The 143,802-nt window shown below is 44.4% G+C and overlaps 5 protein-coding genes and 1 long non-coding RNA gene across 11 annotated transcripts in view; 2 read left to right on the forward strand and 4 right to left on the reverse strand.

Annotated features, from left to right (window-relative positions):
* Positions 1-4,845, reverse strand: part of LOC139537853 (heterogeneous nuclear ribonucleoprotein A/B-like) — a 6,068-nt gene extending 1,223 nt beyond the window's left edge. The window contains exons 1-8 of one of the 2 annotated variants that reach the window (XM_071339701.1): positions 4,723-4,845; positions 4,043-4,269; positions 3,559-3,727; positions 3,291-3,449; positions 3,008-3,163; positions 591-699; positions 134-334; positions 1-42 (exon numbers count right to left, since the gene is read on the reverse strand). The exon at positions 1-42 is cut by the window's left edge and continues 44 nt beyond it. In XM_071339701.1, coding sequence (XP_071195802.1) covers positions 1-42; positions 134-334; positions 591-699; positions 3,008-3,163; positions 3,291-3,449; positions 3,559-3,727; positions 4,043-4,260 — 1,054 coding nt within the window. In that variant the 5' untranslated portion in view covers positions 4,261-4,269; positions 4,723-4,845. The remainder of the gene's footprint in view (positions 43-133; positions 335-590; positions 700-3,007; positions 3,164-3,290; positions 3,450-3,558; positions 3,728-4,042; positions 4,270-4,722) is intronic. The other variant, XM_071339702.1, reaches the window with a different exon arrangement.
* Positions 4,846-12,361: 7,516 nt separating this feature from the next.
* On the reverse strand, positions 12,362-44,381 carry spns3 (SPNS lysolipid transporter 3, sphingosine-1-phosphate (putative)). 4 transcript variants are annotated; one of them, XM_071339696.1, is made up of 13 exons: positions 44,225-44,381; positions 37,176-37,422; positions 35,980-36,045; positions 23,923-24,059; positions 21,888-22,039; positions 21,227-21,293; positions 20,508-20,650; positions 18,297-18,434; positions 17,952-18,141; positions 17,670-17,735; positions 15,660-15,758; positions 14,995-15,166; positions 12,362-13,948 (listed from the first exon to the last, which is right to left on the reverse strand). In XM_071339696.1, exons 2-13 carry the CDS (start codon positions 37,402-37,404, stop codon positions 13,884-13,886), a joined length of 1,524 nt encoding a protein of 507 aa, XP_071195797.1. In that variant the 5' UTR covers positions 37,405-37,422; positions 44,225-44,381; the 3' UTR covers positions 12,362-13,883. The 4 variants fall into 4 exon arrangements, with proteins under 4 accessions (XP_071195797.1, XP_071195798.1, XP_071195800.1 ...); XM_071339697.1 differs by lacking the exon at positions 44,225-44,381 and adding an exon at positions 44,097-44,222; XM_071339699.1 differs by lacking the exon at positions 44,225-44,381 and having other exon boundaries at positions 23,923-24,046; positions 37,176-37,221.
* Positions 44,382-44,827: 446 nt separating this feature from the next.
* On the reverse strand, positions 44,828-52,192 carry LOC139537858 (uncharacterized). The gene is made up of 3 exons (XR_011667609.1): positions 51,947-52,192; positions 46,032-46,116; positions 44,828-45,393 (listed from the first exon to the last, which is right to left on the reverse strand). It is a non-coding gene; the product is annotated as an uncharacterized lncRNA (long non-coding RNA).
* LOC139537857 (ubiquitin-conjugating enzyme E2 G1-like) lies at positions 50,515-59,335 on the forward strand. Its single transcript, XM_071339709.1, has 6 exons — positions 50,515-50,758; positions 56,344-56,446; positions 56,790-56,887; positions 57,151-57,329; positions 57,580-57,702; positions 57,906-59,335. Exons 1-5 carry the CDS (start codon positions 50,713-50,715, stop codon positions 57,664-57,666), a joined length of 513 nt encoding a protein of 170 aa, XP_071195810.1. The 5' UTR covers positions 50,515-50,712; the 3' UTR covers positions 57,667-57,702; positions 57,906-59,335.
* A 146-nt stretch (positions 59,336-59,481) lies between these two features.
* LOC139537855 (rabankyrin-5-like) lies at positions 59,482-96,840 on the forward strand. 2 transcript variants are annotated; one of them, XM_071339706.1, is made up of 25 exons: positions 59,482-61,390; positions 63,189-63,405; positions 63,774-63,892; positions 64,126-64,261; positions 64,526-64,649; positions 69,438-69,587; positions 71,047-71,212; positions 73,690-73,894; positions 74,347-74,415; positions 74,551-74,756; positions 76,672-76,769; positions 77,108-77,309; positions 77,452-77,550; positions 82,418-82,571; positions 84,461-84,629; positions 84,950-85,068; positions 86,595-86,751; positions 87,014-87,214; positions 87,430-87,606; positions 91,624-91,771; positions 93,415-93,505; positions 93,611-93,735; positions 94,012-94,158; positions 94,417-94,507; positions 94,714-96,840. In XM_071339706.1, the coding sequence occupies exons 1-25, from the start codon at positions 61,381-61,383 to the stop codon at positions 94,844-94,846; spliced, it is 3,513 nt and encodes a 1,170-aa protein (XP_071195807.1). In that variant the 5' UTR covers positions 59,482-61,380; the 3' UTR covers positions 94,847-96,840. The 2 variants fall into 2 exon arrangements, with proteins under 2 accessions (XP_071195807.1, XP_071195806.1); XM_071339705.1 differs by lacking the exon at positions 59,482-61,390 and adding an exon at positions 61,433-61,748.
* A 365-nt stretch (positions 96,841-97,205) lies between these two features.
* On the reverse strand, positions 97,206-99,844 carry LOC139537856 (neuferricin-like). Its single transcript, XM_071339707.1, has 4 exons — positions 99,432-99,844; positions 99,116-99,256; positions 98,247-98,433; positions 97,206-97,720 (listed from the first exon to the last, which is right to left on the reverse strand). The coding sequence occupies exons 1-4, from the start codon at positions 99,685-99,687 to the stop codon at positions 97,552-97,554; spliced, it is 753 nt and encodes a 250-aa protein (XP_071195808.1). The 5' UTR covers positions 99,688-99,844; the 3' UTR covers positions 97,206-97,551.
* Positions 99,845-143,802: the final 43,958 nt, after the last annotated feature.

Genomic DNA, 143,802 nt, shown 5'->3' on the forward strand with positions numbered 1-143,802 from the left:
CTCCACGTCTTGGAGTTTTCCCATAGCTTGTATTGCCCTGGTCTGCAGGAATAGAGAGAGAGGACTGAGTGCTTCTGTGCAAAGACAAGTCATATAAATCAGGTAGGCGCTTGCCAGAGGTCTGTATACTCACTGTAGTCATAGCCACCTCCATAGCCACCTCCGTAGTATCCAGCAGAGTAGTCATAGTTGCCGTAAGCGCCATAGTTTCCATAGGCCTGCTGCCCACCATAACCATAACCCTGGTTGCCATAGCCCTGGTTGCCATAGCCCTGGTTGCCATAGCCCTGGTTCCAGTAGTTATTATAACCCTGGTTGCCATACTGGTTTTGGCCTGAGGGAAACAAAATGTGGTTCCAAGTCAGACAAAGACTAAAAATAGTTTCACAACAAAAATTAAATATATATTGATAGTCCAGAGATGCCAATTAGCAATCCAATTTCTCAGATCCTTCCCTGCCTTGAGTACCACACCCATCTTGCAGCCTTAGACCCGAATGTCTACCTGCAGGTAGAACCAATTGCACACAGACCTTCTCTATGCCCTGGTCACTCATAACAAAAAAATTCAGTGTTGAGTTAATACTCACCACCACGGCTCCTGCCTCCCCGGCCTCCTCCATAGCTGCCCCCACCACGGCCTCCAAACTGCTGCTGCTGCTGGTACACCTCTTTGGGCTGGGCGATTTTGATCTCACACTGGGATGACAAAACGAGAATGTTTAATTATACAGATGCTGCAGAGATAAAATCACAGCATGGAGTACAAACATGCTAGGGCTATTTAGACAAGTCACATCTTAAGTTGAAGCATTGATTTTAGCTTAAAGCTCACACTGGACCCCCCATCTCAGTCAGAGGACACTGAATGTCAATACAATCCATTTAAAACTTAATTCTGAAATTCAAATAAGAAAATGTGTTCAAATTGATGAACCGAAGCATTCTAGTAATTTAACACCATGCAAACAAGTCTGAAACTCTTGCATGCAACATGAAAATGTCAGTGCGGATTGGAGCTGGGCGATATGGCCAAAATATATCACGGTATTTATATATAAATGGGGTATTTTTAGTTTTTGAATAATAAAAAAGTTGTACATTTTCTTTATGAGTAGTGAATGATCCTAGGGTGGCAACACATACATTCTAAGTGGTTTAAAGGGGTCTCTTCATTCTGATTGTTTTATACTGATCAATTCAACCTAAATAAATTTCAGCACTTATCATTTCTAGGGTCCCAGGGTGCTTTATGAGTAGTGAGTGATCCTAGGGTGCTTCATGAGTAGTGAGTGATCCTAGGGTGCTTTATGAGTAGTGAGTGATCCTAGGGTGCTTTATGAGTAGTGAGTGATCCTAGGGTGGAAACATACAGTCTAAGTGGTTTCAATGAGGCTCGCCATTCTGATTGTTTTATACAGTTCAATTCACCTTCAACCAAAACAAATTTCAACACTTTTATAATTTCTGCATTTCCTACACTCAATTGCAGTGGTGTAAAAAGTACCCAATTGCCATACTTGAGTAAAAGTAAAGATACGTTAACAGAAAATTACTCAAGTAAAAGTCACCCAGTAAAATACTACTTGAGTAAAAGTATGAAAGTATTTGGTTATATTAAATTCCTTATATTAAGCAAACCAAATAGCCAGGGGCACACTCCAACAGACATAATTTACAACAAAAAAAAGTGTGTTTAGTGGGTCCTCCAGATCAGAGGCAGTAGATGACCAGGGATGTTCTCTTCACAAGTGTGTAAATTGGACCATTTCCTGTCCTGCTAAGCGTTCAAAAAGTAACAAGTACTTTTGGGTGTCAGGGAAAATGTATGGAGTAAAAAGTACAGTATTTGTAGGAAGGTAGTGAAGTAAAAGTTGTCAAAAATAGTAAAGTACAGATATCCCAAAAAGTATGTACTTAAAAGTATTTTTACACCACTGCTCAATTGAGAATTTCCACACTGCCATGTAGGGCTGCGCGATATGGGCAAATAATCTAGGACTTATTTTTAACCAAATGTTGCAACTGCGATTTGACTTGCGAATTAGAGCAAAAATGTTGGAATCATGGAAATAGCCTATTCTAATTATATAGTTTAAAAAACAAGTGGGCACTTTGAATACAGTGTTTGAGACGGCAACGAATTAAAATACCAGGGATGAGTTATTGTGACAGGGTAGGAACTAAAGTGTTGATAAGTATTTCCTAGGGGACCCTATAAACGTTGGCTATATTGCATGTTCTCTCTTAGCTACTTCATGTAGCTAGCATTCTTGCTTTGTATATTCCTCTTTGATTTAGAAGATACTGTTGCAGAAACATGCTGATTTAGGTGTACACCATCACTGGTATTATCAGGCTGTATTAGCTAGCTACGTTTGCGCGGACTCCGTACATTTATTAGCTAGCTAGCAGCTAACAATTAGCATCTCAAGATTTAGGGCAACTTGCTAAGAAAAGAAACTATGTTTGCTGATGTAAGAAACAAACTAAGTGTCAATATAAATCCACTAGCGTTCTATAATAAGAAGCAAAGTGAAAACAGCGTTGTCATCAACATTGTTGCATGGACCATGTACACGGAACGCAAGCGTCTCGTGGTTGAGAAACATCAAATGTACTCCTTGAGTGACAGGGGGCGGGGCTAGGTCTGTGTGGAAAGTGGCATAGAGAAAGAGCAGAGAGATGACTCAAGTAGCGAAGTAAACTATACAAATTGACATTACACATGGCATATCACATTTAACAAACCCAAACATTCAAATACCGGTATATCATAAAATATGGTATACCGCCCAGCCCTAGTGCCGATACATTATTTCAAGCCAGGGTGCGTGACAATTTCCCAAATCATTTCAGCAGGGAATGAAGACTATGCACAAACAAAATTTCAATTAAACAAGTTAGCATTTCACACATAAAGGATGCTTAGCCAAATTGATATAGGATGCACCCAGCATGCACATGTCCACCAACAGTAAGTAGAAAAATAAAGACATATACATACAAGACCTTCCTTTCCATCTGTTACTTTAGTTCCACACACATTGTGGAACTTTTTCTCAAGGCATTTTTTAACAGTGGACTCTTCTTTGAACGTGATGAAGATAAAACCCCTCCTTTTTTTGAATTTGGGGTCCACTGGGAGTTCGATGGATTCAATCTAAAAAATAAAATAAAAAGTTGGAAAAGAGACAAATTAATAAACACACTGGGAAAATCCATAGCTACTGAAACACAGGAGGGTCATGCAGAGGTCATCATAGAACGATAGACGGACAGTGACAAACCTCCCCAAAGGTTCCAAAGTATTCTCTGATGGTCTCCTCTGTGGCTTCTGGATTTAGACCACCAACAAAGATCTTCTTGGCTGGTTCCTTCTTCATTGCCATAGCCTTCTTTGGGTCTATCTGTCGTCCATCTAGCCTGTGTTCTTTCTGCTCAAGAACCTTTAAGATTGCCCCCCAACAACAACAAAAATAAATAATTGTCTACAAAGCCCAACTTCCACAAATGTAAGATATCAAAATCATGTCACCTTCCCCATGGAACACACACCTTGTCTACACTTGCTGCCGCTTGGAACAAGATGAATCCAAACCCGCGTGACCTTCCTGTGTTTGAGTCCATCTTGATGGTACAATCTGTCACCTCTCCAAATTTGGAGAAGTAGTCTTTCAGGTCTTTTTTGCTAGTGTCCCAGCTAAGTCCACCAACAAACATTTTGCTAGAGGAAACACAGATCAGTAAGGACCGAGGACAAAGCTCATGAACTGACAACTGAGCAGCCACTTAAATTTCATTCAAGTTCAGGGAGCACACATTGTGGCTTACAAACTTGTACAGGCCAATAAAACTGGGAGTTCCCACAGCGGTTGTATCACTGCAACTTTAAACACCGATTGCATAAGTGTAACAATGCTAGCCAGTTGAAGCCCATCCCCCAAATGGGCCGGGCATGGCGCCAAGACTAAACAAAAGATAGTCGTATTATAACAACGTTAGCTGCAAACGTTTGTAAAACAACCATACATAAACTTACCCAGCGTCATCCTCGCCTTTGCTTGCATTTATCTGTCCACCCTCTGCAGCTCCGTTCTGAGCGTCCACTTCCTCCACAGCAGCCTCTTCCTCACAACTCTGTTTTTCTTGTTCCTCCGCCTCGGGCTGTAATGTGGATTCTTCTGCTCCATTCAGCTCTTCGGCTTCGTTTCCATTTTCGGAGGTCTCCATTAATTGCTGTTCAGCGTCGTCAGACATAGTGATCACCTACCATGGGGATAAAGGAAACGCTAGCTGGCTGTTGGCTAACATGCATTACATTTGTTGTAGACAATCGTGCACATTCTAACGCAGGCCATAAGGCTAGCCGGCTTCTCTGGCTAGTTAGCGTGTACCATTGATAGCACAATCACTTTGCGCCAACGTTTTTGATTTGTATTCGAATTACTACATACGCAGTCATGCAAACTGTACAGAAACAATTCAAACGCCAGCAAAAAAAAAAACCAGCTTAACAGATCTAGCTAGCAATTCAGCTAGCTAACTTAGTTGGTTATTCTGTTAGTGTTCGCGGCCTGCCAGTGGTGCCTGACTTGACAAATCTAGTTAGTAATAGCTAACGTTAAGGTAATTATTTAGCTAGCTTGATGGCGGGTGACATAAATCGTTGAATCACATAACGCAATACGTGCGCGGTAAACAAATACAAATGGCGCTTACCGTTTAAAATTTAGCAAGGTCCCGGAGGCTGCTTTTCAAGATGGATACTCTCCGACTCGGCGAGCTAACTCGTGGCAATCTTTATACTACCGGAAGAGAGCGCTCCTGTAAGAAGTAATTCAAGATTGGGTATCTAACGTTGTCATCGTGATAAGTGTTTTCCTATTGGCTTCTTTGCAAAAAAGGTGCCACCTACTTACCGCAACTCACACGAGATGTTCATCCTGGCAGCAAACCTAAATATTTCTTCCGGGAAGCTCCCAAACCTTCAAAACATTGACCGTTCGATAGCCAATGGGCTCTCAGCAACGCTTCCACCGCCGCATCCAAGGGGAAGCTCACAATAGATCCACATAGCACTTTGGGGGCGATAAAACAACGGTAGCATATTCATTTTCAATGAAGGACCAACATTTGAATAAACTGAATTTTATTGAATTACTCCGCGACATCGCGTTGAGATTGACCAATCGAAGCTGACTATAGTTTCCACACCCTACTGGATTGACTGTTGATTTATATCGCTACCTGGCTGATCTCGGCCGGCAGTCTGCTGCATCCAAAGCGGCAAAGTAGCTAGCTAGCTACCGGCTGCGTCGCAAGACTGCAGAAATTCAGCCAGCTCCGATTGACTGACAGATAGCGAGTTAAATAAAATTAATGCTATATGTAAACTGACAAACTAGCTAACGAATTGGATTATAAATATAATTGCTGGTTCTAGATACATGTGTCATGTCTCTTCCTCTTTCCCTTCCCACTTTGTCTGTATAGTTGCATTTTGTCCTGCTAAAGTTACCATGTCCCCCAAGGCAAGTGGTCAGGGCCGGTCCTTGCCTTTCTGCCTCCCTAGGCGAGACCAAAAAATACCGCCCCTGCAAAAGTAGAATAGAAGCAAAATCACGTTGAAAAGACTAAAGACTAAGATCACGTTGAAAAGTCTAAAATACGTATTTTCCAGATGTTGAAATTAGGTCCAATTAGGTTCTGAATGAAAGGTGAAAAGACATATTTTTCCGGATGTTGAAAAGGCATTAAAGACATTGAAAAATACGTATTTTCCGGACGATGAAATCAGGTAAATTTTCGGTTCTGAATGAAAGTTGAAAATGTAACTTAAATGTAATGTAATTTATAAACGTCTATGTTTGGCTGGTCCAGACCGCACCAAATCTGAACCAAACATAGACGTCTATGATAGATTTGGATTTGGTCGGACCAAAAATCAATGTCCATGGATGTGATAATCAAAACCGATCCTAATGAGAGGCTGCCTAATGAGAGGCCTCCTTATCCTGCCTAATGAGAGGCTGCCTAATCCTGCCTAATGAGCGGGCCAGCTGTACAAGTGGTTCATAACAATGATGTTCATCTATTTTTAATAAATCTGAATTGTTGATTATCAGTTCATATGGCTTGAGTTGTCTCCTAGTAATAAACTTCCTGGTTGAGGTGTTGAAAATATGAATACATTGAAGGCCCAGTGCAGTCAAAAATGTGATTTTCCTGTACTTCATATATATATATATATATATATATCCACACTGAGGTTGGAATAATACTGTGCAATTGTGAAAATTATGAAAATGCACTTTTAGTGTCAGAGCTGTTTGAAAAGACGGCCTGAAATTTCAGCCTGTTTTGGTGGGATGGAGTTTCGGGTCTGCCTGGTGATTTCACCAGGCAGTAAATTAGTTAATAGACCAATAAGAAAGAGTTCCAAATCTCTTTGCCAATAACATAGTTTTCAGTTAACGAATACGTAGTTATTGTATACATTACATATATAAAACATGTGAACAGGTAGGAACATGTAGGCTGAGCAAACATTTATTAACAGAGAACACACACAAAACATAAAGTACTTCTATGTACTTTGAGGCGCTATGCCTTTTTAGGGCTTTTAAGCTCCTACTCCTGCACTAATGTACCACAAATCTGTGGATTATGTCATTGTAAATACACTGAAGAAAGACTGCCACTTAAATGCTGTGGTCAGTTTGTAATACCTTGTGAATTAAATGAAAGTATAGTGGCTGGTGGGGCTCTACTTGGGGAGAGTGGGTCCACAGAGAGACCGTAGTGAGATGAGTGGAGGCACCACACATACTTCAGAGAAGTGTCTGATGCCCTCTCAGTTCTCCCGTCCAGATCCCTCGGATAGAGCCATCTCCACTCTCTCCAATGACCACCATTGGCTCCTAACTATAATGGCAAAGGAGGAATAATAATTACTTGGCCTCCTCTCCTAATTTGGCCAGAACTCTTATTCATTTTACAGCAGGTTTGCAAGTCACAAAAATAAATACAATTACATTGTAGTATTGATAAATACTTTATTACCTCTTTCTCTAGCCAAGCTTGTCCCTCTCCAACTCCCCCTCCTAGTTAACCTTCTCTGTTGTTTATGATTTTGTTGTCATGGCGGACTGATTGGGCTGATTGCTTCGAGTTGAAAAATAAACGCTGCTCTCATAGAACGGCATGCTTTGAGCACTACAGAGAGTGCTAAATGCCATATGCTGAATTTGCTACAGGCCTATTGTTTACATTTTTGTTGGTGAGACTTTCAATATCTTGGTAATTTACAGCCGTTTAAGTTTATCAAAAGTGTGCCAGTTTGCACATGTCCATTAGGCCTATGAATAAAAAAATGTTAAGCACAAATTAGATTGAGCAACAAAGCCAAACTTGTTGTCTTCTTAAATTAAACTTGTTTTTGAAAGTATGTGGAGCACAATACTACGGAGGAGTTTAGAAGGGAGAAACTCCTCAACCTTTTATTCCATAGGCTGGGATCCACACTATGCAGCTGTTGTAAGAGTGAATTTTACACGGTCTTGTCCACTAGTCGCAAAAACAACGAATGATAGGCAGTTTAAACTTATTTAATTCAACCATTATTGAGTTAAAATAAACATACATTTGTGAACAGCCATCCACAACAATCCAAAAAGCGCAAATAGCTACATGAGAGAGCAGCAGTGTGATTCACATCAATGCGCTATGTAGATATCAATAATAAGTGAAATACGTATCGCCCGTAGGCTACACCACTGCTGTCATTCTTACCCCAAGATTTTATTCAAGTTAGATAATCTTTGGATGCTGACAGCAGTCGCACCATTGGAAGACGTAGCTTGGACTGTAGCCTACAAAAGCCTATTCCTGCTCTTTTCCAGCGATCCATCAAACGCATCATAGTGTGTCATCATAGTGGTCTCTGGCTTGTGGTCAGACTTGCTCAGGTGGAAAACTTAAACTTGTGCCTTTTTCAATGCTTATTTGAATGTCGTGAAACAGAAATGTTTTCCCCACAAACATCCGTTCTGAAATTACAAGTAATCCTTTTTAATTATTATCTATTTTTTCAAAAGTATCTGTAATCAGATTACAATATTTTTGCTGGTACTTTTTATTTATTTTATTTTTTTATTTTACCGTTATTTTACCAGGTAAGTTGACTGAGAACACGTTCTCATTTGCAGCAACGACCTGGGGAATAGTTACAGGGGAGAGGAGGGGGATGAATGAGCCAATTATAAACTGGAGATTATTAGGTGACCATGATGGTTTGAGGGCCAGATTGGGAATTTAGCCAGGACACCAGGGTTAACACCCCTACTCTTACGATAAGTGCCATGGGATCTTTAATGACCTCAGAGAGTCAGGACACCCGTTTAACGTCCCATCCGAAAGACGGCACCCTACACAGGGCAGTGTCCCCAATCACTGCCCTGGGGCATTGGGATATTTTTCAGACCAGAGGAAAGAGTGCCTCCTACTGGCCCTCCAACACCACTTCCAGCAGCATCTGGTCTCCCATCCAGGGACTGACCAGGACCGACCCTGCTTAGCTTCAGAAGCAAGCCAACAGTGGTATGCAGGGTGGTATGCTGCTGGTCTTTAACTGTAATGGATTACAGCTCATTTTTTTGGTAATCCGTTACATGTAACGTATTACATGAAATCCGTTACTCCCTAACCCTGCCCTTTTTGACGCCGAATTTACTGCATTGGTATCAGAAGTGCCATGGCACTATGGTGTGATAAAAGTGTCTGCTAAATGAATAATGTTATGTGGAAATGAACACTTGCAAAGCACACTGGGTATTATTCTAATGATCTCCGTCCCCAAACAAGGCCAAATTTGATTACAACACAAATTATTTGGAGAGTAAGCATTTGAGCCAATTTTGATTGAAATTGGTTCAGTGGGTACTGAGGGAACATAGGGCTGAGAGGAACATAGGGCTGAGGAGGAACATAGGGCTGAGGGGGACCCTAGGGTGGACCCAGGTCAAAACCACCATGCCAATGATGCAACTTTAGCTCTATTTCTGTATCTGAAAACAAGCAATTCTACTCGTAAACATATCTAATCCGCTAACTAGCTTGCTTAGTTTACATGTAGCGTGGTGGCATTTAGCTAGCTAGGGTTAGGGTTAGTGGCACTGCGGCAGGCAGAATGCTACTCCTCGAACTGTAACGAATGTCGTCGGGAGAAGGAGAAGAGGACCAAAGTGCAGCGTGTTACGTGTCCATAATACTTTTAATAAATACGAACACTGAACAAAAACGCGACAAACGAACAGTTCTGCAAGGTGCAATACACAAAACAGAAAACAACTACCCACAAACACAGGTGGGAAAAGGCTACCTAAGTATGGTTCTCAATTAGAGACAACGATAGACAGCTGCCTCTGATTGGGAACCATACCAGGCCAAACACATAGAAATACAAAACATAGAACAACATAGAACACCAGACATAGAATGCCCACCCAAACTCACCCCCTGACCAACCAAAATAGAGACATAAAAAAGGAACTAAGGTCAGGGCATGACACGAACGCGGCGGTGAAAGCGTGGCTATCGAACGGCCAATGGCGTGAGGCGTGGTTCTTGATGGCTTGGGAGCTTCCCCAAAGGAATATTTTGGTTCGCTGCATTCCTGCTGGGATGAAATCAAATTGATTTTGCCACAACAGCAAATTGAAACATTGTAGCCAGCAAAGTAACATTATCAAATACATTTTTAAAGTTAATTTACTTGATCATTTTCTCCTCTATTTAGTAGCTATTTTTACATTCATGATTTAGCCAATCCCTGTTGACGTACAATACATGTTGTACGTCAACATGTTGTACGTCAATTTATTTGTTAAATAAATGTTTGAATTTATAATGTCAATGCTGTGTTGTAACCATCTGAGACTGAGTGAGGTGCGATGTGTCATACAATTGAAGTAGGAAGTTTACATACACTTAGGTTGGAATTATTAAAACTAATTTTACAACCACTTCGCAAATTTCTTGTTCACAAACAAAGTCGGTGAGGACATCTACTTTGTGCATGACACAAGTAATTTTTGCTAAAATTGTTTACAGAGACAGATTATTTCACTTAAAATTCACTGTATCACAACTCCAGTGGGTCAGAAGTTTACATACACTAAGTTGACTGTGCCTTTAAACAGCTTGGAAAATTCCAGAAAATTATGTCATGGCTTTAGAAGCTTGATAGGCTAATTTACATAATTTGAGTCAATTGGAGGTGTACCTGTGGATGTATTTCAAGGCCTACGCCTGAAGGTACCACATTCATCTGTACAAACAATAGTACGCAAGTATAAACACCATGGGACCACGCAGCCGTCATACCACTCAGGAAGGAGATGCGTTGTCTCCTAGAGATAAACGTACCTTGGTGCGAAAAGTGCAAATCAATCTCAGAACAACAACAAAGGACCTTGTGAAGATGCTGGAGGAATCAGGTACAAAAGTATCTATATCCACAGTTAAACCAGTCCTATATCGACGTAACCTGAAAGGCTGCTCAGCAAGTAAGAATCCACTGCTCCAAAACTGCCATAAAAAAAGCCAGACTACGGTTTGCAACTGCACATGGGGACAAAGATTGTACTTTTTGGAGAAATGTTCTCTGATCTGATGAAACAAAAATAGAACTGTTTGGCAATAATGACCATCGTTATGTTTGGAGTAAAAAGGGGGAGGCTTGCAAGCCGAAGAACACCATCCCAACCGTGAAGTACGGGGGTGGCAGCATCATGTTGTGGGGGTGCTTTGCTGCAGGAGGGACTGGTGCACTTCACAAAATAGATGGCATCATGAGGCAGGAAAATTATGTGGATATATTGAAGCAACATCTCAAGACATCAGTCAGGAAGTTAAAGCTTGGTCGCAAATAGGTCTTCCAAATGCACAATGACCCCAAGCATACTTCCAAAGTTGTGGCAAAATAGGTTACCGAACACAAAGTCAAGGTATTGGAGAGGCCATCACAAAGCCCTGACCTCAATCCTATAGAAAATTTGTGGGCAGAACTGAAAAAGCATGTGCGAGCAAGGAGGCCTACAAACCTGACTCAGTTACACCAGCTCTGTCAGGAGGAATGGGACAAAATTCACCCAACTTATTGTGGGAAGCTACCTGAAATGTTTGACGCAAGTTAAACAATTTAAAGGCAATGCTACCAAATACTAATTGAGTGTATGTAAATTTCTGACCCACTGGGAATGTGATGAAAGAAATAAGCTGAAATAAGTCATTCTCTCTACCATTATTTTGACATCTCACATTCTTAAAATAGTGGTGATCCTAACTGACCCAAGACAGGGAATTTTTACTAGGATTAAATGTCAGGAATTGTGAACTGAGTTTAAATGTATTTGGCTAAGGTGTATGTAAACTTCCGACTTCAACTGTGTGCTCAGCTCTTCCCCTGTGAGATCTACTGTAAATTGCTATCCGGGCACCAGGTGGCGCCATTTAATACTTTATCGTTTTGAATCCACCCTGAACTTCAAGTACTGGTTGTAAAATGTTTTTTTTTTTTATATCATTATGGTTGGTTAGGAGTGGAACAGAACCATTATGAGAAACAGGTGGGATAGCAGCATCTCGAATGTTGGTAGAAATAGACGACCTCTTAACAGCTTCGCTTATTAGTCAGGTGATGGAGGGTACCAAGCTCATTAATAGCTAGAGCCCAGAACTCAGGGATATTAAAGCCCCATTCAGTCTCCACACAGCCAGTAATACCAGTATACTGTCAGGACAGACATTACATGTACCTAATATCTGCTCAGAACACAAGCAGCCTTCCTAATGGTAGACTACATTCACATCCTGCAAAATTAATAGGCATATTCAAAAGTTTCTCTGTTAAACTCTCAGAAAATGATTGTAATGTATTTAATTCCTGCTCAGTTTCAACTGAACTGTTCTGCAGCCAAGTGCTGGTCATTTATGAACATTTGAACATCTTGGCCATGTTCTGTTATAATCTCCACCCGGCACAGCCAGAAGAGGACTGGCCACCCCTCATAGCCTGGTTCCTCTCTAGGTTTCTTCCTAGGTTTTGGCCTTTCTAGGGAGTTTTTCCTAGCCACCGTGCTTCTACACCTGCATTGCTTGCTGTTTGGGGTTTTAGGCTGGGTTTCAGCACTTTGAGATATCAGCTGATGTACGAATGGCTATATAAATACATTTGATTTGATTTGTTGCTGTCTGAATAACTGCATGTATTGTTTTCCTGATGAAACATCGCCATTTCAAGTGAATATGATTAGACTGAAAAAAGTGTGCAACATAGGCTCAAAGAGCACTGGGCAAGACAAGACTTTAAATACACCAAATGTTTTACTTTGATAGAAACACACACATATTTACACTTAACAAAAATATAATTGCAACATGTAAAGTGTTGGTCCTATGTTTCATGAGCTGAAATAAAAAATCCCAGACATTTTCCATGCGCACAAAAAGCTTATTTCTCTCAAATTTTGTGCACACATTTGTTTACATCCCTGCTAATGAGCATTTCTCCTTTGCCAAGATAGTCCATCCACCTGACAGGTGTGGCATACGAAGAAGCTGATTAAACAGAATGATCATTACACAGGTGCACCTTGTGCTGGGGAAAACATGGAGTATTTCTGTCTGTAATAAAGCTCTTTTGTTGAGAAAAACTCATTCTGATTGGCTGGGCCTAGCTTCCCAGTGGGTGGGCCTATGGCCTCCAAGGCCCACCCATGGCTGCACCCCTGCCCAGTCATGTGAAATACATAGATTACTGCCTAATTCATTTATTTCAATTTACCGATTTCCTTATATGTAACTCAGTAAAAATCTTTTCAATTGTTGCATGTTGCTTTTATATTTTTGTTCAGTGTACATATACTCAACAGCAACTAAACTCCACATTTCTTTGCCAAATGGTCATTATTCTAATCATTTTGCAGTTATTTTAATAGGTGGATTGACCAAGCTAGAAAAAAGTGAGAATTAGCAGGGGATTCCCTTGCACACTGTGAGGTGGAGTGGAGAAGCCTCCATCTCAAACCCAGGACCTCCTGCTACAGCCCAGCCCCAGGCCCCCTACCGTCCTCATTAGCAAGAAGCAGCTGGCTGCTGGGTGGGAGAGGGAAGCTTGGGCCTGGGGAGGGAGAGGTCAACCTGGAACGTCCTAACAAAATGGATGGGTTGACAGATTCATCCGCTGATCTTAAATGTTTTTTTTCAATTGTTGCTGGTTTGTTCCCCAGAGAATTCAGCTGTTCAGGGGCAGATATGGTTTAGGACACTACAAGGACTATTATTATTTTTTAGATTTTTTAAAAATGTAACCTTTATTTAACTTGGCAAGTCAGTTAAGAACAAATTCTTACTTAAAATGACAGCCTACCGGTGAACAGTGGGTTAACTGCCTTGTTCAGGGGGCAGAACAACAGGTTTTTACCTTGTCAGCTCGGGGATTCGATCTAGCAACATTTCAGTTACTGGCCCAACGCTCTAAGCACTAGCTAACTGCCACCCCAATTAAGGTTGTGTGAGATAAAAACATTGATGTGGTCAGACAAAAAGACAGTAATTATAAAATGGTGTACATTTTTTGTAATAAAAGGCACATCATTTAACAACAGATGGACCACAACTCATTTTCTTTGGATCAGTGTGCAGCTTTGGAATCGTTCTATATGAACATTTTTTTACCAGTTCCATTATTTTCTCGTATAGTGTGGTCTGGGGTACTACAGTCAGTCACCCGAACTCTCAGTTTGGTCACATACCAAACAACATCTAATGTAAAATATCTTCCTCTAGCCTGAGTGTCCTCCAAGGATCCCAGTTTCACCTCAGCAATCTGTGGAGCCTGCCATAGCACTAAACTGAGTAGGAGGATGTACTGGATCACACACCCCTGAAACACACAGAGAGAGGTACAGTAAGATAGAGACCCAGGGAAACAGTATCAGACATGAAAAAGTTCTGTCTGGAACACAAAGGCAACTACTAGACGGTTTCATGCATGTGAAACAATTGCTTTGCAGATGACTGATGTGAGTAATACAGGTCGGAAATCAGAGAGAGAGATGACAGAAAAGCTTATCAGGAAGGAAGGAACCAACTCTTATCTCCTGAGATGGTGGGTCTTCTATCACGACTCATAAACACAGGCCCACAGACTGAAGAGGATTGTGAGGTATCTGAGATACTACACTTACAAGATACTAAACTTAAAACACAATGTTGCCTTTGTCTGTGGAGGGAGCCTTGCCCTCTCACTGTCTGTTTCCCTTTTAACCTAATCAAGGACCTGTACTGATTGTGTGTGTGTGTGTGTGTTGTCTATCCGGGTGTGAGGAAGAGCAGTTTCTGAGAGGAAGCGTGTTGGGATGATTCAGAGGAGTTATGAAGGGGACAAAGACAGCCTCTGTCCAAGCATGGCCTTGAGTAAGCATCACGATCATGTGTCATGACTCTGTTCGGCACCAACGCTAGCGAACACAACGACCAAACACACTCCAAGAGCTAGTCCACCTCAAACCCGCATGTGCACAAGAATGCACACGCACACACTTATTTGGCTTTGCATCATACTTCCAGAACATTAAAAAAGGTAGGATGTAGAACTGTATGGCATATAACAACCCAAATAGTATCAAATCTAACCTTGGCGCCAAGAATCAAATCTCACGTGCCAGTAACAAGACATTTATTTAATCGTATCACAAGAGACTAACTCAAACCTACCCCTCACAGTGCTGGCATGTTTAGTCGAAAAACATACAAGCAGAACATACATCAACCATATACCCATATGAAACCATACATCAACCATATGAAACCATACATCAACCATATGAAACCAGACATCAACCATATGAAGCCATACATCAACCATATACCCATATGAAACCATACATCAACCATATACCCATATGAAACCATATGTCACTATAGTACCTGCAGTGAGTAGCTCTGCGTTCTTCCTGTCCTTTGTGATGTAGAGGGCTGTCATGAGGAAGAAGAGTCCACCCAGGACCCCTACGAAAGGGCAGAGCAGGAAACTGTACTCCAGACTACGAAAACTCCACGTATGAGAGTCAGGCTGGTATGTACGCAGAGCGTCTGAGATCTACAGACCGATAGGGGCATGAAAAGAGGCAGTAGTCACAGGGGTCTGACTCAACTCCATATTCAATTTAGTCAAATCAATGATAATTTAATGAGAAATTGACCTCAACCTTGATGGTCACTGGTTACTGACGTACACACACACGCAGGTTAGCGTTTTTTGTCATGAATGTTGTTCTGGAGGCAGAACTTCTGAGTGGTCACTAGCTGGCATAGCCACAAAGTCATCAAATCTGATTTTTGACCTAACCCTAACCACACTGCTAACCCTACTGACTAACCCTTACCTTAAATTAAGACCAAAAAGCTCATTTTTGTTTTCATGATTTCTTACAATATAGCCAATTTTGACTTTGCAGCTGGCCCATCTAGAAAAAAAAAATCGCTCAGTTCTGCCTCAAGGACAAGACTCATCCCAATAAATGTCAATCTGCGACATACACACCATACTGTAGGCCTAAGAGTTTTGATTCAACCATGAATGACAGTCTTACAGCTCCTATCAGGTAAGGGCTTCCGGCATCTCCTAGGAGATGACAGACCATGATTTGCAGAGCTTCAGCTGTAGCTCTCCTGGTTGGCACCACCACATACTGAGAAAAGAAGGAATACATCCAGGTGAACTCATTGACTTATAAATACACTGCAATATATACAGTGGGGAGAACAAGTATTTGATACACTGCCGATTTTGCAGGTTTTCCTACTTACAAAGCATGTAGAGGTCTGTCATTTTTATCATAGGTACACTTCAACTGTGAGAGACGGAATCTAAAACAAAAATCCAGAAAATCACATTGTATGATTTTTAAGTAATTAATTTGCATTTTATTGCATGACATAAGTATTTGATACATCAGAAAAGCAGAACTTAATATTTGGTACAGAAACCTTTGTTTGCAATTACAGAGATCATACGTTTCCTGTAGTTCTTGACCAGGTTTGCACACACTGCAGCAGGGATTTTGGCCCACTCCTCCATACAGACCTTCTCCAGATCCTTCAGGTTTCGGGGCTGTCGCTGGGCAATACGGAATTTCAGCTCCCTCCAAAGATTTTCTATTGGATTCAGGTCTGGAGACTGGCTAGACCACTCCAGGACCTTGAGATGCTTCTTACGGAGCCACTCCTTAGTTGCCCTGGCTGTGTGTTTCGGGTCGTTGTCATGCTGGAAGACCCAGCCACGACCCATCTTCAATGCTCTTACTGAGGGAAGGAGGTTGTTGGCCAAGATCTCGCGATACATGGCCCCATCCATCCTCCCCTCAATACGGTGCAGTCGTCCTGTCCCCTTTGCAGAAAAGCAGCCCCAAAGAATGATGTTTCCACCTCCATGCTTCACGTTTGGGATGGGTTCTTGGGGTTGTACTCATCCTTCTTCTTCCTCCAAACACAGCGAGTGGAGTTTAGACCAAAAAGTTATATTTTTGTCTCATCAGACCACATGACCTTCTCCCATTCCTCCTCTGGATCATCCAGATGGTCATTGGCAAACTTCAGACGGGCCTGGACATGCGCTGGCTTGAGCAGGGGGACCTTGCGTGCGCTGCAGTATTTTAATCCATGACGGCGTAATGTGTTACTAATGGTTTTCTTTGAGACTGTGGTCCCAGCTCTCTTCAGGTCATTGACCAGGTCCTGCCGTGTAGTTCTGGGCTGATCCCTCACCTTCCTCATGATCATTGATGCCCCACGAGGTGAGATCTTGCATGGAGCCCCAGACCGAGGGTGATTGACCGTCATCTTGAACTTCTTCCATTTTCTAATAATTGCGCCAACAGTTGTTGCCTTCTCACCAAGCTGCTTGCCTATTGTCCTGTAGCCCATCCCAGCCTTGTGCAGGTCTACAATTTTATCCCTGATGTCCTTACACAGCTTTCTGGTCTTGGCCATTGTGGAGAGGTTGGAGTCTGTTTGATTGAGTGTGTGGACAGGTGTCTTTTATACAGGTAATGAGTTCAAACAGGTGCAGTTAATACAGGTAATGAGTGGAGAACAGGAGGGCTTCTTAAAGAAAAACTAACAGGTCTGTGAGAGCCGGAATTCTTACTGGTTGGTAGGTGATCAAATACTTATGTCATGCAATAAAATGCAAATTAATTACTTAAAAATACAATACAATGTGATTTTCTGCAAATGCAAATTAATTACTTAAAAATATCATACAATGTGATTTTCTGGATTTTTGTTTTAGATTCCGTCTCTCACAGTTGAAGTGTACCTATGATAAAAATTACAGACCTCTACATGCTTTGTAAGTAGGAAAACCTGCAAAATTGGCAGTGTATCAAATACTTGTTCTCCCCACTGTATATATATATATATGAGGCTTTGTCACATAAGTAGAATCAAGAACTAGCTTGCTCAAGTCAATTCTTTGGATGCAGGGTTGGAAAGGTATACAGACTTTGTCACACAGGAACATATGCCTAACTCACTGAAACTGTTGGGTTAATGCAATTTGCCATCTGAAGAGTCAAAAGATATCAGTGAATCAAACTCACCAGTAGGATATCAGCTAGAACGGCCCAGTTCAGTGACAATAGAGTCTCCCCAATGCCGATGAACACCTGAGCAGAATGTGACATTTACAGGTATCCAAAACAACATCTGGTCAACGTAACATTTGTTCAAAAGCATTTTAGCAGCTCCTAGTGAGAGCAGGACCTCAATCAAATTCATTTATGAAGTATTTTGTCCATCAGCACTTGTCACAAAGTGATTTTTTACAGTAACCTGGCAACCCCAAAGAGCAAGCAGAATAAGCTAAAGAGCTGAGGTCATACATAAGTGGCAGGGATGCTTGTAGACGCCAGTACGATGGCGGCGAAGAAGCAGGGGGCGGAGCTGAGCATGCCCACAGCACAGATGAGGGGGTCTGCGTTGGGCACCCTGTCCCTCAGTCTCCTGGAGATGGTGCTGCCCAACGAAACACCCAGAATACCCGTCACCACCGTCACCACCCCGAAGATGTAACTGGACAGAAATATTTTTTTTTTAAACAGTTGAAACATGTAACTAAAGTGTTATTGTTTTAAGGAATTCAAGCAAAGAGAATGAAAAGGTCAGAGTTCAGGCAACAACAAAAAAAAGGCTTTCATTCATTTGTTCATTCATTTATTTGTTCATACCTGTCGGAGGTGTCGCAGGGTGGCTGGATGCCCTGAGTGACCCGAGCTCGGCTCAGGAAGGTGGGTGTCCAGAAAGCCAGAGCTCCAGTCAGAAAAGCCATGGCAGTAACTCCCAGAGACGACCACACAAAACTCTTACTGCATGGAGAAACAAACAGAGATATTAAACAAACAGCATTCACTAAGTTGGTGAGTTATATTTTGGAGAATGTTTCACAGCTTTGTCATTCTATTTTTTATTTTAAAATAATTTTATATATTTGACATGTTATGGAAAATTCCATAAAATCCTGAAAGTTTCCAAAATTTCAGTAGTTTACTGGTAAACTTTGAAAGTTACCAGTAATATACCCTTCCCTTGTAACCCTACTGCATGGGGCTAGGGGCCTCCCACCCACTTTTTTTGTTTAAAGGAACTCAGTCGGGGTCTTAACTTAGTTAGACAAAGGTGCAATTTTGAAATTTGGTTGTGCATCATCAGTTTTCCTCTTGTTGTGTCAGTCACTGACTGAATTAGCCCATGTCAGCTAAAATGTTTTAGATTGCGAGGCAAGTTAGTCTAGCCAGCTATCTAAACCTGGTAGTAATCCTGGCTGAATTACCGACCGGGCAGGCAGGCCCCGGACCTCCTGAGGGCCCCCATTGATTTTGTTAGTCCCTCCCATCATATTAACATGGCATAAATCATGGCAAAATGTGTATAATTGCTGGAAATAATCTTAAAACTGCAAAATGTGAAAATACACTACATGACCAAAAGTATGTGGACACTGCTTGTCAAACATCTCATTCCAAAATCATGGGCATTAATATGGAGTTGGTTCCCCCTTTGCTGCTATAACAGCCTCCACTCTTCTGGGAAGGCTTTCTGCAGAGACTTGATTCCATTCAGCCACAAACGCATTAGTGAGGTCGGGCACTGATGTTAGGCGTTTAGGCCTGACTTGCAGTCGGCATTCCGTTTCATCCCAAATGTGTTAGATGGGGTTGAGGTCAGGGCTCTGTGCAGGCCAGTCAAGTTCTTCCACACCAATCTCAACAAACCATTTCTGTATGGACCTCGTTTTATGCACGGGTGCATTGTCATGCTGAAACGGGAAAGGGCCTTGCCCAAACTGTTGCCACAAAGTTGGAAGCACAGAATTGTCTAGAATGTCATTGTATGCTGTAGCAGCATTGTATGATTTCCCTTCATTTCCCTTGGTTCGGCTTAACCCGAACCATGAAAAACAGCCCCAGACCATTATTCCTCCTCCACCGAACTTTACAGTTGGCACTATGCATTCGGGCAAATAGCATTCTCTTGGCATCCGCCAAACATAGATTCATCCTTCAGACTGCCAGATGGTGAAGTATGATGCAACACTCCAGCGAACGCGTTTCCACTGCTCCAGAGTCCAATCGTTGCGAGCTTTAAATCACTCCAGCTGTAGCTTGGCATTGCGCATGGTGATCTTAGGCTTGTGTGTGGCTGCTCGGCCATGGAAACCCACAATTGGCCCATTGTCGTCCGGGTTAGGGTTTGGCCGGGGTAGGCTGTCATTGTAAATAAGAATTTGTTCTTAACTGACTTGCCTAGTGAAATAATGGTTAAATAAAAAGTACAAACCATTTAAATGAAGCTCCCAACGAACAGTTATTGTGTTGATGTTGCATCCAGAGGCTGTTTGGAACTTGGTAGTGAGTGTTGCAACCAAGGACAGACTATTTTTACGCGCTACGCGCTTCAGCGGTCCCGTTCTGTGAGCTTGTTTGGCTTACCACTTCGCGGCTAAGCCGTTGTTTCTCCTAGATATTTCCACTTCACAATAACAGCACTTACAGTTGACCAGGGCAGCTTTAGCAGGGCAGAAATTTTACGAACTGGCTTGTTGGAAAGGTGGCATCCTATGACGGTCACTGAGCTCCTCGGTAAGGCCAATATTTGTCTATGAGGATTGCATGACTGTATGCTCGATTTTATACACCTGTCAGCAACGGGTGTGGCTGAAATAGCTGAATCCACTAATTTGAAGGGGTGTCCACATACTTTTGTATATACAGTGTAGCTGTAAAATTGCTATTTTCTCTCTCCACCGCCAAGAGAGGGGTCACTAAATGTTTTGCCCACGTGGTGGGTAGGCCCCGAAAAGGCTACTGCCGGCCCTTAGTCGGAGACACAGTATTCAATCAAGGAGACAAGATGCATTATGTGTTTTCATTTTGTCCCACTTCTTCAGAAGGTACTTGACGTCCTCCAGGTAAGAGGTGTGCTCTATGGTACTTCCTCCATGGGCGTCAGAGGCCCCTCGTGGGGGGTTGGGGCACAACACAGCCAGCAGGATCAGACCCAGGGAACCCAGGATGGGATTGAGCTGAGACAGACAGATGGACAGACAGAGATACCGACAGACAGACAGACAGGGAGAACGGCAGACAAATATGAGTCATCAAACCAGAGAGAATGTCTACTGCTCTTGCTCTCTGTCGCCAGGCAACAGGACTCAGGAGGGATGACATGATTTCATCTGCTTCTTCAGATAGAACTACTACTGTCCGATCTCAAATTACATTATTTCATGACAGACCCTGCTTGTGAACAGCTGCAAGAACACATCAGGGGTCTAAACATTATGCCGATCCCGTGGGAAAAGTTTTGTCTGTTACAAAACGTTTTGCAACAGAAACCGTTCACTCCAAATGGAAACCGCAAACAAAAGTTTCTATTGGACAAATGAAGGTATTTGTTGGTCCCGCCCCGTTTCATTCCGTTTGGTTCTTACACAGTAAATGGTTTTCGGGAATGAATACACACCTGATGAAATACTGAGAAGATCATGTGCCACGGTGTGTGGATTAGAGGTGTGCTATAAAGATGCGGGTGTCACAACATGGGAACTGGAGGTATGCTGCTTAATTTCAATAGAATACGTTGTGTTTCTGGGACTTACCCGCAAGGCCCAACGCCAGTCTCCAGTGGCATTGGCAACAGAGGATCCTATTATGTATCCCAGACCACTGAAAAACACAAACAGGAGGACATTGACATTGGAATGTGAACTAGCCCAATGCCCAAAAGAAATGCTAGTGCCCAACGTTCTGTTTGGTTGCAGAGAGACTTATTTTAGACTTTGTTTGCTTTCTTTCTCCAGTGTGATTCCCCTTGCCTGGGACTTGATTACGAGATTTCTGCTATTTTGCAAAACCACTAGAGCAAGATACAGTGCACACTTCACATGCATGAGTCTGAATTCTCCCCTATTCCACATTGGATCTGGTCAAATGTTGTAGTGCACTAAATAGGAACAGGGTGCTATAGTAGTGCACTATATAGGGAATAGGATGCTATAGTAGTGCATTAAATAGGGAATAGGGTGCTATAGTAGTGCACTATATAGGGAATAAGGTGCTCTAGTAGTGCACAAAATAGAGAATAGGGTGCTATAGTAGTGCACTAAATAGGGAATAGAGCGCTATAGTAGTGCACTATATAGGGAATAGGGTGCTATAATAGTGCATTAAATAGGGAATAGGGTGCCATTTCAGCCACACTCCATTGGTAGTGTGTTGAGGGCACCATGAGGATTATTAAGCTACGGTGTGGAATCTGACCTTCCAACAGGGATGAAGATGTAGAAGGCAGAGATCATGACGGTCCTCTTGGCTCCAGAGAACAGGTCTCCTATGATGGTAGGGGCGATGGTGGAGTAGCTGGCCTCTCCTGTCCCCACCAGGGCTCTCAACAGCAACAGCAGCCAGAAATACTGACAATGCAACAATACTGAAACTTTACCAGTCCATTCCAGGGGTGAACGACTGCCCCCTCTCAGTGAAGCCATGAAGTTAATTAAAAGACCAACCACTCCACAAATGTCTTATTAACAAACTAAAGTTTTGGCATGTCGGTTAGGACATCTACTTTGTGCACGACACAAGTAATTTTTCCAACAATTGTTTACAGACAGATTATTTCACTTATAATTCACTGTATCACAATACCACTGGGTCAGAAGTTTACATGCACTAAGTTGACTGTGCCTTCAAACAGCTTGGAAAATTCCAGAAAATTATGTCATGGCTTTAGAACCTTCTGATAGGCTAATTGACATCATTTGAGTCAATTGGAGGTGTACCTGTGGATGTATTTCAAGGCTCAGTGCCGCCTGGGAGCAATTTCCAAACGCCTGAAGGTACCACGTTCATCTGTACAAACAATAGTACGCAAGTATAACACTATGGGACCACGTAGCTGTCATACTGCTCAGGAAGGAGCTGTTCTGTCTCCTAGAGATGAACGTACCTTGGTGCGAAAAGTGCAAGTCAGTCCCAGAACAACTGCAAAGGTGAAGATGCTGGAGGAAACAGGTACAGAAGCATCTATATCCACAGTAAAACGAGGCCTATATCGACACAACCTGAAAGGCTGCTCAGCAAGAAAGAAGCCACCTATCCAAAACCGCCATAAAAAAGCCAGACTACGGTTTGCAACTGCACACGGGGACAAAGATCTTACTTTTTGGAGAAATGTCCTCTGGTCTGATGAAACATAAATACAACTGTTTGGCCATAATGACCATTGTTATGTTTGGAGGAAAAAGGGGGAGCTTGTAAGCCAAAGAACAACATCCCAACCGTGAAGCACGGGGGTGGCAGCATCATGTTGTGGAGGTGCTTCGCTGCAGGAGGGACTGGTGCTATTCACAAAATAGACGGCATCATGAGGCAGGAAATTATGTGGATATATTGAAGCAACATCTCAAGACATCAGTCAGGAAGTTAAAGCTTGGTCGCAAATGGGTCTTCCAAATGGACAATGACCCCAAGCATACTTCCGAAGTTGTGGCAAAACGGCTTAAGGACAACAAAGTCAAGGTATTGGAGTGGCCATCACAAAGCCCTGACCTCAATTTTATAGAAAATGTGTGGGCAGAACAGAAAAAGCATCTGCAAGCAAGGAGACCTACAAACCTGACTCAGTTACACCAGCTCTGTCAGGAGGAATGGGACAAAATTCACCCAACTTATTGTGGGAAGCTTGTGGAAGGCTAAATCAAATCAAATGTATTTATAAGCCCTTCTTACATCAGCTGATTTCTCAAAGTGCTGTACAGAAACCCAGCCTAAAACCCCAAACAGCAAGCAATGCAGGTGTAGAAGCACGGTGGCTAGGAAAAACTCCCTAGAAAGGCCAGAACCTAGGAAGAAACCTAGAGAGGAACCAGGCTATGAGGGGTGGCTACTCTAAACGTTTGATCCAAGTTAAACAATTTAAAGGCAATGCTACTAAATACTAATTGAGTGTATGTAAACTTCTGACCCACTGGGAATGTGATGAAAGAAATGAAAGCTGAAAAAAGTCATTCTCTCTACTATTATTCTGACATTTCACATTCTTAAAATAAAGTGGTGATCCTAACTGACCTAAGACAGGGAATTTTTACTAGGATTAAATGTCATGAATTGTTAAAAACTGAGTTTAAATGTTTTTGGCTAAGGTGTATGTAAAGGTGTGTCGAGCCTGACTGATCTACAAATCACCTTGCATCATAAATAACTACTAAATATTATTTGTAGATCATTCATTCACAATTTACCCATGATACACCACGATTTTGATGCTCTCGAACACGGCCAATGTTTTACTTACCGATTCTGTGACAAAAGAGCTGCCCAGAGTCATCACCACCCACACACTCAGCCCGCCAATCATGATGAACTTCCTGTTGTAGCGGTCGCCAAGGTACCCAAAGATTGGAGCCAAAATAATGAAACTGCAGATGAAAACTGTAAACGCATTAACAATTTAAGTGTGTTTACAGTTTGCAATATCATGAGACAGGATTATTATCATAATTATTATCTATATATTATTATACATATATTATTATTATTATCGCCCTCCAGGTTCCCTTGGAGAGTTCATCAATGAGCTTGACGCCCTGATAAGTTCCTTTCCTGAGGATGGCTCACCTCTCACAGTTCTGGGTGACTTTAACCTCCCCACGTCTACCTTTGACTCATTCCTCTCTGCCTCCTTCTTTCCACTCCTCTCCTCTTTTGACCTCACCCTCTCACCTTCCCCCCCTACTCACAAGGCAGGCAATACGCTTGACCTCATCTTTACTAGATGCTGTTCTTCCACTAATCTCATTGCAACTCCCCTCCAAGTCTCCGACCACTACCTTGTATCCTTTTCCCTCTCGCTCTCATCCAACACTTCCCACACTGCCCCTACTCGGATGGTATCGCGCCGTCCCAACCTTCGCTCTCTCTCCCCCGCTACTCTCTCCTCTTCCATCCTATCATCTCTTCCCTCTGCTCAAACCTTCTCCAACCTATCTCCTGATTCTGCCTCCTCAACCCTCCTCTCCTCCCTTTCTGCATCCTTTGACTCTCTATGTCCCCTATCCTCCAGGCCGGCTCGGTCCTCCCCTCCTGCTCCGTGGCTCGACGACTCATTGCGAGCTCACAGAACAGGGCTCCGGGCAGCCGAGCGGAAATGGAGGAAAACTCGCCTCCCTGCGGACCTGGCATCCTTTCACTCCCTCCTCTCTACATTCTCCTCTTCTGTCTCTGCTGCTAAAGCCAATTTCTACCACTCTAAATTCCAAGCATCTGCCTCTAACCCTAGGAAGCTCTTTGCCACCTTCTCCTCCCTCCTGAATCCTCCTCCCCCTCCTCCCCCTCCTCCCTCTCTGCTGATGACTTCGTCAACCATTTTGAAAAGAAGGTCGACGACATCCGATCCTCGTTTGCTAAGTCAAACGACACCGCTGGTTCTGCTCACACTGCCCTACCCTGTGCTTTGACCTCTTTCTCCCCTCTCTCTCCAGATGAAATCTCGCGTCTTGTGACGGCCGGCCGCCCAACAACCTGCCCGCTTGACCCTATCCCCTCCTCTCTTCTCCAGACCATTTCCGGAGACCTTCTCCCTTACCTCACCTCGCTCATCAACTCATCCTTGACCGCTGGCTACGTCCCTTCCGTCTTCAAGAGAGCGAGAGTTGCACCCCTTCTGAAAAAACCTACACTCGATCCCTCCGATGTCAACAACTACAGACCAGTATCCCTTCTTTCTTTTCTCTCCAAAACTCTTGAACGTGCCGTCCTTGGCCAGCTCTCCTGCTATCTCTCTCAGAATGACCTTCTTGATCCAAATCAGTCAGGTTTCAAGACTAGTCATTCAACTGAGACTGCTCTTCTCTGTGTCACGGAGGCGCTCCGCACTGCTAAAGCTAACTCTCTCTCCTCTGCTCTCATCCTTCTAGACCTATCGGCTGCCTTTGATACTGTGAACCATCAGATCCTCCTCTCCACCCTCTCCGAGCTGGGCATCTCCGGCGCGGCCCACGCTTGGATTGCGTCCTACCTGACAGGTCGCTTCTACCAGGTGGCGTGGCGAGAATCTGTCTCCGCACCACGTGCTCTCACCACTGGTGTCCCCCAGGGCTCTGTTCTAGGCCCTCTCCTATTCTCGCTATACACCAAGTCACTTGGCTCTGTCATATCCTCACATGGTCTCTCCTATCATTGCTATGCAGACGACACACAATTAATCTTCTCCTTTCCCCCCTCTGATAACCAGGTGGTGAATCGCATCTCTGCATGTCTGGCAGACATATCAGTGTGGATGACGGATCACCACCTCAAGCTGAACCTCGGCAAGACGGAGCTGCTCTTCCTCCCGGGGAAGGACTGCCCGTTCCATGATCTCGCCATCACGGTTGACAACTCCATTGTGTCCTCCTCCCAGAGTGCTAAGAACCTTGGCGTGATCCTGGACAACACCCTGTCGTTCTCAACTAACATCAAGGCGGTGACCCGTTCCTGTAGGTTCATGCTCTACAACATTCGCAGAGTACGACCCTGCCTCACGCAGGAAGCGGCGCAGGTCCTAATCCAGGCACTTGTCATCTCCCGTCTGGATTACTGCAACTCGCTGTTGGCTGGGCTCCCTGCCTGTGCCATTAAACCCCTACAACTCATCCAGAACGCCGCAGCCCGTCTGGTGTTCAACTTTCCCAAGTTCTCTCACGTCACCCCGCTCCTCCGCTCTCTCCACTGGCTTCCAGTTGAAGCTCGCATCCGCTACAAGACCATGGTGCTTGCCTACGGAGCTGTGAGGGGAACGGCACCTCCGTACCTTCAGGCTCTGATCAGGCCCTACACCCAAACAAGGGCACTGCGTTCATCCACCTCTGGCCTGCTCGCCTCCCTACCTCTGAGGAAGTACAGTTCCCGCTCAGCCCAGTCAAAACTGTTCGCTGCTCTGGCACCCCAATGGTGGAACAAACTCCCTCACGACGCCAGGTCAGCGGAGTCAATCACCACCTTCCGGAGACACCTGAAACCCCACCTCTTTAAGGAATACCTAGGATAGGATAAAGTAATCCTTCTAACCCCCCCCCCCCTTAAAAGAGTTAGATGCACTATTGTAAAGTGGTTGTTCCACTGGATATCATAAGGTGAATGCACCAATTTGTAAGTCGCTCTGGATAAGAGCGTCTGCTAAATGACTTAAATGTAAATGTAATTATTCCTGTGAGAAGTAGAAACCTAAGTATTGGTGGAAGTAGAAGGCTTATTGTTGTCCATTAGTTTACTTCAACTAGGGTTAAGGGGGAAATAATAAAGAAGGAAAATACACAGTACTAGTCAAAAGTTTGGACACCTGCTCATTCAAGGGTTTTTCCTTTTCTACCTTTTTCTACATTGTAGAATAACAGTGAAGACATCACAACTATGAAATAACACATATGGAACCATGTAGTAACCAAAACAGTGGTAAACAAGTCAAAATATGTTTTATATTTGAGATTCTTCAAAGTAGCCACCCTTTGCGCACTCTTGGCATTCTCTCAACCAGCTTCATGAGGTAATCACCTGGAATGCATTTCAATTAACAGGTGTGCCTTGTTAAAAGTTAATTTGTGGAATTTATTTCCTTCTTAATGCGTTTGAGCCAATCAGCTGTGTTGTGAGTAGGGGTGGTATACAGAAGATAGCTCTATTTGGTAAAATACCAAGTCCATATTATGGCAAGAACAGCTTAAATAAGCAAAGCGAAACGACAGTCCATCATTACATTAAGACATGAAGGTCAGTCAATACGGACCATTTCAAGAACTTTGAAAGTGCAGTTGCAAAAAACATCAAGCGCTAGGATGAAACTGTCTCTCATGAGGACCGCCACAGGAAAGGAAGACCCAGAGTTACCTCTGCTGCAGAGGATAAGTTCATTAGAGTTACCAGCCTCAGAAATTGCAGCCCAAATAAATGCTTCACAGAGTTCAAGTAACAGACACATCTCAACATGGGGTTCCCGAGTCGCACAGCGGTCTAAGGCACCACATCTCACTGCTAGAGACATCAGTACAAACCCTGGTTCGATTCCAGGCTGTATCACAACCGTCCGTGATTGGGAGTCCCATAGGGCGGCGCACAGTTGGCCCAGCGTCGTCTGGGTTAGGGCTTGGCTGGGGTAGGCCGTCATTGTAAATAAGAATTTGTTCTTAAAACTGACATGCCTAATTAAAATAAAGGTTACATAAAAAATAAAAACATCAACTGTTCAGAGGAGATAGTGTGAATCAGGCCTTCATGGTCAAATTGCTGCAAAGAAACCACTACTAAAGGACACCAATAAGAAGAAGAGACTTGCTTGGGCCAAGAAACACAAGCAATGGACATTAGACCAGTGGAAATCTGTCCTTTGGTTTGATGAGTCCAAATGTGAGATTTTTGGTTCCAACCGCCGTGTCTTTGTGAGATGCAGAGTAGGTGAACGGATGATCTCCACATGTGTGGTTTCCACCATGAGGCATGGAGGAGGAGGTGTGATGGTGCTTTGCTGGTGACACTGTCTGTGATTTATTTAGAATTCAAGGCACACTTAACTAGCATGGCTACTACAGCATTCTGCAGTCATACGCCATCCCATCTGGTTTGTGCTTAGTGGGACTATCATTTGTTTTTCAACAGGACAATGACCCAACACCCCTCCAGGCTGTGTAAGGGCTATTTGACCAAGAAGGAGAGTGATGGAGTGCTGCATCAGATTACCTGGCCTCAACGATCGCCCGACCTCAACCCAATTGAGATGGTTTGGGATGAGTTGGACCGCAGGGTGAAGGAAAAGCAGCCAACTAGTGCTCAGCATATGTGGGAACTCCTTCAAGACTGTTGGAAAAGTATTCCAGGTGAAGCTGGTTGAAAGAATGCCAAGAGTGTGCAAAGCTGTCATCAAGGCAAAGGGTGGCTACTTTGAAGAATCTCAAATATTATATATAGTTTGATTTAACACTTTTTTGGTTACTACATGATTCAATGTGTTAATTCATAGTTTTTATGTCTTGACCATTATTTATACAATGTACAAAATAGTAAAAAGAAAAACCCTTGAATGAGTAGATGTGTCCAAACTTTTGTCTGGTACTGTACGTACAGAAAAATAAATATATGGGGATTGGAAATGATGCCAACTATTACATTGATAGAAACCACAATCTGCAGTATTACAGTTTATCTAACCCCTAAAAAATGTTAAATTAAAATGATGTTTCACAGTATGCAACATCAAGAAACTGGATGATTCATTTTGTCGGAGTGAGGAACTGAGTGAGTAGTAAAGCATACTACTATCTCCTCATGAAGGCATTCAAAACAAAATGCCTGCCATCATGACACTGCAGTTTTTTTTTAACCAGTAACTGCAGCCACAATGCAAGGGAAATGTTTATGTTTATAATGCAATACACCACAGTCAGGAAAGCATCGTTAAAACTTTTGACAAATACTGCTGCACTAGGCTTCTGACTGAAAAGCCTAGGGGTGAAAACAAAAAGGTCTCTGAGATAGTCTACATTTTGTTGCCTATATCAGCTTGTATTGGTTAAGTCTACCTCGGTGCTGCATCTCCACAATGCCTTCATTATATGGCCCAGTCAGTGTTAGAGTAAGAGGTGCTCTGTTTTCCGACACTCGTCCTGGTCCACAGGACCAGATGGTCATTAGGATTCAGTCGGAGGCAGATAAAGTATGAATGTCGCCAAAATACTTGATCTCAGTGAAGAACGCTGGACAATATGTTACATGTGAAGACACAGAACTAAAATGGACATGATTAGGAGATGTGGTAAAAACACACATGTATAGACCCTTCAGAACGTATTCACACCCCTTGACTCATTCCACATTTTGTTGTGTTACAGCCTGAATTCAAAATGGATTAAATAGATTTTGTTTCTATCATCTACACATAATACACCATAAAGTGAAAACATGTTTTTAGACATTATTGCTAATTTATTGAAAATTAAATACAGAAATATCTAATTTACATAAGTATTCACACCCCTGAGTTAATACTTTGTAGAAGCACTTTTTGGGTAAGTCTGTAAGAGATTTCCAACACCTGAGCTGTGTTCGAATACCCATACTAACATACTGTATACTACATACAATTAGTTAATTTTAGTATAGCACTTAACCTGTCTACCGGAAGTTGATGCCGTTGCTATGCAACTTCTTGCTAGCGTGTTAGCATAACAAATTACTAGCTAGACATCTTATGACTTCATTAACAATGTCCATTGATAACGCACAACGACTATACCACTTCGCTAAGCTAAGAAAGACACGAATAATCAAGTTAATAAACGTTGGGTAGTTAGCATATAGGTAGCTAGCTAATATAAGGGTACATACAAGCAACAGCTGTAATGATATACTATGCAGTTCATAAAGCTAGCATAGCTAACAAATTGTCAGCCAACGTAACATGGAACGTACAGTAACATATTTGGGAAGTCATTACTTTTTTATTACATTGCGCAACATTTTCTTAACATTTGTCATAATTAGTTAAAGCAATGAATTTGTATCCAATCTCGTCGGACTTCGACTGCATATTTTCCGCCATTTTCTTCAAATCTGAAAAAGTTGTGAAGCCACGCACATCTTCTGGAGAATTGCATTATGGGCCCTAAAAGCACAGAAATAGTGTCCACTGCTTGTATACTTCAAACGTTGGCATTTAATCCTAGTAAAAATCGCCTGTCTTGGGTCAGCTAGGATCATCACTTTATTTGAAGAATGTGAAATGTCAGAATAATAGTAGAGAGAATGATTTATTTCAGCTTTTATTTCTTTCATCACATTCCCAGTGGGTCAGAAATTTACATACACTCAATTAGTATTTGGTAACATTGGCTTTAAATTAGATGATGCCATCTATTTTGTGAAGAGCACCAGTCCCTCCTGCAGTGAAGCACCCCCACAACATGATGCTGCCACCACCGTGCTTCACGGTTGGGATGGTGTTCTTTGGCTTGCAAGCCTCCCCCTTTTTCCTCCAAACATAACGAAGGTCATTATGGCCAAACAGTTCTATTTTTGTTTCATCAGACCAGAGGACATTTCTCCAAGAAGTACAATCTTTGTCCCCATGTGCAGATGCAAACCGTAGTCTGGCTTTTTAATGGCGGTTTTGGAGCAGTGGCTGAGTGGCCATTCAGGTTACATCGATATAGGACTCGTTTGACTGTGGATATAGATACTTTTGTACCTGTTTCCTCCATCATCTTCATAAGGTCCTTTGCTGTTGTTCTGAGATTGATTTGCACTTTTCGCACCAAAGTACATTCATCTCTAGGAGACAGAACGTGTCTCTTTCCTGAGCGGTATGCCAGCTGCGTGGTCCCATGGTGTTTATACTTGCGTACCATTGTTTGTATACAGTTGTGGCCAAAAGTTTTGAGAATGACACAAATATTAATTTTCACAAAGTCTGCTGCCTCAGTTTGAATGATGGCAATTTGCATATACTCCAGAACGTTATGAAGAGGGATAAGATGAATTGCAATTAATTGCAAAGTCCCTCTTTGCCATGCAAATGAACTGAATCCCACAAAAACATTTCCACTACATTTCACTCATGTCAGTGATTCTCTCGTTAACACAGGTGTGAGTGTTGACGAGGACAAGGCTGGAGATCACACTGTCATGCTGATTGAGTTCGAATAACAGATTGGAAGCTTCAAAAGGAGGGTGGTGCTTGGAATCATTGTTCTTCCTCTGTCAACCTTGGTTACCTGCAAGGAAACATGTGCCGTCATCATTGCTTTGCACAAAAAGGGCTTCACAGGCAAGGATATTGCTGCCAGTAAGATTGCACCTAAATCAACCATTTATCAGATCATCAAGAACTTCAAGGAGAGCGGTTCAATTGTTGTGAAGAAGGCTTCAGGGCACCCAAGAAAGTCCAGCAAGCGCCAGGACAGTCTCCTAAAGTTGATTCAGCTGCAGGATCGGGGCACCACCAGTACAGAGCTTGCTCAGGAATGGCAGCAGGCAGGTGTGAGTGCATCTGCACGCACAGTCAGGCGAAGAATTTTGGAGGATGGCCTGGTGTCAAGAAGGGCAGCAAAGAAGCCACTTCTCTCCAGGAAAAACATCAGGGACAGACTGATATTCTGCAAAAGGTACAGGGATTGGACTGCTGAGGACTGGGGTAAAGTCATTTTCTCTGATGAATCCCCTTTCCGATTGTTTGGGGCATCCGGAAAAAAGCTTGTCTGGAGAAGACAAGGTGAGCGCTACCATCAGTCCTGTGTCATGCCAACAGTAAAGCATCCTGAGACCATTCATGTGTGGGGTTGCTTCTCAGCCAAGGGAGTGGGCTCACTCACAATTTTGCCTAAGAACACAGCCATGAATAAAGAATGGTACCAGCACATCCTCCGAGTGCAACTTCTCCTAACCATCCAGGAACAGTTTGGTGACAAACAATGCATTTTCAAGCATGATGGAGCACCTTGCAATAAGGCAAAAGTGATAACTAAGTGTCTCGGGAAACAAAACATTGATATTTTGGGTCCATGGCCAGGAAACTCCCCAGACCTTAATCCCATTGAGAACTTGTGGTCAATCCTCAAGAGGCGGGTGGACAAACAAAAACTCCACAAATTCTGACAAACTCCAAGCATTGATTATGCAAGAATGGGAGGCCATCAGGATGTGGCTCAGAAGTGAATTGACAGCATGCCAGGGCGGATTGCAGAGGTCTTGAAAAAGAAGGATCAACACTGCAAATATTGACTCTTTGCATCAACTTCATGTAATTGTCAATAAAAGCCTTTGACACTTATGAAATGTTTGTAATTATACATAGGTATTCCATAGTAACATCTGACAAAAATATCTAAAGACACTGAGGCTGCAGACTTTGTGAAAATGAATATTTGTGTCATTCTCAAAACTTTTGGCCATGACTATAGATGAACGTGGTACCTTCAGGCGTTTGGAAATTGCTCCCAATGATGAACCAGACTTGTGGAGGTTTAGACCTTGTGGAGGTCTTGGCTGATTTCTTTTGATTTTCCAATGATGTCAAGCAAAGAGGCACCGAGTTTGAAGGTAGGCCTTGAAATACATCCACAGGTACACCTCCAATTGACTCAAATTATGTAAATTAGCCCCAGAAGCTTCTAAAGCCATGACATCATTTTCTGGAATTTTACAAGCTGTTTAAAGGCACAGTCAACTTAGTGTATGTAAACTTCTGACCCACTGGAATTGTGATACAGTGAATTATAAGTGAAATATTATAATTATAAGTCTGTAAACAATTGTTGGGAAAATTACTTGTGTCATGCACAAAGTAGATGTCCTAACCGACTTATCAAAACTATAATTTGTTAACAAGAAATTTGTGGAGTGGTTGAAAAACTAGTTTTAATGACTCCAACCTAAGTGTATGTAAACTTCCGACTTCAACTTCCATGCTATGACCAATAAGCATACTACATAGTCAATTTACATAAAAAATAGTACGGTTAGTGCGAGTATTCGAACCCAACATTTTCCCTTCAAGCTCTGTCCAATTGGTTATTGATCATTGCTAGAGAACCATTTTAAGGTCTTTCCATATATTTTCAAGTTGATTTAAGTCAAACCTGTAACTCGGCCACTCAGGAACATTCACTGTCTTCTTGGTAAAGCAACTCCAGTGTAGATTTGGCCTTATATTTTAGGTTATTGTACTGCTGAAAGATGAATTCATCTCCTAGTGTCTGGTGGAAATTAGACTGAACCAGGTTTTCCTCTAGGATTCCGTATATTTTTTTATCCTGAAAAACTCCCCAGTCCTTAACGATTACAAGCATACCCATAACATGATGCAGCCACCACTACGCTTGAAAATAGCGAGAGTAGTACTCAGTAATGTGTTGTGTATTGGATTTGCCCCAACATTTGTATTTAGGACAAAAAGTGAATTGCTTTGCCACATTTAAGTTTTACTTTAGTGCCTTGTTGAAAATAGGATGTGAGTTTTTGGAATATTTTTATTTTGCACAGGCTTCCTTCTTTTCACTCTGTCAATTAGGTTAGTATTGTGGAGTAACTACAATGTTGTCGATCCATCCTCAGTTTACTCCCATCACAGCCATTAAACTCTGTAACTGTTTTAAAGTCACCATTGGCCTCATGATGAAATCCCTGAGCGGTTTCCTTTCTCTCTGGCAACTGAGTTAGGAAGGACACCTGTATCTTTGTAGTGACTGGGTGTATTGATACACCATCCAAAGTGTAATTAATACTTTCACCATGTTCAAAGGGATATACAATGTCTGCTTCTTCTTTTTTTACCTATCTACGAATAGGTCCCCTACTTTGCGAGGCATTGGAAAACCTCCCTGGCCTTTGTGGATAAATATGGGTTTGAAATTCATTGCTTGATAATTGTATGTGTGGGGTACAGAAATTATGTTATTAAAAAAATCATGTTAAGGGGGCCTCCCGGGTGGCGCAGTGGTCTAGGGCACTGCATCGCAGTGCTAGCTGCGCCACCAGAGTCTCTGGGTTCGCGCCCAGGCTCTGTCGCAGCCGGCTGCGACCGGGAGGTCTGTGGGGCAACGCACAATTGGGCTAGCGTCATCCGGGTTAGGGAGGGTTTGGCCGGTAGGGATATCCTTGTCTCATCGCGCTCCAGCGACTCCTGTGGCGGGCCGGGCGCAGTGCGCGCTAACCAAGGGGGCCAGGTGCACGGTGTTTCCTCCGACACATTGGTGCTGCTGGCTTCCGGGTTGGAGGCGCGCTGTGTTAAGAAGCAGTGCGGCTTGGTTGGGTTGTGCTTCGGAGGACGCGTGGCTTTCGACCTTCGTCTCTCCCGAGCCCGTACGGGAGTTGTAGCGATGAGACAAGATAGTAATTACTAGCGATTGGATACCACGAAAAATTGGGGAGAATAAAATTTAAAAATAAAATATAAAATCATGTTAAACACTATTATTGCACACTTACAGTGGCTTGCGAAAATATTCACCCCCCTTGGAATATTTCCTATTTTGTTGCTTTACAACCTGGAATTAAAAATATATTTTTTTGGAGGTTTGTATAATTTGATTTACACAACATGCCAGCAATCTTTAAGTCCTACCACATTCTCAATTGGATTGAGGTCTGGGCTTTGACTAGGCCATTCCAAGACATTTAAGTGTTTCCCCTTAAACCACGAGTGTTGCTTTAGCAGTATTCTTAGGGTAATTGTCCTGCTGGAAAGTGAACCTCCATTCCATTCTCAAATCTCTGGAAGACTAAAACAGGTTTTCCTCAAGAGTCTCCCTGTTTTTAGCGCCATCCATCATTCCTTCAATTCTGACCAGTTTCCCAGTCCCTGCTGATGAAAAACATCCCCACAGCATGATGCTGCCACCACCATGCTTCACTGTGGGGATTATCTGGGTTATCTTTGGTCTCTTTGTTGCCTCTCTGATTCATGCCCTCCTTGCCTGGTCCATGAGTTTTGGTGGGCGGCCCTCTCTTGGCAGGTTTGTTGTGGTGCCATACTCTTTCCATTTTTTAATAATGGATTTAATGTTCAATGTTTCAGATATTTTTTTATAACCCAACCCAGATCTGTACTTCTCCACAACTTTGTCTCTGACCTGTTTGGAGAGCTCCTTGGTCTTCATGGTGCCGCTGCTTGGTGGTGCCCCTTGCTTAGTGGTGTTGCAGACTCTGGGGCCTTTCAGAACAGGTGTATATATACTGAGATCATGTGAAAGATCATGTGAGTAAGTAATTTTCCCATTTCACGTCACCAATTTGGACTATTTTGTGTATGTCCATTACATGAAGTCCAAATAAAAATCAATTTAAATTACAGGTTGAAATGCAACAACAACAAAAAAAACGCAAAGGGGGATAAATACTTTTGCAAGGCACTGTATTATGAGCCCATGCAACTTATTATGTGAGTTGTTATGCACATTTTTACTCTAGAACTTATTTAGGCTTGCCATAACAAAGGGGTGGAATACTTATTGACTCAAGACATTTCAGTTTTTCGTTTTTAATTAATTTGTAAAAATGTACACTTTGACATGATGGGGTATTTTGTGTAGGCCAGTAACCAAAAATTCTCAATGTTTCAATCCATTTTAAATTCAAGTTGTAACACAACAACATGTGGAGAAAGTCAAGTCGTGTGAATAGTTTCTGAAGGAACTGTAAAATCAGATAATCTGAGATGGTATCAATGCCTATTGCACAGGAAGTGAAGTAATCGTTAATCTATTTTCTTCCTGTCTTCCTGTAATGTGAGGGTATCTGTAGTCTGCACCTTCAACATAATGTGGTTGTGGTTGTAAACACATTAACAGAAAAGGGTGTGAAGTGAATGTAAATTTGAATCATCATATACCTGTTTGTAGTAGTCCAGACGTGCTGTCAGTTATATCAAAGAACTTCTGGATACTGAGAAGGACCCCTGTGAGATAAAAAGAGAAACAGTATTTCATTAGTTAGTACAAAAGGGACCCTCCAATACTTATCAGCATCAGAAATGCCCAGTGGTGACCCGTCATTCAGGGCAGGTAAGGCAGCTCCAAAATGCAGGAGTTTCAGCCTAGCTCAGTGCTTTTTGTGATGGTGGGGCAGCCATTGGAAAATAAGGAGCTTAGGTGTTGGTAATGTGCTCTAATAATTTGGTCTATTTACCCCTCTTAATTTCCCCTACTGTTTTGACTTGGTGGTGCACATGTAGCCTATAACCTGTTAAGAGAAATGTAATCATTGAATTTTGTAAGAGCTTTCATTGTCTGCGTATAAGCCCCCTTTATTTATCCTACGGTTCTGACTTGGTGTACAGGGAGAACACTGTAAGAACGGACCATTTTCTGAATTCTGTCGCTGTACATTTCAAAAGCACTAAACAAATAGTTATATTGACTACGTCCGTCCAAGCTCGCTCATTAATGTCTTAATCGAAATTACAGATGGCCTCTTATCCGCTTGTCGTCCCCTTATGCCATAGTTTGTACATCTCAATTGTCAGTAGAAACCACATTTGTTCAGCCATATCAGCTATGTTTTTTTAAAAGGCAGTAAATGAGGCTGAATTAACTGTTCCATTGCCAGACAAGGCTTCGCTGACAGCCAGGTGTAGCAGTGGTAAGATGTTGGGACTGCTGTTGGGACAGCTTTATGTAGGCCCTAACAGTTTGTGGGCACCGTTTGTCACTGTTGTAGTGCAATTAATGTTTAGTGTTGTGTTGTGGCTTTGCTGGCATGCCTCCCACTTTATTACATTGTTTTTCCCCACCAAGATTTACATGCTAAAATCGCCACTGGAAATGCCCATGCATTATCTAAAACAAAACTAACTGCAATGCATCCAACAAGTTTATAGAGTCACAAGCTTGATGTAGGTTAGTGGCAGGAAACTTAGCAGTTATGAGCGTTTTGGTCAGTAAGTGAAAGGTTGCTGGTTCGAATCCCTGATGTGCCGTTGTGCAAGCGCTTGACTGAAAAGTGGCCAGTGCCACCACAAAAAGGGGACGTTGCAAGCTTGACTGCAGGTGTTAGCTGTTTTCAATAGAAGTGCTGAAAGACTCTCACCTGCGATTGTGTATCGGTCCATGTAATTGATTAAGTTGACATAACAGAGCACAGCTACTGTTATATAGGAGCGTCGTGGAGAGAGGACTGTTGTCTCCACTGTGGATGGTTCATCAGTAGGAAGGCTGTCAGCTATGGAACCGTAGCGTGTGGAAGTTTCATTGGAACCTGAACTCAGACGAGTCTTCTCTCCATCCTGCAGAGACATCACTGACCCATTCGTCTCCATGGCTCCCAACCCTGAGATCTGAACAAGGAAGGTAACATATGAAGAGGGTGACACAATCGGAGGGGTGGGGCAAACTGGATCAACTCCCAAATTCATATATGAAGCTATAGATACAACTGCATGTATTGCAGATTGCACTTTTAAGGTTGACATACAGCCTCTGACTAAGAGTGACATGCTCCTCAGAGTTCCGGTGATGAGAAAGACTATTGTTGTATCACATTTATTCATAGATACCTCTGGTAAAAATCAAGAGTGTGTATGTGACGTCTACAGGTTTGAGTCTAGCTAATCTCAGGTAACCCAGGCCGCATGTCCCCTCGGCTAAGGGCTGTTCTTATGCATGATGCAAAGCGGAATGCCTGGATACAGCCCTTAGCCGTGGTATATTGGCCATATATAAACAAACCCCGAGGTACCTTATTGCTATTATAAACTGTTAACCAAAGTAATTAGAATGGTAAAAATATACCTGATATACTACGGCTTTTTAGCCAATCAGCATTCAGGGCTCGAACCACCCAATTTATAATACGTAACATATCATACTAATTTGAGTATACCGGATTTACGTTTACTATGTTATGTGTAGTCTATGGGACCAGTCTGATCCACTCTAACCAACCACCCTAAAGTAACCTTCCATGAACGTTTACTATGTTACGTCTAGTCTATGAGACCAGGCTGCAGTCTCTGGTCAGCCTTTAAGAGGGCAGTGCACAGACCTTTCAGGGGGCAGGTGCTCAAAATGAAAGACTCTCTGCTGCGCATATCAGCCAACCAGACCGTATATTGATGAAGATGTATGCTAAATCAAGTGAAATCAAGTGTTACGCTGCTGTGGCAGTACTGTTGATATTTAAAAGTAGGTTGCTAGCTACACACACTCGACCGGTGACCGAATCTCTCAAGCCATGCATGCTTGGATAATGGTGCAATCTCCACATATGGCAGACTTCTACAGGGCAGATCAACCAGTGCAACCAACAGACGGGGTGGGGGGTGGCGACTTTGACAATGACTTGTGGGCAGTGGGTTCCAAACAACAATTACAAAAAAATGTGTACAAAACAATACTTTTGGGGGGAAATTACACCACCTCGCACCCAAAAGGGCACTTTGAAGACTGGAAGGACAAAGAGGCATGTGCTCTGGCGAAGCCGGTTGACTCACCTTACTTGTAGAGAAACGCCAATGTCATCCTCCTCTCTTTCATGTTGACAAAACGGTCTATCTTGCTTGCTCGCTAGCCTAACTTCCATTCATGGGCAATGTTAGCGAGTTAACATAAGCTTTCTACATCTAGCTTCTGTACATATCCTATGAATTAATGGTTGGATCAGAATCATGTTATAATCACTGGCCAGTACGGAGAATGAAGTAAAACCACAAGTCCAAATCCCTATCTCCATCCATGGCTAATTTAGGAAAGGGACAATTTTTGCTAGCCAGCCACCGGAGTACAACAACACAACGAGATGTAACAATTCAAGTTGTTTCTGTCAATGACGTATGCTCTGAAAGCGATTTGATAGGAGAGACGCCAAATAAAAACGGACTTCCCTTGACATTTTTTTTATTTTCGCCAGGACCATTTACAGTTGAGTTTGCTCAGTTCAGCTCAACGCTGATTGGCACATTTTTATACTTTTTTTTGTCAAGACAGTATCAGATAGAGGGCCTACATGTAGAGAGAAAGAGGGGCGCTGTTTAGCTCGCTATGATGCTTTCTCCTATGAGATACTTTACCCTGCCTCCATGTACATATCTACCTCAAATACCTTATTATTATCTATCCTGATGCCTAGTCACTTTACCCTGCCTTCATGTACATATCTACCTCAAATACCTTATTATTATCTATCCTGATGTCTAGTCACTTTACCCTGCCTTCATGTACATGTCTACCTCAAATACCTTATTATTATCTATCCTGATGTCTAGTCACTTTACCCTGCCTTCATGTACATATCTACCTCAAATACCTTATTATTATCTATCCTGATGTCTAGTCACTTTACCCTGCCTTCATGTACATATCTACCTCAAATACCTTATTATTATCTATCCTGATGCCTAGTCACTTTACCCTGCCTTCATCCTCAAATACATCAACTGCACATTGATCTCAAATCAAATCAAATTATTAGTTACATGCGCCGAATACAACAGCTGTAGACCTTACAGTGAAATGCTTACTTACGAGCCCCTAACCAACAATGCAATTTAAATCAAATGAATAGAATAAATAAATGCGAATAAGAATATGAAATGAAAGTAACAAGTAATTAAAGACCAGCAGTAAAATAACAATAGCAAGACTATATACAGTAGGGTACCGGTACAGAGTCAATGTGCGGGGGCACCGGTTAGTCGAGGTAATCGAGGTAATATGTACATGTAGGTAGAGATATTAAAGTGACTATGCATAGATGATAACAATAGAGAGTAGCAGCGGTGTAAAAGAGGGGGGGGCAATGCAAACAGTCTGGGTAGCCATTTGATTAGATGTTCAGTAGTCTTATGGCTTGGGGGTAGAAGCTGTTAAGAAGCCTCTTGGACCTAGACTTGGCGCTCCGTTACCGCTTGCCGTGCAGTAGCAGAGAGAACAGTCTATGACTGACATCGCCTGGTATAGAGGTCCGGGATGGCAGGAAGCTTTGCCCCAGTGATGTACTGGGCCATACGCACTACCCTCTGTAGTGCCTTGTGGTCAGTTGCCATACCAGGCAGTGATGCAACCAGTCAGGATGCTCTCGATGGTGCAGCTGTAGAACCTTTTGAGGATCTGAGGACCCATGCCAAATCTTTTCAGTCTCCTGAGGGGGAATAGGTTTTGTCATGCCCTCTTCACGATTGTCTTGGTGTGCTTGGACCATGTTAGTTTGTTGGTGATGTGAACACCAAGGAACTTGAAGCTCTCAACCTGCTCCACTACAACCCCGTTGATGAGAATGGGGGTGTGCTCGGTCCTCTTTTTCCTGTAGTCCACAATCATCTCCTTTGTCTTGATCACGTTGAGGGAGAGGTTGTTGTCCTGGCACCACACGGCCAGGTCTCTGACCTCTTCCCTATAGGCTGTCTCATCGTTGTCGGTGATCAGGCCTACCACTGTTGTGTCAACGGCAAACTTAATGATGGTGTTGGAGTCGTGCCTGGCCATGCAGTCATCTGTGAACAGGGAGTACTAGGAGGGGGCTGAGCACGCACCCCTGAGGGGCCCGTGTTGAGGATCAGCGTGGTGGATGTGTTGTTACCTACCCTTACCACCTGGGGGTGGCCTGTCAGGAAGTCCATCATCCAGTTGCAGAGGGAGGTGTTTAGACCCAGGGTCCTTAGCTTATTGATGAGCTTTGAGGGCACTATAGTGTTGAACGCTGAGCTGTAGTCAATGAACAGCATTCTCACATCTGTGTTTATTTTGTCCTGGGTGGGAAAGGGCAGTGTGGAGTGCAATGGAGACTGCATCATCTGCAGATTTGTTAGGGAGGTATGCAAATTGGAGTGGGGTTTAGGGTTTCTGGGATAATGGTGTTGATGTAGTCATGACCTTCCTTTCAAAGAACTTCATGGCTACAGACGTGAGCGCTACGGGTCGGTAGTCATTTAGGCAGGTTACCTTAGTGTTCTTGGGCACAGGGACTATGGTGGTCTGCTTAAAACATGTTGGTATTATAGACTCGAACCGAGAGAGGTTGAAAATGTCAGTGAAGACACTTGCCAGTTGGTCAGAGTACACATCCTGGTAATCTTTCTGACCTGTTTAAAGGTCTTACCCACATCGGCTGTGGAGAGCGTGATCACACAGTCTTCCGGAACAGCTTGTGCTCTCATGCACGTTTCAGTGTTATTTGCCTTAAAGCGAGCATAGAAGTAGTTTAGCTCGTCTGGTAGGCTTGCGTCACTGGGCAGCTCTCAGTTGGGCTTCCCTTTGTAGTCTGTAATGGTTTGCAAGCCCTGCCACAACCGACGAGCGGTCAGAGCCGGTGTAGTACGATTCGATCTTAGTCTTGTATTGACGCTTTACCTGTTTGGTGGTTCATCGGGGGACATAGCGGGATTTCTTATAAGCTTCTGGGTTAGAGTCCCGCTCCTTGAAAGCAGCAGCTATAGCCTTTAGCTCAGTGCGGATGTTGCCTGTAATCCATGGCTTCTGGTTGGTGTATGTACGTACGGTCACTATGGGGACGACATCATCGATGCACTTATTGATGAAGCCAATGACTGATGTGGTGTACTCCTCAATGCCATCGGAGGAACATATTCCAGTCTGTGCTAGCAAAACAGTCCTGTAGCTTACCATCTGCTTCATCTGACCACTTTTTTATTGATTGAGTCACTGGTGCTTCCTGCTTTCATTTTCGCTTGTAAGCAGGAATCAGGAGGACAGAATTATGGTCAGATTTGCCAAATGGAGGGCGACGGAGAGCTTTGTATGCGTCTCTGTGTGTGGAGTTAAGGTGGTCCAGAGTTTTTTTCTCCCTCTGGTTGCACATTTAACATGCTGATAGAAATTTGGTAAGACCGATTTAAGTTTCCTTGCATTTAAGTCCCCAGCCACTAGGAGTACCACCTCCGGGTGAGCGCTTTCCTGTTTGCTGGATACTTTTCCCACAACCTTTTCCATCTACTACTGATACTCCCTGTATAGCTCCATTCTTGTATATTTTATTTCTCATGTTACTATTTTTATTTTTATTATTTTTTTTTAACTCAGCATCGTTAGGAAGGGCTTAGACCCGTTGTATTTGGCTCATGTGACAAATAAAATGTTTCACCGCCCCCAAAAATACCATTGGACACTTCTATTTTAGTCAATGCCAAAATATGTTAATCTTGTTTGAGGAAACACTGCAAATCACCCTTGTGATACAGACCAATCAGAATAGTGGGAACTAATTTTAAAACGCTGTAAACCGGATAAATGTGGTTGTTAGATGAAGAGGAAGGAAGAAGAGTTTAGCAATCCTCTACAATGTGTCTCAACGTACAATAGTATTTGGCTGCATCAACGTTCTACAGATACACCAGCCTCCTCCTCCTGGGTTTCTGGCAAAGAAGCAACCATAGTTGCATCACTATGTCATTCAGGACACAAGGTGTGTTGTTAAACAGGCAATTTATGTTGTAACAATGGTGGCCAGAGTTCAAAACGGTTTATGTTTATCAAAACTGTTTATGTTTAACTTTCCTGTGTTTGTTATAGACTTTTCTGGGCTGATAACCTCTGAATATAGTAGGAGATCTGATTGATGGGATGTCCTCTGTGTTTCAAGCTATTGATGTAGAGCATGTAAACAGAAGGCTCTGTTAGGCCTAATGGTAGGATGTACTTAGAACTCGATTCAATCTAAAATGGTATTCAAAAGAATCTGGGGCAAGATATAATTATTTGAATCTTGTTGTCCTCGACGTATCAGCTATTTCAACACCTCAGTGATTTGCAAATGAAATACATTGACATTTTACTAATATTGACATAGTTCACTAATATCATACCGTGTGTTATAAATATGCAATGTAAATCACACATTTTTATGCTTTTTAAAATGATAGCTGCAGTGGTTGTTTACGTCAACAGTAGCAGTAAAGTCTGAGAGAATCTGTCAGGTCAATCGCAACAATACAGCAATTATGTGTGCAGCTTCTTCTTCCCAGAGCAACATACTACAATACAATGGCATTGTTCAGACATAAACACACCAACAACTGGGCAGTGGTGGAAAAAGTATCCAATTGTCCTACTTGAGTAAAAGTAAAGATACCTTAATAGAAAATGACTCAAGTAAAAGTAAATGTCACCCAGTAAAATACTACTTGAGTAAAAGTCTAAAAGTATTTTGTTTTAAATATACTTAAGTATCAACAGTAAATGTAATTGCTCCAATATACTTAAGTATCAAAAGTAAAATTTCAAGTATAAATCATTTCAAATTCCTTATATTAAGCAAACCAGGCGGCACACTTTTCTTGTGTTTGTATTTTACGGATAGCCAGAGGCACACTCCAACAGTAGCAGTTAAGTGAGTCCACCAGGCAGTAGAGATGACCAGGGATATTCTCTGTTTAGTGAGTCCACCAGATCAGAGGCAGTAGGGATGACCAGGGATATTCTCTGTTTAGTGAGTCCACCAGATCAGAGGCAGTAGGGATGACCAGGGATATTCTCTGTTTAGTGAGTCCACCAGATCAGAGGCAGTAGGGATGACCAGGGATATTCTCTGTTTAGTGAGTCCACCAGATCAGAGGCAGTAGGGATGACCCGGGATATTCTCTGTTTAGTGAGTCCACCAGATCAGAGGCAGTAGGGATGACCAGGGATATTCTCTGTTTAGTGAGTCCACCAGATCAGAGGCAGTAGGGGTGACCAGGGATATTCTCTTGACAACTGCACGAATTGGACCATTTTCCTGTTCTGCTAAGCATTCAAAATGTAATGACCACTACTGGTTGTCAGTGAAAATGTATGGAGTAAAAAGTACATTATTTTTCTTTAGGAATGTAGTGAAGTAAAAGTAAAAATTGTAAAAAATAGAAATAGTAAAGTACAGATACCCTAAAAAAAACTACGTAAGTAGTACTTTAAAGTATTTTTACTTAAGTACTTTACACCACTGCAACTGGGTATGTTTTTTAAACATGATATAGCCTACACACACGGACATGGGTTCTGTAGTTAGAATATAACTTACGTTTGAGTTTGCTTGACGTGACAGGTCAAAAACGCAGTTGTAGAACTCAGCGTAATGGCAACGTCAACAGTAGGCTACTTTAACCCATACGAACAGACTGAATTAAAAATAAATCAAATTGATCTTACATTTTGGTTAATGAAGTCTTGAACAGGTCATTCCATGTTGTTTCTAGTGATGATGGGAAGTCACCGTGTGTGTCTCCAAAGCTAAGACAGAGACAGAGAGCATGCAGGAAATCCTCCTCCGGCTCAAACGGTTATATGCTGCTGCGATATTAAGTTAACAGTTAGCACAGGGGCCAGCCCCCTCTGGGTTGGGCATATGCAATCACACAGTTCTTCACTGTGATGCAATGTTGAAAACAAGCCAATGGCCACTTTGGAAACTAACACATTGCTATCTCTTACTGCACTCTACATACAATACTAAATGTTTGGATCCAACAGCTCAATAAATGATCTATTACCATGAGCCAAATACAAGGTAATTTTGAAGAACAAAAAAGCCTGTTGTCATTCAACTGGCTTATAATGGTTTAGGCTACTTCAACATATAAGTCGAGTGGACTAGTTGTGCATTCAAAATGTTAGGATTTCAAAGCCCTCAAAATACAGAATGGACTTGGAGCAAACACTAAGTGACACAACAGAATTTGGGATACCTATTCACAGCCCAGATATCCTAACTGATTGAACTTTATATATCCTGCAAAGCAGTTACCAGGACAACATAACAGGCCATTATGCAACTTTGAAATTAAATAACACAGAGAGACAGTGCTGCTGTTTGTCTGTAGCCTTCAGACACAACCGTGAAGTTGTCGAAATTATATTGTATGTTGTTCACAACAATAAGCCTGGATAATATGTGATGCCTCCTCTAAATTTCGATTTGGCAGTCAGTTAAATGTCTTGCACTCAAACAATATCCTTCATTGCCTTCTACTATAAAAAAAAAAATATTACCTTACCAAAAAGACTATTAGAACCACCCATGTCTCTGCCACCTGCAAAATCTTGTTCATTATTTGTCTGTCTTCTTAACACTTTTGGCTGTAGAGGAGTAAAGAAACCTGATCTGTTCTGGAGAACGGTAGCTGTCTGTTTAACACCAGTATATCATGTCCCCTCTGTCCCCGCTTTTTCTAATCATACCTACAGTACAGTCAAGTGTGACAATGTATCATGAACTTACCCAAGCTTGTTTGGGAGATATGATCACTGACCTGCATCTTCTCCTCCATCTACTGGTGAAAATAGATGCATTGCATTTCTGGGTACTCTTATCCTGGGCTCTGTGGACAGACATACAAGAGGGATAAGAAAATGCTTGTATTAATGCACCTTTATGAAGAGGACTGGCCAGCCATCAGAGCATGGTTCCTCTCTAGGTTTCTTCCCTCTCTGGAGTTTTCCCTAGCCAATTGCTCCTGCGTTGTTTATTCTTTAGGGTTTTAGGTTGGGTATCTGTAAAGCACTTTGTGACAACTGCTGATATAAAAAAGGCTCTATAAAATATATTTTATTGATTGGCTAGAAAAGTAAAACAGTGAATTCTCACTTACAAAATTCCTAAAATGCTTGATAATCAAGGTGAAATAAAGATGTTTAACATCTAAATAAACTACAATTACCGCATGCCCATTTAGAGAAACAGTATAATCAAAACCGACCAAAGTTAATTACATGATTCCGGTTTACTAGTTTGAAACAGGCTTAGGCCTACAGTAAAACATATTGACTAAGTTGTACACAAATATCCCAGTTGTCACTTTCTACAGTGCTACAGTGTTTCCACAGAGCTTATAGTCGCTGACTGATTAAAAAAATTAAAAATTAAAAGTTGCTGAAAATGTGTTAGGAGGGCACTCTCAATAAACTGCTTAGTCCTAAAAGTCATCAAATCCTCGACAAACACGACATGAATACTTACATTTGAAAGTTATTATTGCAGATTAATCAGTGTGGTCATCGGAATGGAATCCATGGTTGTGGTCCTGATGTATGGAGGATCAAACCTGCCATATTTATAAATAAATACATGCACCCATAAATACATGAATAAATAAATGCACATATAAATAGATACATAAATAAATGAATGCACACATAAATACATCATTCATTATTTCAATAATAAATCAAATTTTCATTAATTTATATTATTTCTTCATTTATTTATTTATGTATTTATTCCTCTAATATGATAATGAGGGGGTGTCAAGCAAACATATATGGGTAGTATCTAACACACCATTGGGTAGAACACTTTCCTGCAGTCAAATGACCAAATCGCCCTCTAGTGGCTTCATGGGTGAAATGTTATTCATATTTTTCATAATTTCCTTATTAATCAGCATAAAAAATTGAAACATCTGGTGTTTCTATATCAAACCTTTTGTTATATTTCAGTCTTCTGTTTTTGCTTTGTCATTATGGGGTATTGTGTGTATATTGATGAGGGGGGGGGGGGACTATTTAATCCGTTTTAGAATAAGGCTGTAACATTGCAAAATGTGGAAAAAGTCAAGGGGTCTGAATACTTTCCGAATGCACTGTATGTCTTAACGATGAATGTGGTACAAGAGTTGATGTTATTAGATGGGTTACATCCTGCCTGGAGCTCACACTGGCTTCTAACTCGATTGCATATATGTGTGAATGTAATGTAATGAATGATTCTACTGTTGAAAGTGATCATTTCCCAATTTCGTGTACCATAAACTTTGATGTTACTATTCCAGATTTTTATTTAACCTTTATTTAACTAGGCAAGTCAGTTAAGAACAAATTCGTATTTAAAATGACGGCCTAGGAACAGTGGGTTAACTGCCTTGTTCAGGGGCAGAACGGCAGATTTTTTACCTTGTCAGCTCGGGGATTCGATCTAGCAACCTTTCGGTTACTGGACCAACGCTACCTGCCGCCCCTACACTCAAACCCTACACTCTAACCACTAGGCTACCTGCCGCCCCTACACTCTAACCACTAGGCTACCTGCCGCCCCTACACTCAAACCCTACACTCTAACCACTAGGCTACCTGCCGCCCCTACACTCTAACCACTAGGCTACCTGCCGCCCCTACACTCTAACCACTAGGCTACCTGCCGCCCCCAGATAGAGTACCATTTAGAAGATGGTGATTTCATAAAGCAGACTGGGAAAAGTTTGGTGAGCATTACTTTAAGTCTGTTGGACAGTTTGTCTTTAGAGAGGCCGGGTTGATGTATGTGCTGCTTTCTGTGACCTCTGATTTTGAGTGCTGCGAATGTATATGTGCCAGTGAGTGAAGTGGGTGAGAAAAGGAAGGTGGTTCCTTGGTGGACTGAAGAGTGCACTGCGGCTATACGAGAACTAAATAGGGTTTACAGAGTGTTGCGTGCAAATATGACTTCTGAAAATCTAGTTGATTTTCAAAGGAAGAGAGCTTTAGTACGTATGGTCATTAAGTCTGTCAAGAGAAATGCATGGAGACAGTTCTGCTCTACAATAGGCAAGGGCACTGAGCTGGGGGATGTATGCTCTATGTTGAAGAAGAGGACTGGAAGATGCTCGACTTCCAGTTTTGGTTATGGATCAAAAAATGTCCGGGATCTGATAAAGAAAAAACTGACTTGTTGGTGGAGACATTTGCTAGCATACATGGTGAGGTGACTTTGGATGATGTATATAAGCAATGCAGGTGTGAGATTTTAAATGCTTATGTTAATGTGTATAAGAAAAGGGATACTGTTGACTCTTCTTTGGATGCTGGTTTTACCATACATGAGATGTGTTCAGCCTTAATAGGCTGTGTATATACAGCCCTTAGGTCGTGATCAGTTGTGCTACGCAATGTTTAAGCATCTACCTGATGAGGTCATACATGTTCCCCTTGGATTATTTAATATGATTTGGAGTGAGGGGGGTTATATCTTGTGGTTGGAAACATGCAGTAATATTACCTTATGTAAAGCCTGGTAAGAACTCTTCATGGTGCATTTATTTATTTCACCTTTATTTAACCAGGTAGGCCAGTTGAGAACAAGTTCTCATTTACAACTGCGACCTGGCCAAGAGAAAGCAAAGCAATGCGGCAAAAACAACAACACAGAGTTACACATAAACAAACGTACAGTCAATAACACAATAGAAAAATCTATGTACAGTGTGTGCAAATGTAGAAGAGTAGGGAGGTAAGGCAATAAATAGGCCACAGAGGTGAAATAATTACAATTTAGCATTAACACTGAAGTGATAGATGTGCAGATGATGATGTGCAAGTAGAGATACTGGGGTGCAAAAGAGCAAGAAGATAAATAACAATATGGGGATGAGGTAGTTGGGTGTGCTCTTTACAGATTGGCTGTGTACAGGTACAGTGATCAGTAAGCTGCTCTGACAGCTGATGCTTAAAGTTAGAGAGGGAGATATAAGTCTCCAGCTTCAGTAATTTTTGCAATTCGTTCCAGTCATTGGCAGCAGCGAACTGGAAGGAAAGGCGGCCAAAGCAAGTGTTGGCTTTGGGGTTGACCAGTGAAATACACCCGCTGGAGTGCGTGCTACGGGTGGGTGTTGCTATGGTGACCAGTGAGCTGAGATAAGGCGGGGCTTTACCTAGCAAAGATTTATAGATGACCTGGAGCCAGTGGGTTTGGCGATGAATATGTAACGAGTGTAACCGATGTGAAATGGCTAGCTGGTTAGCGATGGTGCGCGCTAATAGCATTTCAATCGGTGACGTCACTCGCTCTGAGACGTTGAAATAGTTGTTCCCCTTGCCCTGCAAGGGCCGCAGCTTTTGTGGTGCGATGGGTAATGATGCTTCAAGGGTGGCTGTTGTCGATGTGTGCAGAGGGTCCCTGGTTCGAGCTCAGGTAGGGGTGAAGAGAGGGACGGAAGCTATACTGTTACACGAGGACCAGCCAACGAGAGCATAAAGGTTGCAGTGGTGGGTAGTATGTGGGGCTTTGGTGACAAAATGGATGGCACTGTGAAAGCAAACTGGATGTAGTCTGAGTAGAGTGTTGGAGGCTATTTTGTAAATGACATTGCCGAAGTCAAGGATCGGTAGGATAGTCAGTTTTACGAGGGTATGTTTGGCGGCATGACTGAAGGAGGCTTTGTTGCGAAATAGGAAGCCGAATCTAGATTTAATTTTGGATTGGAGATGCTTAATGTGAGTATGGAAAGAGAGTTTACAGTCTTGCCAGACACCTAGGTATTTATAGTTGTTCACATATTCTAACTCAGAACCGTCCAGAGTAGTGATGCTAGTCGGGCGGGCGGGTGCGGGCAGCAATCACTAGCATTTAAAAGCAGTTGGAGGCCACGGAGGGAGTGTTGTATGGCATTGAAGCTCGTTTGGAGATTTGTTAACACAGTGTCCAAAGAAGGGCCAGATGTATACAGAATGGTGTCATCTGCGTAGAGGTGGATCAGAGAATCACCAGCAGCAAGAGCGACATCATTGATATATACAGAGAAAAGTGTCGGCCCGAGAATTGAACCCTGTGGCACCCCCATAGAGACTGCCAGAGGTCCAGACAACAGGCCCTCCAATTTGACACACTGAACTCTGTCTGAGAAGTAGTTGGTGAACCAGGCGAGGCACTCATTTGAGAAACCAAGGCTGTTAGAATTATAGTATGCTCAGATTCTCTGTCTGGATTAAATAGTTGATCATCTGGTAAATCTAATAGGTGTGATCTACTATTGGAGGTATTAATGTTATTATGGAGAATTGAGAGAATATGTGTATTAGTGAGATTCTGTTGGGTCCCAGCACATTCGGGTGTGGAAGGGAATGAAATTGTAGACCAGTTAGCTAAAAGAGCTTTGAAACAAGATATAATTGATATTAATGTTCCACTGAGCAGAGGTGAGGACAAATGTAAGATCAGAGCCATTTTGATAGATGTGTGGCAGAAGAGATGGGACTCTGAGCCCAAGGGCCAGCATTTATATGCCTCACAAAGAAAGGTGGAGAAAGATTGAAAGGTCAGATTAGGAAGGAAGAGGTGTTGTTTGCTCGATTGCGCTTAGAACATTTTACATTGAACATGTCATTACATCTGGTTGGCAGCATGTGAATGGTTTGTGTCTGGAGTGTATGGTCGATGAAATATAGCATGTGTTGCTATATTGTTGTAAGTATTGTATCGTTACAGTCTGTTGAAGAGAGGGAAAGTGTAGGATCATTGAGGTTGGACGGGGTTGGAAGGTTTTTTTGGGATGGGGAGGGTCTATTAGAAGTTAGTAGGGCTCTTTATTACTTTCTTATAAGTACTAAATTAGGTAGGAGGATTTATAAATTATTATTATTATTTTCAAGCAAAGTGTAAGGGAGTTATACTCCAGTAAAGTAGGTGGCGGTAATGTAACATTTATTGGATGCCAACCGCAGTTAAACCTAATCAAAGAAGATGAAGAAGAAGAATTGTAAACCGTGATTGATCACACACTCCAGCACAGTAGGTGGTGGCATGCACCTTTAACGTTTGTTTGCGTACTGCTGTTATATCGAAGAAGAAGAACTGCACCGGCGCTGTCGTTATTTATTGAAAATAAATAGCTAGCTAATTCTCTCACCTCGCAATATTAACATTTGTCATTTTGTAATCCAAGTAATCCATGACGGAGCCTCAGGCAGCACTGTTACTCAGGAGACAGCTGGCAGGTAATTTATAAACTGGTGGCTAACGTCAACTAATTTAACGTTACCTAATTATAAACGTTATTTTTCGCTTGTCGGGTTGCTATGCTAGCTAACGTTAGCTAATCCATCTCATTTGGCCCACTTGCGGCACATGTAATCTTTGTTTCGGCTTTTACTTTATCGATCTAGCTACTATCGTGTATATGGTGTGAGATGTCACATATTGGCATACTTCGTTTTGATAGTTGAATATAGCGAGTCAAATAAAATATGTGGTCTAAGCCCCCTGTTGTACCAACGTTACTAGCCAACAAGCTAAATCTAACGTTAGCTAACCAGTGGTAGCGAACTAACGTTAGTTGGCAGTAATTTAGCTAGCATTGCTACAATATTTTCTATCTTTCCACCAAGTTTGGGGTAATATTTAGTCGTTCGGTGGCTAGCCATCCAAATGTATGTTGGGGGTAACGTCCACGTTGTTTAAAGATAAAATTGTTATTGTTGACGCGAAATGGTTCAACTTTAGCTAGCTAACTAGATAGCAAGCTAAACGTAACGTGTAATATACTATCCCTTTGTTTTGAACGTGATGTCGATTGCTAGCTAACGTTAGCAGACACACGTCAACTGCCAGTTGGTGGTCATTGGACAACTGTCAGCTTGATTTTAAATTAAGCAAGGGCCGTGCAGGAGTTTAACTGAACCACACTTATTTTTCCCTTCATGCAGAACAAATTGTCTCTTGACTGTAAAGCAGCATAATGTCTAGTCAACTAGGCATGGCATAATCCCAGCACACCACCTATTTCCATGATTAGCGGCTCGCTAACTACCTCAAATAACCGAGGTGCCAGGTGTACGTTCAGAGAAATGTACCTAGCTAGCCTAATATGGCTGTATCTGTCAAACTTAAATGACCTATTCAGAGTGATAGATACCATGTTATATCGTTCGATTTTTTTTTTTTATGTTGAAGGGGGATATGAAATCAATTGTGTACAATAGCCCATGATTTCACCATGATATCTTATTTCCTTTTTCATACACATGTAAAAGTTACAGACATGCATAAACAAACACTGCTGCTCCTAGCCAAGTAAAATTAAACTCCACGATGTACTTGACTTCAACGAAGTTGAGCGGAGACGAGTGTGTGGACTGTATCTCCGACTACATCGAGTCGCCGAAGGTCGAAACTTAAACCCTTACCTTGTACATATGTTGGTACTCCGTAGCGGTGTGCCTTAATTTGTTTGCTGTGATCCATACTTTTCATTAAACGTTCATAAAATACAACCACCGTCTGTTTCCTCGTATCGACTGACAGCGACTGGATGTAGTCTGAGGTACACTGTATCGTTGAGTTTTACTTGGCTATGCTGCACCTTGCCAAGGTTTCTCAGCTGAGGGAGAAAAGCCCCATGTGGCTGTGTTCCAGAGGCCTTCGCTGGCCCTAAACATGATCGCCAGGGTTGCTGTTCAAAGGGGATGTACTACTTCAGAACGTACACTACCAGTCAAAAGTTTGAACACAACTACTCATTCAAGGGTTTTAGTTTGGACTATTTTCTACAAATATTAAAAATAATAGTGAAGACATAAAAACAATCAATTAACACAACGAACCATGTAGTAACCCCAAAAAAGTGTTAAATCAAACTATATGTATATTTGAGATTCTTCAAAGTAGCCACCCTTTGCCTTGATGACAGCTTTGCACACTCTTGACATTCTCTCAACCAGCTTCACGAGGAATGCTTTTCCAGCAGTCTTGAAGTAGTTCCCACATATGCTGAGCACTTGTTGACTGCTTTTCCTGCTTTTCACTCTGTGGTCCAACTCATCCCAAACCATCTCAATTGAGTTGAGATCGGGTGATTGCGGATGCAATCTGATGCAGCACTCATCACTCTCCTTCTTGGGCAAATAGCCCTTACACAGCCTGCAGGTGTGTTGGGTCATTGTCCTGTTGAAAAACAAATGATAGTCCCACTAAGCACAAACCAGATGGGATGGCGTATGACTGCAGAATGCTGTAGTAGCCATGCTGGTTAAGTGTGCCTTGAATTCTAAATAAATCACAGACGGTGTCACCAGCAAAGCACCATCACACCTCCTCCTTCATGTCTCATGGTGGGAACCACACATGTGGAGATCATCCATTCACCTACTCTGCGACTCACAAAGACACAGCGGTTGGAACCAAAAATCTCAAAATTGGACTCCTCAAACCAAAGGACAGATTTCCACCGGTCTAATGTTCATTGCTTGTCCTTTTAGTAGTTGTGTTTTTTTGCACCAATTTGACCATTAAGGCCTGATTCACAGAGTTTCCTCTGAACAGTTGATGTGTCTTACTTGAACTCTGAAGCATTTATTTGGGCTGCAATCTGAGTTGTATTTAACTCTAATGAACTTATCCTGCAGCAGAGGTAACTCTGGGTCTTCCTTTCCTGTGGCGGTCCTCATGAGTCAGTTTCATCATAGCGCTTGATGGTTTTTGCGACTTCACTTGAAGAAACTTTAAAAGTTCTTAATGTTTCACATTGACTGACCTTCATGTCTTAAAGTAATGATGGACTGTTGTTTCTCTTTGCTTATTTGAGCTGTTCTTGCCATAATATGGACTTGGTCTGTTTCCAAATAGGTCTCCTGTATACCACCCCTACCTTGTCACAACACAACTGATTGGCTCAAACGCATTAAGAAGGAAATAAATTCCACAAATGAACAAGGGGCGCCTGTTAATTGAGATGCTTTCCAGGTGACTACCTCATGAAGCTGGTTGAGAGAATGCCAAGAGTGTGCAAAGCTGTCATCAAGGCAAATGGTGGCTATTTTGGAGAATCTCAAATACAAAATGTATTTTATATAACACTTTTTTGGGTTACTACATGATTCCATATGTGTTATTTCATAGTTTTGATGTCTTCACTATTATTCTATAATGTAGAAAATAGTAAAAATAAAGATAAACCCTTGAATGAGTAGGTGTTTCCAAACTTTTGACAAGTACTGTATATACACCCTGGATTGCTGATGCTATGTATTGGCTGTTGATTGGCTTTGAAGCCACCAGTCAGCCATATTGTGTAGACGTTAATAAATGCATTACTATAGCTTAAAAAAAATTGAGTGCCAGGATGGCTGCCCTTTTGGCTTCAATACAGCGCCCCCTGTCAGTCCAGGGTTTATACACATGATTGGTACTACATCAGTTTCCCTTTGACTCCTCGCTCACCCCCATTAACAGCAGTAGTCGTAGTCACTCACCACCATTAACAGCAGTCCTAGTAATAGTCGCTCACCCCCCCAGTAACAGCAGTCGTAGTAATAGTCGCTCACCCCCCCAGTAACAGCAGTCGTAGTAATAGTCGCTCACCCCCCAGTAACAGCAGTCGTAGTAATAGTCGCCCACCCCCCAGTAACAGCAGTCGTAGTAATAGTCGCTCACCCCCCCAGTAACAGCAGTCGTAGTAATAGTCGCTCACCCCCCAGTAACAGCAGTCGTAGTAATAGTCGCCCACCCCCCCAGTAACAGCAGTCGTAGTAATAGTCGCCCACCCCCCAGTAACAGCAGTCGTAGTAATAGTCGCCCACCCCCCCAGTAACAGCAGTCGTAGTAATAGTCGCCCACCCCCCAGTAACGGCAGTCGTAGTAATAGTCGCCCATCCCCCAGTAACAGCAGTCGTAGTAATAGTCGCTCACCCCCCAGTAACAGCAGTCGTAGTAATAGTCGCCCACCCCCCAGTAACAGCAGTCGTAGTAATAGTCGCTCACCCCCCCAGTAACAGCAGTCGTAGTAATAGTCGCCCACCCCCCAGTAACAGCAGTCGTAGAAATAGTCGCTCACCCCCCAGTAACAGCAGTCGTAGTAATAGTCGCCCACCCCCCAGTAACAGCAGTCGTAGTAATAGTCGCCCACCCCCCCAGTAACAGCAGTCGTAGTAATAGTCGCTCACCCCCCAGTAACAGCAGTCGTAGTAATAGTCGCCCACCCCCCAGTAACAGCAGTCGTAGTAATAGTCGCCCACCCCCCAGTAACAGCAGTGGTCACTGTTTACTGCTCTGCTTTGAGGTGAAGGTGGAGCTGAGCAAGCCCTGATCAAGTTAGTGTTTATGAATAATTGCTGTATTTAGAATGCTTGACTAGTTACTTACACAATAAGAGGTGTGTTATTGGACCCATTTTAATATGCCCTCTTTAGGTTGACTTCACTGTTGAGATGGTTGTTTCGTGAGGAAATGAAATAGTTGAAATCCACATACCAAGTTGATTCTTTTAGGACCAGAGCCCAGGATGTGACAGATGGGTACAGTTTGACTGTGCTGGTGTTTCAGCACAGCAGGAGACGGGCTGCCACAGCAACAGCACATCTAAACCACAGTGAACTTCTGAGTTCAGTTTAAACTGCTACTTAGGAAGCTGTTTATTTGGTTTAATGGGCACTTTATAGGGATATCACTTTTTATATAAAATTAAAAAAAATATTAGGGTTAAGGATGATTTGTGGAATATAAGATTTATGTTCACAGAGGAACATTTTCAGTCTGAGAAGGCTGACTCCAGCATTTCCACATACTGATTAGTGAGATGGATGTCTCACTTTATTGACTGGATAGAGTTGAAAAGTCAAACATCACGGTAGAACGGCACTGTCAAACATCACCGTAGGACGGCACTGTCAAACATCACCGTAGGACGGCACTGTCAAACATCACCGTAGGACGGCACTGTCAAACATCACCGTAGGACGGCACTGTCAAACATCACCGTAGGACGGCACTGTCAAACATCACCGTAGGACGGCACTGTCAAACATCACCGTAGGACGGCACTGTCAAACATCACCGTAGGACGGCACTGTCAAACATCACCGTAGGACGGCACTGTCAAACATCACCGTAGGACGGCACTGTCAAACATCACCGTAGGACGGCACTGTCAAACATCACCGTAGGACGGCACTGTCAAACATCACCGTAGGACGGCACTGTCAAACATCACCGTAGGACGGCACTGTCAAACATCACCGTAGGACGGCACTGTCAAACATCACCGTAGGACGGCACTGTCAAACATCACCGTAGGACGGCACTGTCAAACATCACCGTAGGACGGCACTGTCAAACATCACCGTAGAACGGCACTGTCAAACATCACCGTAGAACGGCACTGTCAAACATCACCGTAGAACGGCACTGTCAAACATCACCGTAGGACGGCACTGTCAAACATCACCGTAGAACGGCACTGTCAAACATCACGGTAGAACGGCACTGTCAAACATCACGGTAGAACGGCACTGTCAAACATCACCGTAGAACGGCACTGTCAAACATCACCGTAGGACGGCACTGTCAAACATCACCGTAGAACGGCACTGTCAAACATCACCGTAGAACGGCACTGTCAAACATCACCGTAGAACGGCACTGTCAAACATCACCGTAGGACGGCACTGTCAAACATCACCGTAGAACGCCACTGTCAAACATCACCGTAGAACGGCACTGTCAAACATCACCGTAGAGACACTACTATTTTTTGTTGTTGTGTATTTCAGATGGAAAAAACTGTTAATGTTTTCTCTTGATTTCCCAGAGCTGAATAAGAACCCAGTGGAGGGATTCTCGGCAGGTTTGATAGACGATAACGACCTCTACAGATGGGAAGTCTTAATAATCGGCCCACCAGACACATGCTAGTAAGTCTGCCAGCCCAGTTCCACTCTGATTTTGCTGTGTTGATGAGACAGCTGGGGAGTATTTGGATGTGGGGATGTATTTTAGTGGTGCGCGGTTCAGCTATTGCTAATAACCCATCTGTCATCTCTGCTTCAATCTCGATGCAAAGACGTTTAGGGACCAGGGAGAAAATGCAGTAGGCCTAACTCCCCATAACCATGGGGACTGCGGGTTATGAGTCAACCCGGGCACCACTAATGTATTTGTCATGTACAACAGTTGTCTGTCAAAATTTCTGGATCTTACCAACCCCTGCTATTTGACCATAACGACAGGCATTTCTCTCTGCCTTCCTGTTCACAGTGAAGGTGGTGTGTTCAAAGCACATCTCACGTTTCCCAAAGACTACCCTCTCAGGCCACCTAAAATGACATTTATCACAGATATATGGCACCCTAATGGTACGTATGGGTCAATTGTACTGGGTATGTTTTTTTTTCTTTCTCAGAAGTGTTAGTACCTTTTTTGGGGGGGGGTCTGATTTACTGTTTGGGAAATGTCAGCTATCCCTCTGGAGGATCAGTTGTGTTTCTCAGTAAAGTAAAGATTTTTTTTGGAATGCACCAAAATCCTTGTTTACACACACACATAAATAAATGGATGTGTTCCATTGAAACCTTTTCATGTAACAAGTCTAATTTCATGTCTCTTGTCCTGTTTGCAGTTGACAAGAACGGTGACGTATGTATATCTATTTTACACGAGCCTGGTGAGGATAAGTACGGCTATGAGAAGCCTGAGGAGCGTTGGCTACCCATCCACACAGTGGAAACCATCATGATTAGTGTTATCTCTATGTTGGCAGACCCGAACGGAGACTCGCCTGCCAATGTCGACGCTGCAGTGAGTCTCATTTTCACCTGAGGGGCCAAATCACTGGTTTAAGCTCACACGGATTAGTTCTTTATACATAGACAATCAGGGGATTGTTGTTTGGGACAAAAGGAGTAAATGGTGATTTCTATTCTGTCTCTTTAGTGTACAGAATTCTGAATGTTCCAGGTTCTCAAACATCAAATTTGCCTTTTTGTGGAGAGCACAACTGTGTCATCTTTGAACTTAAATGTTTTTGCACCTTTGATTTCCCCTGCAGAAAGAGTGGAGGGAAGACCGACATGGGGAATTCAAAAGAAAAGTGGCCCGTTGTGTAAGAAAGAGCCAAGAGACTGCCTTTGAGTGAATTTTATCAAGCTGCTTCTAGCTTCACTTTTTCAGGGTAAGAATAGTGGACTTTGGTCTTTTACAAGCCATGTCTTGTAATTTTGAAGAGGTCCCAATGCTATTATACTGCATCTCTGAGTCACTTATCCAACTGTTCACACTTTGTTCATACCTGTTGGATTTTCTGAAAGACACTATACTGGAAGTGTATTACAGTATATCAATATGTTCTAAGTTTCAAGTTCTTGTCTTCCACAGGTCTCCAATTTGAGAAACAACATGGCACTGTTTTCCTGCACTCTGCCAGGCTCGTCTTCATTGCATTTGGCAGAAACCGTCTGGCAACAATAGGCTGCAATAGAACTTAACAGCTGTTACCACATGCTGACCGAAAACCGCCACGCAAGTGCCAACTCAAAAACAACAAAACAGAAGATGAATAACACGTTTTTTGAAGTCTATGAACTTTTCAGGAAGAGATTGTAAAGACCTGTATATAGCACAGACCTACAACTGGATAATATATCAACTGTTCCTACCCATCCAGCAAGACACATAGTACCAAATAAGTAGTGCTTCTGTAGGTAGAATTTGAGCCCTGTAAGTTATTGAAGTTTTTAGTCCTCTTCCCCATTCAACATCCACTCTAGTGTGTATTTGTATAGGTATGTTACAGGTTGCTTTGATGGACAGGAAGCCTTGAAGAAGGCAGAATGGTAAGAATGCGTTGCTGTTGTAGAATCCCACTGTTGGAGAACAGCGGCGTTTGGTTCTAGAATGACCGGAGTATCAGGCCAAAATGGCAGAGGGTGCACTAAAATAGACACATCATGTAGCATGCTTGTCATGATGGGTTCCTTCACCCTTAGCACTTCAGGAAAATTTGCTGTAAGTCACAGTTTAAAAAAATATATAAGGTTATAGAGGCAAGTCTTTATTTGGGATTTTAACACCATTATGAACTCCCCCTACCGTGTACCCCGAATTGATCACATACCCCATTTGTCAAGTTCTGGTGTGTTTCTTTGGAGATGAACATGGCCATTACAAGTCATGCATTCACAAATTGAGCTCATAGTTAGGTTTTTAATTATACATTTTTCAAAAGTGCCTCCTATTAAATTGCTTGGCAATTGCACCCTGTATTGAACCAGAGTTAGTTTCAGAGAAGTCAGAGAAATTGTTAACTGCTTAAGTGTTATTTTATAACCCTTCACACCAGTACAATGTATAATCAAAAATATTGGTAACCATTTGGTGTAGCAATAACCTTCCCCAGGTGTGTGGTGTACGGTCTTATATTTGTTTTAATATTCTGATGAGATTTAGGGTGGCGTGGGGAGCTATTTGTCCTAGATTCACCTTGATGAAGCAGATTAATTTACAACGCTTGATTTCCTTTGTGTGGTGTCCTAGGTAGGATTTGTTATGCATGCTTTAACATTAGGTTTCCATGCTGGTAGTGTCTGGGTTTTGATTTAAAATGTATGTTTGTGCCATGTTTTATTTTCCCTTCCTCTTCTCCCTGAACCTCGATTTCCCCTGGTGTATTATTTTATTCTGGCTCTGATGGACTATTACAGTTTACTTGCCTAATGTACAAAGACAAAATACTGATGTATATTTTTCATGTTATGAAAATTGTCACCTTGTGTAGTGAGTTATTTTAAAATATGATTCCCCTCCAATAATTGTTGGGGTGTTTTCTTTTAATGAAAATGATATGTACAATGTTTTGTCATATTATCAGACATGTACTTCTTTGTTACACATGATCTTACTGCCTAGCATGTTCTCATGTGTATCTGTATCATGTGGTGTCTGAATCCCTAGGTCAGGGTATCCCAAACTTGGTCCTCCCTCCCCCCCAGTTCTAAACAGCTGATTCAGGACAGAGTTTGTGAAACCCTGCCTGAGGTGAAACATACACTACATGACTAAAAGTATGTGGACACCTGCTCGACAAACATCTCATTCAAAAATCATGGCCATTAATATGGAGTTGGTCCACCCCATTTGCTGCTATACCAGCCTCCATTCTTCTGGGAAGGCTTTCCACTAGATGTGGAAAATTGCTGCGAGGACTTGCTTCCATTCAGCCACAAGAGCATTAGTGAAGTCGGGCACTGATGTTGGGCGATGATTAGGCCTGGCTCGCAGTCGGAAACTCCAATTCATCCCAAAGGTTTTCGATGGAGTTGAGGTCAGGGCTCTGTGTAGGCCAGTCAAGTTCTTCTACATCAATCTCGACAAACCAATTCTGCATGGACCTTGCTTTGTTGATGGGGGTGCATTGTTATGCTTAAATAGGAAAAAGACCTTCCCCAAACTGTTGCCACAAAGTTGGAAGAACAGAATTGTTTAGAATGTTAAGATCTTCCTTCACTTGAACTAAGGGGCCTAGCCAAACCATGAAAAACAGGTCCAAACCATTATTCGTCCTCCACCAAACTTTACCGTTTGCACTATGTATTCGGGCAGGTAGCGCTCTCCTGGCATCTGCCAAACCCAGATTTGTTTGTCGGACTGCCAGATGGCGAAGTGTGATTCATCACTCCAGAGAATGCGTTTCTACTGTTCCAGAGTCCAATGGTGGCAAGCCTTACACCACTCCAGCCGACGCTTGCCATTGCGCATGGTGATTTTGGACTTGTGTGTGGCTGCTCGGCCATGGAAACCCAATTCACGAAGCTCCATATTAACAGTTCTTGTGCTGACATTGCCTCCAATGTAGTGAGTTTTGCTACTGAGTACAGATGATTTTTACGAGCTTCAGCATTCGGCGATCCCGTTCTGTGAGCTTGTGTGGCCTACCACTTCGCAGCTGAGCCGTGGTTGCTCCTAGACGTTTCCACTTCACAATAACAGCACTTACAGTTGACCGGGGCAGCTCTAGCAGGGCAGACATTTGACGAACTGACTATGATGGTGCCACGTTGAAAGTCACAGCTCTTCAGTTAGGCCGTTCTACTGCCACTGTTTGTCTACGGAGATTGCATGGCGGTGTGCTCAATTTTATACATCTATCAGCAACAGGTGTGGCTGAAATAGCCGAATCCACTAATTTGAAGGGGTGTCTACATACTTTTGTATATATAGTGTATCATGTAGTTCTCACACAACACATTAAGCTAGATTTAGCAAGTATCCATGACTCATTGTTATCCATTAACAATTGAATACTGTCACTTGGCACAAAGGTGTGAATAGTGTGTGTGTGTGTGTTAGTAGTTTCTCATATTCAGAAGAAAGCCAAGTGGCACTTTTACACACCATGTGAGGTGTTGTGATTGCCACAGACTTATTCCCTTTCCCCACATGAACTGCTGGCCAGGCAGAGATCTCAGAAAAGCAGGTTTCAGGGATCTGTGCCAAGAACAGGCTCCAGTCTAGACAATGCAAGTACCACTTAACCTTATGCCCAGCAAATGTCTCACGCTTTTCAACCAATCACAAATTATTATGAAGATCATTCGTAATAACATGTAGGTATAGCTAAACACAAGTACCTAATGCATGCATTCCCATAAATCTGAACAAGTGGAATTGATCTGAAACAATATGCAAGGTAGATTTGTATTATTTCACAATGCATATCAGTCAAAGATGCCAGTTACTTTTTAAGGCAACTTTGGAAAGATGCTGGTACACCTGTCGAATAGAGAATTTACTGTCACCGCCCAATTTCGGCTTTGTGATCTCGCGATAGCAAACCAAAAGCCACGGAACCATCATGGCTGAAGGTATGTGACTGATTTGTTGAACATTTTTACGCCCTTTCTTTATTAGAATCGAATTAAATGCATTATTTGAATGGCTATACTGTATTTGATTTAATTGGGATTTGTAATGTTATAAAACATAGACGACTGTCTCCCCTTCGTCTTGTACAGTTAGTTGCTAATTTTCACTTGCAACTGACTAGCTAGTCGGGTTCTACTATATCTGTTCGGGTGGCATGTTGTTGGGTTGGGCGGAGAAGGCAACTAACGTTGGCTAGTTTAGCAGGCTAGCCACTTAATTCGCCGGGTGGTTGGACTCAATGAACGGGATTGGTAACTAAAGAAAGCAGAATTTGCTAACGCAGAATGCATAAGGAAGGTGATTATTACACGCGATCATTTAGCTAACGTTAGTATTTTTGTTGATTTAGTAACTTAGCAAATCGACCGAGTATGGGTTCATTTTTATGATGAGCATTACGTTACAATGTACCGTTAGTTAGCTAGCCAGCTCGCTAGCTAACTTTGGCTACAGTACCATGCTAGATGGTTAAATTAAACATTGTAACCAAATGCAAAATTGCTGTTGTGTTATTGAGCACGTATTTTTATTGTAACTAGCGAAAATGTTTGGGTATTTGACGGGTGTGATATATCAATTTGACTTCAGTCAAGATGATTTGGTTACTCGGCAACAAATATGCTTGCTTTGACAGCACTGTCAGTGCCTCGATCATGTGTTGTTTAGATGTGACTACAGCCAGTTTAAACATTTTTTACATTCAGCTGTGTGTGGTTGCAACCTCATCGAAGAGTGAATGTAGAGTAGGCTTACAGTACTAGCTTGCTACTCGGTATAAATTATAATGATAAACCAGTTGGTGTGTGTGCTGCCTTTTAACTGTTGCATGCATTGATTTCGTTTAGTATTTCCCACATTTTTTCAAGGCAGTCAATCATTTCTCACTAGCTAGATTGCGTAAGCTTGTCACTCTTCCATTGTGGTCCCAAGTGCTTTGGACACTTAGAGAAAGCTATATTTTTATTGGTCCTATAAAGTTTATTTTAAAGATGTCTAAAAGTGCTGAGTTGGAAGGTAAGAAGCTTATAACATGCACAACATTGGTAATCATATCCTCCCTTTTCAAAATGAATGGAACATTGTGAATGAAGTGTGACAATAAGTTGCACTGTGGTAATATATGTGACTCAGAAACAGTTTTTCGTTAAACAGCTCAGCCTATCTTGCTGTTGCAGCAGTGATCCTTTCCTGTGGCCGTTGGTCAGGTGGTACTGGCAGCCGTCCCTTCCCCATGACAATAGCCCAATGACTGTATATGAAGCTATAGCCAGTCAGCTAGTTAACCCTCTGACCCGTGGGAGGGCAAAGTTATGTGCTGCCTCAGCTTTCAGTCTTCACTCAAATGTAAGCAGAAATGGGAAGGAAATGGGAGCGGGAAGTTATGTGCAGTCCTGGGTTGAGTGGGCTCTGACACGTAATAAGCCTGAAAGAGAAACATCCCCAGGAACCTGCCTTGAGAAATACTAGGCATCCTTGAAACAATACAACCCTGATTTGGGTTACTATAGCAAGAGAAAATTAGACTGGTTGTTTTTACTGTTTGGTTGTACAATGTCTATTTTTGTTAATTTCATAATCTGGACAAACAACACAAAGCATTGTGAGACAGAATGTGCTTAATGCAACTCTAATCCAGCATAAGGCCTAGCTCTTTACTAGCTTCCTTGTTCTCTTCACCTCCTCCATTTGCCTCTCTACCTCTCCCCTCACTCCGTCTCTTCCCTCTCTCTGTGACAGAGGAGGTGGCCAAGCTGCAGAAGCACCTAGCCCTGCTGAGGCAGGAGTATGTGAAGATGCAGCAGAAGCTGGCTGACACAGAGAGGCGCTGTGCCGTGCTGGCTGCTCAAACTTCTGGCCAGGGCTCCACCAACACCTTCGGAACCGGGGCAGGAGACACCTTCATCAGCCGTCTGCTGGACATCGTGGCCCAGCTCTACCAGCAGAACCAGTACAGGTGAGGGGAACAGGAGGGGAGAGGTGTGATATAATGTATGCAGCAACATGTGCTGTTGCCGTGGTTACAGTCAGAAAGAGGGCCTGCTGGTTTCCCCCCCCCTCCTTTTTCTTGATGTGGAAAAGCCAAGAAATTGAAAAATTGCACTTGATGTGATATTCATTGTTTTATTAATTGATGTCATATTCATTGTTCAATGACACCCCAATGATCAATTATTTCCAGTGGTTATACCAAGGTCTAAGATTCTATGATTCACAGCTTTCTACAGAAATCCTGGGGAAATATATGCAATACCTAGTTACTGTAGTTATGGACATGGGCTATATTCTTTCTCACTTATGTTGTGACTGTTGCCGTGTTTGTAGTGATCTGAAGGTGAGGGTTGGAGAGATGACACTCAACGCTCACAAGTTTGTACTGGCTGCTCGCAGTGATGCCTGGAGCCTGGCCAACCTGGCCTCCACCTCAGAACTGGACCTGTCTGGTGAGTTGAGCACCCTCCCTGCTGTCACACTACCGGTCACAATGGCCCAGAATGTACCCCCCCAAAAAAGATGAGTCCACTGTTTTCACCGTTTTTGGAAAATGCACTACAAACTGTCTTCCAACAACTGCATTAAAAGCAGTTTATTGATAGTGTAGCTATAGTTAAGTAAAGTTATATTTCATTCCACTCTGGGTCGTTAACACTGTCTTCGACCATGCTGGGTGTTCCAGATGCCAAACCGGAGGTTGCCATGGCAATGTTGCGCTGGGCCTATACAGACAACCTGGAGCTCAGCGAGGACGATGCCTTCCTCATCGACCTGATGAAGCTGGCCAACCGCTTCCAACTGCAGCTGCTTCGAGAGAGGTAGGCAGGGGCTGCCTGACACACACGTACTGTCCGTGTTTGAGAGAATCAATCTCTGCTCAGTCGCTGATGACCTTGCCTCGTAGATGACTACTCGTTACGGTTTGTAGATTAGTTGGTGACTGCACTGTTACCGACTGTCATCTAAAACTCAGTCCCTCTATGCTCTTTGTGTTTTCCTATCCTCTAGGCTATGAATGCAGTGTACAATATCTCCCATTGACATCAATGTCCTCAAATATTGCTTTTGTTCTCTTGGAAAAGGTGTGAGAAAGGGGTGATGTCATCGGTGAACGTGAGAAACTGTATCCGGTTCTACCAGACGGCTGAGGAGCTGGATGCCACAACTCTCATGAACTACTGTGGAGAGATCATCGCCAGCCACTGGGTGAGTCTCCGCTGTTCAACTGACTGTCCGCTGTTCAACTGACTGTCCGCTGTTCAACTGACTGTCCGCTGTTCAACTGACTTTCCGCTGTTCAACTGACTGTCCACTGTTCAACTGACTGTTCACTGTTATTAGCTAGCTAGCTAATAAATGTACTGAGTAAGAGCAAACGTAGCTAGCTAATACAGCCTGATAATACCAGTGATGGTGTAGACCTAAATCAGCATGTTGTTTGTGCAACAGTATCTTCCAAATCAAAGAAGAATATGTTAGCTATATGAATGAAGTAGATAAGAGAACATGCAATGTAGCCAAAGCTTATAGAGTCCCCTCGGAATCACTTATCAACACTTTAGTTCCTACCCTGTCACATTAACTCGTCCCTGGCATTTTAATTCGTTGTCATCTCAAACAACACTGTATTCAAAGTGCCCACTATTATATTCTAACTATGTAATTAGAATAGTCATTCTATTTCCATGATTCCAACAGTTTTGCTCTAATTCACAAGTCAAATCACAATTGCAACATTTGGTTAAAAAGAAGTCCTAGATTATTTGCCCATATCGTGCAGCCCTACGTGGCAGTGTGGAAAATATCTCAATTGAGCAGTGGTGTAAAGTACTTAAGTAAAAATATATATTTTTTTAATATCTGTACTTTACTATTTTTTTTGACAACTTATACTTTTACTTCACTGCATTCCTAAAGACAATACAGTACTTTTTACTCCATACATTTTCCCTGACACCTAAAAGTACTCGTTACATTTTGAATGCTTAGCAGGACAGGAAAATTGTCCAATTCACACACTTGTCAAGAGAACATCCCTGGTCATTTACTGCCTCTGATCTGGAGGACTCACTAAACACACACGCTTTGTTTGTAAATTATGTCTGAGTGTTGGAGTGTGCCCCTGGCTATCTGTAAATGATGTCTGAGTGTTGGAGTGTTCCCCTGGCTATCCGTAATGATGTCTGAGTGTTGGAGTGTTCCCCTGACTATCCGTAATGATGTCTGAGTGTTGGAGTGTTCCCCTGGCTATCCGTAATGATGTCTGAGTGTTGGAGTGTTCCCCTGACTATCCGTAATGATGTCTGAGTGTTGGAGTGTGCCCCTGGCTATCCGTAATGATGTCTGAGTGTTGGAGTGTTCCCCTGACTATCCGTAATGATGTCTGAGTGTTGGAGTGTTCCCCTGGCTATCCGTAATGATGTCTGAGTGTTGGAGTGTGCCCCTGGCTATCTGTAAATGATGTCTGAGTGTTGGAGTGTTCCCCTGACTATCCGTAATGATGTCTGAGTGTTGGAGTGTGCCCCTGGCTATCCGTAAATAAAAAGAGAATGGTGCCGTCTGGTTTGCTTAATATAAGGAATTTGATATAATTTATACTTTTGATACTTAAGTACATTTTATCAATTACATTTACTTTTGATACTTAAGTATATTCAAAACGAAATATTTTTTGGCTTTTACTCAAGTAGTATTTTACTGGGTGACTTACTTGAGTAATTTTCTGTTAACGTATCTTTACTTTTACTCAAGTATGACAATTGGTTACTTTTTCCACCACTGCAATTGAGTGTAGGAAATGCAGAAATGATAAAAGTGTTGAAATTTGTTTTGGTTGAAGGTGAATTGAACAGTATAAAACAATCAGAATGGAGAGACTCATTGAAACCACTTAGAATGTATGTTTCCACCCTAGGATCACTCACTACTCATAAAGCACCCTAGGATCACTCACTACTCATAAAGCACCCTGGGATCACTCACTACTCATAAAGCACCCTGGGATCACTCACTACTCATAAAGCACCCTGGGATCACTCACTACTCATAAAGCACCCTGGGATCACTCACTACTCATAAAGCACCCTGGGATCACTCACTACTCATAAAGCACCCTGGGATCACTCACTACTCATAAAGCATCCTAGGATCACTCACTACTCATAAAGCACCCTGGGATCACTCACTACTCATAAAGCATCCTAGGATCACTCACTACTCATAAAGCACCCTGGGATCACTCACTACTCATAAAGCACCCTAGGATCACTCACTACTCATAAAGCAAATGTAGAGCTTTTATTATTCAAAAACTAAAAATCCTGTCAAATACCGTCCATTTTTTTTGTATTTAAAAAAATACTGTGGTATAATATTTTGGCTATATCGCCCAGCCCTACTTTCACCTGGTCTATGTCATGGAAAGAGCAGGTGTTCATAATGTTTAGTGCACTGTGTATATATCTTTATAAAAAATGTACATCATATTTTGGGCCACTGCTGCTAAATGAATATAGGATAAACACTACACTGACTATCCCAACTGTAGACAGGATTATACTGTCACCTTAACTGTCCTTTACCTTGTCTAAAGATAAATATATTTTAAAACGCCTTCAATGGAATAGATTATTGAATGCAATCAATCAGTTGTACCCAACAGCTGAATCTCGAGAAGGTATCAGTACGTTCCCCATGGAAACAAGTAATCTGTTCTGTATCCATTTGTCTAGTCTCTGGGGGTAATATACCGTGTCTTTTAGTCCTGAGCCCAGACTGGAGTTATCTCTCTTTTCTCTCACCCTGCGTGTCAAGAAAACCCATCGTTTTATAACCTCGTAAATCCCTTCGCTCGTCTTCCGGAGCCCTGTGATTCTCAAGGTTATGTTTATGACTAGTACTCAGGAAATGACTGGTCATCTTCAGCCACCTGACTGACTGACCGACCGACTGCTTTTAGTGCTGCTGCTCAATCTGTTGTGTCATTCTACCTTTATTACTCTGGCATAGACTTTGATTAGAGGTTTGGAGTGAGGAGGAGATGGATCTCATTCCAATAGGAATACAATTTCACACCTTGGAAGTGTTTTCATTAAAGACAGACAACTAGTGCTGGGTGATATATCAAATTAATTGGAATGTATGTATTAGTGCAATGTTCTAAATGCCTGTATCGCAAAAATCTAGGTTTTTATAATTTTTTTATAAGTGTTTTTGTCTTGTCTCCTTCATTCCTTCTGTGCTGTGACACCAAGCCCCTCCTTCCATGCTGTGTGCCCTGTGCACCTTCCCACACCAACACCAAGCCCCTCCTTCCATGCTGTGTGCCCTGTGCACCTTCCCACACCAACACCAAGCCCCTCCTTCCATGCTGTGTGCCCTGTGCACCTTCCAACACCAAGCCCCTCCTTCCATGCTGTGTGCCCTGTGCACCTTCCCACACCAACACCAAGCCCCTCCTTCCATGCTGTGTGCCCTGTGCACCTTCCCACACCAACACCAAGCCCCTCCTTCCATGCTGTGTGCCCTGTGCACCTTCCCACACCAACACCAAGCCCCTCCTTCCATGCTGTGTGCCCTGTGCACCTTCCCACACCAACACCAAGCCCCTCCTTCCATGCTGTGTGCCCTGTGCACCTTCCCACACCAACACCAAGCCCCTCCTTCCATGCTGTGTGCCCTGTGCACATTCCAACACCAAGCCCCTCCCCCTGCCGTTCACAACAACAAAGACAAAATATAATCTGTTCCTCTCTGACAATAAGCAGTTTCAACTCGCTATTTGCACTTGAGGTTATGTCCATCATAATCACTCATATGTGCACCGAAACACGTTGAGATGTTATTTTACTATAATAGAGTAGTACTTTGTAACGATACCCTTTTTTTTGTCTCAATTCCCTAAATTTACAACAGCGCCGACCCTACTAAAACGGCGGTATTAGTGAACATGATTGTGAATATTTTATGCTCCGTTTCTGTTGCGCGCGGCGTTGAGGTTACCACGTACCGCTAGCAGCAGTTTAGACCAACACCGTTGTGTTCTAGTCGTCTCGTCTGGGTTTTTATAAATGTGCAATGAGCATAACAATACATTTTATATAAGGAACTGACAAGTCGTTCTCATTCTGAGAAATAAGCAGTTTATCCAAGTAGGCCACTTGATTTCAACATCATTGTTGTTGTGCAAACAGTCGGAGAGGAGGGTGTATTCATAGCACTTCTAGTTTGTTAGCTAGAAAATAGATAATTGGCTGAACTTGAGATATATAAAGAATAGCTGGCTACTCACTAGCAGGTGGGCTTGTGCTTGAGAGATTGTTTATGAGAGCTGTGTATATTTTCTATAAGGCCTGCTACAGGAAGTTAGTCGTTATTAGTGAATGTTCATTATTCATGGTTCTGGTTACATTTGTATCAAAAAACTGCATTTTCACCATCTTGAAAGCCAAGATCAGTGAGTATTGCAAAAAAAAAAAACAGGTTAAACTATTTTGATTAAATTATTAGTGGGTCTTAGAGTTTATAGGTTTATAGGCTTATATTTAATCTCGGTATAAATTTACAAGCCCTGAAATCATTACATTATTCCAGACTGTTTGAAATGCAGTGTATTGACCTTTTTTTAATTGTTCAACATAGCGTATTTAGAGAACTTTTATTTTAAAAATCGAGATATATTAAGTGTGTGTGATATGTATATGTGTGTATATATATATATATATAATCACACACATCTCGTGAATCGCCTATAAGTTTGTAAAAATCTAGATATGTAATTTTGTCCATTTCGCCCTTAAGGAAAATATAAAGAAATGAAGTATTGAAACAAAACCCACATCAATCTGTCTTAATGTAACACCATCTAGAAGTATTAGATGGGACAAGACTCCTCCTTAAGACCACCTTTTAATGGGAATGTCTGTTCTAGAAATCATATTTCTATAACCTAGATGACAGAGCAATTAAAAAAAAGATATATCTTTGTCTCGACAGGATGACCTGAGGAAAGAGGACTTCAGCACTATGAGTGCGCCGCTCCTCTACAAGATGATCAAGTCTAAAACGGAGTTCCCACTTCACAAAGCCATCAAGGTCGAGAGGGAAGATGTGGTCTTCCTCTACCTCATTGAGATGGACTCGCAGGTGAGCGACACCTACACACGTTCGCCTCGGAGGCAACCCTTAAGTATGTTCAGTGTAACAGGTTTCACGGAAGACGAATGTCCTGTTATCTCATCTGGAGCAGGGCCTGTATTCAGAGTCTGTTGGGCGCTGATGACAGATCAGTGTTGAGAAGCTAACTAGACGGTCTTCTTTTTACACGTCTTTCTATCTACACGGAACAAAAAATATTACATGCAACAATTTCAAAGATTTGACTGAGTTACAGTTCATATAAGGAAATCAGTTAATTTAAATAAATGAGTAAGGCCCTAATCTCTGGATTTCACATGACTGGGAATACAGATATTCGTCAGTTGGTCAAAGATACCTTAAACAAAAAAAAGTTAGGGGCGTGGATCAGAAAACCAGTCAGTATCTGGTGTGACCACCATGTGCCTCATGCAGCGTGACACGTCCCCTTCGTATAGAGTTGGTCAGGCTGTTGATTGTGGAATGTTGTCCCACTCCTCTTCAATGGCTGTGTAAAGTTGCTGGATATTGGTGGGAACTGGAACACGTTGTCATATACGTCGATCCATAGCATCCCAAACCTGCTCAATGGATGACATGTCTGGGGAGTATGCAAGCCATGCAAGAATTGGGACATTTTCAGCTTCCAGGAATTGTTTACAGATCCTTGCGACATGGGGCCGTGCATTATCATGCTGAAACATGAGGTGATGGCAGCGAATGAATGGCACGACAATGGGCCTCAGGATCTTGTCACAGTTTCTCTGTGCATTCAAAGTGCCTTTGTCAGGTCAAGACCCTGGTGAGGACGACAAGCAATCACATGAGCTTCCCTGAGACGGTTTCTGACAGTTTGTGCAGAATATCTTTGGTTGTTCGAACCAACAGTTTCGTCATCTGTCCGAGTGGCTGGTCTCAGACGATCCCGCAGGTGAAGAAGCCGGATGTGGCGGTCCTGGGCTGGCGTGGTTACATGTGGTCTGCGGTTGTGACGCCGGTTGGACGTACTGCCAAATTCTCTAAAACAATGCTGAAGGAGGCTTATGGTAGAGAGATGAACATTAAATTCTCTGGCAACAGTTCTGGTGGATATTGCTACAGTCAGCATGCCAATTGCACACACCCTCAACTTGAGACATCTGTGGCATTGTGGTGTGTGACAAAACTGCACATTTTAGAGTGGCCTTTTATTGTCCCCAACACAAGGTGCACCTGTGTAATGATCATGCTGTTTAATCAGCTTCTTGATATGTCACACCTGTCAGGTGGATTGATTATATTGGCAAAGGAGAAATGCTCACTAACAGGGATGTAAACAAATTTTGTGCTCAAAATTTGAGCGAATGGAACATTACTGGGATCTTTTATTTCCGTTCATGAAACATGTGACCAACACTTTACATGTTGCGTTGATATTTTTGTTCAGTGTAGAGTGGAATACATGTTCTTCTATTCTCCACTTGCCTAGTTGCCTGGGAAGCTGAATGAACTGGACAACAATGGGGACTTGGCCATGGACCTGGCTCTGTCTGGTAAACTGGAGAGTATCGCCACAACGCTGGTCAACAACAAGGCAGATGTGGACATGGTGGACCAGAGTGGTTGGAGCCTTCTGCACAAAGCCATCCAAAGAGGTAGGGGGCGCCGCACATTCCCTACAGTATGTCATGTACTATATTGCTTCAGGCTCAACGCTGAGCTAGAGACAATAACACAACCCTCCTTATGAACGCTGGGCTAGAGACAATAACACAACCCTCCTTATGAACGCTGGGCTGGAGACAATAACACAACCCTCCTTATGAACGCTGGGCTAGAGACAATAACACAACCCTCCTTATGAACGCTGGGCTAGAGACAATAACACAACCCTCCTTATGAACGCTCAACGCTGGAGACAATAACACAACCCTCCCTATGAACGCTGGGCTAGAGACAATAACACAACCCTCCTTATGAACGCTGGGCTAGAGACAATAACACAACCCTCCTTATGAACGCTGGGCTAGAGACAATAACACAACCCTCCTTATGAACGCTGGGCTAGAGACAATAACACAACCCTCCTTATGAACGCTGGGCTAGAGACAATAACACAACCCTCCTTATGAACGCTGGGCTAGAGACAATAACACAACCCTCCTTATGAACGCTGGGCTAGAGACAATAACACAACCCTCCTTATGAACGCTGGGCTAGAGACAATAACACAACCCTCCTTATGAACGCTGGGCTAGAGACAATAACACAACGCTCCTTATGAACGCTGGGCTAGAGACAATAACACAACCCTCCTTATGAACGCTGGGCTAGAGACAATAACACAACCCTCCTTATGAACGCTGGGCTAGAGACAATAACACAACCCTCCTTATGAACGCTGGGCTAGAGACAATAACACAACCCTCCTTATGAACGCTGGGCTAGAGACAATAACACAACCCTCCTTATGAACGCTGGGCCTAGAGACAATAACACAACCCTCCTTATGAACGCTGGGCTAGAGACAATAACACAACCCTCCTTATGAACGCTGGGCTAGAGACAATAACACAACCCTCCTTATGAACGCTCAACGCTGGGCTAGAGACAATAACACAACCCTCCTTATGAACGCTGGGCTAGAGACAATAACACAACCCTCCTTATGAACGCTGGGCTAGAGACAATAACACAACCCTCCTTATGAACGCTGGGCTAGAGACAATAACACAACCCTCCTTATGAACGCTGGGCTAGAGACAATAACACAACCCTCCTTATGAACGCTGGGCTAGAGACAATAACACAACCCTCCTTATGAACGCTGGGCTAGAGACAATAACACAACCCTCCTTATGAACGCTGGGCTAGAGACAATAACACAACCCTCCTTATGAACGCTCAACGCTGGGCTAGAGACAATAACACAACCCTCCTTATGAACGCTCAACGCTGGGCTAGAGACAATAACACAACCCTCCTTATGAACGCTGGGCTAGAGACAATAACACAACCCTCCTTATGAACGCTCAACGCTGGGCTAGAGACAATAACACAACCCTCCTTATGAACGCTGGGCTGGAGACAATAACACAACCCTCCCTATGAACGCTCAACGCTGGGCTAGAGACAATAACACAACCCTCCTTATGAACGCTGGGCTAGAGACAATAACACAACCCTCCCTATGAACGCTGGGCTAGAGACAATAACACAACCCTCCTTATGAACGCTGGGCTAGAGACAATAACACAACCCTCCTTATGAACGCTCAACGCTGGAGACAATAACACAACCCTCCTTATGAACGCTCAACGCTGGAGACAATAACACAACCCTCCCTATGAACGCTGGGCTAGAGACAATAACACAACCCTCCTTATGAACGCTCAACGCTGGGCTAGAGACAATAACACAACCCTCCTTATGAACGCTGGGCTGGAGACAATAACACAACCCTCCCTATGAACGCTCAACGCTGGGCTAGAGACAATAACACAACCCTCCTTATGAACGCTGGGCTAGAGACAATAACACAACCCTCCTTATGAACGCTGGGCTAGAGACAATAACACAACCCTCCTTATGAACGCTGGGCTAGAGACAATAACACAACCCTCCTTATGAACGCTGGGCTGGAGACAATAACACAACCCTCCTTATGAACGCTGGGCTAGAGACAATAACACAACCCTCCTTATGAACGCTGGGCTAGAGACAATAACACAACCCTCCCTATGAACGCTGGGCTAGAGACAATAACACAACCCTCCCTATGAACGCTCAACGCTGGGATAGAGATAAAGCGTGTTGAGTGCTGAGGGTAAGGCACACCCCAGTGTGTGTTCTGATTCTCCACACGTGCGCCCTAAAGCAACTGCGCCACAGGCGGCTGGTGGAACCTAAATTGTGGAGGACGGGCTCATAGTAGTGGCTGGAGTGGAATAGTATCAAACACATGGTTTCCTTGTGTTTGATAACATTCCATTCACTTCATTCCAGTCTTAATTATGAGCCTTCCTTCCCTCACCAGCCTCCTGTGACCTTTACATAACCAGTCGTTGAATGGAGATGTAGATCATGTTTCCCCCTCCACTCATCCCTTTCTTCTCTCCCTCCGCCCCCACAGGTGATGAGTTTGCCTCCACTTTCCTGATCCGCCACTCGGCCCAGGTGAACGCGGCCACGGTCGGAGCGGTGGAGACCCCCCTGCACCTGGTGTGTTCCTTCAGTCCCAGGAAGCACTCTGGGGACGTGATGAGTGGCATGGCCCACATCGCAGAGGTTCTGCTCAAGACAGGGGCCAACCCCAACATGCAGAACAGCAAGGGAAGGTGGGTAGTCATCCTGATTTTAAATGACCTCACCTGGTGTGATATATAACAAAAGTCTATTAAAATCACTATGTTTTTGATTGTTCTTTAACTTGAAATCGGCCTCTAATCTTTATAGAGCATCTGCCGTTGGTTTCACAGGGGTTAAAGTTCTCTTCCGTCATATGGATTCTTATTTGATTTCCAATATTGAAAAGGACTGGAATTGTATTAAACTGCGAGTTTGACCATGTACCAAATAAATCCCCTTTCCCTAAAAGCATGATGGTCAGGACTTCTGACATGAAATGAGAGGTTAACTTGGCCCCAGACAATGGATCTGAGATCGACTTAAGTTTCTTAATCGACTTAAGTTTTGCTTTGATCTGTTTGTGTGAGTTACCTGAGTTTTTTTTCCCCGTCTAATTGTCCCAATACTATGGCGCTATATATTGATTGTTTTTGTTTCCCAGAACTCCTTTGCATGAAGCGGTGGTGTCGGGGAACGAGCCTGTGTTCAACCAGCTCCTACAGTGCAAACAGTGAGTTAAAACAGGAAAACCTTTACTAAACACTAAGCCAATGACCTGATTTTAAAAACACCCTGAGTAGCCGCCTCTATTTCCTGGTGTAACATTGTCACCTGTCCCCCTTTCCTCCTGTGCCTCTCTCCTCAGGCTGGACCTGGAGCTGAAGGACCATGAGGGTAGTACAGCTCTGTGGCTGGCCCTGCAGTACATCACCGTGTCCTCTGACCCCAACGTTAACCCCTTCGAGGACGATGCTCTGGTGGTGGAGAACGGAACATCGTTTGATGAAAACAGCTTTGCAGCTCAGCTCATCCAGAGAGGCAGTAACCCAGATGCACCAGACACCGCCACAGGTACTGTTCCAAAACTTTAAACGTTTTAAAGTTTTTATTTAACTAGGCAAGTCAGTTAAGAACAAATTCTTATTTACAATGATGGCCTACCAAAAGGCACAAGGGCTCCTGCGGGGACGGGTGCCTGGGATTATTAAAACATATATATAAATATAGGACAAAACACACATCACAACACTACATAAAGAGAGACTGTAAAGATTGCCACTCCCCCACCTTTGGAAGATCTGTCTTGCTGAAAAAGGTTATAACCAGAAAAGTTAACATCAATATTCAAAACACTCTTTCTTAACCACGTCTCAGTAATGACCAACACATCTGGATTGCAGCTGTGAACCCACACTTTCAATTGATCCATTTGAGGTAATAAGCTTCTAGTGTTAAAACGTGCAGAAAACCCAGGCTTTTACGAGAGCAGAAATGAGTGAAGCAGATATCAGAGCACAGGTCAGAATTGGGGATAGCAACAGTAGGTGGGCCAGGGTGTGCATGCACATTTCCAGATATCATCAACAGTAATACAATCAGGGCACGGCAGAGGACAGGGAGAGCTCTGCAGTGATGATTTATGACATCAATGTGCATCAGATGGCAACAAGATCATATTGTACAATAATTTCATCAGATAATATGAATACAAAGCCGGCGAGAGGTGGTTAGAATAGGATGGGAGGCCAAAAGTCTGTGTAACCAATAGAGAGGTAGTGTGGGAACAAACCTAGTCAGTCCCACGGTTGGGTAAAGAAAGTTTGTAGTCAACAAAGTATTCAGGAGTCATGAGGAAAACTAAAATATATAATGACTTGGTGCTAGCCATTGTAAGTTCAGAGTCACTCGCCCCAACAGTGTGTGTGTGCTGGAGGCAAGCGAAAGCTCGGGAGAGAGCGTTGAGTGTGGTGGAGGTACCTGTACCAAACGGGGAAACGGGCTAGGGCAGACGGTGAACAGATCGCCAGGTGGAATCCAAGCAGCAGTGCAGCAGACAACGGGAGTAGGTGTCACATCCACTTGGGAGAAGCTTTTATTTCTGGAGTCAGATTTCTTGTAGAAAATGCCAGTGAATGATCTCTGAACAGCAGGAGGCGGCTTCAGAGGACGCTTCAAAGACCCCTGACACTTGTTGGGTCCAAAGGACTTTTACTTCACACCTTTAGTGCTAATTGAATTTGTATCTGGCTCAGTTCCAGGTTGGAATAGTGTCCTCAGGTCTCTGCTGTTTGTTGGCTAGAGCACCCGCCGTACAGCTTGGAAAAATAAAACCTTGGAAGCAAAACCTTATATGTCGCTCCAGATCAAAACTTCAAACCTACAACCTAATTTTGACCAAAATTAACCGGAGAGAAGGCCATGCTGTGGAGGATAGCATCCTGAAAAATCCATGTTTATCTATGGATTTTTGTAAAAAACATGTTAAAAGATGTTCATGTTCACATTAAGCTGTGTCTCTCTCTGAGGGGGGCGTTATATATGTCGACCTGAGAATACAATACAGAAATGTCTAATTGAAGGGAACACACTAAATGTCTACATGTTTATGAATGATTTGTAAATTGGACGAATGATACAACAATGGAACGGGCTCTCGAGTGGCGCAGCGGTCTAAGGAACTGCATCTCAGTGCAAGAGGCATCACTACAGTCCCTGGTTGGAATCCAGGCTGTATCACATCCGGCCATGATTGGGAGTCCCATAGGGCAGCGCAACAATTGGCCCAGCGTCTTCCAGGTTTGGCTGGTGTAGGCCGTCATTGTAAATAAGAATTTGTTCTTAACTGACTTACCAAGTTAAATAAAGGTAAAAAAATAAATAAAAATTTAAACAAACAATAGGGAGACCAGTGCACTACTACATTTACTATCTTTGTTATTCTTACTCTCTTTTTCTGTCTTCTTCCTTTTCTCCATCCATCCCTCAGAGAACTGTCTACTGCAGAGGGCAGCAGGTGCAGGCAGTGAGGCTGCCGCCCTCTTCCTGGCCACACATGGGGCAAAGGTCAACCATGCCAACAAATGGGTACGTTACGTTGTCCTTCAATATCACGTGATACAGCTCTGCTAGTTGATCACAAATGACTACTTCAGACACTACAGTGCAATTGTGAATCATAAAGTCTACTGCTTCGAACTGTACTGCATCACAAAGTACTGCATCACAAAGTACTGCTTCAAACTGTACTGCATCACAAAGTACTGCTTCAAACTGTACTGCATCACAAAGTACTGTTTCATACAAGCTGTAACACTCCTCTATCCTCTTCTGTCTCTGTTTGTCTCTCTGTATTGATGTCGCTCCTCTGTATATCTCTTTCTACCCCCCTCTAACTCCTCTCCCTCCTCTCTCCTCCCCCACAGGGTGAAACCCCTCTCCACACGGCGTGTCGCTGTGGTCTGGCGGGCCTGACGGCAGAGCTGCTCCAACAGGGAGCTAACCCTAACCTGCAGACCCAGAAGGCCCTCCCCGATGAGGCCCAGGGGATGTCCCTACAGAGCCCCCTCCACATGGCCATTGTACACAATCACCCTGATGTGGTGTCAGTCATCCTGGAGCAGAAAGGTGTGTTAGTTAGTGGACAGTGGGCAGCATCTCCATGTTAATAAGACCAGGGGATGGATGGATGAATAAACATGATTTATCCCTGGAGGGAAGTTGGATTTGTTACCTGCATACTGACAATGTAATTTCCTGGTGTTTCCAGCCAATGCTCTTCACGCCACCAACAACCTGCAGATCATCCCCGACTTCAGCCTCCTAGACTCCATGGACCAGACGGTGTTAGGCCTAGCCCTCTGGACAGGTAGGCTTCATTAACATTGACACTCATATCAGATAGGTAGCTACTAGGTACGTCAGTGTGGAAGATCTGGCCGGTGCTCTCACACTTGACATGCTTTAAAACGTGCCTTGTAGTGAAGGGCACACACCACCTCTTCCTTTTCCTCCAGTCTGGCATGCCATGGATATTAAATTGTATTTGTCACATGCGCCGAATACAACAGGTGTGGACCTTACAGTGAAATTCTTACAAGCCCTTAACCAACAATGCAGTTTTAAGAAAACATTTTTAAAAAGTTACATATAATTAAAGCGTGGCAGTAAAATAACAATAGCGAGGCTATATACAGGGGGCGCCAGTTAGTCGAGGTAATTGAGGTCATATTTAGGTAGTGTAGAGGTAGAACGATTAATCGGCAAGGCCGATTTAATTAGGGCCGATTCCAAGTTTTCATAACAATCGGTAATTGGCATTTTTGGACGCCGATTACATTGCACTCCACGAGGATACTGCGTGGCAGGCTGACTACCTGTTACGCAAGTACAGCAAGGAGCCAAGGTAAGTTGCTAGCTAGCATTAAACTTATCTCATAAAAAAAACAATCAATCTTAACATAATCACTAGTTAACTACACATGGTTGATGATATTACTAGTTTAACTAGCTTGTCTTGCGTTGCAAATAATCAATGTGGTGCCTGTTAATTTATCATCGAATCACAGCCTACTTCGCCAAACGGGGGATGATTTAACAAAAGCGCATTCGCGAAAAAAAGCACAATCGTTGCACGAATGTACCTAACCATAAACATCAATGCCTTTCTTAAAATCAATACACAGAAGTATATATTTTTAAACCTGCATATTTAATTAAAATAAATTCATGTTAGCAGGAAATATTAACTAGGGAAATTGTGTCACTTCTCTTGCGTTCATTGCACGCAGAGTCAGGGTATATGCAACAGTTTGGACCGCCTGGCTCGTTGCGAACTAATTTGCCTGAATTTTACATAATTATGACATAACATTGTGCAATGTAACAGCAATATTTACACTTACGGGTTGCCACCCGTTTCGATAAAATTCGGAACGGTTCCGTATTTCACTGAAAGAATAAACGTTTTGTTTTCTAAATGATAGTTTCCGGATTTGACCATATTAATGACCAAAGGCTCGTATTTCTGTGTATATTATAATGAAATAATGAAGTCTATGATTTGATATTTGATAGAGCGGTCTGACTGAGCGGTCTGACTACCCCACCTCTTTAAGGAATACCTAGGATAGGATAAAGTAATCCTTCTAACCCCCCCCCCCCCCCCCCCTTTAGAGTTAGATGCACTATTGTAAAGTGGTTGTTCCACTGGACATCATAAGGTGAATGCACCAACTTGTAAGTCGCTCTGGATAAGAGCGTCTGCTAAATGACTTAAATGTAAATGTAATGTAAATGGTAGGCAGCAGCAGGCTCGTAAGCATTCATTCAAACTTAACTGAGTTTGCCAGCAGCTCTTAAACAACGCTGCGCTTCAAGCATTGCTATGACTTCAAGCCTATCAACTCCTGAGATTAGGCTGGCAATACTATAGTGCCTATTAGAACATCCAATAGTCAAAGGGTACATGAAATACAAATGGTAGAGAGAGAAATAGTCGACGCGTCATAATTCCTATAATAACTACAACCTAAAACTTTTTAACTGGGAATATTGAAGAACTGGGAATATTGAACCACCAGCTTTCATATGTTCTCATGTTCTGAGCAAGGAACTTAAACGTTCGCTTTTTTACATGGCACATATTGCACTTTTACTTTATTTTTTAAACCACATTGAGCATGTTTCATTATTTATTTGAGACTAAATAGATTTTATTTATCTAATTATATTAAGTTAAAATAAGTGTTCATTGTTCATTCAGTATTGTTGTAATTGTCATTATTACATATACACACACACACACACACACACACACACACACACACACACACACACACACACACACACACAGTTGAAGTTGGACGTTTACATACACATTAGCCAAATACATTTAAACCCAGTTTTTCACAATTCCTGACATTTAATCCTAGTAAAAATTGCCTGACTTAGGTCAGTTAGGATCATCACTTTATTTTAAGAATGTGAAATGTCAGAATAATAGTAGAGAATGATTTCAGCTTTTATTTCTTTCATCACATTCCCAGTGGGTCAGATGTTTACATACACTCAATTAGTATTTGGTAGCATTGCCTTTAAATTGTTTAACTTGGGTCAAACATTTCAGGTAGCTTCCCACAATAAGTTGGGTGAATTTTGTCCCATTCCTCCTGACAGAGCTGGTGTAACTGAGTCAGGTTTGTAGGCCTCCTTGCTCGCACTCGCTTTTTCAGTTCTACCCACACATTTTCTATAGGATTGAGGTCAGGGCTTTGTGATGGCCATTCCAATACCTTGACATTGTTGTCCTTAAAGCCATTTTGCCACAACTTTGGAAGTATGCTTGGGGTCATTGTCCATTTGGAAGACCCATTTGCGACAAAGCTTTAACTTCCTGACTGATGTCTTGAGATGTTGCTTCAATATATCCACATAATTTTCCTGTCTCATAATGCCATCTATTTTGTGTAGTGCACCAGTCCCTCCTGCAGCAAAGCACCCACACAACATGATGCTGCCACCCCCGTACTTCACGGTTGGGATGGTGTTCTTCGGCTTGCAAGCATCCCCCTTTTTCCTCCAAACATAACGATGGTCATTATGGCCAAACAGATCTATTGTTGTTTCATCAGACCAGAGGAAATTTCTCCAAAAAGTATGATCTTTGTCCCCATGTGCAGTTGCAAACCGTAGTTTGGCTTTTTTATGGCGGTTTTGGAGCAGTGGCTTCTTCCTTGTTGAGCGGCCTTTTAGGTTATGTTTATATAGGACTTGTTTACTGTGGATATAGATACTTTTGTACCCGTTTCCTCCAGCATCTTCACAAGGTCCTTTGCTGTTGTTCTGGGATTGATTTGCACTTTCCACACCAAAGTACGTTCATCTCTAGGAGACAGAACGCGTCTCCTTCCTGAGCGGTATGACGGCTGCGTGGTCCCATGGTGTTTATACTTGCGTACTATTGTTTGTACAGATGAACGTGGTACATTCAGGCGTTTGGAAATTGCTCCCAAAGATGAACCAGACTTGTGGAGGTCTACAATTTTTGTTTCTGAGGTCTTGGCTGATTTATTTTGATTTTCCCATGATGTCAAGCAAAGAGGCACTGAGTTTGAAGGTAGGCCTCGAAATACATCCACAGGTACACCTCCAATTGACTGAAATTATGTCAATTAGCCTATCAAAAGCTTCTAAAGCCATGACATAATTTTCTGGAATTTTCCAAGCTGTTTAAAGGCACAGTCAACTTAGTGTATGTAAACTTCTGACCCACTGGAATTGTGATACAGTGAAATAATCTGTCTGTAAACAATTGTTGGAAAAATTACTTGTGTCATGCACAAAGTAGTTGTCCTAACTGATTTGCAAAATTATAGTTTGTTAACAAGACATTTGTGGAGTGGTTGAAAAACTAGTTTTAATGACTCCAACCTTAGTGGATGTAAACTTCCGACTTCAACTGTGTATATATAAAAATCGTCCGATTTAAACGGTATCGGCTTTTTTTGGTCCTCCAATAATCGGTATCGGTATTGAAAAATCATATTTGGTCGACACCTAGTAGGTAAAGTTATTAAAGTGACTATGCATAGTAGATAATAAAAAGAGTAGCAGCAGTGTAAAAGGAGGAGGGGTGTCAATGCAAATAGTCTGGGTAGCCATTTGATTAGCTGTTCAGGAGTCATATGGCTTGGGTGTAGAAGCTGTTTAGAAGCCTCTTGGACCTAGACTTGGCGCTCCGGTACCGCTTGCCGTGCAGTAGCAGAGAGAACAGTCTATGAATAGGTTGGCTGGAGTCTTTGACATTTTTTAGGGCCTTCCTCTGACACCGCCTAGTTTAGAAGTCCTGGATGGCAGGAAGCTTGGCCCCAGTGAAGTGTTGCCATATCAGGTAGTGATGTAACCAGTCAGGATGCTCTCGATGGTGCAGCTGTAGAACCTTCTGAGATTCTGAGGACCCATGCCAAATCTTTTCGGTCTCCTGAGGGGGAATAGGTTTTGTCGTGCCCTCTTCACGACTGTCTTGGTGTGCTTGGACCATGTTAGTTTGTTGGTGATGTGGACACCAAGGAACTTGAAGCCCCGTTGATGAGATACCTCCTCTGTATGGCTGGCTATGTGCAGCCAAAGGTTTTCTAGTCATGATAGTCCAACTCCGAGCCATGTATTTAGTATGAATATAAATATATGGCTCTGGTCCAACCTAAAACAGTCCATAGATGTAGTCCATACTGAATTCTAGCAGAAGCTCCCCTTCCAAGCTTTGCCTGTGCTTTGCCCCCAAACCTGCTCGTCTTGAACTCTGCTCGTCTTGAACTCTGCTCGTCTTGAACTCTGCTCGTCTTGAACTCTGCTCGTCTTGAACTCTGCTCGTCTTGAACTCTGCTCGTCTTGAACTCTGCTCGTCTTGAACTCTGCTCGTCTTGAACTCTGCTCGTCTTGAACTCTGCTCGTCTTGAACTCTGCTCGTCTTGAACTCTGCTCGTCTTGAACTCTGCTCGTCTTGGAGCTTGGAGATCTGCTCGTCTTGGAGATCTGCTCGTCTTGGAGATCTGCTCGTCTTGAACTCTGCTCGTCTTGGAGATCTGCTCCTCTTGGATAGATCCAGATACACAACAACAGTAGAGAAGTTCAAGCATCTGGATTTTAAATAGGATTTTAAAAGGGTAGTTTGGTCTCACTGAATCCACAGCATTTACAGTCTGCCTGTTTGTGTCTCTCGTCTGTCCCTTTAGGTATGCACACCATAGCAGCCCAGCTCCTGGGTTCTGGGGCATCTATCAACAACACCATGTCCAACGGTCAGACCCTGCTCCACATGGCCATCCACAGACAGGACAGCAGGAGTGCTCTGTTCCTCCTGGAACACCAGGCTGACATCAACGTCAGGTAAATAAGTCACAGATCAGGAGCTTCATAAACCAGCAGATGCATTTCTCAATTCTTTATTTTCCCAAGAGGGGGATTTAATTTTGCATCTGTTTTAAAAGTCATATGACATATCATACATAAACAACAGTGTAGTCTCTGAATTATACAATAATGCGAAGATATACAGTAGCAGGGATTTTTTTCTGCCATTGTAATCCTTGGGTGGGCCACCTAAGTGTTTTTTCGGGTTGCTAAGTGAAAACTTTTTTCTGACATAATTTTTCGGAATGGAAAAAAACGCTTTCAGTGTGAACTTAAATGACTAAAACGAGATATGAAGTATGTAGAAAAGATAATGGACCTATATTTTTTTTAAATAATATAATCTTTGACAACTAACAATCAACAAAATAAAAGCGAGACAGTCGGGAGAATAGAAAAATCCAAAAACAATGAACTTAGCAGTATGTTTGAGCAAAAGAACCCAGCGTTAGCCATGGCAAAATGCATAGAATAGACTTTAGAACATTTACTCTCAGCTGCATTGCAAAAATGTGGAGATTCTTTATTTATTTGTGTTAACCAACCTCCAGACGAGCTTCAATGCCATACAACTCTCCTTCCGTGGCCTCCAGCTGCTCTTAAATGCAAGTAAAACTAAATGCATGCTCTTCAACTGATCGCTGCCCGCCCGTCCAGCATCACTACTCTGGACGGTTCTGACTTAGAATATGCGGACAACTACAAATACCCAGGTGTCTGGCTAGACTGTAAACTCTCCTTCCAGACTCGCATTAAACATCTCCAATCCAAAATTAAATTGAGAATCGGCTTCCTATTTCGCAACAAAGCATCCTTCACTCATGCTGCCAAACATTCCCTCGTAAAACTGACTATCCTATTGATCCTTGACTTCGGCGATGTAATTTACAAAATAGCCTCCAACACTCTACTCAGAAGACTGCATCCAGTTATCACAGTGCCATCCATTTTGTCACCAAAGCCCCATATGCTACCCACCACTGCGACCTGTATGCTCTCGTTGGCTGGCCCTCGCTTCATATTCATCGCCAAACCCACTGGCTCCAGATCATCTATAAGTCTTTGCTAGGTAAAGCCCCGCCTTATCTCAGCTCACTGGTCACCATAGCAGCACTCACCTGTAGCACGCGCTCCAGCAGGTATATTTCATTGGTCACCCCCAAAGCCAATTCCTCTTTTGGCCGCCTTTCCTTCCAGTTCTCTGCTGCCAATGACTGGAACGAATTGCAAAAATCACTGAAGCTGGAGGGTCATATCTCCCTCACTAGCTTTAAGCACCAACTGTCAGAGCAGCTCACAGATCACTGCACCTGTACATAGCCCATCAGTAAATAGCCCATCCAACTACCTCATCCCCATACTGTTATTTATTTTTGCTCCTTTGCACCCCAGTATCTCAACTTTCACATTCATCTTCTGCAGATCTATCACTCCAGTGTTTAATTGCTAAATTGTAATTATTTCGCCACTATGGCCTATTTATTGCTTCCTTCCCTATCTTTCCTCATTTGCACACACTGTATATAGACTTTTTTTTTTATTGTGTTATTGACTGTATGTTTGTTTATTCCATGTGTAACTCTGTTGTTGTTTGTGTCGCACTGCTTTGCTTTATCTTGGCCAGTCGCAGTTGTAAATGAGAACAAGTTATAAAAATAAAAAAATTATTTGGCCACACTGACGGGCCAACCGGGATCATTGTCACGTCCACCACTTAAGCCTATTTTTGGTCCAGAAAAAACCTTGCGGAAGCACAAGTCATAGGTGATATGACCTGATATGCCCTGTAGTGTTACACATTGGATAAATATCCCTGTGAGTATAAGTAAGCAGGAGGTGTATAAAACGTGTCTCGCTCTCTGCAGGACCCAGGAGGGAGAGACGGCGCTGCAGCTGGCCATCAGTAATCAGCTTCCCCTGGTGGTGGACGCCATCTGCACGCGGGGGGCGGACATGTCCGTGGTGGACAAGAGGGGACACCCCCCTCTGTGGCTGGCCCTGGAGAATGGCCTCGAGGACATCGCCTCCACACTGGTGAGACCTGAGGATAGGAGGGGGAAGAAGGGCCGGTAGATGAAGGGTGGTGGAGGTTGTGGTAATGGGAGCCTACAGATGAATGTAAATAAGTGACCATGGAATACTATGATAGTTGTATGTGAGAGCGTTCGACTCAGCTCGTCAGGAGTCAGGTCGGGTTTGACTGGGATCTGTTCCACAGTTGTTGAATATGTTGTCTGCTTGTCCCTGCCTCTGTAGGTCCGACACAGTTGTTGAATATGTTGTCTGCTTGTCCCTGCCTCTGTAGGTCCGACACGGTTGTTGAATATGTTGTCTGCTTGTCCCTGCCTCTGTAGGTCCGACACGGATGTGATGCCACCAGTTGGAGCTCTGGTCCCTCAGGCTGTCAGCAGACCCTCCTCCACAGGGCTGTGGATGAGAACAACGAGGTCACCGCCTGCTTCCTCATCCGCAGGTCCGTCTGATCACACTCAACCCTCCTTTATCAAATTAACATATTTTTTTTTATTATGGACAGTGTCGCCGATGTGCCTCACTTTCTAACGCACTCATCCCTTTCCATGGACTCACTGCAAATTCTTGTTTGGCTGTTTAGCAGAGCTTGGGTCTGGTTGATAATCAAGCTCAGACGTTGTTTTGCTGCTAATTCCAACAGTTTCTTTACTTTCACTGTCATCTATAGAGTTTGGCCAACTTTTCCACTAGCCGCTCGCCATGTTAGCACCTTTTTAACGTTCCATTTATCCATTCTTTTATTTATTTATGGTAAGAGTGATAATTCTCCAGATTACAGTTTAATCTAGTTTAGGAATCCATCTTGGTTTAATCTAGTTCAGGATTCCATTTTGGTTTAATCTAGTTCAGGAATCGATCTTGTTTCGGAAAGAGTCTGCAAGAGGAAGGTGGTCCCTTGTGGCTCAGTTAGTAAAGCATGGCTCTTGCAACGCCAGGGTTGTGGGTTCGATTCCCACTGTACAAAGTTGTCCCAGCCCACACAAAGTTGTCCCAGCCCACACAAAGTTGTCCCAGCCCACACCCCAGCCCACACAAAGTTGTCCCAGCCCACACAAAGTTGTCCCAGCCCACACAAAGCTGTCCCAGCCCACACCCCAGCCCACACAAAGCTGTCCCAGCCCACACAAAGTTGTCCCAGCCCACACAAAGTTGTCCCAGCCCACACAAAGCTGTCCCAGCCCACACCCCAGCCCACACAAAGCTGTCCCAGCCCACACCCCAGCCCACACAAAGCTGTCCCAGCCCACACAAAGCTGTCCCAGCCCACACAAAGCTGTCCCAGCCCACACAAAGCTGTCCCAGCCCACACAAAGCTGTCCCAGCCCACACCCCAGCCCACACAAAGCTGTCCCAGCCCACACCCCAGCCCACACAAAGTTGTCCCAGCCCACACAAAGCTGTCCCAGCCCACACAAAGCTGTCCCAGCCCACACAAAGCTGTCCCAGCCCACACAAAGCTGTCCCAGCCCACACAAAGCTGTCCCAGCCCACACAAAGTTGTCCCAGCCCACACAAAGTTGTCCCAGCCCACACAAAGTTGTCCCAGCCCACACAAAGCTGTCCCAGCCCACACAAAGTTGTCCCAGCCCACACCCCAGCCCACACAAAGCTGTCCCAGCCCACACCCCAGCCCACACAAAGCTGTCCCAGCCCACACAAAGCTGTCAGGCTTACTGTAGCTCAGTAGTTACCTTAGGTGATCCCAGTGTTGTCAACAGAGCCACTGTATCATTCAACTAGGTCAGGGGTGACTGGGTCTTTCTAACAGAGGAATGAAAGGCTAACGACGCTTAGCGCTTTGAAATGGTGTTTTATTGTCAAATCTATATAAAATAGTGATCTATAGTGTTTTCAGTAATGATTTAGATTCTAGTCAAGTAATATGCTATATCATAGTTCCTCTGCTGTAACCTCTTGGCATAGTGCTGATATGTGGGTCTAGTCTAACCCTGTGTGTGTCTGTAGTGGTTGTGATGTGAACAGCCCGCGGCGTCCAGGCCCTAACGGGGAGGGGGGTGAGGAGGCCAGGGACGGACAGTCACCCCTCCACCTGGCAGGCAGCTGGGGGCTAGATGAGGTGGTACAGTGCCTTCTGGAGTTTGGAGCCAACGTCAACACACAGGTACGTCTCGCTCGCTTACTTAGGACTTTTGCTCCTCCTGGGCCAACAGCTTTTCAACATATCCAGTCTCACTGACTTGTCACTCCACGGGTCAGTTTCACCAGGCAGTCACTTCCTCTAAGCACAGTCATCTCACACGGTCATCCCTGTGATCGAGTCCTCCACTCAGAGTTGTGATTTAAAAGCATGATTAACTGTTGAGTGAGGAGCATCTCGTGTCCGAGCCCGTTCCTTGGATGCTAATATGAGCTGTGTAACCCAGGACGCAGAGGGCCGAGCTTCAATCCACGTTGCCATTAGCAACCAGCACAGCGTCATCATTCAGCTGCTCATCTCCCACCCGGACATCCGTCTGAACGTACGTGACCGCCAGGGCATGACCCCCTTCGCCTGCGCCATGACCCACAAGAACAACAAGGCTGCAGAGGCCATCCTCAAGAGAGAGCCTGGGGCTGCCGAACAGGTGAGAGCGACACACACACACACACACACACACACACACACACACACACACACACACACACACACACACACACACACACACACACACACACACACACACACACAGACAGACACTGCTTCCTCTCTTGGCCCATTTACTACAGTGTTCTCCATCTGACACCGTTTATATGAACCAAAACTTCTCCCAAATCCATAACTCTCTTTTTCTCCACTCAGGTGGACAACAAAGGGCGTAACTTCCTGCACGTGGCGGTGCAGAACTCTGACATCGAGAGTGTTCTGTTCCTGATCAGTGTCCAGGCCAACGTGAACTCCCGGGTGCAGGACGCCGCCAAGCAGACCCCTCTACATCTAGCTGTTCATGCTGGCTCCGAAATGATCGTCCGTAACCTGGTAATGACACCCTGCTTCCTCATCTGGAGCTGAAAGGGTTTCTCACCAGTGACTGGGTAACACTAGGGCTGGGAGTTGCTAGGGACCTCACGATACGATAGTATCACGATACCATCGTATCGGCCCCTACGTATCGCGATACTATTGTATCGGCCCCTGCGTTTCACGATACGTAGGGGCCGATACGATATGTATTGTGATTCTCACCATTCTATATGTATTGCGATCTGATGTTTCAAACATATTGCTCACTATATATTTGCTGCAGAGAGAAGAGAGAGCTTTGAGAAAATGTAGTTTTGATCGGTAATTGAAATAAAAGTAGTGAAAATATGTTGGCTCACACAAGCTATAGGAGCTATAGGATGAAAAATACTGGGGTTTTGGTGCAGGTACAGCCGACTAGTGCTAGCTAACGCTACATAGCAAAAAAACGATAATTGTATTCAAAAGTATCGATATAATATTGCAATATGTAACTATCGATTTTTCACCCATCACTAAGTAACACTGTTCTAGTTGTACAGTGGTTGCTCCACTAAACGTTTTGTGATTATGCTGCGGGACTTACAGGTAATTTGTGGTTTAGTACGGTACCCAGCGTCACCACTTCATTGCTCCAGACCACCACAAGGGGGAGTTAGAGCACTGATTATGCTTTTGGGTCCTACTGTGTCTCTAACTGACAATGAATGGGCGACATAAACCTAAATAGAAACTGATAATTGTGCACAACTTCAGTAGTACTTAATAAAACTGTTGTTGCACTAAGGTTTTATTATTTTATTTTGTTAGGATTATTTTGCTCTTACTGTAGTACTGTAGGCCACTCCTGACCGTTCACGTTGTACAGCGCCTGAGTCTAAGGCAGTGCGAGCTGTGTTGCTACAGATGCTGGTTCAATACCCGTGCCGGCCTTGACTGGGAGACCCATGAGATGACTGTAGGTTTTTGGTTTCTCTCCCTCTAAAAACGGAAATAAATAATTCTAAATAACAAACTGGTTTTATTTACAAATTAGTAACAATGTCTCACCCCATGTTCAATAATGGCTTTTTTCTCCCTCATTTTACGTTATTTGAAAACAAAATAATCTCCAAAATATTGTTATTTTTTTTTAAACAAAGCGATTATTATTAATTTACAATTGTATAAAAGCCCCTTGGATATTCTCACAGATATATTATTAACCCTGTTATTAGCAGGACAATATATATTGGTCATGGCTGCCGAGTGGGGAACAATGGGATTGCCTTGCAGTTCTCCAGCTGTATCCACTGAAAGCGCGCGCGGTTCAAGGCACGAGGGCAGGGGGCACAGGATGGGCCGCAGAGCAACGCACAGAAGACCGACTTAGCCCATGAGGAAGGGAGGAGGAGGAAAGGGGAGGGGAGGGGAGTGGACCGCCACACTGGGTAGCACAGAGCAACATTTTAAGGGGCATTGCACTAATAATGGCGCTGACTAGGGAAACTTTCCCGCTTTTCTTAGTACCAGTCTGGACATTCAAATTAAAACAATGTAAATAATAATGGCATCTTTATGCTTACATTAATAAAATAATGATAAACATACTCTTTCAAAATGCCAATGTTTATTTAGTTATGGATCCATAACGAATTACTATGGGAATAAATATCAATGAATTACAGATATATTGGAACAAAGTTGTCTAATGAAGGTAACAAATTGTTGCTTAATGGAAAATACTCTTTCAACCACACACGGTCACGTTGTACAGCGCCATTATGGCTATTGGCAGGTAGCTGGACAATAGACTTGCCTAGAAGGAGGGTAGGGGGAGAATTCTATTGTCAAATGTATTTTTTAGTTAAGTTGGCTGTATCACAACCGGCTGTGATTGGTTGCTATTTCAAGTTAAATCCACCAGAAAAGAAAAAACCCAAATAATACAACAAAGTATTATGTATCACATCCGACTGTGATTGGGAGTCCCATAGGGCGGTGCACAATTGGCCCAGCGTATCTCTCCCTCTAAAAACAGAAATAAATGTTTTGGCCTTTATTCAGATTACAATCGCTCACTTTCATTTTTTTGAAAAATAAATTACCTCCAAAATATCGTTATATAATAAAAAATATTGCTATATATTATCAAAAATATCGTTACAAAAAATCGTTATATATTAAGTTGATGCCACAGTCATATAGACCGGCACCTACATAAGGCTGAGTGACTCACTCATTCATGGCTTTGGATCAAAAATAAAGAAGTACCAACATTCTTTCTGATAGTCTGTAATAAAGAAATGTTTTGGTTATCCTGACCTGGACACCACGTACAGTATTATAATAGCCCATTGTGAGCTATTAGCAGGACAATATACCTTTACCAACACCTCTCTGTGTTTTGATACTTTGTGGATGGGGCCTCTCGAGTGGCGCAGCTGTCTAAGTCAACGCAATGCAAAATGCGTTGCTACAGATGCAGGTTTGATACCCGTGCCGGCCGCCACCGGGAGACCCATGAGGCAGCTTTTGGTTTTAATTTAGAATCTTCCAATCCTCTATATATAATTATTGTCGGAGAGTCGCATCATATTTTTCGATATACTGTAGGCGACATGAGTCTCATTAGTGTTGAGTAATGTGCTGTTAAAAGTGGGGTGTAGGTCTTATTTATCTAAAGAGCACATTGAAGTTAGAAGCAATAGCCTACAACTATTTTAGCACCGTTTCCTGCTGCTCTGAGACAAGCATGGGGACTGGTCTTGATAAATCAATGAGATTTTTATTTTCACTGAATCTCCTTTTGGGTATTGGTTAGACTACAATTAGGGTGTAGAAATGTTATGCTCTTAGTGTGATTATACCCTGATGAAGACAGCTTGGCTGTCGAAATGTTGGATATTAAATTTTTGCATTTGAGCTCCTAGAGTGTGCGGCTCCTTTATTTTCAAGTTTTCTACTCCGCTAATCAGCACCTCGCCTAAATAAGTGTGCGTTTATTTTTCTTCTAGAATGCTTTTAGTGTAACTTTTATTTAACTAGGTAAGTCAGTTAATTAAGAACAAATTCTTATTTACAAGGACAGCCTACTCCTTCCTCCCCATCGGGGAATTGAACCCCGGTCTCCCACGTGCCCGCATGACACGTGGATTCTTTAGCTAAATAGCCAAGTACTGTAGCCTACTCCTTACCGTCACGTTGTACAGCGCCATATTTTCCATTCCATCCTAACGGAAACTCAGAGGGTTTTACATTTTTCTTGGAATAGAAACACTAATATTAAGCAAATTAATTAAGCAACATTTCTTAAAATCAGTCCCATATACTATGTTCTTACAAAAAAAGGGTTTTAAATTCTCTAATACAACCACTATTGAAGGCTATCAAATGCTTCTCAAAGATGCCCTCTGGTGGTCAAACTAGCACTAACTAGCATTAATGCTACCAGTGGTTGGCATATAATTCTGCAGCACCATGCAAGCTGTTTTCCGCAGAACGCTGCAACTTTTAAAGGACGAACCACTGTAGCTGTTCTTCTGTCAGGATAGCTGACTGTCTGTGGGCTCTTTGAACAAACATAACGGTGGACTTCTGGTGCTCTCACGTGGCGCTATAGCTCCGTGAGTGACAGAAATATTTTTTGCTATTATCACAGCGGGAATCATGGGTGAAATAGCTGGCGGTGGCGTGAAAGGGCTGTTAATATAAATATATATATATTTTTAAATAAGCTGTAGGTGTAACGAGGGCTTGACCACTCGCTGGTCAATCAATGTGCTCCATGGCTTAATACGGCGTGTAGTGGTCTCAAGTTGTGCGTTTTTGACGGTCGTTGTATTGCCATTAACTCCAATGTCTTAGAGCCACACGTCTGTCTGGGACTTAGCCGCGGTGTTCAGATGGTCAAATGGTGAAGCGTTTAACATGACCCGGAACCACGTTAATATCCTCTTATGAGATACGCAACTATAAAAGAGAGAACCTGGAACGCAACGTGAGTGTGTGTGTGTGTGAGACTGGTGTCTGACTCTAGTATGTCCACTGCAGCTGCTGGCCGGGGCCAAAGTGAATGAGCTGACCAAACACAGACAGACCGCTCTACACCTGGCAGCCCAGCAGGACCTGGCTACTATCTGCTCTGTGCTGCTGGAAAACGGAGTGGACTTCACCGCTGTGGACGAGAATGGCAACAACGGTACAGGGCCCGGTTTCCCAAAATCTTCTTTATGGCTAAGTTCATCGTTAGAACCTTTTTGAAGGAGCATCGTTAAATCTGAGCTGTTTCCCAAAAGCATCGTTATTAACGTTGCACTTGAAAAGGCTTGTTATTTAACGACTGACTCAGACCACTCGTGGAACAGATAAGTGCGTCGTTAGGTGCTTCTTCTTTTTGGGGCCCTTCAGCGTCACTTTTATACACACAAGACCTCCGCTAAACACAACATCAAGATGTTTCTGTCTTTCTGTGACCTCTGACTTCAGAACGAATGACTACAAATACAAAAGTTGGTCTTTGCGATTGTTACAAACAAGCGAATGACATGAAGATGTTTCAAATGAAAACCAAGAGGACTATTAAAAGATAAACACTGTGTAGGCTACATAGATCTATATATTGAAATTTCATGTTCATTCAATTGAGTTTTATTTAGCTCTTTGTACGCTACTATAATTTTTGTCTCAATATATTTAATGATGTATAACGTGATCAATGATGTCAAATCTTGAGTTCGTCCATTATTAAATGGCGTTAAAATAAGCCGCTTCAATATTTGCAGCCGTAGGTGATAATATCTCTCTAAGAGCTGATCCGTCGTCAGTATTGTGGAATAATTATAATATTAAGGTAAGATTTGAAAGGGAGAAAGCTGATCTGAGAGCAGTGCTTCCTTCCATCCTATCAGTATCGACACATTGTAACGGTTGTCGTTGGTGGAAGGAGAAGAGGACCAAAGTAAATAAAGACATAAAAAAGGAACTAAGGTCAGAACGTGACGCACTATGCGAACGTTCTGTCTGCGTGGCGTTTTGGGAAACAAATGTTACATCTTCGAGCGTTGTAGGAAAGATGCCTTGTTAAAATAAGTTCCGTCACTATTGGGAAACCAGGCCCTAAGCCGTAATGTTAGAAGTGGCTGTTTCAAGCCACAGAACTACCCTCCTTACAATGATTCTTTACTACTTAACTGTCCTCAACTCTGCTGCACTATTACCCATGCTGAAAAAAAACAGAACACCAGGATATAATATCACGTGGCTACATGGTTTGATTTCAAAACAAGCACATCCACTCACTGCCGCACCTGACTTTTCAGTGCGATAGAATCAAATCAAGTTTATTTTATATAGCCCTTCGTACATCAGCTAATATCTCGAAGTGCTGTACAGAAACCCACCCTAAAACCCTCACTCAAGTGATGCACCCCTCCTAGACTTCTCCTCCGACGCACTCTGCCTAAAAAAATTAAAATCACAGACAGTCTTGCATAGTTAGATTTGTTTTGCATTGAAAGGGGGCTGATTATTAGGTTGATTCAATCACAATTCCCATAGTAGTATAATAATAATTCCCCATTTCAGTAGTGGGAAATGTTGATAGTGTTAACAAAAAACCATTCCTGATTTATCAGTTCAGCACCCTTAATCTGTTGTTTAGGATACTTGCCTGACAAATATGAGCCTTTTCAACTCGTACATCAAGTTGTCTCGCGCTACAGAAACGGGAGATGTGATGGGCTTCTGCCCCTTTGGGCTGTTCTGGTTTACTGACTTTTTTTAAAACTCCTTTTCCCTGTTTTTCCTCACGGTTTTGTTTTCTCTTGTTCTGTCCGTCCTCAGCTCTGCACCTGGCCGTAATGCAGGGTCGGCTTAATAATGTGCGAGCCCTTCTCACAGAGTCCAACATCGACGCCGAGGCCTTCAATCTCCGGTACGCTCCTGTTCTCATAACTCCAGCCACGGTGCTGCTCTTAATGGCCATTACACGAAAGGTTTATTGTGTTTTTATTCACTGAACACTTGTCTGTTTTGTTAGGGGCCAGTCACCGATGCACGTCCTGGGGCAATATGGGAAAGAGAATGCGGCGGCCATCTTTGAGCTTTTCTTGGAGTGTATGCCTGAGTACCCCCTGGACAAAGTGGACAATGAAGGGAACACGGGTAGGAAGGAGAGCAGGGTTCTGCTTCAATCTCTATCTGACTGATTGGATTAAGGACCCTTTGGGTTTAATGTTTCTGTGCTGACTAACAACTTGCTTAGTTAGTCTCAAATGTTTGACTCGTATAAGCCATTATAATGATATTTATTTATTCTCTTTATCTAACCAGGTAAATTATTTGGGAGCACAATCTCTCTTATCTCAAATATACTAAATGAAAGGAACCAAGACGTATATGTTCCAAAGAATAACATCAATTATATTTTTTGTTCCTCAGTTCTGTTGCTGGCCTACATGAAGGGCAATGCCAACCTGTGTCGTGCCATCGTGAGGTCTGGTGCACGTATGGGCCTCAACAACAACCAGGGAATCAACATCTTCAACTACCAAGTAGCCACCAAGCAGCTGCTCTTCCGCCTCCTAGGTTAGACGCTCGGTCCGTGTACACCCCTGGAATAGATCTGCTGGTGGTGTTACGTACAGTAGTTCAGTGTAGAGGTCCTACAGTACATAGTTCACATTAGGTCACCTGCTTTGACATATCAGTTAGGTATAGAGAAGAGTTTACATTGGATCCTTGGAATAATCCTGATTTTATTGATGCTCGGTCAGTACATTTTGAATAGGTATTTTTAAGAGGATGGTGGGGCCATTCATCACTATGTGTTCTGTGTGTTTTTAGATATGTTGTCCAAAGAGCCCCCGTGGTGTGATGGATCAAACTGTTATGAATGTGCTGCCAAGTTTGGAGTCACCACAAGGAAACATCACTGGTAAGTACCGGGAAAAACAGTTTCTTAATTGAGACTGCTTTAGTCCTTCGAGAGAAGTGAAAATGTTAGTTCCAAGTCCTGGTGTCTTTGACAAGTTATTATATCAGACCTTACTCACCAAACGTTCTCTCTGCTCGTCTTTCTCGCCCTTCTCCCTCTTCTTCCTCCCTGGCCCCCTCTTGTCCTCCTCCCTCGTCTCACCCCAGCCGTCACTGCGGCCGCTTGCTCTGCCATAAGTGTTCTATAAAGGAGATCCCCATCATTAAGTTTGACCTGAACAAGCCTGTGAGGGTCTGTGATGTCTGCTTCGACGTGCTGACTCTGGGTGGGGTGTCCTAATGCAGTGGACAGCCTGCTCCTCCATCCTTCTCTCCCTCCATCTTCCCACCACCCTGACACCATAGGCTGGGCAACAACAGGAGATCGGGCGACACGGCAGTGGCAGCCAGGGCTTGTTATTGGACAGAGTTAGACAGACCACAACCTCTGTACTATTCATTCCAGTCTATCAAAACATGTTAGCTAATGTTCCAACAGGACTTAAGAAGTAGAATATAAAAACATTATACATGTTTTTTTAAATCAAATGAATCAAGTAGTGAAAATTGGATAAAATGAAAGTAGCTTGCTTGGCTCAATGACTCCTGGGCTGGTTGGGGAGAGGGAGATGTTAATCATATTGTCATGATTTGACCCCTGATATCATTCATCAGGTGTATGAAGGAATCATGGAAATCAGTGACGAGGTCATATTGAGTCAGGGATGAACGTGTGATGGTGTCAGATTGAATCATGAGAATCAGTGATGAACGTGTGATGGTGTCAGATTGAATCATGAGAATCAGTGATGAACATGTGATGGTGTCAGAGCCCTAACCCTGGTCTCGGTTGAGAGCAGACCAACAGATGAACAGCATGTGTGCAGCAGCAGCCTCACTGGCCTACTCATCAAAGTAATCCGTCACTGCACTGTGCAGTGAGACAGGAAACAGCAGCCTCACTGGCTGCCCTCTAAGACCTGCCCTGCGTTACAATCAGCTGACCTTTGTCTCGAAATGTGCACTTGTTCACTTCCCTTCATGGATTTAAAAGAAAAGGACTGCTATAAGAAATGTTAATTTGCTGTATTTTCTCTTTACTGTTGGCTGTGTGGCTGGTTCTATATGAACTAGAGACGGGTTGGTTGGATTTTAAGGGAATGGAGTTGAGACTATTTTTCATATACAAAAAAAGATATCTATTTGAATTGATGATTTAATGATGGAATTATTGGATTTAATGATTAAAATGTTCATGAAACACTAATTGGGTTAAATATATTGCTGAATATATTGCTTAATTAACTCTCAATACTTAGTGAGATCTCTGCGGGAGATTATATTCACATGATTTGAAATGTAACGGCATAAAACAACCTCCATACGTGTTTCTAGACCACATGGTAAAGATTTAGAGCATCAGTAAGTGGGACTAGGCACTCAACTATCACGTGAGGTCAATGTATTTTCTATCAGAACTGGAAAGGCTGAGAACATCTTTACCATTGAGGATTTGTTAGTCACAAATGCAAAAATAATTCTTGCTTTGAAATTTTACTTCTAAAATACATATTATGCTTATGCATGTCATTTAATTTGTAGCCTATAATTTTGTATTATCTTATAATCATTGTGAATTGTGTCTGTTTCCCAGACCACCAAAGTGTACATTCCAATTCCATGTAATCTGGGTCTTTAGTAAAGTCTTCTTGTTGTGGGGGGGGGGGGGTGTTGTTATATGTAACAAGCTCCAATTGGTATTGCCTCAAGTGTTGTCTTGACCTGCCAGGCTAGTTTCCCAGACCCAGATGAGTCCAGGACAACAACAACAAAAAAAGCACTTTCAATGAACATGTTCAGGCCTTTAGTCCAGAAATAGGTTTGATAATCTGTGTCCAGGAAACCAGCCTGTATGTTTTAATGCGTCTGGATTTCAAAACCTAGCAGGTGCACTTTATCAAAGATCACATGACATTTCTGACATTAGGGGAGAGAATGTGAGAGGAGTTGGTGGTGGCCGTTGGTCCGTCAGTGGTCCACTATAAGCATTGTTAAATTGTACAGAAATGTATAATATTTTTGACCACTACAACTGTTTTGTACTTAATGCAGTTTGTGCTTCTTTTTTTTGTTGTCATTGTGACAACTGAAATGTTTGCCTCTGTTAATCTTTTCTGAACATTGTGTTCTCTCTATGCTCAGATATCTAGCCTGTCTCTTCCTTCCGTGTCCTTTTTAGAGAAAAGGGAGGACGACTTTTCATAAAGTTAATCAAAAATAAAACACAGAATCTTGTTTTTCACTCTATTTTTCATACAAAATGTATTTCCAAGATGATGTTTCAGTACAACTTCCTGGTACACGTCTGTCCTTATTGTCTCCACCACAACTTCCTGGTACACGTCTGTCCTTATTGTCTCCACCACAACTTCCTGGTACACGTCTGTCCTTATTGTCTCCACCACAACTTCCTGGTACACGTCTGTCCTTATTGTCTCCACCACAACTTCCTGGTACACGTCTGTCCTTATTGTCTCCACCACAACTTCCTGGTACACGTCTGTCCTTATTGTCTCCACCACAACTTCCTGGTACACGTCTGTCCTTATTGTCTCCACCACAACTTCATATCCCATCTGACAATTACCAAAACACGTATGTAATGTCAATTACATTTTTCTATGTACAGATATAGTAAACATTTCCCTTCTATTCCTAGTTATTAAGAGTGTCCAGTATTTGGCCATTTGCACTTGCAATTAGTTGGCATACTGCACATTAATTACACAGAACTTAAAAATGTACATGCATAAAGAACTAAACAGAAACTAATCACCGTAGGTTATTTTCAAACTGGCATAAATCAAATACCCAGTAATTCTGATTAGGACACCTTGGGAAAGTCCCTGAGTTTTAAATAACAGTATATAAGCCATTCTATAGTCCTTGTGCAAGTGGCTCAGCCTTCCCAGAGCCTCCTATTGCCTACCCCCCCCCGCCCGCCCTCTACTCTCTGACAGGACAAGAGTCAGCGTGAGGGGGGCAGTCCTCGTACTCCTGAATGTTAGGGTTTTCCAGTGTGGAGGAATTCTGGACACACACACAGCGAGAGCGGCCCGAGCCAGGAGAGAACAGCTTCCTAGGTACGCCGGCCCAGTCTCTCTGCACTCCACCACTAAGGAGAAAATAACAGTCAAATCAGAGGTTCATGCTTAAAAACACAGTTAATTCCCTAATAATACTTCCAGAGACAATCTCTGTAATGTAGCCTTCCCCAAAACTCAGTGCACGTTTTGTTTTTTGCCCAAACTACACAGCTGATTAAAGCTTGATTACTTGAATCAGCTGTAGTGCTAGGGGGGGAAACTAAACGTGGGAAACACTGCTATAATGGCTGTGAATATTCTATCCAGTCTGTTTTATAGCAGGCAACAATACATATTTATATGTTAGCACCCCCAAGTGTATAATATGTTTCAGTCTGGGAACGTTTGACCCTGCACAAGTTGCTCCACCACCACATAGGCTAGTAAATACAATGGGCGTGTTTGAGCGCATCAAATCCATGGTGCATTGTGACCGATCTACAAAAATAATAAATGAGCAGTTACTCATGATGCAAGGTGCAAGGTGATTCGTAGAGTCGCAGGCTGCAATGTCGAACAAGCCCAATGTTTCTCTGTGTACCATGATGTCAGTACCTCTTGGTCGAACACCAGACCCGTCCTCTCCTGGCAGCGCTCCACTCTGAGTTGCAGGCTGGGAGGTGTTGCTTCTCAGCCTGGGCTTGGTCCTTGAGTCTCTGCCCCTGCTCCAGGGCTGCCTCCACCTGTAGCAGGGCCTCGGTGGGCTCTCCACTCTCACTGTAGAACCGTCCCACCAGTCTGCCTGTAGCATAGGGGATTTTAATCTCACACTAATGGATTTACCTTCATTATACTGTCAATGGATTCTCTGTATATGCCTGTATATGCTAATGTCTAAGTGAAAATACATGACACATTTTTTTATGAAGTCCCTTGTAGACTAAACCATATCACGGGCATGGATAGTTTCCCCATTCTGAGAAATTATGTATTTAAAAGGTTTAGTCTGCAAGGGAATTTATACAGAAAAAGTGTATCATGTATTTTCAGTTGTATAATGTATTGAACAGGTACTGGGTGCAATAATATAAACCATGTGACAAATGTTCATTGATCAAATGGCCCACAGATCCTCACAAAGATACCCTGGCCTGGTTCCTCTCTAGGTTTCTTCCTAGGTTTTGGCCTTTCTAGGGAGTTTTTCCTAGCCACCGTGCTTCTACACCTGCATTGCTTGCTGTTTGGGGTTTTAGGCTGGGTTTCTGTACAGCACTTTGAGATATTAGCTGATGTACGAAGGGCTATATAAAAAAATATAAAAAATAAAACATTTGATTTGGAATGCAGTCATTGGGCTCATTTGAGTGGTAAAGCAAAAGTGACCGAATGTAGACGAAAGTAGAGGGAGTGAAGTCGGGGAAGGTACACTTTGGAAGGCTTGACAAAAGTGATCCGCTCAAACACACTCATTGTATGATACGGACCTACAGGCTTGTAGTCCTTGTGATAGAAGGCCAGCCAGTCATACAGGGACACCACCTGAGCAGCGGACAGACTCGACACGTCATCGGTCAGACCAGTATCTGTGAAGTCCCCAGTGACAAAAGCCAGAGAAGCGTCTTTACCTTAAACAGGGGGAATAGAAAGCAGCATAAAATGTATTCACATGTCTGACAAAATCTGTGTCTCTTATTTTTAAGTGTATGGAATTTTATATAATCTACAGGCATGTTCACATTTAAGAGATCCGCTGTTAAGGACCCTGGCACGTAATTTAAAACAATTTTTTAAAAAAATCACCTGCAAAGAAACTATAACCACCACCAGGACCATAATGCTTCATCCCCTTTTCTACATCGAACACCTGTCCTAAAATGGCCAGATAAAGGCCCTTGCTGTCCTCCCCTCCGCTATACAGCGATAACTCATCTTTGATTATAAGACGCGCAGGTGGAACTGTCGATTGAGGTGCAGCGCCAGTAATGTTGGCCCAGTCCTGACGCAGTATTAGTATTGCCACTAATACAAAAATAAACGAAATGATAAACCCTAGCATTATGTCTATGGCTATTATTCCTTGTTATTTGCCGTTACTCTTTGACCAATGTTCAGTCATTGACAAAATGTATCACCGATTCTGTTGTTTTGTTTTTCCGGGTATGCATTTCATTACACGGCACATGCTCACATCCGTGCAGATATACGAACTTCTTCTTCTGTATTTAAAAAAAAAAATGTTTAAAGATGGCGGTTGGCAACCAAAAAGGGAATTACCGCCACCAACCGGACTGGAGTGTAAATCAAATTAACCTGCCAAATAACCCTTCACTTATTAAAAAATACAATACAAAATTAAATCCACCACCCCATTCCACTACTTTGACCCTCTACACCAGGCCAACAGCCTGGGAGGACGGGACACTACCATTCAACACTCCCTGTAACTGCTCTGCAGCAAAATATTGTAAACCCAAGTAATTCTCTGCAGCTGCCACCACATCACCTATTTTCTATGATTTTACAATCCATTTCTGCGGTACAGATGATAACCATGGCAATGAACGCTAAAAAGCCATCCTTACTGAAGCATATTTCATTCGTATGTCTACTATTTATACTTCTGATCCCCAGGAACATGAGCACCTCTACAGTTAACTCATAACGCTTATTTGGGGCGGCAGGTAGCCTAGTGGTTAGAGCGTTGAACTAATATCTGCAAGATTACAAGATTGAATCCCTGAGCTGACAAGGTAAAAATCTGTTGTTCTGCACCTGAACAAGGCATTTAACCCACTGTTCCAAGGCCGTCATTGAAATTAAGAATTTGTTCTCAACTGACTTGCCTAGTTAAATAAAGGTTTTTAAAAAATGGTTTAGCTGAAACGACACATTCCTTTGTCCCTCCTCCTGCACACTTCTCATATCTAAGAATCTCCTTCCTACACACAGATGCAAAATAAACATACGCTTGACACCTCTCTTACCAAGGCCCTTCTCCCCAGATTGCTCAATTTGGCCGGGCGGCCAGCTCTCGGAGAGTCTTGGTGGTTCCAAACTTCTTCCATTTAAGAATGATGGAGGCCACTGTGTTCTTGGAGACCTTCATGCTGCAGACATTTATTTGTACCCTTCCCCAGATCTGTGTCTCGGAGCTCTACGGACAATTCCTTTGACCTCATGGCTTGGTTTTTGCTCTGACATGCACTGTCAACTGTGGGACCTTATATGATCAATGGAAACAGGATGCACCTGAGCTCAATTTCAAGTCTCATAGCAAAGGGTCTGAATACATATGTAAATAAGGTATTTCCATTTTTAAAATGTTAATACATTTTCTTCGTTATTATGGGGTATTGTGTGTAGATTGATGAGGATTTTGTATTTATTTAATCAATTTAAGAATAAGTCTGTAACGTAACAAAAATGTGGAAAAAAGTTAAGGGGTCTGAATACTTTCCGAATGCACTGTCGATGGAAAAGGTAGCGAGACACCCCATTCGCTCTTTTTTTCTGGTTCAGTGATAGTCAATGAACTTAGTAGACCAGACCCAGGTCCTATTGCATTGGTATCTATGGGAGACCCACCCCATTAAGAAGACTGGAACTGAAAATGTTTTTCAATGGTAAACCGTCTGAGTGAACTATCATCTATCCACCATTTTTGGTTTGGATTGGTGTCAAATGGACAAAGAGCGCCCATCCAGCAATTGCACATTATAATCATTAGTGAATCTGAGATGTTTTGTTCTGAACAATCTCTTTGTACTATAGCTATATCATGAATATTTTTATTTTATAGTTACATCCAATATTTTTGTCTATATGCATCTGCTCTAGCTCATCTAGCAATCCTTAATCCGTTTATTATTGGGCCTAGAATGTAATGAGTTCGCCATGGCTGATCGGTCAAAGCCAATGATGTATTTAAACCCTGGATTGCTGATGCTATGTATTGGCCAATGAGAGGCTATGAAGCCACCGGTCAGCCATATTTGTACTCCCCAGTAGGAGCAGTGCTCCATAGGAATGAATGGAACTCTACTGTATTTCAATTTGATGTTTCAAGGACAACATTACATTTATTGCTTTTTGTTTGTTTGTTTTTGTAGTGGGGACAGTAACATTAGTAATCTCAACAAATGTATATTTCAAGGAAAATGTTTTTATATATATATTTTTTTACCTGTTTAGCTCACGTAATATAATTAACAAGTTTGCATTAAGGGTTTTCATAATATAATAAACATGTCAAAACGAATGTAGACATTAATAAATGCATTTAAATAGCTTCCAATAATGTTTTATAACGGTGATGGAGTGCAAAGGTGGAGGCATGGTGGCTTCAACACCTCGCCCTCTATTAGACATCTAATGTATATACACTGCTCAAAAAAATAAAGGGAACACTTAAACAACACAATGTAACTCCAAGTCAATCACACTTCTGTGAAATCAAACTGTCCACTTAGGAAGCAACACTGATTGACAATAAATTTCACATGCTGTTGTGCAAATGGAATAGACAAAAGGTGGAAATTATAGGCAATTAGCAAGACACCCCCAATAAAGGAGTGGTTCTGCAGGTGGTGACCACAGACCACTTCTCAGTTCCTATGCTTCTTGGCTGATGTTTTGGTCACTTTTGAATGCTGGCAGTGCTTTCACTCTAGTGGTAGCATGAGACGGAGTCTACAACCCACACAAGTGGCTCAGGTAGTGCAGCTCATCCAGGATGGCACATCAATGCGAGCTGTGGCAAGAAGGTTTGCTGTGTCTGTCAGCGTAGTGTCCAGAGCATGGAGGCGCTACCAGGAGACAGGCCAGTACATCAGGAGACGTGGAGGAGGCCGTAGGAGGGCAACAACCCAGCAGCAGGACCGCTACCTCCGCCTTTGTGCAAGGAGGAGCAGGTGGAGCACTGCCAGAGCCCTGCAAAATGACCTCCAGCAGGCCACAAATGTGCATGTGTCTGCTCAAACGGTCAGAAACAGACTCCATGAGGGTGGTATGAGGGCCCGACGTCCACAGGTGGGGGTTGTGCTTACAGCCCAACACCGTGCAGGACGTTTGGCATTTGCCAGAGAACACCAAGATTGGCAAATTCGCCACTGGCGCCCTGTGCTCTTCACAGATGAAAGCAGGTTCACACTGAGCACGTGACAGACGTGACAGAGTCTGGAGACGCCGTGGAGAACGTTCTGCTGACTGCAACATCCTCCAGCATGACCGATTTGGTGGTGGGTCAGTCATGGTGTGGGGTGGCATTTCTTTGGGGGCCGCACAGCCCTCCATGTGCTCGCCAGAGGTAGCCTGACTGCCATTAGGTACCGAGATGAGATCCTCAGACCCCTTGTGAGACCATATGCTGGTGCGGTTGGCCCTGGGTTCCTCCTAATGCAAGACAATGCTAGACCTCATGTGGCTGGAGTGTGTCAGCAGTTCCTGCAAGAGGAAGGCATTGATGCTATGGACTGGCCCGCCCGTTCCCCAGACCTGAATCCAATTGAGCACATCTGGGACATCATGTCTCGCTCCATCCACCAACGCCACGTTGCACCACAGACTGTCCAGGAGTTGGCGGATGCTTTAGTCCAGGTCTGGGAGGAGATCCCTCAGGAGACCATCCGCCACCTCATCAGGAGCATGCCCAGGCGTTGTAGGGAGGTCATACAGGCACATGGAGTCCACACACACTACTGAGCCTCATTTTGACTTGTTTTAAGGACATTACATCAAAGTTGGATCAGCCTGTAGTGTGGTTTTCCACTTTAATTTTGAGTGTGACTCCAAATCCAGACCTCCATGGGTTGATAAATTTGATTTCCATTGATAATTTTTGTGTGATTTTGTTGTCAGCACATTCAACTATGTAAAGAAAAAAGTATTTAATAAGAATATTTCATTCATTCAGATCTAGGATGTGTTATTTTAGTTTTCCCTTTATTTCTTTGAGCAGTGTATATATATCGTCTCAATCATTGGTCAAAGCCTATAGGTAAATGAATGGGTTGTAACACCAAAAATAATTCAATGATGAAGCCTTTATGTGCTTGTTTTGATTACATAAATGCTTCAAAATTCACAAAAGGTGATGAAGGTTATCTCATAGAATAAAACGTAGGCTATAAGATCTCCTAAGCCTGTGTTTACCACAGACCTTATTTTCTGCATTTGTCCAAAACCGCTCCAAAATCCATAGGAGGGAAGAGGCGAGGAAGAGAGGGATAACTGGATCCAAAATCGGTCTTCTTGTCACGTCCTGACCATAGAGAGCTTTTTATGTCTTTATTTTGGTTTGGTCAGGGTGTGATTTGGGTGGGCATTCTATGTTTTGTATTTCTTTGTTTTGGCCGGGTATGGTTCTCAATCAGGGACAGCTGTCTATCGTTGTCTCTGATGGGAACCATACTTAGGTAGCTTTTTCCCACATGGTTTTTGTGGGTAGTTAATTTCTGTTTAGTGTTTTCACCTTACAGGACTGTTTCGGTTATTCTCGTGTTTATGTTATATTTTTGTTATAGTGTTCAGTTTTTATAAAACAAGCATGATCACTTACCACACTGCGCTTTGGTCCGATGATTCCTCTTCGACTAATACGTTACACTTCTCCAGCATGAGGCGTTTTGTCATTTATTTCGCTCACCAAGTGAAGAGTTTTTGTATGGGGTTCAATATGCAGGTTTCCATTGACCCAGGTTTATTCGACAAAAGTAATTGAAGAAGTAAAAAACATTGTAACGTGTAGGCCTAATGGAAACGGCAGATAGGCTATAGGATAAATGTTTTCGAAAGATCAACACATTTTTTTATCCGTTCTACAGGGGTGGATTTTTCTTTTGTCGAACTTTCTTTATTGCCACAAATGACGATGGAAACAGAGTTTTTTGAATAAATGATTATCGCCGAATAATTTTGATGGTACGCGGGGCACTTGATGTCAACACGTAGCCGAACAATAACCACGTTTCCATCCACAGTTGTCATGCCAGTGAAGTCATAACGTGCAGTTTATTATGCTACAGATAAAATAAGTTATAATGAACTTGGTTGGTGAAAGTGCACGGTGATCTTGATGCTCCTTTACAATAAATATCGAGGGGTTTGGAAACAAATAAAAATATATTCTAGCTCTTATCCATAATAATGACATCATGTAGACTAGTTTACCCGCACTGCATATGTCAAAACCAAAGTAGTCACTTCTGCTATTTAAAGCAACAGTTTTGGGAGAAAACTATCCGTAGAGTTGAAAATACAATGAAAACACATTGAATTTTATATTTTTATTAGGTACATGAAAACTTAAGCGAAAAGGTACAGTTTGTGTGCACTACATCATCACGCACAGATTTCTATCTGCAACAAGTCAGTTTGGTGGAAACAGCACTGGTGCGAAAATGCGAATAACAATGGAAGTGGTTGAAGTGTTTCTTTCTAGGCAAATTGCGCATAACAATGTTGTCGACAGCCTGTATGCCCTCCCATCCATCTGTTTCATGTATCTGGAGCCAGTGAAAGACACCATGGATAGAATGAAACAAGTGACTCTATTTACTCGATTACATATTTGCCATATTGTAATAGTTCTCGCGTGCCAACGTATCGCCATGTTCAGTGCCACGGTGAAACTTACACTTCTGTAGATGTGTAATAATTGGATAGTGATACTTGCCAGCCAAACAGAAAAGCAAGGCAAAGCAATTCAAGCATTATTGAAAGTCAGGAAAGACCTCGTTCTGCAAAGAAACATTAATTTTAAGAGTGAACGGTTAGGTGGAGAATATCGAACCTCTCTGAAATTAAAATGGAATGGCCTTCCCTTCAGCAAAATACAGTGAGGGAAAAAAGTATTTGATCCCCTGCTGATTTTGTACGTTTGCCCACTGACAAAGAAATTATCAGTCTATAATTTTAATGGTAGGTTTATTTGAACAGTGAGAGACAGAATAACAACAAAAATATCCAGAAAAATGCATGTCAAAAATGTTATAAATTGATTTGCATTTTAATGAGGGAAATAAGTATTTGACCCCTTCTCAATCAAAAAGATTTCTGGCTCCCAGGTGTCTTTCATACAGGTAACGAACGGAGATTAGGAGCACACTCTTAAAGGGAGTGCTCCTAATCTCAGTTTCTTACCTGTATAAAAGATACCTGTCCACAGAAGCAATCAATCAATCAGATTCCAAACTCTCCACCATGGCCAAGACCAAAGAGCTCTCCAAGGATGTCAGGGACAAGATTGTAGACCTACACAAGGCTGGAATGGGCTACAAGACCATCGCCAAGCAGCTTGGTGAGAAGGTGACAACAGTTTCTGTGATTATTCGCAAATGGAAGAAACACAAAAGAACTGTCAATCTCCCTCAGCCTGGGGCTCCATGCAAGATCTCACCTCGTGGAGTTGCAATGATCATGAGAACGGTGAGGAATCAGCCCAGAACTACACAGGAGGATCTTGTCAATGATCTCAAGGCAGCTGGGACCATAGTCATCAAGAAAACAATTGGTAACACACTATGCCGTGAAGGACTGAAATCCTGCAGCGCCCGCAAGGTCCCCCTGCTCAAGAAAGCACATATACATGCCCGTCTGAAGTTTGCCAATGAACATCTGAATGATTCAGAGGACAACTGGGTGAACGTGTTGTGGTCAGATGAGACCAAAATGGAGTTCTTTGGCATCAACCCAACTTGCCGTGTTTGGAGGAGGAGGAATGCTGCCTATGACCCCAAGAAACCATCCCCACCGTCAAACATGGAGGTGGAAACATTATGCTTTGGGGGTGTTTTTCTGCTAAAGGGACAGGACAACTTCACCGCATCAAAGGGACGATGGACGGGGCCATGTACCGTCAAATCTTGGGTGAAAACCTCCTTCCCTCAGCCAGGGTATTGAAAATGGGTCGTGGATGGGTATTCCAGCATGACAATGACCCAAAACACACGGCCAAGGCAACAAAGGAGTGGCTCAAGAAGAAGCACATTAAGGTCCTGGAGTGGCCTAGCCAGTCTCCAGACCTTAATCCCATAGAAAATCTGTGGAGGGAGCTGAAGGTTCGAGTTGCCAAACGTCAGCCTCGAAACCTTAATGACTTGAAGAAGATCTGCAAAGAGGAGTGGGACAAAATCCCTCCTGAGATGTGTGCAAACCTGGTGGCCAACTACAAGAAACGTCTGACCTCTGTGATTGCCAACAAGGGTTTTGCCACCAAGTACTAAGTCATGTTTTGCAGAGGGGTCAAATACTTATTTCCCTCATTAAAATGCAAATCAATTCATAACATTTTTGACATGCGTTTTTCTGGATTTTTTTGTTGATATTCTGTCTCTCACTGTTCAAATAAACCTACCATTAAAATTATAGACTGATCATTTCTTTGTCAGTGGGCAAACGTACAAAATCAGCAGGGGATCAAATACTTTTTTCCCTCACTGTATATATTCACCTAAATCCTCCCTGAACGCTTGAAAAAAAAAATGGTGACCCTCCACTCTACCCCAAATAATAATTAAAACATAAAAAATGTATAGCAGAGAACATGTCTACCATTTACCCTCACTTCTTGGACAGACCAGAGCCTTAGATATATAGTTTTACAAACCGTTCTTCATCCTGTAAGCATTAGCTTCTATGGCAACGCAGGAGTTTTGGTAGCACACGGGGCTGCGGGACAGAAGGCTGTGGGTTCGCAGACCGTGGTGGACAAGAGTAGGGGTGGAAACATCTGCTTTATAGAAAAGGCATTGCATGAATCTATCAATGTCTTTCCCGGGTATTTTACAGTTTGTTTCTAGAATAAAGCTTTGCGGACTAAAGCGCTTTTATACATCACTTTATATAATCGGATCGGTTTTATTTTATTTAAAATCTTATGGTAACAAGGGCCTGTTCTTCTTGCCATTTTCTTTAATAAAAAAAAGTAGGCATGTGTCATACCCTCTCAATTCGAGTCTTGGTTTTAATTTAACAGGCCTTCACTGACACATGTTGATCTTATCTAGTGTGGCAGGACCGGACGAACACAACTTTCCTCTAATTTTATTGAGGTGGAATTTCTTAATTTAACCAGGCAAGAACACATTTCTATTTACAATGATGCAGCCTGGATTCGAACCAGATACTGCAGAGACGCCATTTGAGTGGTAAAGCAAATGTAGACGAAAGTAGAGGGAGTGAAGTCGGGGAAGGTACACTTTGGAAGGCTTGACAAAAGTGATCCGTTCAAACACACTCATTGTATGATACGGACCTACAGGCTTGTAGTCCTTGTGATAGAAGGCCAGCCAGTCATACAGGGACACCACCTGAGCAGCGGACAGACTCGACACGTCATCGTCTTGAGGCCATCTTACTCTGTTTCGGAGAAAGAATCCCCTCTCGGCGGGCACACTGGAAACGAAGATAATCAACACCATCTTCTCCAATGTTGCCCAGTCGGGATACACTTAGCTGAAGTCTGTGATGAGGACATGGCGTTTTTTTTGCGTGAGTAACAATATAAACACACCCGACACTAATCTCCAAGAAACTCGAGGATTTATTATCCAATGAACAATTTGCCTTTGAAGTTGGAGCACATCAACTGGTATTTACATCAATAAAATAAGAAGCAGATTTTGCAATGGATTTTTTTCTTCCCTTTGGTTCAATTTGGCAGGCAACCATTTTATTTATCGGCTTTTTATTCGTTTTTTTTTTTTTGGTGGGGGGGGGACTCTGATGTGTGCTCTCATAAATGCTCACACGCACACATATGGACACTCACATACATGTACTCATGCACACACACAGACCTGCCCCCCCAGTGTGGTGAAGGTTAACATAGCTTCTGTCATATAGACCTGGCCCTCCAGTGTGGTGAAGGTTAACATAGCTTCTGTCATATAGACCTGGCCCTCCAGTGTGGTGAAGGTTAACATAGCTTCTGTCATATAGACCTGGCCCTCCAGTGTGGTGAAGGTTAACATAGCTTCTGTCACATAGACCTGGCCCTCCAGTGTGGTGAAAGTTAACGTAGCTTCTGTCACATAGACCTGGCCCTCAAGTGTGGTGAAGGTTAACGTAGCTTCTGTCACATAGACCTGGCCCCCCAGTGTGGTGAAGGTTAACATAGCTTCTGTCACATAGACCTGGCCCTCCAGTGTGGTGAAGGTTAACATAGCTTCTGTCACATAGACCTGGCCCTCCAGTGTGGTGAAGGTTAACATAGCTTCTGTCACATAGACCTGGCCCTCCAGTGTGGTGAAGGTTAACATAGCTTCTGCAACATAGACTTGGCCCTCCAGTGTGGTGAAGGTTAACATAGCTTCTGTCATATAGACCTGGCCCTCCAGTGTGGTGAAGGTTAACATAGCTTCTGTCACATAGACCTGGCCCTCCAGTGTGGTGAAGGTTAACGTAGCTTCTGTCACATAGACCTGGCCCTCCAGTGTGGTGAAGGTTAACATAGCTTCTGTCACATAGACCTGGCCCTCCAGTGTGGTGAAGGTTAACATAGCTTCTGTCACATAGACCTGGCCCTCCAGTGTGGTGAAGGTTAACATAGCTTCTGTCACATAGACCTGGCCCTCCAGTGTGGTGAAGGTTAACATAGCTTCTGTCACATAGACCTGGCCCTCCAGTGTGGTGAAGGTTAACATAGCTTCTGTCACATAGACCTGGCCCTCCAGTGTGGTGAAGGTTAACATAGCTTCTGTCACATAGACCTGGCCCTCCAGTGTGGTGAAGGTTAACATAGCTTCTGTCACAGACCTGGCCCTCCAGTGTGGTGAAGGTTAACATAGCTTCTGTCACATAGACCTGGTCCTCCAGTGTGGTGAAGGTTAACATAGCTTCTGTCACATAGACCTGGCCCTCCAGTGTGGTGAAGGTTAATGTAGCTTCTGTTACATAGACCTGGCCCCCCAGTGTGGTGAAGGTTAACATAGCTTCTGCAACATAAACCTGGCCCTCCAGTGTGGTGAAGGTTAACATAGCTTCTGTCATATAGACATGGCCCCCCAGTGTGGTGAAGGTTAACGTAGCTTCTGTCACATAGACCTGGCCCTCCAGTGTGGTGAAGGTTAACGTAGCTTCTGTCATATATAGCTGGCCTCCCAGTCTGTGTGATAAATAGGTTCATCCCACCTGTTCACCTGCTAGGCACATTCCAGGGCCCAAGGCTGGGAGAGGCACGTCTGCCATCTGTCACCCAGCACAGCACCTGGCCCCTGTCACCTAGCAAGTACACTAATATTATCTCTCTTGCTTGATGGTGGGGAGAGAGAGGAAGGGAGGGGTGGGAGGTGTAGAGAAAGAAAGAGGTAGAGTGGAGAAAAGACAGATGGGGAAAGTGGGAGAGAGAAGGAGAAAGTGGGAGAGAGGGGAAGAGAGAGGGAGAAAGTGGGAGAGAGGGAGAAAGTGGGAGAGAGGGGAAGAGAGCAAGGGAGAACGTGGGAGAGAGGGGAAGAGAGCAAGGGAGAACGTGGGAGAGAGGGGAAGAGAGCAAGGGAGAACGTGGGAGAGAGGGGAAGAGAGCAAGGGAGAAAGTGGAAGAGAGATGGAGAAAGTGGGAGAGAGGGAGAAAGAGAGGGGAAGAGAGATGGAGAAAGTGGGAGAGAGGGAGAAAGTGGGAGAGAGGGGAAGAGAGAGGGAGAAAGTGGGAGAGAGGGAGAAAGTGGGAGAGAGGGGAAGAGAGCAAGGGAGAACGTGGGAGAGAGGGGAAGAGAGCAAGGGAGAACGTGGGAGAGAGGGGAAGAGAGCAAGGGAGAACGTGGGAGAGAGGGGAAGAGAGCAAGGGAGAAAGTGGAAGAGAGATGGAGAAAGTGGGAGAGAGGGAGAAAGAGAGGGGAAGAGAGATGGAGAAAGTGGGAGAGAGGGAGAAAGTGGGAGAGAGGGGAAGAGAGAGGGAGAAAGTGGGAGAGAGGGGAAGAGAGAGGGAGAAAGATGGAGAAAGAGAGTGCCTGAAACCTTGGATGGGTGGGTGGGCGACCAGCTGCTCTTTAACCTGACTTGAATTGCATGTGCAGCCAAACAGAACAGGATCCACCCAACTTAAAGTCACATAACTTGAGTTGGTCACGCCTACATTGACTTCTGACAAATGGAATCATTTTAACAAGAGCTGTCACGCTATCTGGCGTGAGACAAACTATCACATTCACTTATTTAAACCTGAGCAACCTGACTGACTATAAAGGCTCTAGATTAGACCAGCTCCCTCTCTTCTCCCCACTGAATGAATGGGCCTCAGGCTGTCAATCAAACATTGAAATTACATCTGTGGGCTTGTCATAAAGATGGATCTCCACTGCTGGCTGCAGGGGAGATGAGGGGAAATGAGTCTGTCTGGGTGTCTGGTCTGGACTTAGAACTGTGTGTGTGTGTATGTGTGTGTGCGTGCGCGTGTGGGGTTATAACTAATGTGGATGTGTTGATGGTTTCCTGAGGTGGTAGTCAGACTCTGGGAGTGTTATTCTAGCAGCAGGGGGGCAGTAGTGTTATTCTAGCAGCAGGGGGTGGGGGCAGTAGTGTTATTCTAGCAGCAGGGGGGCAGTAGTGTTATTCTAGAAGCAGGGGGGGGGCAGTAGTGTTATTCTAGCAGCAGGGGGGCAGTAGTGTTATTCTAGCAGCAGGGGGGCAGTAGTGTTATTCTAGCAGCGGGGGGGCGGTAGTGTTATTCTAGCAGCAGGGGGGCAGTAGTGTTATTCTAGCAGCAGGGGGGCAGTAGTGTTATTCTAGCAGCAGGGGGGCAGTAGTGTTATTCTAGCAGCAGGGGGGCAGTAGTGTTATTCTAGCAGCAGGGGGGCAGTAGTGTTATTCTAGCAGCAGGTGGGCAGTAGTGTTATTCTAGCAGCAGGGGGCAGTAGTGTTATTCTAGCAGCAGGGGGGCAGTAGTGTTATTCTAGCAGCAGGGGGGCAGTAGTGTTATTCTAGCAGCAGGGGGGCAGTAGTGTTATTCTAGCAGCAGGGGGGGCAGTAGTGTTATTCTAGCAGCGGGGGGGGGGGGGGGCAGTAGTGTTATTCAAGCAGCAGGGGGGCAGTAGTGTTATTCTAGCAGCAGGGGGGCAGTAGTGTTATTCTAGCAGCAGGGGGGCAGTAGTGTTATTCTAGCAGCAGGGGGCAGTAGTGTTATTCTAGCAGCAGGGGGGCAGTAGTGTTATTCTAGCAGCAGGGGGGACAGTAGTGTTATTCTAGCAGCAGGGGGGCAGTAGTGTTATTCTAGCAGCAGGGGGGGCAGTAATGTTATTCTAGCAGCAGGGGGGCAGTAGTGTTATTCTAGCAGCAGGGGAGCAGTAGTGTTATTCTAGCAGCAGGGGGGGCAGTAGTGTTATTCTAGCAGCAGGGGGGCAGTAGTGTTATTCTAGCAGCAGGGGGGCAGTAGTGTTATTCTAGCAGCAGGGGGGACAGTAGTGTTATTCTAGCAGCAGGGGGGGGGGGGGGGGGCAGTAGTGTTATTCTAGCAGCAGGGGGGGCAGTAGTGTTATTCTAGCAGCAGGGGGGCAGTAGTGTTATTCTAGCATCAGGGGGGGGGGGGGGCAGTAGTGTTATTCTAGCAGCAGGGGGGGCAGTAGTGTTATTCTAGCAGCAGGGGGGCAGTAGTGTTATTCTAGCATCAGGGGGGGGGGGGCAGTAGTGTTATTCTAGCAGCAGGGGGGGCAGTAGTGTTATTCTAGCAGCAGGGGGGGCAGTAGTGTTATTCTAGCAGCAGGGGAGGCAGTAGTGTTATTCTAGCAGCAGGGGGGGCAGTAGTGTTATTCTAGCAGCAGGGGGGGGGGGGCAGTAGTGTTATTCTAGCAGCAGGGGGGGGCAGTAGTGTTATTCTAGCAGCAGGGGGGGGCAGTAGTGTTATTCTAGCAGCAGGGGGGCAGTAGTGTTATTCTAGCAGCGGGGGGGGGGGGGCAGTAGTGTTATTCTAGCAGCAGGGGGGCAGTAGTGTTATTCTAGCAGCAGGGGGGCAGTAGTGTTATTCTAGCAGCAGGGGGCAGTAGTGGTATTCTAGCAGCAGGGGGGCAGTAGTGTTATTCTAGCAGCAGGGGGGCAGTAGTGTTATTCTAGCAGCAGGGGGGGCAGTAGTGTTATTCTAGCAGCAGGGGGGGGGGCAGTAGTGTTATTCTAGCAGCAGGGGGGGGCAGTAGTGTTATTCTAGCAGCAGGGGGGCAGTAGTGTTATTCTAGCAGCAGGGGGGCAGTAGTGTTATTCTAGCAGCAGGGGGGCAGTAGTGTTATTCTAGCAGCAGGGGGGGCAGTAGTGTTATTCTAGCAGCAGGGGGGGGGGGGGCAGTAGTGTTATTCTAGCAGCAGGGGGGCAGTAGTGTTATTCTAGCAGCAGGGGGGCAGTAGTGTTATTCTAGCAGCAGGGGGGCAGTAGTGTTATTCTAGCAGCAGGGGGGCAGTAGTGTTATTCTAGCAGCAGGGGGCAGTAGTGTTATTCTAGCAGCAGGGGGGCAGTAGTGTTATTCTAGCAGCAGGGGGGCAGTAGTGTTATTCTAGCAGCAGGGGGGACAGTAGTGTTATTCTAGCAGCAGGGGGGGGGGGGCAGTAGTGTTATTCTAGCAGCAGGGGGGGCAGTAGTGTTATTCTAGCAGCAGGGGGGCAGTAGTGTTATTCTAGCAGCAGGGGGGGCAGTAGTGTTATTCTAGCAGCAGGGGGGGCAGTAGTGTTATTCTAGCAGCAGGGGGGGCAGTAGTGTTATTCTAGCAGCAGGGGGGGCAGTAGTGTTATTCTAGCAGCAGGGGGCAGTAGTTTTATTCTAGCAGCAGGGGGCAGTAGTTTTATTCTAGCAGCAGGGGGGCAGTAGTTTTATTCTAGCAGCAGGGGGGCAGTAGTTTTATTCTAGCAGCAGGGGGCAGTAGTTTTATTCTGGCAGCAGGGGGGCAGTAGTGTTATTCTAGCAGCGGGGGGGGGGGGGGGCAGTAGTGTTATTCTAGCAGCAGGGGGTCAGTAGTGTTATTCTAGCAGCAGGGGGGCAGTAGTGTTATTCTAGCAGCAGGGGGGGCAGTAGTGTTATTCTAGCAGCAGGGGGGGGGGCAGTAGTGTTATTCTAGCAGCAGGGGGGGGCAGTAGTGTTATTCTAGCAGCAGGGGGGGGCAGTAGTGTTATTCTAGCAGCAGGGGGGCAGTAGTGTTATTCTAGCAGCGGGGGGGGGGGGGGGGGGGGGCAGTAGTGTTATTCTAGCAGCAGGGGGGCAGTAGTGTTATTCTAGCAGCAGGGGGGCAGTAGTGTTATTCTAGCAGCAGGGGGCAGTAGTGTTATTCTAGCAGCAGGGGGGCAGTAGTGTTATTCTAGCAGCAGGGGGGCAGTAGTGTTATTCTAGCAGCAGGGGGGGGGGGCAGTAGTGTTATTCTAGCAGCAGGGGGGGGGGCAGTAGTGTTATTCTAGCAGCAGGGGGGGGCAGTAGTGTTATTCTAGCAGCAGGGGGGCAGTAGTGTTATTCTAGCAGCAGGGGGGCAGTAGTGTTATTCTAGCAGCAGGGGGGCAGTAGTGTTATTCTAGCAGCAGGGGGGGCAGTAGTGTTATTCTAGCAGCAGGGGGGGGGGGGGGCAGTAGTGTTATTCTAGCAGCAGGGGGGCAGTAGTGTTATTCTAGCAGCAGGGGGGCAGTAGTGTTATTCTAGCAGCAGGGGGGCAGTAGTGTTATTCTAGCAGCAGGGGGGCAGTAGTGTTATTCTAGCAGCAGGGGGCAGTAGTGTTATTCTAGCAGCAGGGGGGCAGTAGTGTTATTCTAGCAGCAGGGGGGCAGTAGTGTTATTCTAGCAGCAGGGGGGACAGTAGTGTTATTCTAGCAGCAGGGGGGGGGGGCAGTAGTGTTATTCTAGCAGCAGGGGGGGCAGTAGTGTTATTCTAGCAGCAGGGGGGCAGTAGTGTTATTCTAGCAGCAGGGGGGGCAGTAGTGTTATTCTAGCAGCAGGGGGGGCAGTAGTGTTATTCTAGCAGCAGGGGGGGCAGTAGTGTTATTCTAGCAGCAGGGGGGGCAGTAGTGTTATTCTAGCAGCAGGGGGCAGTAGTTTTATTCTAGCAGCAGGGGGCAGTAGTTTTATTCTAGCAGCAGGGGGGCAGTAGTTTTATTCTAGCAGCAGGGGGGCAGTAGTTTTATTCTAGCAGCAGGGGGCAGTAGTTTTATTCTGGCAGCAGGGGGGCAGTAGTGTTATTCTAGCAGCAGGGGGGGGGGGGGCAGTAGTGTTATTCTAGCAGCAGGGGGTCAGTAGTGTTATTCTAGCAGCAGGGGGGCAGTAGTGTTATTCTAGCAGCAGGGGGCAGTAGTGTTATTCTAGCAGCAGGAGTGTTATTCTAGCAGCAGGGGGGCAGTAGTGTTATTCTAGCAGCAGGGGGGGCAGTAGTGTTATTCTAGCAGCAGGGGGGGGGGGGGGGGCAGTAGTGTTATTCTAGCAGCAGGGGGGCAGTAGTGTTATTCTAGCAGCAGGGGGTCAGTAGTGTTATTCTAGCAGCAGGGGGTCAGTAGTGTTATTCTAGCAGCAGGGGGCAGTAGTGTTATTCTAGCAGCAGGGGGCAGTAGTGTTATTCTAGCAGCAGGGGATCAGTAGTGTTATTCTAGCAGCAGGGGGGCAGTAGTGTTATTCTAGCAGCAGGGGGGGCAGTAGTGTTATTCTAGCAGCGGGGGGGCGGTAGTGTTATTCTAGCAGCAGGGGACAGTAGTGTTATTCTAGCAGCAGGGGGGGGGGGGGGGGGGGGTCAGTAGTGTTATTCTAGCAGCAGGGGGGGCAGTAGTGTTATTCTAGCAGCAGGGGGGCAGTAGTGTTACTCTAGCAGCAGGGGGGCAGTAGTGTTATTCTAGCAGCAGGGGGGGGCAGTAGTGTTATTCTAGCAGCAGGGGGGGGCAGTAGTGTTATTCTAGCAGCAGGGGGGGGCAGTAGTGTTATTCTAGCAGCAGGGGGGGGCAGTAGTGTTATTCTAGCAGCAGGGGGCAGTAGTGTTATTCTAGCAGCAGGGGGGCAGTAGTGTTATTCTAGCAGCAGGGGGGCAGTAGTGTTATTCTAGCAGCAGGGGGGGGCAGTAGTGTTATTCTAGCAGCAGGGGGGACAGTAGTGTTATTCTAGCAGCAGGGGGGGGGGGGGGGCAGTAGTGTTATTCTAGCAGCAGGGGGGGCAGTAGTGTTATTCTAGCAGCAGGGGGGCAGTAGTGTTATTCTAGCAGCAGGGGGGGCAGTAGTGTTATTCTAGCAACAGGGGGGCAGTAGTGTTATTCTAGCAGCAGGGGGGCAGTAGTGTTATTCTAGCAGCAGGGGGGGCAGTAGTGTTATTCTAGCAGCAGGGGGGGGCAGTAGTGTTATTCTAGCAGCAGGGGGGGGCAGTAGTGTTATTCTAGCAGCAGGGGGGGGCAGTAGTGTTATTCTAGCAGCAGGGGGGGCAGTAGTGTTATTCTAGCAGCAGGGGGGCAGTAGTGTTATTCTAGCAGCAGGGGGGCAGTAGTGTTATTCTAGCAGCAGGGGGGGCAGTAGTGTTATTCTAGCAGCAGGGGGGACAGTAGTGTTATTCTAGCAGCAGGGGGGGCAGTAGTGTTATTCTAGCAGCAGGGGGGCCGTAGTGTTATTCTAGCATCAGGGGGGGACAGTAGTGTTATTCTAGCAGCAGGGGGGCAGTAGTGTTATTCTAGCAGCAGGGGGGCAGTAGTGTTATTCTAGCAGCAGGGGGGCAGTAGTGTTATTCTAGCAGCAGGGGGGGGGGCAGTAGTGTTATTCTAGCAGCAGGGGGGGCAGTAGTGTTATTCTAGCAGCAGGGGGGGCAGTAGTGTTATTCTAGCAGCAGGGGGGCAGTAGTGTTATTCTAGCAGCAGGGGGGGCAGTAGTGTTATTCTAGCAACAGGGGGCAGTAGTGTTATTCTAGCAGCAGGGGGGCAGTAGTGTTATTCTAGCAGCAGGGGGGGCAGTAGTGTTATTCTAGCAACAGGGGGGCAGTAGTGTTATTCTGGCAACAGGGGGGCAGTAGTGTTATTCTAGCAGCAGGGGGGCAGTAGTGTTATTCTAGCAACAGGGGGGCAGTAGTGTTATTCTAGCAGCAGGGGGACAGTAGTGTTATTCTAGCAGCAGGGGGGCAGTAGTGTTATTCTAGCAGCAGGGGGGGCAGTAGTGTTATTCTAGCAGCAGGGGGGCAGTAGTTTTATTCTGGCAGCAGGGGGGCAGTAGTGTTATTCTAGCAGCAGGGGGGAGGGGGGCAGTAGTGTTATTCTAGCAGCAGGGGGGCAGTAGTGTTATTCTAGCAGCAGGGCGGGCAGTAGTGTTATTCTAGCAGCAGGGGGGCAGTAGTGTTATTCTAGCAGCAGGGGGGCAGTAGTGTTATTCTAGCAGCAGGGGGGGCAGTAGTGTTATTCTAGCAGCAGGGGGCAGTAGTTTTATTCTAGCAGCAGGGGGCAGTAGTTTTATTCTAGCAGCAGGGGGGCAGTAGTTTTATTCTAGCAGCAGGGGGCAGTAGTTTTATTCTGGCAGCAGGGGGGCAGTAGTGCTATTCTAGCAGCAGGGGGGGGGGGGGCAGTAGTGTTATTCTAGCAGCAGGGGGTCAGTAGTGTTATTCTAGCAGCAGGGGGGCAGTAGTGTTATTCTAGCAGCAGGGGGCAGTAGTGTTATTCTAGCAGCAGGAGTGTTATTCTAGCAGCAGGGGGGCAGTAGTGTTATTCTAGCAGCAGGGGGGGCAGTAGTGTTATTCTAGCAGCAGGGGGGGGGGGGGGCAGTAGTGTTATTCTAGCAGCAGGGGGGCAGTAGTGTTATTCTAGCAGCAGGGGGGCAGTAGTGTTATTCTAGCAGCAGGGGGGTCAGTAGTGTTATTCTAGCAGCAGGGGGTCAGTAGTGTTATTCTAGCAGCAGGGGGCAGTAGTGTTATTCTAGCAGCAGGGGGCAGTAGTGTTATTCTAGCAGCAGGGGATCAGTAGTGTTATTCTAGCAGCAGGGGGGGCAGTAGTGTTATTCTAGCAGCAGGGGGGGCAGTAGTGTTATTCTAGCAGCAGGGGGGCGGTAGTGTTATTCTAGCAGCAGGGGGGGACAGTAGTGTTATTCTAGCAGCAGGGGGGGGGGGGGGTCAGTAGTGTTATTCTAGCAGCAGGGGGGGGCAGTAGTGTTATTCTAGCAGCAGGGGGGGGCAGTAGTGTTATTCTAGCAGCAGGGGGCAGTAGTGTTATTCTAGCAGCAGGGGGGCAGTAGTGTTATTCTAGCAGCAGGGGGGCAGTAGTGTTATTCTAGCAGCAGGGGGGGGCAGTAGTGTTATTCTAGCAGCAGGGGGGACAGTAGTGTTATTCTAGCAGCAGGGGGGGGGGGGGGGCAGTAGTGTTATTCTAGCAGCAGGGGGGGCAGTAGTGTTATTCTAGCAGCAGGGGGGCAGTAGTGTTATTCTAGCATCAGGGGGGGACAGTAGTGTTATTCTAGCAGCAGGGGGGCAGTAGTGTTATTCTAGCAGCAGGGGGGCAGTAGTGTTATTCTAGCAGCAGGGGGGCAGTAGTGTTATTCTAGCAGCAGGGGGGGGGGCAGTAGTGTTATTCTAGCAGCAGGGGGGGCAGTAGTGTTATTCTATCAGCAGGGGGGGCAGTAGTGTTATTCTAGCAGCAGGGGGGCAGTAGTGTTATTCTAGCAGCAGGGGGGGCAGTAGTGTTATTCTAGCAACAGGGGGCAGTAGTGTTATTCTAGCAGCAGGGGGGCAGTAGTGTTATTCTAGCAGCAGGGGGGGCAGTAGTGTTATTCTAGCAACAGGGGGCAGTAGTGTTATTCTGGCAACAGGGGGCAGTAGTGTTATTCTAGCAGCAGGGGGGCAGTAGTGTTATTCTAGCAACAGGGGGCAGTAGTGTTATTCTAGCAGCAGGGGGACAGTAGTGTTATTCTAGCAGCAGGGGGGCAGTAGTGTTATTCTAGCAGCAGGGGGGGCAGTAGTGTTATTCTAGCAGCAGGGGGGCAGTAGTTTTATTCTGGCAGCAGGGGGGCAGTAGTGTTATTCTAGCAGCAGGGGGGAGGGGGGCAGTAGTGTTATTCTAGCAGCAGGGGGGCAGTAGTGTTATTCTAGCAGCAGGGCGGGCAGTAGTGTTATTCTAGCAGCAGGGGGGCAGTAGTGTTATTCTAGCAGCAGGGGGGCAGTAGTGTTATTCTAGCAGCAGGGGGGGCAGTAGTGTTATTCTAGCAGCAGGGGGGGCAGTAGTGTTATTCTAGCAGCAGGGGGGGCAGTAGTGTTATTCTAGCAGCGGGGGGGCGGTAGTGTTATTCTAGCAGCAGGGGGGGGGGGGGGGTCAGTAGTGTTATTCTAGCAGCAGGGGGGCAGTAGTGTTATTCTAGCAGCAGGGGGGCAGTAGTGTTATTCTAGCAGCAGGGGGGCAGTAGTGTTATTCTAGCAGCAGGGGGGCAGTAGTGTTATTCTAGCAGCAGGGGGGGCAGTAGTGTTATTCTAGCAGCAGGGGGGGGGGGGGCAGTAGTGTTATTCTAGCAGCAGGGGGGCAGTAGTGTTATTCTAGCAGCAGGGGGGGCAGTAGTGTTATTCTAGCAGCAGGGGGGCAGTGGTGTTATTCTAGCAGCAGGGGGGGCAGTAGTGTTATTCTAGCAGCCGGTCGGGGCAGTAGTGTTATTCTAGCAGCAGGGGGGGCAGTGGTGTTATTCTAGCAGCAGGGGGGGCAGTAGTGTTATTCTAGCAGCAGGGGGGGGGGGGGTCAGTAGTGTTATTCTAGCAGCAGGGGGCAGTAGTGTTATTCTAGCAGCAGGGGGGCAGTAGTGTTATTCTAGCAGCAGGGGGGCAGTAGTATTATTCTAGCAGCAGGGGGGGCAGTAGTGTTATTCTAGCAGCAGTGGGGCAGTAGTGTTATTCTAGCAGCAGGGGGGGACAGTAGTGTTATTCGAGCAGCAGGGGGTCAGTAGTGTTATTCTAGCAGCAGGGGGGGGGTCAGTAGTGTTATTCTAGCAGCAAGGGGGGCAGTAGTGTTATTCTAGCAGCAGTGGGGCAGTAGTGTTATTCTAGCAGCAGGGGGGGGGTCAGTAGTGTTATTCTAGCAGCAGGGGGGCAGTAGTGTTATTCTAGCAGCAGGGGGGCAGTAGTGTTATTCTAGCAGCAGGGGGTCAGTAGTGTTATTCTAGCAGCAGGGGGGGACAGTAGTGTTATTCTAGCAGCAGGGGGGCAGTAGTGTTATTCTAGCAGCAGGGGGGGGGGGGGGCAGTAGTGTTATTCTAGCAGCAGGGGGGGCATTAGTGTTATTCTAGCAGCAGTGGGGCAGTAGTGTTATTCTAGCAGCAGGGGGGCAGTAGTGTTATTCTAGCAGCAGGGAGGGGGGCAGTAGTGTTATTCTAGCAGCAGGGGGGCAGTAGTGTTATTCTAGCAGCAGGGGGGGGGGGCAGTAGTGTTATTCTAGCAGCAGGGGGGCAGTAGTGTTATTCTAGCAGCAGGGGGGCAGTAGTGTTATTCTAGCAGCAGGGGGCCAGTAGTGTTATTCTAGCAGCAGGGGGGGCAGTAGTGTTATTCTAGCAGCAGGGGGGGGCAGTAGTGTTATTCTAGCAGCAGGGGGGCAGTAGTGTTATTCTAGCAGCAGGGGGCCAGTAGTGTTTTTCTAGCAGCAGGGGGGGCAGTAGTGTTATTCTAGCAGCAGGGGGGGGGGGGGGGGGCAGTAGTGTTATTCTAGCAGCAGGGGGGCAGTAGTGTTATTCTAGCAGCAGGGGGCAGTAGTGTTATTCTAGCAGCAGGGGGGGCAGTAGTGTTATTCTAGCAGCAGGGGGCAGTAGTGTTATTCTAGCAGCAGGGGGCAGTAGTGTTATACTAGCAGCAGGGGGGGGCAGTAGTGTTATTCTAGCAGCAGGGGGGGGCAGTAGTGTTATTCTAGCAGCAGGGGGGGACAGTAGTGTTATTCTAGCAGCAGGGGGGCAGTAGTGTTATTCTAGCAGCAGGGGGGGCAGTAGTGTTATTCTAGCAGCAGGGGGGCAGTAGTGTTATTCTAGCAGCAGGGGGGGCAGTAGTGTTATTCTAGCAGCAGGGGGGCCAGTAGTGTTATTCTAGCAGCAGGGGGGGGGGGCAGTAGTGTTATTCTAGCGGCAGGGGGACAGTAGTGTTATTCTAGCAGCAGGGGGACAGTAGTGTTATTCTAGCAGCAGGGGGGCAGTAGTGTTATTCTAGCAGCAGGGGGGCAGTAGTGTTATTCTAGCAGCAGGGGGGCAGTAGTGTTATTCTAGCAGCAGGGGGACAGTAGTGTTATTCTAGCAGCAGGGGGACAGTAGTGTTATTCTAGCAGCAGGGGGGGCAGTAGTGTTATTCTAGCAGCGGGGGGGGGGGGGGGGGGGCAGTAGTGTTATTCTAGCAGCAGGGGTGCAGTAGTGTTATTCTAGCAGCAGGGGGGCAGTAGTGTTATTCTAGCAGCAGGGGGGCAGTAGTGTTATTCTAGCAGCAGGGGGGGCAGTAGTGTTATTCTAGCAGCAGGGGGCAGTAGTGTTATTCTAGCAGCAGGGGGGGGGGGGGGCAGTAGTGTTATTCTAGCAGCAGGGGGGGCAGTAGTGTTATTCTAGCAGCAGGGGGGCAGTAGTGTTATTCTAACAGCAGGGGGCAGTAGTGTTATTCTAGCAGCAGGGGGCAGTAGTGTTATTCTAGCAGCAGGGGGGGGGGGCAGTAGTGTTATTCTAGCAGCAGGGGGGCAGTAGTGTTATTCTAGCAGCAGGGGGCAGTAGTGTTATTCTAGCAGCAGGGGGGGGGGGGGGGGGGCAGTAGTGTTATTCTAGCAACAGGGGGCAGTAGTGTTATTCTAGCAGCAGGGGGCAGTAGTGTTATTCTAGCAGCAGGGGGGGGGGGGGGGGCAGTAGTGTTATTCTAGCAGCAGGGGGGCAGTAGTGTTATTCTAACAGCAGGGGGCAGTAGTGTTATTCTAGCAGCAGGGGGCAGTAGTGTTATTCTAGCAGCAGGGGGGGCATTAGTGTTATTCTAGCAGCAGGTGGCAGTAGTGTTATTCTAGCAGCAGGGGGGGGGGGGGGGCAGTAGTGTTATTCTAGCAGCAGGGGGGGCAGTAGTGTTATTCTAGCAACAGGGGGCAGTAGTGTTATTCTAGCAGCAGGGGGACAGTAGTGTTATTCTAGCAGCAGGGGGGCAGTAGTGTTATTCTAGCAGCAGGGGGTCAGTAGTGTTATTCTAGCAGCAGGGGGGCAGTAGTGTTATTCTAGCAGCAGGGGGGCAGTAGTGTTATTCTAGCAGCAGGGGGGCAGTAGTGTTATTCTAGCAGCAGGGGGCAGTAGTACTTTTCACTAGCACACATGCAGTCACACTGTGTATCATAGTGATGTCCTGGGATGCCATCAGTACACACACAAAGACAAGATGGTGCCAACAGACACGGCCACCCTCTTTCTAGCTCCTAGCCAATGTTGCAGTATACAGTGCATTTGGAAAGTATTCAGACTCCTTGACTTTTTCCACATGTTGTTACGGTACAGCCTTATCCTAAAATGGATTCAGTCCCCCCCTCAATCTACGCACGCTAACCCGTAATGACAAAGCAAAAACAGGTTTTTAGAAATGTTTGCAAATGTATAAAAAATAAAACACTTAAATATTGAATTTACATTCAGACCCTTTACTCAGTACTTTGTTGAAGCACCTTTGGCAGCGATTACAGCTTTGAGTCTTCTTGGGTATGATGCTAAAAGCTTGGCACACCTGTATTTGGGGAATTTCTCCCATTCCTCTCTGCAGATCCTCAAACTCAGTCAGGTTGGATGGGGAGCGTAGCTGCACAGTTATTTTCATTTTTCTCCAAAGATGTTCAATCGGGTTCAAGTCCGATGGAGGCCACTGTGTTCTTGGGGACCTTCAATGCTGCAGAAATGTTTTGGTACCCTTCCCCAGATCTGTGCCTCGACACAATCCTGTCTCTGGAGCTCTAGGGGCAATTCCTTTGACGTCATGGCTTGGTTTTTGCTCTGACATGCACTGTCAACTGTGGGACCTTATATAGACAGGTGTGTGCCTTTCAAAATCATGTCCAATCAATTGAATTTACCACAGGTGGACTCCAATCAAGTTGTAGAAACATCTCAAAGATGATCAATGCAAACAGGATGCACCTGAGCTCAATTTCGAGTCTCATAGCAATATAACTGTTTTTGCTTCGTCATTATAAGGTATTATGTGTAGATTGATAAGAAACACTATTTAATCAATTTTAGAAAAAGGCTGTAATGTAACAAAATGTGGAAAATGTCAAGGGGTCTGAACACAGTGTATATTTTTTTGCTGTTATTACATTATTTGCTCAGAACGTTTCTTGTAGTATTACCTACAGCAGAAAATAACTTTTGGATATTATCTCGGCGGTCACTCACCAGAAATTAGAGAAGAAATTCAACTTCCCTGACCTGGATCCTTTGTTTGAACTTCCCGATGCAGCTCTCTTCACCTGGGGTCTGCACCAAAACGCTGATGCCAGAGAATAGGAAGAAGAAGTGGGGCCCTAGTCAGTCTGAGTATATTGCACGCTAATGTTTTGTCCCTGGACAATAAAGTAGACGAGCTCAGGGCGAGGATCTCCTTCCAAAGAGACACCAGGGGCTGTAACATACTCTGTTCTACAGGATCATGTCTCACTCCGGATATACTGTCCCCTTCCATTCAGCCAGCGGGGTTCTCCGTTCATTGCACGGACAGGAAGAAAGAACTCTCCGGACAACGAAAGACAGACAGGTTTGTGTCATGATTAACAACTCATGGTGTGATTGTGGTAACGTGAACTTGTCAGAGTCGTGTGTATAGGTGGCAGGGAAGTCAGGCGCAGGAGAGTTAAACGGAGTTTAAATGGAGACTTTTAATAAATGTCCACTTAACATGCTCCAAACACGAAAATGTACATACATAAAATAAACATGGGTACGAGGACCCGTCGCGCACCTATACACCAAGAAACAACACTTGACATAAAACAATCTCTGACAAAGACATGAGGGGAAACAGAGGGTTAAATACACAAGAGGTAATGGATGGGATTGAAAACAGGTGTGTGGGAAGACAAGACAAAACCAATGGAAAATGAAAAATGGATCGATGATGGCTAGAAGACCGGTGACGTCGACCGCCGAACACCGCCCGAACAAGGAGAGGCAACGACTTCGGCAGAAGTCGTGACAGTACCCCCCCCCCCCCTGACGCGCGGCTCCAGCAGCGCGTCGACACCGGCCTCGGGGACGACCCGGAGGGCGAGGTGCAGGGCGATCCGGATGGAGGCGGTGGAATTCTTTTAACATGGAAGGATCTAAAACGTCCTCCACCGGAACCCAGCATCTCTCCTCCGGCCCGTACCCCTCCCAGTCCACGAGGTACTGAAGGCCCCTCGCCCGCCGTCTCGAATCCAAAATGGATCGAACAGAGTACGCCGGGACCCCCTCGATGTCTAGAGGAGGCGGAGGAACTTCACGCACCTCAGCCTCCTGGAGCGGGCCAGCCACCACCGGCCTGAGGAGAGACACATGGAACGAGGGATTAATACGGTAATTAGTGGGCAGTTGTAACCTATAACATACCTCGTTCACTCTCCTCAGGACTTTAAACGGCCCCACAAACCGCGAACCCAGCGTCCGGCAGAGCAGGCGGAGGGGCAGGTTTCGGGTCGAGAGCCAGACCCTGTGCCCTGGTGCGAACACCGGGGCCTCACTGCGGCGACGGTCTGCGCCAATTTTCTGGCGCCTTATGGCGCGCTGAAGGTGGACGTGGGCTGCCTCCGAAACCAATTGTCCACCGCAGGAGCCTCGGTCTGACTCTGATGCCAAGGAGCCAGAACCGGCTGATACCCTAATACACATTGAAAAGGAGTGAGGTTAGTGGAGGAGTGACGTAGCGAGTTCTGGGCCAGCTCTGCCCAGGGCACAAACTTCGCCCACTCCCCCGGCCGGTCCTGGCAATAGGACCGCAGAAACCTGCCCACATCCTGGTTAACTCTCTCCACCTGCCCATTACTCTCGGGGTGAAAACCTGAGGTAAGGCTGACCGAGATCCCCAGGCGTTCCATAAACGCCTTCCAGACCCTTGATGTGAACTGGGGACCCCGATCAGACACTATATCCTCAGGCACCCCATAGTGCCGGAAAACGTGTGTAAACAGGGCCTCTGCAGTTTGTAAGGCCGTAGGGAGACCGGGCAAAGGGAGGAGACGACAGGACTTCGAAAACCGATCCACAACGACCAGGATCGTGGTGTAACCCTGTGAAGGTGGAAGATCAGTCAAAAAATCCACCGACAGGTGCGACCACGGCCGTTGAGGAACGGGTAAAGGTTGAAGCTTACCTCTGGGCAGGTGTCTAGGAGCCTTGCACTGGGCGCACACCGAGCAGGAGGAAACATAAATCCTCACGTCCTTAGCTAAAGTGGGCCACCAGTACCTCCCATCAAGACAGCGCATCGTCCGACCTATCCCAGGATGACCAGAGGAGGGTGACGTGTGAGCCCAATAGATCAATCGGTCGCGGACAGCAGACGGAACGTACAGACGACCAGCTGGACACTCAGGAGGAGAGGGCTCTGCACGTGACGCCCGCTCAATGTCCGCGTCCAGCTCCCACACTACTGGCGCCACCAAACACGAAGCTGGGAGTATGGGAGTGGGATCCATGGACCGCTCCTCTGTGTCATACAGCCGAGACAATGCGTCTGCCTTGACGTTCTGGGAGCCTGGTCTGTAAGTAAGAGTAAACACAAAACGAGTGAAAAACATGGCCCACCTTGCCTGGCGAGGATTCAGTCTCTTCGCCTGCCGGATGTACCCCAGATTGCGGTGGTCAGTCCAGATGAGAAAAGGGTGTTTAGCCCCCTCAAGCCAATGCCTCCACGCCTTCAAGGCTTTTACGACAGCTAACAGCTCCCGGTCCCCCACATCATAGTTTCGCTCCGCCGGGCTGAGCTTCTTCGAAAAGAAGGCACAGGGGCGAAGCTTCAGTGGCACACCCGAATGCTGAGAGAGCACTGCTCCTATCCCAGCTTCGGATGCGTCCACCTCCACTATGAATGGCAAAGAGGGATCCGGATGAGCCAACACAGGCACCGAGGTAAACAGAGTCTTCAGGTGTCCAAAAGCCCTGTTCGCCTCAGCCGACCACTGCAAGCGCGCCGGGCCCCCCTTTAGCAGTGAGGTAATGGGAGCAGCCACCTGACCAAAACCCCGGATAAACCTCCGGTAGTAATTGGCAAACCCTAAAAAACGCTGCACCTCCTTTACCGTGGTTGGAGTCGGCCAATTACGCACGGCTGTAATGCGGTCGCTCTCCATTTCCCCTCCTGAAGTGGAAATCCGATGCCCTAGGAAGGAGATGGATTGTTGGAAGAACAAGCATTTCTCAGCCTTGACATATAGATCATGCTCCAACAGGCGACCAAGCACCCTGCGCACCAGGGACACATGCTCGGCGCGTGTAGCGGAGTATATCAGAATATCATCGATATACATCACTACACCCTGCCCGTGCAGGTCCCTGAAGATCTCATCTACAAATGATTGGAAGACTGATGGAGCATTCATCAACCCATATGGCATGACAAGGTACTCATAATGACCTGAGGTGGTGCTAAATGCCGTCTTCCACTCATCACCCTTCCGAATACGCACCAGATTGTACGCACTCCTGAGACCCAATTTTGTGAAGAAGCGTGCCCCGTGCATTGACTCAATAACTGTATTTATCAGAGGTAACGGGTAACTATATTTCACTGTGATTTTATTGAGACCTCGATAATCAAAGCACGGGCGTAAACCGCCATCCTTCTTCTTCACAAAAAAGAAACTCGAAGAGGCGGGTGAAATGGATGGCTGAATGAACCCCTGACGCAGGGATTCAGAGACATATGTATCCATAGCCACCGTCTCCGCTTGCGACAGGGGATACACGTGACTCTTGGGATATGCAGCGTCTACCAGGAGATCTATCGCACAATCCCCCCGTCGATGGGGTGGTAATTGAGTCGCCTTCTTTTTACAGAAGGCGAGAGCCAAATCGGCATATTCTGGGGGAATGCGCACAGTGGAGACCTGGTCTGGACTTTCCACCGTAGTAGCACCAACGGAAACCCCTAAACACCTACCTGAGCACTCTCGCGACCACCCCGTGAGAGCCCTCTGTGGCCAAGAAACAGTGGGGTTATGACAAGTTAACCAGGGTAGGCCTAGCACCACAGAATACGCAGGGGAATCAATAAGGAAAAGACTAATCTTCTCCTTGTGACCCTCCTGCGTTATCATATACAAAGGTGCGGTGACCTCCCTGATAAACCCTGACCCTATTGGTCGACTATCTAAGGCATGAATAGGGAAAGGCATATCCACAGAAACAATAGGGATCCCTAAACTATGAGCTAAATTTTTATTAATGAAATTCCCAGCCGCGCCTGAATCTACTAGCGCCTTATACTGGGAATGCAGGGAAAAAATCCGGAAAAGTGACAGAGACAAACATTAGTGCAGCAGAGGGCTCTGGATGAGAATGGTGCCTACTCACCTGGGGTGATGCCAGAGTGCCCTGCCTGCTGCCTCTATTCCCAGAGGAACCAACCCGGCACTGACCAGCAGTGTGACCTCTGGGACCACATATGGTGCTCGAGCGGGAACCCCCTCCGGTCTCCCTGCGCACCATCCCTCCCAATTCCATAGGTTCGGGAGAGAGGGTGCGGGAGGATGGAACAACCAGACCCCGATCTAGACGTCCACGAGTAGCCAGCATGTTGTCCAGCCTGATGGACATGTCCACCACCTGATCGAAGTTGAGGGTGGTGTCTCTACAGGCCAGCTCCCGACGGACGTCCTCGCGTAGACTACAACGGTAATGGTCGATCAGGGCCCTGTCGCTCCATCCAGCGCCGGCAGCCAAGGTCCTAAACTCCAAAGCAAACTCCTGTGCACTCCTCGTCTCCTGCCTCAGATGATAGAGGAGCTCACCCGCCGCTCTGCCTTCGGATGGGTGGTCGAATACCATTCGGAAATGGCGGATGAACTCCTCAAAATGGTCCAACGCCGCATCCTCCTCTCCACACACAGCGCTGGCCCACTCCAGGGCTTTCCCGGTGAGGCATGAGACGAGGGCGGAACTCTTCTCACGGCCCGATGGTACTGGAGAGACCGTGGCCAGATACAAGTGCAGTTTTAGGAGAAAACCCTGGCAGCTGGCAGTATCTCCATTGTATCCCGTGGGTAGGGATAAATGGATCTTGTTATGTTCAGGAGGAGAAAAAGCGTTCAACGGAAATACCGGTTGTGGTGCTGGAGGCGCTGGAAAAACTCCCTGTCTTTCCCAGCAGTCCATATTCTGGACAATGCGATCCATGGCAGCGCTCAGACTGTCAATCTCCTCTGCTTGTTCCATGACGTGGTCCTCTACCTCCATGAGCGAAGTGTCTCGTCCTGATTGATTTAATTTGATTTGATTTGATTTGCTGACTTCATAGTTTTGGTCAGAGATTCTGTCAGAGTCGTGTGTATAGGTGGCAGGGAAGTCAGGCGCAGGAGAGTTAAACGGAGTTTAAATGGAGACTTTTAATAAATGTCCACTTAACATGCTCCAAACACGAAAATGTACATACATAAAATAAACATGGGTACGAGGACCCGTCGCGCACCTATACACCAAGAAACAACACTTGACATAAAACAATCTCTGACAAAGACATGAGGGGAAACAGAGGGTTAAATACACAAGAGGTAATGGATGGGATTGAAAACAGGTGTGTGGGAAGACAAGACAAAACCAATGGAAAATGAAAAATGGATCGATGATGGCTAGAAGACCGGTGACGTCGACCGCCGAACATCGCCCGAACAAGGTGAGGCAACGACTTCGGCAGAAGTCGTGACAGAACTCAAGTCATTTTGATCCCCCTATCTGGAATACCTCACCATAAAATGCTGAATGCATTACCTCCCGAGCTAATTTTCTTCGGCCATCGTCACTGCCATGTATATTCCCCCCAAGCCGACACCGCGATGGCTCTCAAGGAACTACACAGGACTATGGGCAGACTGAAAACTGCATATCCTCAGGCCGCATTTATTGTAGCTGAGGACTTTAAGGAAATTGGAGGAAAACGCTACTGGAATTCTATCAACACATCGACTGTGCTACATGCACATAACAGAATCTGGATCAATGCTACGAGGATCATTGCTACTCTGGAGCACAGCTACAAGGCCCTCCTCCGCCCTCCCTCTGGCAAATCAAATCACACCTCCATTCTGCTCCTCCCCACCTCTAGGCAGAAACTTAAACAGGAAGCATCCGTGGTAAGGACTGTTCAACATTGATCTGACCATTCGAATCTATGCTTCAAGGTTGGAACATTTTCCGGGTTGCCTCTGAGAATAATATCAACGTATACACTGACTCGGTGACTGAATTTATCAGGAAGTGCATAGAGGATGTTGTTCCCACTGTGACTATTACAACTTATCCAAACCAACAACTGTGGATAGATGGCAGTAAAACTGAAAGCGCGAACCAGCGCATTTAACCATGGCAAGGTGACTGGGAACATGGACGTGTACAAACAGACCAGCTATGAACTTCGTAACGCATTCAAACAGGCATAACGAACAAACAGGGACAAAATGGAGTCGCAATTCAATGGCTAAGACACACGACGTGAGGCTCCAGGACAAGCTAAACACCTTATTTGCCGGCTTCGAGGAAACAAAGGCTGTATGCTTTCCTTCTCCGTGGCTGACGTGAGTAAGTTATGTAAGCTTTTTAACCCTCTCAAGGTTGCCGGCCCAGACGGCATTTCAAGCCGCGTCCTCAGAGTCACCTGAGCCAAGGCCTGTTCACCCCACTTCCATCTAGAAGGCAGAGACAGTACAGGGGCATCAAAGCTGGAAACGAGAGACTAAAAAACAGCTTCTATCTCAATGCCATCAGACTGTTAAATAGTCACAACTAGCTGGCCTCCGCCCAGTACCCTACCCTGAACCTTAGTCACTGTTACTAGCCGGCTACCACCTGCTACTGTACCCTGAACCTTAAAGAGTGCTGTCCTATGTGTACTGAACAGAAATATAAACGTAAAATGCAACAATTACTGCCCTGTTGGAGTTAGAAACACAAGCATTACTGCCCTGTTGTAGCTAGAAACACCAGCATTACTGCCCTGTTGGAGCTAGAAACACCAGCATTACTGCCCTGTTGGAGCTAGAAACACAATCATTACTGCCCCGTTGGAGCTAGAAACACCATCATTACTGCACTGTTGGAGCTAGAAACACCAGCATTACTGCCCTGTTGGAGCTAGAAACACAATCATTACTGCTCTGTTGGAGCTAGAAACACAATCATTACTGCTCTGTTGGAGCTAGAAACACAATCATTACTGCCCTGTTGGAGCTAGAAACACAAGCATTACTGCCCTGTTGGAGCTAGAAACACAATCATTACTGCCCTGTTGGAGCTAGAAACACAATCATTACTGCCCTGTTGGAGCTAGAAACACAATCATTACTGCCCTGTTGGAGCTAGAAACACAAGCATTACTGCCCTGTTGGAGCTAGAAACACAATCATTACTGCCCTGTTGGAGCTAGAAACACAATCATTACTGCCCTGTTGGAGCTAGAAACACAAGCATTACTGCTCTGTTGGAGCTAGAAACACAATCATTACTGCTCTGTTGTAGCTAGAAACACAAGCATTACTGCCTTGTTGTAGCTAGAAACACAATCATTACTGCCCTGTTGGAGCTAGAAACACAAGCATTACTGCATTACTGTAGATAGAAACACCAGCAATTCGCTGCATCGTCAATAACATCTCCAAAACATAGATTTGATTTGACACACACACACACACACACACACACACACACACACACACACACACACACACACACACACACACACACACACACACACACACACACACACACACACACACACACACACACACACACACACACACACACACACACACACACACACACACACACACACACACACACACACACACACGTACACACACACCCACACACACACACACACACACACACACACACACACACACACACACACACACACACACACACACACACACACACACACACACACACACACACACACACACACACACACACACACACACACACACACACGTACACACATGTACACACACGTATACACACCCACACACATTTCTTTGAGGTGAATAAGAGTCTGTCCATCCATCCATGTATCATCATCCCACAGAAAATAACTTGTTTTTTATTTATTTTTTACAAACACTCTTACAAACACCTACGTGTTTGTTTTCAACCCGGCCTATCTAATGCTGACTCACCATCCATCTCTGAAATGGTGGGCAGTGAAGTGTTCTCGGAATGAACAGAGGAGGGGCACACCAGAGGAGTCTTGTCTCACATATTGCTCTCCATCCTAAAATGGCATACTTTTCCCCTATGTAGAGTATCACTTCTGACCAAAGCCCTATTAGGGTACAATTTGGGATGTAGCCTATGTTATGTTACGGTACGCTTTGAAAGAGCTGAAGGAACGCTTGCTCTGCTGGACTGTGATGTCAGGCTGTCTTGCCCTTGCCAGAACCACAACATTGCTGGCACAGGTTGCCTCTCCAGCACCTCAGACAAAGCAGTCAACAACAGCAGCTATTTTAGCCTTAGTGTGGCCCAACCACAGAGATAGAGGACTCATCTTTATTTTTGTACCATTATAGCTGAGTAAGTCGCTCTGGATAAGAGCGTCTGCTAAATGACTAAAATGTAAAATGTAAATGTTGAGTTGCCTGGCCTTTTAAACATTTTAATTGAACCTTTATTTAACTTTTTCCTGGCCTTTCGCAATATTTCAAAATACAATCGCGGGGAAAACATACTGCTGCTGAAAAGAAAAGGCTGTCAACAAACCCCAGCACCCCCAACTAAACATCTTCCACAGGCCTTCCCACGGCTATACCTATACTGTTTTTAATAGGCCTATAAATGGATAAAATGGGTTCAGGGTAGGCCTATCACAACATCAGAACTTGCAAGTGCCATTATCCCACTGATTAAAAAAATATATACTCCAGAGTAGAGAATATTGGTATATCCAGAGACCAAAAAGCTGAACAAATAAACACATTTTTGATTTTCAGGAGGGAATTGCATTGGATCAAATGATTACCGCCCGCTACTGTCTGTTATTGTGCCAGATAAAGCAAGCTTGCAGGCTAGTTGTCAGCTGTAGCCTGTCTCTATCTGGTGCAGGACTCCATCACACAGCACCAGTAGACATACTGTAGGAGCTGCCAAGGCCTCACTGGTTAATCTACAGTCACTTCTGCTGATTCCCAAACACTGTTTTTTTGCTCTCTCTCTCTCTCTCTCTCTCTCTCTGTCTCTCTCTCTCTCTCTCTCTCTCTCTCTCTCTCTCTCTCTCTCTCTCTCTCTCTCTCTCTCTCTCTCTCTCTCTCTCTCTCTCTCTCTCTCTCTCTCTCTCTCTCTCTCTCTCTCTCTCTCTCTCTCTCTCTCTCTCTCTCTCTCTCTCTCTCTCTCTCTCTCTCTCTCTCTCTCTCTCTCTCAATTCAATTCAATTCAATTCAAGGGGCTTTATTGGCATGGGAAACATGTGTTAACATTGCCAAAGCAAGTGAGGTAGATAATATACAAAAGTCAAATAAACAATAAAAATGAACAGTAAACATTACACATACAGAAGTTTCAAAACAATAAAGACATTACAAATGTCATATTATATATATGCAGTGTTGTAACAATGTACAAATGGTTAAAGCACACAAGTTAAAATAAATAAACATAAATATGGGTTGTATTTACAATGGTGTTTGTTCTTCACTGGTTGCCCTTTTCTTGTGGCAACAGGTCACAAATCTTGCTGCTGTGATGGCAAACTGTGGAATTTCACCCAGTAGATATGGGAGTTTATCAAAATTGGATTTGTTTTCGAATTCTTTGTGGATCTGTGTAATCTGAGGGAAATATGTCTCTCTAATATGGTCATACATTGGGCAGGAGGTTTATCTTTGCCAGGTCGCAATTGTAAATGAGAACGTGTTCTCAATTTGCCTACCTGGTTAAATAAAGGTTAAATAAATAACCTTATCTCGCTCTCTCTCTCTCTCTCTCTCTCTCTCTCTCTCTCTCTCTCTCTCTCTCTCTCTCTCTCTCTCTCTCTCTCTCTCTCTCTCTCTCTCTCTCTCACCAAGGCCTCACTGTTGTCTCTATCTCTCTTGACAGAGCTGTTTCATGTAGTCTCTATCTCTCTTGACAGAGCAGTTTCATGTAGTCTCTATCTCTCTTGACAGAGCTGTTTCATGAAGTCTTTCTCTCATGACAGAGCTGTTTCATGTAGTTTCTCTCCCATGAACGAGAGCTGTTTCATGTAGTCTTTCACCCATGAAAGAGCTGTTTCATGTAGTTTCTCTCCCATGAACGAGAGCTGTTTCATGTAGTCTTTCTCCCATGAAAGAGCTGTTTCATGTACTCTTTCTCTCGCCACAAAGCTGGCGAGCGTACATCATGGGAGATTTGGGTCCGGGTTCCCAACTTAGCCACAGAGGACCCTTAAGGGCCCTGGTTAAAAGTAATGCACTAAATAGGGAATAGGGTGCCATTTGGTACTTAGCCTGAGAGACGGAGCAATGGAGGTATGAGGGTCTGGATTGTGTCTCCCTCTCCTGCTAGCTACACCATAAAAGATTCATTTGGCCAGTCATAGTGAAGTCACAGCTCATTTAGACTCTTAAGTCTCTATGTTCTAGAATTCTCCTGCTTCTCCACGGTTAAATAACAGTAGCACCAGACCTGCCTGGGTTCAAATTGGATTTGTTTTTTTAATCTAATACGAGAGTTTTATTAAGGGTGCGTTTGTAAATTCACTCTAGTCATCTAATCCGATTTCAGAGCACTCTCGTCTGAGTGTGCCAAAGCGCAGAATAACTGATGAATTTACAAATGCACAACACCCGTTGAATATGACCAGTGTCAGTAAATGTCGGCAAAAAAACGTATTTAAATAGTTGCCAGCAGCACAGTTTCAGTCACTAATGCTCTAGATTACACGACAGCCTAACCAGCTCTGCTAGGGCGAGTCAAATGGTCAGAGTGAGGTGTTCTCCCATTTGTATCTGGAAGTAGCTTGCAAGCTACACAATTTAGCCAGTTAGCCAGTTAGCCAGTTAACCAGTTAGCAAGTTAGCCAGTTAGCCAGTTAGCCAGTTAGCCAGTTAGCTTGGGTGCTTGACTGCCGTTGCGAGGTCACAATGCTCGGATCAACCCTACTTCTCGACCAGAGTGTCCAGTGAGTGTCTGAATGCCCCGAGAGCGAAACGCTCTGAATTTACAAACGGACAATCTGACAACGCTCTGAATTTACCAACAACCCAAGCGCACTCTGACACACTGGAGGCAATTTACGAACGCAGCCTGTTGTTCGTAAGTCTGTCTGGAGTGCCAGATGGGCCAGGTTTGGAGTTGCACTTCTGGGGACTATTCCATTTGTTCCATTGCGCCAGGCAAGCTCAATCAAGCGCTGCTGAAGAATCTGTCATAAAACAAGTACTATTTGAACCCAGGTCTGCAGAACAGAGTTTTTTTTTCTCTCTGAATGGGATTGTGTTGCTGGAAGCTCCATTTGATTTGTTTGTAAGTTCTACATACCACAGAAAGCTGTTGTCAGTACTCTGAGGTAAGTGGTCAGGGTCAGGAAATCTCACTTGGAGAAAGTGGCTCTGGAAAGTTTCAGAAACTCTAGTGAATGCGTACTGTAGCACTTGATGGTAGTATGGGAACTTTCGGCAGAACTTGATGATTTGAAAGCCATGGTATATTCACACAGGGAACGGCAGGGTCAAGAGTATGGGTCTAAGTGACTGTTTAAATAATAATACATGGGACTTATAGAGCGCTTTTAAACAACCCAAAGTCACTTTACAACAGAGATGAAACAAAAAACAAAACAGAACATCGCCAGACTAAACTCTCCTGCAACCCGCCTCACCCAATGTGGTACAGATCTGTTATTTTTAAACTTTAGAACCGGAACCCCCATCAGAAGCTAGCTACTAGCTAGCTAACTAGCTACTAGCTAGTAGTCCGTTAGCCACTGCTAGCGGTCCTCATCGTTAACTCGGACAACAGCCAGCCTCAACCTGGTCAATTCCTGCCAGTATGCACAGCGCGATGTCAACCCAGAGCGTATCGGACTGCTTTTTCTCTACCACATCTCCGGATTCCTACCGCAAGCTCTGAACCTTTACACCGGATCATCGCAGCTAGCCAGCTGCTATCCGAGTGGCTACTCCTGGCTAACGTCTCTGTCCCGAAGCAAGCACCAGTTAGCCTGGAGCTAGCCTGGAGCTAGGACCATCTCCCGGCTAGCCAAAGAGGTCCACCAGCCAATTCTTGGGCTACAAAACCTCTTTTGCCAATTGGCCTGGACCCTTTACTGCCGACACGTAGCCCCGCCGATCCATCACGACTGGTCTGCCGACTTAACCGTCCGAGGGGGTTTCAACAGGCTTTTCCATTGCGACGTCGCCGGGTGCCCATCTGCTAGCCCCGGCCCGCTAGCTGTCTGAATCACCATGTCTCCAGCTCACCTAGCGTAGCAGCGAGCGACTACAGAATTGTCTCCCTGACTCATCTAGTGCTACTTGTTGGACCCTATGATCACTCGGCTACACATGCCTCTCCCTAATGACAATATGCCTTGTCTATTGCTGTTTTGGTTAGTGATTATTGTCTTATTTCACTGAAGAGCCCTTAGCCCTGCCCAATATGCCTTAGGTAGCCCTTTTGTTCCACCCCCCACACATGGGGTGACCTCACCTGGCTTAACTGGTGCCTCTAGAGACAAAACCTCTCTCATCGTCACTCAATGCCTAGGTTTACCTCCACTGTACTCACATCCTAGCACACCCTTGTCTGTACATTATGCCTTGAATCTATTATTCTGCGCCCAGAAATCTGCTACTTTTACTCTCTGTTCCGAATGCACTAGACGACCAGTTCTTATAGAATTTAGCCGTACCCTTATCCTACTCCTCCTCTGTTCCTCTGGTGATGTAGAGGTTAACCCAGGCCTTGCAGTGCCTAGCTCCAGTCCCATTCCCCAGGCGCTCTCATTTGTTGACTTCTGTAACCGTAAAAGCCTTGGTTTCATGCATGTTAACATTAGAAGCCTCCTCCCTAAGTTTGTTTTATTCACTGCTTTGGCACACTCCGCCAACCCTGATGTCCTAGCCGTGTCTGAATCATGGCTTAGGAAGGCCACCAAAAATCCTGAAATTTCCATCCCTACCTATAACATCTTCCGACAAGATAGAACTGCCAAAGGGGGCATAGTTGCAATCTACTGCAGAGATAGCCTGCACAGATCTGTCATACTATCCAGGTCTGTGCCCAAACAATTCGAGCTTCTACTTTAAAAAATCCACCTTTCCAGAAACAAGTCTCTCACCGTTGCCGCTTGTTATAGACCCCCTTCAGCCCCCAGCTGACACCAAATGTGAATTTAATGCCCCCCATCTATCTTCATAGATCGTACTGTTAGGTGACCTAAATTGGGATATGCTTAACACCCCGGCCGTCCTACAATCTCAGCTAGATGCCCTCAATCTCACACAAATTATCAAGGAACCTACCAGGTACAACCCTAAATCCGTAACCATGGACCCTCTTAGATATCATCCTGACCAACTTGCCCTCTAAATACACCTCTGCTGTCTTCAACCAGGATCTCAGCGATCACTGCCTCACTGCGTGATGGGTACGCGGTCAAATGCCCACCCCTCATCACTGTCAAACGCTCCCTAAAACACTTCAGCGAGCTGGCCTTTCTAATCGACCTGGCCCGGGTATCCTGGAAGGATATTGACCTCATCCCGTCAGTAGAGGATGCCTGGTTGCTCTTTAAAAGTGCTTTCCTCGCCATCTTAAATAAGCATGCCCCATTCAAAAAATTTTGAACTAAGAACAGATATAGCCCTTGGTTCAACCCAGACTTGACTGCCCTTGACCAGCACAAAAACATCTGTGGCGTTCTGCATTAGCATCGAATAGCCCCCGCGATGTGCAACTTTTCAGGGAAGTCAGGAACCAATATACTCAGTCAGTTAGGAAAGCTAAGACTAGCTTTTTCAAACATAAAATGTTCATCCTGTTGCACTAATTCCAAAAAGTTTTGGGACACTGTGAAGTCCATGGAGAATAAGAGCACCTCCTCCCAGCTGCCCACTGCACTGAGGCTAGGAAACACTGTCACCACCGATACATCTATGATAATCGATAATTTCAATAAGCATTTTTCTATGGCTGGCCATGCTTTCCCCCTGGCTACCCCTACCCCGGACAACAGCTCAGCACCACCTGCAGCAACCTCTAAACGAGCTTCAATGCCATACAACACCCCTTCCTTGGCCTCCAACTGCTTTTAAATGCTAGTAAAACTAAGTGCATGCTCTTCAACCGATTGTTGCCCGCACCAGCCTGCCCGACTAGCATCACTAGTCTGAACTGTTCTGACTTAGAATATGTGGACAACTACAAATACCTAGGTGTCTGGTTAGACTGTAAACTCTCCTTCCAGACTCATATTAAGCATCTCCAATCCAAAATTAAATCTAGAATCGGCTTCCTATTTCACAACAAAGCCTCCTTTGTACCCTACCGATCCTTGACTTCGGCGATGTCATTTACAAAATAGCCTCCAACACTCTACTCAGCAAACTGGATGTAGTCTATCACAGTGCCATCCGTTTTGTCACCAAAGCCCCATATACTACCCACCCCTGCGACCTGTTTGCTCTCGTTGGCTGGCCCTCACTACATATTGGGTGCCAAACCCACTGGCTCCAGGTCATCTATAAGCCTTTGCTAGGTAAAGCTCCGCCTTATCTCAGCTCACTGGTCACCATAGCAACACCCACCCGTAGCACGCGCTCCAGCAGGTATATTTCACTTCATCTATAAGCCTTTGCTAGGTAAAGCTCCGCCTTATCTCAGCTCACTGGTCACCATAGCAACACCCACCCGTAGCACGCGCTCCAGCAGGTATATTTCACTGGTCATCCCCAAAGCCAACACTTGCTTTGGCCGCCTTTCCTTCCAGTTCGCTGCTGCCAATGACTGGAACGAATTGCAAAAATCACTGAAGCTGGAGTCTTATATCTCCCTCTCTAACTTTAAGCATCAGCTGTCAGAGCAGCTTACCGATCACTGTACCTGTACACAGTCAGTCTGGATATAGCTCACCCAACTACTTCATCCCCATATTGTTATTAATTCTCTTGCTCTTTTGCACCCCAGTATCTCTACTTGCACATCATCATCTGCACATCTATCTCTCCAGTGTTAATGCTAAATTGTCATTATTTTTCCTATATGGCCTATTTACTGCCTTACCTCCCTACTCTTCTACATTTGCACACACTGTACATAGATTTTTCTATTGTGTTATTGACTGTACGTTTGTTTATGTGTAACTCTGTGTTGTTGTTTTTGCCGCACTGCTTTGCTTTATCTTGGCCAGGTCGCAGTTGTAAATGAGAACTTGTTCTCAACTGGCCTACCTGGTTAAATAAAGGTTAAAAATATTCCAAATAATAAAAAGGAAAAGACAACATGAAACAAAGAGTGTTTGTGTGTGTGGGAGAGAGAGAGAGTGCGGTTTGTACCTCAGTTTTATCACTCAAAGTATTTTTTTATGTTGTTAATTAATTAACCTTTATTTTAACAGGGAAGACATATTTACCACAGGTGGACTCCAATCAAGTTGTAGAAACATCTCAAGGGTGGAAACAGGATGCACCTGAGCTCAATTTCGAGTCTCATAGCAAAAAGTCTGAATACTTAAATTAAATTAATTATCCCCCTGTTGTCCTCTGTCTATCCCCCTGTTGTCCTCTGTCTATTCCCCTGTTGTCCTCTCTATATCCCCTGTTGTCCTCTGTCCATCCCCTTGTTGTCCTCTGTCTATTCCCCTGTTGTCCTCTGTCCATCCCCCTGTTGTCCTCTCTATATCCCCCTGTTGTCCTCTGTCCATCCCCCTGTTGTCTTCTGTCTATTCCCCTGTTGTCCTCTCTCTGTCCCCCTGTTGTCCTCTGTCTATTCCCCTGTTGTCCTCTGTCTATTCCCCTGTTGTCCTCTCTATATCCCCCTGTTGTCCTCTGTCTATTCCCCTGTTGTCCTCTCTATATCCCCCTGTTGTCCTCTCTCCATCCCCCTGTTGTCCTCTCTATATCCCCCTGTTGTCCTCTCTCCATCCCCCTGTTGTCCTCTCTCTGTCCCCCTGTTGTCCTCTCTCCATCCCCCTGTTGTCCTCTCTCTGTCCCCCTGTTGTCCTCTCTATATCCCCATGTTGTCCTCTCTCTGTCCCCTTGTTGTCCTCTCTATATTCCCCTGTTGTCCTCTGTCTATCCCCCTGTTGTCCTCTCTATATTCCCCTGTTGTCCTCTGTCTATATCCCCTTGTTGTCCTCTCTATCCCCCTGTTGTCCTCTCTCTATCCGCCTGTTGTCCTCTCTCTATCCCCCTGTTGTCCTCTCTATATCCCCTGTTGTCCTCTCTCCATCCCCCTGTTGTCCTCTCTCTATCCACCTGTTGTCCTCTCTCTATCCCCCTGTTGTCCTCTCTCTATCCCCCTGTTGTCCTCTCCATCCCCCTGTTGTCCTCTCTCCATCCCCCTGTTGTCATCTCTCTGTCCCCCTGTTGTCCTCTCTATATCCCCATGTTGTCCTCTCTCTGTCCCCCTGTTGTCCTCTCTATATTCCCCTGTTGTCCTCTGTCTATCCCCCTGTTGTCCTCTCTATATTCCCCTGTTGTCCTCTGTCTATATCTCCTTGTTGTCCTCTCTATATCCCCCTGTTGTCCTCTGTCTGTTCCCCTGTTGTCCTCTGTCTATTCCCCTGTTGTCCTCTCTATATCCCCTGTTGTCCTCTGTCTATCCCCCTGTTGTCCTCTCTATATCCCCCTGTTGTCCTCTGTCCATCCCCCTGTTGTCCTCTCTCCATCCCCCTGTTGTCCTCTCTCTATCCCCCTGTTGTCCTCTCCATCCCCCTGTTGTCCTCTCTATATCCCCCTGTTGTCCTCTCTATATCCCCCTGTTGTCCTCTCTATATCCCCCTGTTGTCCTCTCTCTATCCCCCTGTTGTCCTCTCTCTATCCCCCTGTTGTCCTCTCCATCCCCCTGTTGTCCTCTGCCTGTCCCCCTGTTGTTCTCTATATCCCCTGTTGTCCTCTCTATATCCCCCTGTTGCCCTCTGTCTATTCCCCTGTTGTCCTCTCACTATCCCCCTGTTGTCATTTTGTCTGTTTTACTTGAAGATGCTGCTGCAGTCCCTGCACTAAAGAGGAATCAAGTGTTCCAAATGTGCCACTTTTCTGTGGAGACTTATTTTTTTTAAATACAAAAGCCACCTTGGTTTTAGACAATCGATCGATCATGGTGAAAGCAGGTCACCTTGCCTAGTTCCCCGAATCCCTGTTTGTCTCGGAACAATCTAGAGCAGAACTAAAAATACAGCCCTGAACAGGACAGAACATTTCTTTGGAGCCTCTCATTTGGAGAGCAAGAGAGAGAGAGAGAGAGAGAGAGAGCAAGAGAGCAAGAGAGAGAGAGAGAGAGAGAGCAAGAGAGAGAGAGAGAGAGAGAGAGAGAGACAGAGAGAGAGAGAGAGAGAGAGAGAGAGAGAGAGAGAGAGAGAGAGAGAGAGAGAGAGAGAGAGAGAGAGAGAGAGAGAGAGAGAGAGAGAGACCTAACATCTCAGCTGAGTTTTCTCCGCAGCGTCCTCCTTTTTGGGTAACATGGAGGAGCCCTGTTTTTGGCCCCGGTGTAGTCTGTCTGTATTACAGTAGAGTCCTCATTTAGAGCGTTACCCTGGAAACACACTCATGTTGTCATAACTCCTAGTTTCATTTTCACTCAACAACAGTATGGGAGAAGTTGTAATCTAGGTATTGGATTTCAGTATATCCAGAGTGTAACTTGGTAAAAAAAAAAACGGGGGGGGATTTAAATACATTTAAAAATTCTGTCATAAAGAGCACATGTTCAACTGTATAAAGTTGTAAAACTGTAAAAAAAACTGTAAAAAAACTATAGTAAGTTCCTATTAAGTGCCAAATAAAGTAACAGGGTTGACCATAACAGGGTTGACACGTCTACTCTGATCTTAAATCAGCCATAAATCCCCTTGTGACAGGGGGCATGGAAGCTTGTTGTGTGCAACAGGGTGGCGGTATTTGAATGCAAGTTTCACAAAAAATAATGTGTAACAGGGTTGACTTGTTCTGCTCGACCCACTCAGTTTTCCAACACAAAACACCAGAAAATGGCCAACAAGAGTAGCACCAACTCACCTGCTTTTACACTATACATTACACTATATTTGACCTATTAGATGTTTAATGTTTATTTTGGAAAAACACCCCGGCCGTCTTCCACCATATTAAAATGAGAGTTAAGTTCACGTAACAGGGTTGACCTTAAAATGAGGGACAGACATAAATGAATCATTAATCGCATTAAATAAATCATTTTTCTTCAGAAATTATTTGGTCAAAAGTAACAAAATAACTAGGGCTTTACATTAACTTGAAGAAATGTTGGGGTAAGGGGGTTAAAATCTTCCTAAAAGTCAGAGGAACATACTGTAATAACTCTTTATTCATATAATAATTCAAAAAAATCTGATTTATTGAATGCTCCATGTGGTCTATAGTAAAAAGTAAAAGTAATTTAATATAACAGGCTTTTAAAATCCAATGTTGGTGCACAATTTCTACTTAAAATATCAAAGGGATACAAAAGACACTCTTTTTGTCAAATCGACGTTGTAAATTGACACAGTACATGAACATGGTACCTATGGTTAACAGGTGAACTGACTTTTGTCCACAGTCACTCGTGTTGGCGAAGCATGATCACACGAGGGAAATGCTCGACCACCACTCAGCACTGTAGATTTGTCTTCATGACAGTGTTAATGTATTGATGGGGGTTATATTATATCTTCACACTTTGGTCATATACAGTCCTGTAGATTATAAGGACACACAATTTCTGTTAAAAGCTATGGGAAAACAGGATTAGTGGAATGACGTAAAGGTTATTGTACAGCACATACACACGCGCACGGCACGCACGCACGCACGCACGCACGCACGCACGCACGCACGCACGCACGCACGCACGCACGCACGCACGCACGCACGCACGCACGCACACACACACACACACACACACACACACACACACACACACACACACACACACACACACACACACACACACACACACACACACACACACACACAGACACACACACACACACACCATATCAGTTTATTATAAACGGAGTGGTTTGAGCCCTGAATGCTGATTGGCTGAACAGCCGTGGTATATCACACCGTATACCACGTGTATGACAAAGCATTTATTTTTACTGCTAATTTATTTTTACTACTTTACTGCATGCCAAAGAATAGCCTCTTTGTCAATACATGACATGTGTCTGATATGATACTGTATCTCTTCCAACCAGAGCTGTACTCTGTGGAACTAGAGGAAAGGAAGTTACACTTGTTTATTTAGGAGGTCCTGTATTGTTATTGAGGACAGGTTAGAGATGTTTAGCTGGCTTAGGTTTGGGTTAGGTTTGAATGTACAAAGTTGTGTGATATAAATATAAATTTATATATATAAATATAAACACATATATAAATATAAATACATATATAAATATAAATTAATCAATAAATATAAATATATACATATAAATACATATATAAATATATATAAATATAAATATGTAAAAGAGGAAAGCCCATTACAAAGAAGAATTGTAATATATTGCATTGGTATCTGAAGACCAGACACAGCTTGGGTTGGATGGTTTTTAATTAAAACTTTTGATGCGTTTGTCTTTTTGTTGTCTTTCTTTCTTCTGTCTTTTAGATGTGCCAGCTCCTTAGGGACTTCATTGTGAAACCAAAACTTTGAAATATTTTCAAAGACAAGTCAGGCTCCACAGCCATTAAATTATCGCAGCCTTTGTGTCAATGGAACTTAAAATGCATTCCATTGTTGTGGGACAATATGACAAAACTTTAAAATAGCGGTTGTCTATATTTCACTTGCAATCATGGTACTGTGTGTCCTCTATAACATTGTTTCTCAAACTTTGTTTGTGCCAGGACATGGCCTTCTTCCTCTGGGGACTGCTTGCGTAAAGAATAATTGACAATCACTTTTTTTTTATTCAAAACACCAATTATTCTGTGCGTTTCTCAAAATGGTTCAAAAGCTAGACCCAAGTTCAAAGCTAGACCCAATGAAAGAGGGGGCGGGGTTTCCCTGAAATTGATTAAATCGTTTTTTTCTTCTCATCAATCTACACACAATACCCCATAATTACAAAGCAAAAACAGGTTTATAGACATTTTTACTAATTTATATAAAAAAAAACTGAAACGCCACATTTACATAACTAGGCAAGTCAGTTAAAAAAGCTCTACAGGATCGGTGGGTCCCCCGCGGGACGGTTGAGCTAACGTAGGCTAATGTGATTAGCATGAGGTTGTAAGTAACAAGAACATTTCCCAGGACATAGACATATCTGATATTGGCAGAAAGCTTAAATTATTGTTAATCTAACTGCACAATCCAATTTACAGTAGCTATTACAGTGAAAGAATACCACGCTATTGTTTGAGGAGAGTGCACAGTTATGAACTTGAAAATGTATTAATAAACCAATTAGGCACGTTTGGGCAGTCTTGATACAAATGTTTTAACATAAATACAAAGGTTCAGTGGATCAGTCTAAAACTTAGCACATACACTGCTGCCATCTAGTGGCCAAAATCTAAATTGCACCTGGGCTGGCATAATACATTATGGCCTTTCTCGTGCATTTCAAAGATTTTTTATTTTTTAAATGCATGGTTTTTCTTTGTATTATCTTTTACCAGATATAATGTGTTATATTCTCCTACATTAATTTAATATTTCCACAAACTTCAAAGTGTTTCCTTTGAAATGGAACCAAGAATATGCATATCCTTGTTTCAAGTCCTGAGCTACAGGCAGTTAGATTTTGGTTTGTCATTTTAGGTGAAAATTGGGAGGAAAAGGGGCAGATCCTTATGAAGAACAAATTCTTATTTACAATGACGGCCTACCCCAGCCAAACCCAGGGCAATTGTGCACTGCCCTATGGGACTCCCAATCACGGCCGGTTGGGATATAGGCTGGATTCAAAGCAGGGTGTCTGTAGATGA

The sequence above is a fragment of the Salvelinus alpinus genome, chromosome 13 (assembly GCF_045679555.1).
Source record: "Salvelinus alpinus chromosome 13, SLU_Salpinus.1, whole genome shotgun sequence".
In the NCBI taxonomy this organism is placed as follows: Eukaryota; Metazoa; Chordata; class Actinopteri; order Salmoniformes; family Salmonidae; genus Salvelinus; species Salvelinus alpinus.

Excerpts from the sequence above, each read along its gene's own strand:
- LOC139537857 (XM_071339709.1), top strand. The coding sequence starts at position 50,713 with ATGACGGAGCCTCAGGCAGCACTGTTACTCAGGAGACAGCTGGCAG. Across the intron at positions 56,447-56,789 it reads GGCCCACCAGACACATGCTA|TGAAGGTGGTGTGTTCAAAG; the intron begins GTAAGTCTGCCA and ends TCCTGTTCACAG. Across the intron at positions 56,888-57,150 it reads AGATATATGGCACCCTAATG|TTGACAAGAACGGTGACGTA; the intron begins GTACGTATGGGT and ends TCCTGTTTGCAG.
- LOC139537855 (XM_071339705.1), top strand. Across the intron at positions 64,262-64,525 it reads CTGCAGCTGCTTCGAGAGAG|GTGTGAGAAAGGGGTGATGT; the intron begins GTAGGCAGGGGC and ends CTCTTGGAAAAG. Across the intron at positions 91,772-93,414 it reads GGACGAGAATGGCAACAACG|CTCTGCACCTGGCCGTAATG; the intron begins GTACAGGGCCCG and ends GTCCGTCCTCAG.
- spns3 (XM_071339696.1), bottom strand. The coding sequence starts at position 37,404 with ATGGAGACGAATGGGTCAGTGATGTCTCTGCAGGATGGAGAGAAGACT. Across the intron at positions 22,040-23,922 it reads GCTCTTTTGTCACAGAATCG|TATTTCTGGCTGCTGTTGCT; the intron begins GTAAGTAAAACA and ends TTGCATTGTCAG. Across the intron at positions 15,167-15,659 it reads GCCCTTACCTGATAGGAGCT|ATCTCAGACGCTCTGCGTAC; the intron begins GTAAGACTGTCA and ends ATCGGTCTGTAG.
- LOC139537856 (XM_071339707.1), bottom strand. The coding sequence starts at position 99,687 with ATGCTAGGGTTTATCATTTCGTTTATTTTTGTATTAGTGGCAATACTA. Across the intron at positions 98,434-99,115 it reads CAAGGACTACAAGCCTGTAG|GCAGACTGGTGGGACGGTTC; the intron begins GTCCGTATCATA and ends CCTATGCTACAG. Across the intron at positions 97,721-98,246 it reads GTCTGGTGTTCGACCAAGAG|TGGTGGAGTGCAGAGAGACT; the intron begins GTACTGACATCA and ends TTTTCTCCTTAG.